This window comes from Brachyistius frenatus, unplaced genomic scaffold (assembly GCF_029030835.1).
Source record: "Brachyistius frenatus isolate BFR_SWC_R1_liver_20210118 unplaced genomic scaffold, ASM2903083v1 Contig_13, whole genome shotgun sequence".
NCBI classification, from domain to species: domain Eukaryota; kingdom Metazoa; phylum Chordata; class Actinopteri; family Embiotocidae; genus Brachyistius; species Brachyistius frenatus.
Window position 1 is genome coordinate 2,703,157 of NW_027210612.1, and position 109,600 is coordinate 2,812,756.

Sequence of the window (109,600 nt, forward strand, 5' to 3'; positions counted from 1 at the left end):
ATGGGCTTAAGGACCAGAATTATATTCGAGTGCCAGGAGAATTTGTTCATCTCTGGAGCTGTTTCTAATGATATGGACTGACCCAGACGGGTGCTACTGGTCTTAAAGTGCCCAAAAATAGAGATGCTTATTTGCGATCCCACATTTGGGCCATGCACACAGAGAGTGGCAAACTGTGACACCAGCCAAGGAGTCTAATTTCCCCTCTTTTTACAGCTATTGCTGAGAACTCACTCTAACAAGCCTGGCAGTCTTTGAAATAATAAATGTGGAAAGATATCATTTGACTTCTGCGGAACTGGTGACAAACAGAGCGACAATGAGGGTTGAGAGCTTCGCGGCATTCACGTAAACTCGAGTCGCCCGGCCGTAAACGCACTTTCCAACTGTGTCCTTTCTCTTTCCTTTGATCCAAAATGTACCCATCTGTCCCTTTTCTCTGACGTGAGAGCCGGGGTAAAGTGAAACGTGACCGTGTCGTCTGCGGTTTGTAACAGCGGGGACATTCGTGAACAGATCCTCTCGATGTCCACAGTTGATCAAATTACGGCAAAAGATGTCATGCACGATAAACTTAATTCTTTGTCTCTGGCTGTGGCTGACGGTCGGTGCTGGAGTGTGTGTGTGTGTGTGTGTGTGTGTGTGTGTGTGTGTGTGTGTGTGTGTGTGTGTGTGTGTGTGTGTGTGTGTGTGTGTGTGTGTGTGTGTGTGTGTGTGTGTGTGTGCGTGCGTGCGTGCGTGTGTGCGCGCGCGCGACTGCGTATGTGTGTGATTTATACCTTTCTCTTCAAGTCAGCTGTGAGAGTGACAGTAATATGATGTTTCCCACCCACAACGGAGGAACACACACACACACACAGTCGGCAACCTCAACATGGCTGTTTGCTGTGGCTATAGGGTGTTCCCAATCATTTCCTTCCCCACAACATAGACAATGAGCACGCTGTAGTATTAAGGTTTGGTTCTGTGAGTGGAAGAACCGGGCAGTACGTCACGAAATATAGCGGACTTGAGTCCGGGTGTAATTTGTGGAAATGTTGATGTTTGGAATTAACATTAAGACTTTATTTTTTTTTTTTTTTTTAAACGTCCCTGCTTTGGACAGGTTTAATAGTTAAAGCTGCGGATTAGGAGAGAAAGAGTGGTGGGGGGGGGGGGGTCTCCCGAGAAAAATGAACTTGACCGCTTTGCTCATTTGCATTCACTCTGTGTTTCCCCTTGTCAGCTCATTTAGGGCTCCTTAGGTGTTGGTGTGACCAAATCAACATTATAGATAGAGTACTAATGTGCTGCTGTGAAGACCCTCTGAAGATAACTACCTTTGATATACCCCCCGACCCCTAAGTGACTCACACTGTCCCCAGCTTAGTCCCACCAGCATGGGGCAAGACAATCCAATCCATTTACCCCCCGGAGAGATCAAAGCCTCAGCCTCCTCCTCCTCCTCCTCCTCTCCATTCTATTATCATGGGCTCCACCTTTGAAAAGTCCCAACACAAATGTGCATCAGCCTTTGTCTTTGTTGGGGTTAAAGATGGTGTTTTTGAAAGGATGGAGAACAAGCAGGGGGACGTTAAAGAGTCTGGGTGTTGAAGGAGATGACGAGATTGACTTGGAGGAGGCAGGGTGTCGTGAAAGGAGGTGGGGAGCGGCGGAAAGCTCCGATTAAGGCCTGATGACTATTAATAGGACAACGGGCGAACCACTTTGACCATTACCGTGCCTCTGTCTGAGGGGATGCTTCCCCTTTGACTAAAGGCCTGCCATTACACAACAACGGGGGCTTTTTGATGCTCCTTTTGAAGCGCAGAGCTATTTCTTCACGTCCAGAGACGCACCCATCTCCTGTCAGGGTGTCTTATGGAATGAACCGAAGGCTCAGAGACTATTTCCTCCATAAAAGTAGCAGTCTGTCTGCTGCGAGCATACTGGATTAGGTATGGTCACCAGCAGTGCCTACTGATGGCGTGCACACACACTGGGGTTTGCCAGTTGTTGGTCAAACTGTCTCTCCCCAGTAGTCGAAGTTATTTTTCAAAGTATAATGTTTCTGCGGTCCCCTCTATTCAATCAGCTGTGCTAATTGACTGTGACTCCATAAGCCTGCCATCGTTCGGTGTTATATAACGGGATAAAACTTTATTCTTTTAACTGAATAGCAACTCGGTCTGCGTTAGTTTTCCACCAACTCTCTCGCTCTGCAATATATATATAAATATATATGTATTTTTTTTTATTTTTTTTTTAACGTCTTCAAAAACTTTGTAAATAATGAGTAAATTATATGTGTGAAGCAGCTTTGCGCAATGTGGTTGTGGCTGAGGCAGACTTTACATAGCAGCCAGGAGCTGAGCCAGCTCTGGCCCTGGCCCTTGTCCTAGCCCCAGCCCCGAGGCCGCCAGCAGCAAGCGGCAGGCTTCTGGACCAGCCATAATGAAGAGTAGGCATTTTTATTTTATTTATTTTTTTATCCCCAGCTGCAACTCTACCCCCCCTCCCCCCCGGTGCATCTGTGCTCTCTGCTCCTCTGGCAGGGCGCACGGACATCGCATATCGGGGTATTATTTGTGAAAGCGACGGGCAGATTATTATTTTTTTGTTGTTGTTTGCGCTGAAGCAGCCGGCTGTGTTGCGCACAGAGGGACCGGAGAGGGAGGGAATCCACCTGAAGGTTTCAGGTGGTTGAGTGCGTGAACTGGGATGTCTGTCCGGTCCTCGAGCCCCACCGCCGCAGGGTTTTTTGTTGTTGTCGTTGTTGTCGTTTGTTTTCTGTGACGCGAGCGGCAGCAGAGGGAAAACAAACATATGCGTGAATCCGGAGGGCGACGGAGCCTCAGGAAAGCACTTTGCGGTCGGGCATCTCTTCGCTCGCTTTCATGCGGCGGGACCGCAACAGCCAGTTCAGGCAATCTGACGCGGCCACTTGTTCCTGTTTAAGCCCAACAACGCTTACAGATTTCGGGCCTTTGCAGCTGAGGTCAGAGCAGCCGAGTTCCCTTCATGTGGTAAATGGTGGACTCCAATGCGGTATGACTTCATCGGAGAGGGACCTGAGACCACGGCAGAGATATCGGCAGCAGATGGAAGGAACACCAGGATGGATCAAACCGGTCACCCATTAGTCTCCCCCCACCACCACCACCCCGGTGAGCGAAGCCAGTGTCGCAAGCCCCCGTGTCTGGGACAGCGGCAGGATCTCAACGTGTCCGATTTAAGTGACGATGTTGAACCAGCTCCTGAGAAAATCTGAGATTTGACATGAACAGTTGAGCATTTCAGGAAGTCTGCTCTCGCTCTTCAATCCGTATTTGCGAAAAAAAAAAACCAACAACAACACACTCGGACCTTCTGGGAGTTAGATGAGCGGACAGCCAGCAGCTGCTTAGTTAGCTTATTTTAGCTTAGCAATAAGACCGGACACGGGGAAGCAGCCAGCGTGGCGTGTAAAAAGCTCAACAAATAACTAGCTATATTCTGTTTGTCACACGAGAGAGGGGATTGATATTTTTCATCCGATTCACCTCAAGAAAGCAACTTCACAAATTTCACTTTCACTTTGATTGGAAAGATGGGAGCCAGGAAATGTTGAACCAAACTTAACATGGAGATCAATTGCAGGGGAAAGCTCGGCTACCAACACCTGAGCAGTGTTACTTGTGTCTAAAAATACAAAATACAAAAAAGGTACAAATATTTAAGGACTCGTTACTTTTTTTTTTTTCTTCGCTAACAGCTGCTGCGTGCAGTTGCTGCGCGGAGCAATCCCAACGTCTTCATCGCAATCCCAACGTCTTCATCGCAATCCCAACGTCTTCATCGCAATCCCAACGTCTTCATCGCACTCCGGTTTGGCAGATTCGGCCTCGTTCGGCCTCTGCAGAGACTTAAACAAAACCATTTTGCTCACCAACCAAAAACTGTAAATCTATCGTGGAGTCAGCGATGCTGAACAGAAATGCTGAAAAAGTTGGACAGACAAACTGTTGAAATTCGAACAACACAAAACTCCCCCTAAAAATCCTCAATCGTTGCTTTTTTTTTTTTTTTTTGGGCCCGCGCCACACAGCCGGAGGACCGGCCTTTTCGTTTCTCCCGAATCCAGACTTCGCACAAACCGAACCTCCAAGCGGATCCCCCGGTCTGAGCTCCCGAACAACGCCGGCACGAGGGACGCGGGACCTTTTTGCGTCTCGCTCGGCCTTTTAACTTGCTTTCACACCCGCGTGGAGACGGACAGAGAGGCGAAAGAGAAGTGAAATTTGATAAGGCATGAATGCACGCGAAGCGACTGGGAACAATTGTCACCGGCGAATTACCTGGGACGTAACCTGAAACCCAATCAAAATACAACGCGTCATTCCCCCCCCCCCCCCTCCACCCCCGTTCTTAGAAAAGCCTTGTTTCCCCCTGTTGTGTTGACATCAGCCGGGAGTTAAATTAAGTGGAGCAAACCTGTTCTCCACCTGCATTCGCACACTCAACACATTGTGCTGAATGAGTTGTCCTTTGTTTAATTATTATTTCCCAAGGACGGGGAGATTTCCCCTTATTGCTCAACCAGGCAGATTGTCATCCCACAAAGATGAATGGCGAGCATTGTGTTTTCTCTTCTATGAAGTGATCAGCGCCAGCACCCCCAGAAGTTTGACACCTCGCTGTGAAATGTTGTTTACATAAGAGCCTGGTTTTGATACGAACGCTCATTCCAGAAGTATGCCGCCGCTTTCATCTTGACAAAATAACATGCATCACCTCTGTGTACTTTGCCTCATTTCTTCACCCTTTCATCTTTCACTCATGAGTTTGTTAACTTAGCGAGGTCTGTCAAGAGGGTTTGGCCGCCGTGTTAGAATAACAATGGCAATACACCAGCGACCCATGCGGATAAAAGCTTTATTGTAACTCTCAGATCATGAAGGGAGATAAAAGATTTTAAGACGGTGGTATAAACAAATAGGTTTTGGGTTTTATTGCCCGTCGAGTGTTATCATGATCAAAGTTCTCCCGGAGAATATACGATCTGCACCCAGACCGGGATCTGGTTTGTTTTAAAGTTCGGGTTGTGCCAATAAAATACACACGAAACAAGCGTCAATCAGGATTTTCATGAATTGTAGCGCTGTTAAGAGTGTGCTGTTAAGATAAATGTGTGCCGTAGTTACACGTTTCCAGTTTTTTTTTTTTTTTGGAAGCGTACAGTAGCATGAAATGCCAGTGGAAGTGCCGATTCATTCTTGTGGTATGACAACACCGAATGTTGTTGGTTCAGATGCCACTGCGTGGGCGAAACGTGCTGTTCCTCCTAGCCTCTCACACCCCGCCATTCACCTCCCTATAAGGGCGTGCGAATGCGTGTGTGTGTGTGTGTGTGTGTGTGTGTGTGTGTGTGCGCGCGTGCACATGTGTGTGTGAATGCGTAAAAGCTTTCGGGCGGCGTGTCGGGGCACGACGGCGCGTCGCGGTGTTTGTTGTTGTTGTTGTTGTGCTGCTGCTGCTGCTGCTGTTGTTGTTTGACTGGAGTCCACCTCATTGCGCGTGTAAAGCACACGCGCACAGACAATCTGGCCTTCCCCGAGTTTCGGGCACATGCCTGTGGCCTGTGTTAGTCTGTGGTCGGCGTAATGATGACAGGCTCACACACACACAGATTCCGGGACCCCCACAAACATGACTTGGCCGAGCCCGCGTAGTATATTGTGCTGCCGACAATGCTCCCATTACTCTTAATTACTGTGAAAAATGGACGCTAAATTGTTTAAATGGAGCGTGTCTCTCTGAATGTCTGCCCGCCTCTCGGTCGAATGTGCCTATACGCAAAAGAGCGGTGGGATAAATATTCAGAACCTTCTACTTTGGTAAAAATAGAAAGACCACAATGTAAATTAAAAAAAAAAAAAAAAAAAAAATGCTCTATTAAAAGTGAAACTATCTCGCTCCAGTGATAGTTTAGGTATAATCATCTAAATTCTGAAAATTTATACTGTTATTATAAATATTGGACTCATTACGCAGGCAGAATGTCTGCTGGCGGTGCTTTAGTTTTTTGATTGTGTCATTATTACGGATGCCAGTACAATGGTTCATTTTATTGCTCTGTGTGTTGCAATGTGTTGTTAAACAATGTTTTGTACCTGACTGTAAAAGTATTGAAGTAGCATGAAATAGAAATACTCGAGTGGCGTGCAGGTACATGAGAACAGCACTTAAGTTAATGTCCTGAGCTATTTTTTTTTTTTTTTTTTTTTTTTTACCACTGATCTTTAATAACAGTCAAGAGTAAATCTTACCTTGTCCTCCTCAGACAAACTTCAAATTGATGTCTTTGGATGTAAACAGATGAAGAGGTTATCTGGCTCGGTCAGATATCAAGAGTGACTTGTGCTTCTTTTGATCTGACGAGAGAATCAAGCAAAAGAGTACAGTAATTTCCTCACCCATCTTCTAATCTGAACGGGTCTAATTACAGGCACCGAGGTGTATTTCGGTGGATTCATGGCCTCTGCACATTAGAGCACATCCATTGCGCAACAGCCGGGAAATGGGGTGTGCTCTGCAATTGGGAGAGATTGAGAACCAAGATTTTTTTTTTTTTCTTTAGTTTTTTTTTTGGGTTGCGTCACAAAACGAAATGCTGCGGTGCACCTCATTTCATAAATCCTTGTGTAGATTGTGTAAGATGGAAGTAATTAGAGGCTTTACCTTGAATAGCTCGCTATCTGCTCTGCTGCACATGAAGGCGGGGAAGTTCTAATTAGAAAGTAGCCAACACCAAAGGTTTTTAGACGGCAAACACTCGCCAGGACATACATACTTTGTTATTACCTCTGTGCAGTCATCATTTGATACGGCCGCATCCCGGCCTGTTTTTTTTTTTTTTTTAGTGCTCATCTGATGAGCGGGTAAGAGTGTCTCTACCTGCACGTATTACATCAACTGTGTGTATAGTGAGTCTGGGGAAACAGATCATGGGCCCCAACGCTGAAACCATCCTCAGCCACGGATTTGTGTCAACTGTGTTCGCTGCGAGTTAAAACACCACACTGTGGTTGCTCAAAACAACTCTTCGCTCTCCCCGAAGGGGACAGTTGTTTTTGTAAATGCAATCGATCGAACGTCGCGCCAAAAAAATGAGGTGCAGAAAAGAGGAGTAAGGTTTTATCACGTGACATTTAATAAAACAAATATATTCCAATTTTCTCTATATAGCATTTCTTTATAAAACAATTTATATAACAAATTTACATTGCATGCAGCACCATGTTTTATAATACTGGTGTTGACAGAAAATGGCTCAATTAAGTGCCGCCTCCGGAATAATATGTACAATACAGTAACATACTGCAATAACCGCGGCTTGAAGTTCCATAAAAAGAGAAACAAAACATCTCTGCCGTGACCGACGACATGAATCGACCTTCCCGATACTTCTGAAATGTCACTTCCGAAAGTTCTGGCTCCTTATCTGTTGATGGGAGAATTGGATCAGTCGGTGTCGCATTGTTGCATCCCTCTGGGTGTATCGTTTTTCCAGGAATCATGTCCTATCCTTCCGGGTGCTGTGTTTGTGTCAGCAACTTTGGCAGGAAAGAATGTCTTAGGTGTTGAGTGTCTTGTGTGTGTGTGTGTGTGTGTGTGTGTGTGTGTGTGTGTGTGTGTGTGTGTGTGTGTGTGTGTGTGTGTGTGTGTGTGTGTGTGTGTGTGTGTGTGTGTGTGTGTGTGTGTGTCAGCATATAGAGTGTATGCAAGGTGTGTTTGGAAGTGTGTATGACTTGTCATTTGTGGGCTTCCTGTGTGTGTGTGTGTGTGTGTGTGTGTGTGTGTGTGTGTGTGTGTGTGTGTGTGTGTGTGTGTGTGTGTGTGTGTGTGTGTGTGTGTGTGTGTGTGTGTGTGTGTGTGTGTTTGTGAGTGTGTATTTTTGTCTGTGTGTGTGTGTGTGTGTGTGTGTGTGTGTGTGTGTGTGTGTGTGTGTGTGTGTGTGTGTGTGTGTGTGTGTGTGTGTGTGTGTGAGAGAGTCCAGGCGTTTGCATCAGCGTCTCTGACAGGTGTGTAGGTTCCGGGCTGCCGTCCTGCTGACACCGTGATCTCGCTCTCCTTTCTCCGGTCGGCAGGACAGGCCCTCGCCACAGTCACAGCGCTGGAACAGCTCCAAGCCGTGGTTGCCTTTCCTGCGGTGGCGCGTACACACCTGGCCCTCCGTCAGCACGGGCTTACAGATGCGAGACCAGAAGTGCCTGGCGCAGCACAGACCCTCGGAGCAGTCTGCGGACCTCAGGCACGTGTCGCCCTCTTGGCCTGGGGGTAAAAGTGGAAAGGTGAAAGTTATGTTACGGGACACTTCTCGCGTCGTTTTTCTCGGAAGACGGCGGGTGAGACGGAGGGGATTCTCGACAGGACAAGTTACCTTTGGCAGCGTTCGGCTGATGACTGTGGGTTGTGGGAGGCCTCTTTGCTTGATGCCCCATGGTGTTGTTGTATTTGTGCCAGCCAGCGGTGACGGATGCGTCTGTGCCATCTATGTCATTCACCTGACAAACACCTAGAAAAAAAAAAAAAAAAAAAAAGGGGGGGGGGGGGGGGGGGAGAGAAAAGAGATGCATTTAGGGTCTGGATTCGATCACGGTGGTTAATAAAGTCATCCATTAAAGAACCGATAAGACATCAGTAGCTACGCACACACCACAGACAATATTACTACCGAGAGAAACGTGACTTAAGTCGGCATTTGTTTCATAAAAAGATTTCTCCGCTCACCGTTGCTGCAGCGGTTTCCGGCACAACACATGGAGTCCCTCGCGCAACGCTTCCGGCTCTTACGGCAGGGCAGGCAGACGCCTCGGGCGTCGTTGCAGAATTCATCTCCTCCGCAGTCTTCATCATCCGTGCAAACACCTGACTGCTATAGTATGATAAAAACAAAACAAATGCAGCGTGTCACAAAAGATATTGCCGTTATACAACGTACGCGAAGCCAACTTTTGTCGCGGCGCACCGACTTGACTTTTACGCACGGGACAGTTAAATTACCTGCAAGGTGTCTACGGGTAATTTGTGTCCCATGCTGGAGGGTGAGGTACGCGGACTTTGACTGACAGTTTCGGCTCCTTTTCCGACCGAAACGCCGGGCAAGTTTTTGATGGCGTTGGAGTTCATCAGGACCGTCCCCGCGTAAACGTCCCCAAGGTATCCAAACAGGGCGAGATACACAGTCAAGAAGCGGTGCGCTGACGGCATCTGCATGATTCTCCCCTTAAACGCAGTTGCAAACACACGGAAAGAAAAAAAAAAAAAATCCTTGCTGTTTCGCTGACCAAAAAAAAAACAACAACAACAACAACAACGGAGTGACAAAGTCCAAAGCGGCCTCGAATCCTGAATCCCAAAGTTTCCAGAGTGTTTCGGCACGATGCTTGGAAGTCTCCTGCCTCTCAGCCCTGGGATGATCTTTATACATGTGGACCTGTTTGTCTTCCCGCCCCTCGCTGTGCACAACAAAGGCGGAGGGGGTGGAATTTAAAACAGCCCCACTGTACGGAAATGCCCATCTATTCTCCCTGCACCGGACTGCGTCTCCCAGTGTTTTTGTAATGATAATGACATGCCCGATGATAAAGTCTATCTGAAATGCCAATCACGTAGTGACGCACGGGGGCGGGAATAAACCTAGTGAATAAGCAACATTTTAATTAAAAAACACACACACACACAAAAAGTGACTAATTATTGTCCCTTCTCTTTTCTTTTTTTTTTCTTCCTTCTTCTTCTTAAAACAAGCGTCATTGTTTTCAAGGTCCAACAGTTACGTGTCTTATTCTCCTTTGTTACAACTTAAGTTGTGGAAAAAAAAACAACAACAAAAAAACACGCACGTCTCGGTGTCTCACTCCAGTGATGGTTATAGCCGACCCGTTGTGGTTTTGACTACAGTGAGACATCACATTTTCTTTGTTTTATCACCTATTTGAATCACCACAGTACCTTTTTAGTTTTTGGGGTTTTCCCCCCCCCCTCAAAACTGGTGATTGATTATTAAATATACATCTTTGGCAGCTCAGCCTCAATACTGTGTGAATGGGTAATACCATTTTTTTTTTTTTTTTTTTTTTAAACCTGTAAAAGCGCGTTGAGACCGCTACGAGTGCAGACCATTTACCATCTTTACTCTCATAACTTTCAAATTGTTATAATTTGAAGAACAAGCGTATATCCTACACAACATTGCAGCACTTTTTTTTTTTTTTTTTTTTTTTTTTAATTTTTAGTAAATCCATTATTTTGCTTCCGGCTAAAGTCTGTTGTCTTCCTAACGCTATTTGGTGTTATATTTGGGGTTTTCTTCACATCTGCCCCATCTCTGTTGAAGGCTGTTTGGTTACTCCCGTTTTCTTTGACATTCAAGCAGACTAACTAACTGCCCTTTGGCTGTGTGAAGACAGTGATTGAAGTTGCTCGCGTCGATTAACTACTTCATTTGATCCCTCTGATTGCGAAGGGGGCAATTATCCTCCCAAAAGTGTGCTTGATTACACCGGCGGCGGACATCAATGTGTAGGATATGCGGACCATTAAAGGGTGTGAAAAGTTTACCGAATTAATAGACTTCCGCGGAGAGGCCTTTCAGGGTTGACTGGCACTTCGAGATTAAAGGCGTCTCTCTGATCTGTCCTGATCTCTGACCCCCCCGCCCCCCCCCACCTCTTTTGAAAGGCGCCGCTGCGCGCAAACGTCCGCGCCGAGGAGATGTTTATTTAGGAATATTCAAATGAGCTCGCGAAAATGTGCGTTTGACCCAAATCTGCCAAACCAGGCCCCCGTCAGGCCAGCTTTTCACCCTCCTGCTAACAAGGAGACTCGTTTTCAACATTTGATTTAAGTCTTGGTGTTCGTGAAATGTGCGGTGAGTTCCTTCTGTCTCCGAAAGTAAAGACGGTCCCGAAAGTGATTGCAACTGCGTTTCGGTGGAAAGTTAGTATTTTTTCCTTGTTTTATTATTGTTTTGTTGTTGTTGTTGTTGTTGTTGTTGTTTTCGTCACAACCTATAAGGAGACGGTCTGAATTGAATAAATATAAAGTCCGTTTTCCGTGTGGTGAGGAAAAAAAAAAAAAGCTCACAGGTGCTGCTGAAGCGTGAGATGGAAACGATCGCTTCAGTTTCTCTCTGAACATATCTCGGCACTTGGACGTCATCTGCTGGTCACGTACAGCCTGCGTTTGAGTGCGAGGACGTACGTGCGTGCGTGCACGCGTGCGCGCGTGAAACTACGAGAGATACGCCGCGCCGTAGACACCTGACAAACACACCAGCACTTTGCGCGTTTGAATTGCTGCATATCTTTTGAAGTCGAGCTTTTATCTCCACTTTACTAAATGTCAGCGCTGGTAAGGTGAGCTCCTTTGATGCACTTTGATCCCCTTTGATCTCGCAGAAGTGTCACCCTGTTGTTATGGCTGAAGCCATTTCCCTGTCCCCCAAACAGATTTGTTGTGCGAATAACACAGAGACCAGAGAAGCTGAATCATCTGCACTTACCGCTAAGTGGGCGACTTTAAACTGCGGGACTGATTATTAGATCTCATGGAGCCTTTAACCGGTTCACAGCAGGCCCAGAGGCATCAGGGAAGTCGAGGGAGATTTGTCTTACCAGCAGCTCCCTCGTGCGGCGGCCGCGGCAAACTGCAGCATCTTCGCGGCACAGGCTTTCAATCAACTGTCAAGTTTTAAAAATAACTAAGAGACAAAGACGACTCAAAAGTTTTTGGTTTTTTGGTTTTTTTTTTTACTCTATAATTTTAAAAATCTTACACGTGGCACTCTGCAAAATGAACGTACAGCAGAAAAACAACATAACAAAGGCAAATATCTGGAAACTTTGCAGAAGGCATTCAGTAAAAACTCAAAACCATTGGTTTGGAAAGTAATGACACACATAAGGCTTGGTCATAAACATAACCTGGCCTTAACACAATAAAATACTTATGGTACATCTACAGATTTAAGATGTCTTCTCTTTTATTTTATTTTTTTCTTTCTTTTTTTTCCGAACCATTTCAACACAGTTCTGTCATTTTAAATGTAAATGTGTCAGTCTGCTTGACTTGCTGGGTTGAAATATGATTTGCAACTTTATACAAACCAAAACAATGTATCAAGAGTTTGCGTCATGATAGTTGCCATCACACCTTTTTAAAGATTGTCAACAGCGGTAAACAAGAATATTGTTGTTTTTTTTTTTTTTCCTATTTGTGAAAAGTTCAGAACTGCAGATCATTCTCGCCATCTCTAAATGCTCAATTTCCGCGACTCTCGACGTGACGCACGGTCGCTCTGAGCCGTGATTAATGCTCACTGGTGTTTCACATCAGGCCAGTGGTGGTTTTACGTCAAAGAGAAAAGCATGTCATTGCAGCCGTGTCGGGTATGATCGATTCGTATCATTTCACTGTTATTACATGTTTCCCCCCCGTGAGATAAATCAAAAGGCGAAAGCAGGGCATTTATTTCACACACACTTTTATCAGCCATCAAAATGACTAGAAATTCTCTTTCCAGGGTGATTAATGTATTTATTAAGATATAACAAAGGATGAGAAGCAGCCATCTAAGAGGACACATACGTTTCCGAGGCGCATATGTGTTCATGCAGCATTGAAAAGGTCTCGTGATGTTCAATTTTTGTATGCCGTTGACTTAAGGCACTTACATTTCTTTTGATTTTATGTTCTGATTTTTGGGACGCGAGAGGTGAGGAGCTGGGTGAGATCATGGCGCCCAGTGGTCAGAGTTGAGAGGTTTCACAAAATATAATGTTTTCTCTTGCCGTCTGTCGCTAGGAGACATCTCAACATTTCCACAAGATGGGGGTTAAGTCAAGATGGTCTTCAGATAATGTGAATGTGGTCGATTTGAGCTCCAAAAACCAAAAAAAAAGAGAGTGTTGAATTTATACGGATGAACTTAACATAGTTAAACCTGTTTAGAAAAAAAACAAACAACAACAACAAAACAAAAACAAACAAACAAAAAAAACGTGAGAATACCACTCGGCACAATGCGACGGTGGCGTCAAAGCGATACCAAACAAATTTTCACTCAAGTTTACGGACTCACGCGAGTCTCCAATTTCTTAAAGAATGACGTCAAGTACGTTACAAAGTAATCGAGCACAAAAAAAATAAAAAATAAAAAAAATAATAAAACCCACGATACAAAAACAATAACCAGTACTGTCATCTCAACATCGCTTATTATAATTTATCAACAGCACCAAAAGACATTGAAGCCATGTTCACAGTTATGTCAGAACTTTACAGGAGCGAACGGAGGATGTCCGGTTTGGGTGAATGGGAAGAGGCATTTTGGGTGATTTCAAAACAAACTGATAGAACGCAGGTAGAGAGGCGTTCATATGTGTGATTAAAAGCGCATTAAAGAACCAAAAAAACCCCAAAAAAACCGACTTTTACTGAAGCAGAAAATGAGCTCTAACTGCTGATTTCCTCAGTTAACGGTCTTAAGTGCATAATGACACGTCGCTTCATGGAAACACCAGTCGACGTTTCAACGCGTGCCGGCGTTTTGTGATTCGCGAAGTGTTAAGCGGGGCACTTGAAGAGTCGCCGTCTCTTTCCACTGAACGCGCAGCGCTTGTGCTTTTCCAAGGTAGATTCATCTTACATGAAGTGTACTAAGTATTTGATTTTCAGCCACAGTTGCGTTCCACGTGTGACAACATTAGGATTTCAAATGACGCGTAGGATGGTAAATAGGAAGAAAACCGGTGACATTCGGGTTCGTCTTGAGCACTTGATGCTTGAAAAACCATCTCTGGAAAGTGTCGCGGCAGCGTGTCGAAAACCCGGGGAGCGACCGCGGGAACATCTTACCTCTACCCCGAAGTCCACCAGATATTTTGACCAAATATTGCAGAGAAACAACAACAAAAAAAACCGACCGTCGGCCTCCTCTCTTTTGGAGCCGGCCTCCGCATTTTCACACACTTATTTATCCTCGACCCGAAACTTAAAACAAACTGTCAAACGTTCATCCAACCACCAAGCAATCTTTCATGAGAAAACCCCGGCTCCATTATCGGCCTCGGTTGTAGCCTGTGTGTGTGTGTGTGTGTGTGTGCGCGCGAGTGTGTGTGTGTGTGTATCCCTGCACTTTCTTTTCCTTTCCCTTTCGAGTGGAGTGTAAGACAACACTGAAGAAGTGCTACAGCAGTCCCATTATAAATGCTTGATCCAGAGCCACAGTGAAATAAAGGCATATCGGTGACCCAGAGGGTTTGCCATCCGTCTGTTTATGTTCTTTTCCATATCTTCTCTTTCATTTTTTTTAATGCAGTTTTTTTTTCTATTTTTTTGGTTTTTTTGAATTTTTTTTTTTTTATACAACGCAGCCATGTCTTCCAAGATGGCGTCCCAGCCGATGATCGAAAGCCAACAAAAAGAAGAGTTTCTTTTGGTTTTAAGGGGCGCTTTCAGAAATCAACGTCCCAGCCGGAGTTGTCGTCGGGCGGCGGGTCCTCGTTGTCCTCCGGGAAGCTGTCGAAGTTACTCGTGTCGACCGCCGACGTGACCTGGCGGAAAGACAAAGAAGGGCCGTTGACGTAGAAAGCACGCCGCATGCGAATGAATTCTGAGGGGGGGAGAGATTGACCGCAAACGAGCGACTTGCAGGAAAGCCGGAAGTTACGCCCGGCGCTTTTGTGCCTCTCGGCCAAACGGTCCGAGTTGCGGTTCGACACGCCCGAAAGGTAACGCGTGCCACGATCTGCAGCGGGAGGCGCTGGGTGAGGTTGCGAGCGGCGTGCACTTACATTAGGGATAATAGGAGGTGTCAGTGTCCCCTTCTTCAAGCCCTCCCAGTTAAAGCCCTCAAACCATCTAAAAACAATAGAAAAAACACACCAAAAAAAGGGAGGGGGGGGGGGGGGGAGAGAACAGCATTACATCATCATTAGACCGCGAGGACAAAAACAAACGTTAAAAAAAATAACGCTACCCGTCGATACATTTCCTTACTTGTGCTTTTGGATGTCTTTGACTCCATTTTTCAAGTTTCCCAGTCTTTCAGACGGATTATCCCTGAATTATATTTAAAAAAAAGAAAAAAAACCCATTTGATGATTCAGCACACAGACCACTTAGATGAATTACTGTGAGTTTAAACCGCCAGAGGCAACACTTACCTGCATAGCTTTTTGATTAGGTTGGCAGCATTTTTGGTAATTTTCTTTGGGAATTCAATCATGTCGATGCCTCTCAGGATGATGTTGTAGGTTTTCATAGGATCGGGGCCAGAGAACGGAGGGCTGCGTGGCAGAAGCCAAAGATATTAACTTTCAAGTAAAAAAGTGCGTCAGCGCGAACAATTTTCTCCTGACGAGAGTTGAATCGAGTTCAAAAGTTAAACCGCCGCTTGCGCGCCGAATTGTCACATTTGAATTTGTCGCCTCTCGGAAGCTTCCGAATAGTTTTTTTTTTTTTTTTTTTTTTTTGCCTGGTAACAAATACGCCATCCCGGGAAATGCTTTTGAGTTTTTAATGGACGTGCTCAGGCTTGTGTAGTACCTGCCGGTTAAGAGCTCAAACATGAGGATTCCTAGAGACCAGTAGTCGGCTGAGATGTCGTGGCCCTTGTTCAGAATGATCTCTGGTGCTACGTACTCCGGCGTCCCGCAAAAGGTCCACGTTTTCTTCCCAAACCCGATCTTTTTGGCAAAGCCAAAGTCCACCTGAAGAAAAGGAAGATGTTGTCGTTGTTTTTTTTTGACAGTTAGGCAAAGTAGAACAAGAATTTCAGTCCTTTTCATATCAATTTTATCCTTATTTGTCTCGGATTATGTTCATTCTCAATGTGTGTTGAATAACGGCGAAGATGGAAACGGTGGCATTAATGGCTTTGGCATTATGAATAGAAAGAGCTGAGTGGCCGTTCTGCCTAAAGAGAAAAAAAAAAACTGGTTTCTCCCCGGAGGGGAAAATGAAACGGTATCACGCCTCAAAAACAAACAAAAGAACACGATTTAACCTCAATTATACTTTTCTTTATCTTGTTTTAATATGTTTATTCAAAACCAGCTTGAGGCAGTGTTCAAACTTCTTTTAATATTTCTTTGTAACATCAGATAACGATATCTCTTGTTTGCATCAGCCATCTTAAAAAAAAAAAAAAAAAGAAAGAAAAAAAAAATAAGACATCCAATTAAGAGGATTTTAAGAGGCGGGTGCACATCCCATCGCTTACCAGTTTGGCATAACCCCTGTGGTCCAATATAAGGTTCTCTGGTTTAAGGTCTCTGTAGATGATGCCTTTGGAATGCAGGTAAGCAAAAGCCTCCACCACACAGGCGGTGTAAAACCTGGTGGTCGAGTCTTCAAATGAACCCCTGGAAACGCGGCGGGACAAAAAGAGCCGGGTCGTGAATTAAGCGCGCGCCCGGGTGCCGAAGCGTACCGCCGGCAGACAACCGCAACAGTCAGACAATAATGTCTTTTCTCAGACCGACCAGAACCGGGAGGTTCGGTCAAAGCGGAGTTCAAATCTTTTTTTTTTTTAAAAACCCCAAAAAAAAAAACAATTCGATTTAATGACCTCAACTAAACTTAAAATGGAGCTTACCGGTCTCTCAGAATGGTCCAAAGTTCTCCTCCTAAACACGCCTCCATCAGCATGTAGAGGTACTTGCTGTCTTTGAAGGTTCGATAGAGTCTGCAAAACACACAGAAATAGTCGTCGGATGCGTCAATATCTCCGAAGGTTTTTTTTGGGGGGGGGGCTGAGGAAAAGGAATTCATCGACGTCAGGGGTGTCAAACTCATTTTAGTTAAGGGGCCACATACTGCCCACTTTGATCTCAAGTGGGCCAGACCAGTAAAATCATAGCATAACAACGCATACATAACGACAATATTTCTCTTTGTTTAAATCATTGGTGAAGGTTTTTGGATGATAAACCCTATTTTAAGGTCTTTCTACAATAAACTAGAAACATAAAGACCAAAAACTCAGACATCAGCCCATTTACGCTGTTTTTGAAGCAATTACTGGATCGATTAAAAAAAAAAATAAATAACAAAACGTTTGTACTCATAAACCTCCATTTTCTCATAGAAATGCAATTTATGTCTTTCTGTAATTTTCACACTTGGCAAAGTCATCCGGCGGGCCGAGCTGGACCCCCTGGCGGGCCGGATCCGGCCCCGCGGGCCGTATGTTTGACACCCCTGATCTACGTCGCCCTGTTCCAAAATGTAGAAGCTGTCGCGGCGCGACGGCGAACGACGGACACGTCCTAAAAAAGCGCATTCGGCTGAAATCGCGCCTTCCGGTTCACTCCGTCGACGCACGTTCAACCCCGCGGACCGGATTCGAGTCGGAGGTCTTACTTGAACAGACCCAGAGTTTTCTCTTTTTCCTTCTTTAAAAAAAAAAAAAAACGCGCCATCTTGAAAAAAAAAAAGTGTTTTTCCTCCCGCTAAGCATTTTTTTTTTTTTTTTTTTTTTTTTTTAAGATCAGGAGTTATCTCTCCGTTCAGTTTTCTAGTACTCAAAAACTAAAAGACATCTTCCCATCTATTGTTTCGCAGCCTCGTATCGGCACGTTCCCCCCCCCCCCCCCCCCCCCCCCCGCCTTCGCGTTTCGCGCCCGGGCGCTGCGCCGCGGCGTTCCCGGCCCGGCCCCGCGCCGAACCCGATTCGATCCGAACAAATGTATATTTTGGTTTCATCCGACCAAAAAAAAAATAATAAAAAAAAAAATGCGCTGCCGATGTCCAGCGCGCCTCTTTCCCCTGTTCTTCGGCAAAAGTTGAATCTTTTGCAATTTTGTGCCGTTTTGTCGCCGAGAGTTTTTCTTCTCGGGGCCTCCGTCCGCGGCGGGCGGCTCCCGTGCCGGTACCTGACGATGAAGTCCGAGTGGGCCTCTTGCATGATGAGTTTCTCCGAACGAATGTGCTCCTGCTGCCTGGTGTCGACGATGTGTCGCTTCTTCAGGATCTTCATGGCGAAGGTCTTGTTCTCGTCGCTCTTCAGCTGAACCTGCGGGGAGAAGGGAAAGGAATTGGATCGTAAATACCCCCCCACCCACCAAAAAAAATAAATAAATAAATAAAAGGTCGAGCTGCACATTAACTCGCACGAGCTCGTCGGACAATTTTAGAGACGGCCGTCGAGGACGGGCCGGGCGGCGGCGTCGTCCCGGGCGGCGCCTCGTACCAGCTCGACGCGTCCGAAGCCTCCGACCCCCAGAGTGTCGATGATGTTGAAGTCGGCCAGATTGAGGGTGAAGAAAAACGCGTTCTCCGCCTCGTACCTGCGGTTGCCGGGAACGGGGAAAAAGAAACGGGGAACGGGATTAGAGACGAGACGAAGGATGAAAGAATGCATAATCCACTTTCGACAACCTCAGACAAAATATCCGTCTCTCTCCCCTTTGAGCTCGTTTGTTTGCAAATCTTAGAGGATTTAGCTCGCGGTAATCTATCAAGGATGCTCCTGAGGAGCGTGCAAATATGAACGCGAGGACGAGGATGTGTGCGAGTTTTTAGTCTCCCGGCAAGTCGACCCGACCCTCCGTCGGAACACGGGCCGGCTGTCCCGTCCCCCGGCCCGTCCCGTCCCCCCGGCCCGTCCCCGTTCTCGATAGGAAAGAACCAAAGATGGGATATCCATCGCACGAGAGCCGCCCGCTGCTCGGTTGGCTCCGAAGGACACGACTTGGCTCCGCCGCCGAAGGCCGCAAACATGCCGTCGGTGACCTGCGCGCGCCGGCGGCGGAGATTGCTTCCACGTGTCCGAGCCCTGATCCTCAGACGCCCCCCCCCCCCCCCCTCCCGTGTCTTTCCTCCGGTTATTGTTTGATCCGGACAGAGTTTCGCCAGCTCACTCTCTGGATCAGTGGGCTCAGGACAGATCTAAGCCCGGGACGGGCCTTTCTGGGTCAGTCGGAGTTCCGCTTCGACGCGAGGCCTTACCCCCCCCCCCCTCTTTCAAAACACGGTACGGCTGCGACGCCAACCCGACAAGACGTTTTATCAGAAAGGAGGATTTTGTTTTGATAAGTCTGCAGTCTCCCTTCTGGGATGAGCGGTGGGGAATCAAGTTTATTCACGTCGAAGTAAGTTTCAACAATGGCCGGCATTTATGAGCGGCGCTCCGGGTTTGAATTTGATTCAATAAAACGGCAAATCTTAGTTTTGCCTCGCTTCGTCCTGGATTACGTGGCCGTTTCAGACGTGAAAAGGGAATTTCGCTCGCCTCGGATCGACGCAGACGCATCAGTCATTCTGCGAGCCGGGAACGATTAAACCTTTTCTCCGAGCTGCATACCGGCGCTGTGGTGGCACGTGTTGACGGGTTACCGAGCGCAGTGTTTTTCAGAAACACGTCGGGTTACCAGGACGCTCACCCTTTATTTTGGTGTGTGTATATCCACGCTACTACGCGTTCATGCGAAGGTTTACAGGTGATCCTTTCATCTTTTGTCTCTCCCCCCCCCTCCCTCCCCTGGGAGGCTGGAAGCTGGCCCAGAAAAAAAAAAAAAACTTCCAAATCCCAACATGATCTCTGCTTAAGAAAAGGACAGAGGTAAGTAACCGAGAGTATGAGAATTAGCGCGTGCGGGAGAGGATTATCGATAAGGTCAAGGTGACTTCTGGTACACAAATAAATCACAACTCCGATGATTGATATGGTGTGTGTGTGTGTGTGTGTGTGTGTGTGTGTGTGTGTGTGTGTGTGTGTGTGTGTGTGTGTGTGTGTCTCCTGTTAATGAATGGGGTTTTGGCAAATTCCGTCAAGATATAAAAGGGATCAGCAATCGGGATAATTCTACATTGCCAGGGGTTTAAAAAAAAAAACAACAACAAAAAAAGGCTTAATAGTAGTAGCACTGTTTGACCAGCAGGTGGCAGTGTTGCGTACTTATACATGACACAGGGAGCAAAAGTCAAGAGCTGCAGAACAAAAACTCCACAAAGCCGAACCACTAAATTAATCTTTTGTGTAAAGCAGGAAACGGGAGAACGAGCCCCAGACAGCCGATTCTATTTAGTACAATAGATGAAAGCTTATTTAATTGAATAAAACCAGGAAACCTTGAAACGAGTCACTCCGCAACAATGTTTGTGAATTAATAGTTTTGTTTTTCTTCTTCGCTCTTTGTCTCAACCGAGGACACACGGGCTCCGCGGGACTCCGTGAATAGCGGAGACACTTACTAAAGCGGCGGCGCGAACACAAGATTTCCTTTCTCCCGCGCAGCCACGGATCGGCGCGACGCGTCGGAAACGGGGAATCGGATACCGGCGAGCTGACCCGGTGGGACTGGAACCCGACATCATCCGCCTCGGATAGATTTTCAAACCGTGACCTTGAACGAGAAAAAAAAAAAAAAAAAAAAAGGAACACGGCGCTCGTCCGCATCCGACGCTGCGACGTAACCCTGGACAACGCGAGGTCCCTTAACGTTGACGTTAAGATGATGACGTCGTTACTCGTCGTTTGGCCCAATCCGTCACTTTGCGCTGCAATACAACGTGTCCCATGTGGGCGATAATCTGTATCACTGAGCGGATGAGGTCATAAAAATGATGCAATCCCCCACCCCCCCACCCCCCCCCTCTCCCCCGTGTCTTAAGTGTGTGTGAGTATATGCTGTATGGTGACCTGTGTGTGTGTGTGTGTGTGCGTGTGTGTGTGTGTGTGTGCGTGTGTGTGTGTGTGTGCGTGTGTGTGTGTGTGTGCGTGTGTGTCCTCGTTGCTCCAGTTCTTCTCTGACTCAGCGGAGCAGAGGGAGGACCTCCGACCTCCGACCTCAAAACGAGACTTTCTTTATATGCCTTTTTTTTATTTTTTATTTTTTTTATTTTTTATGAGTAACTCCTGCGTCATTAAACTCGCTCGTCGGACAATGCCGTCTTACCGGGTCGTATATTTCTCACCGACGGTCGGGGTCGCGAATGCTTTTATTGCCGGATGCCCCCCCCCCCCGCCCCCCCACTCCCCGAATCGCCGGTCAAACAGGAAGTGGAAAATGTGACCAATTTGATCCGAAGAAAGTGGAGAATGAAAAAGTAGCTGTTAACCAATTTAAAGGGCAGGTTGTTGTTGTTTTTTTCTGTTGTTGTTTTTTTTTTTTTAGGTCTTTACACATCAACAGCAGAGGTGATGTGAACGTAAGAGGAGAAAAGCTCGAGGAAAAGATTCTCAATAATGTCTCTTACGGGAACTCTTGTCTCTCTTGTCTCGACTTCAGTTTCTCACCTCGCCGTCGACTAAACGAAGCGGCGGTCTTTTTTTAAACGCGCGCGGAAATCGGGGGGGGAGGAGGGGGGGAGTGCGACGTTGCATTAGAGATGGAAGTATTGGGGGTTTGTTTGGTGTCGCACGGGAGCTCCTCCTGCAAGAGAGGAAGCAGCGGCCTGATCAAAAAAAACAACGCGGCGCGTCTCTCCGCCGGGGGTGGGGGTGGGGGGGGTGGGGTGGGGGGGGGGGGGGTGGGTCGTCGTCTTTTGAAGAAAAGACCTGTCAGTCACAGTTCTGCTGAAACGCGCTCATCCGCTGTGACCAATTAGAGATAGTTTCCGTCGCCGTGGGACTCTGACTCAGGCTTTCCTCACCTAGGAAAAAAAAACAAAAAACACCAAAACAACAACGCTTTGCTGGGTGGGGAGGTGGAGGAGGGAGGGGGGGGGGGCGCCAGCGAGGGACGACACGGCGCGGGGCGGGGAGAAGCCAAGTCGGCGTAAAAAGACCGCTTTGATGAGGCAGATCTGAGAAAAGCAAGAGAGGGGAGTGAGCGGATCTATTTCGGGGGGGGGGGGGGGGAGTTCCGTCGAGAGACGGGACGGTCCCGCAAAAAGAAGAAGAAGAAAAAAAAAAAAAAAAGTACGATTCGGCGGACGGTTTGCCGGCCGGAAAGCCGACGCATCGGACGGAAGTCCAGCCATCCGGTCTTGGTTCCCCCCTCTGTTCTTCTTTACTCGGGTCCGTCTATCTCCATATCGGATGAAGCCCCCCCCCCCCCCCCTCCCCCCCAGCTTTCTTTTAATCTGCCGTTGCCGGCTTCTCGTTTCTCTCCCCCCCCCCGCCCCCCCCCCACCCCGCCCCCGCCCCGAGTGAGAGCCGTATGAGGTTACGCCGGCAGACGGCTGAACGAAACCCCGAGATTAGTCACCCCGTCGCCAAGGCGTCCCAGCGACAGCGCTGTCCTCCTCCTGTTTCCGCGGCGACGATCAATAAAGAGCACATACTCATTTCTTTCGGAAACAAGAGGCGGAGGTCGCGCCCTCCGCTTCCCGGTACCCCCCCCTCCCCCTCCCACGCTACTTGTTATGTAACGGACGACTCGAGAGGCACCGACAGCTGGCCTCGAGCACGTTTGTCTCTAAAACCAGGACGGCCGGCGGACACTCGCGACTTAACGGTTGTCGCGCTTCCCGTTTTATTTTGTGGTCAACTCGCTCCGCGTGTTTGAGCCTCGTCGTGTCTTTTTCCCGCCAGTTTTTCCCGCTTGGGTCCGTGTGAAAACTCCCCTTTTTGCGGCGTTCACGACGACCTCAGCATTTTTTTTTTTTCTTTGAAAGCTCCGATCTCACAAGTAGGACACTTTTATTTTATTTTATTTTTTTTGCTGCCATTTTCAGATTTGGCGGAGGTTCACTGAAACAGCGGACGGTAAGTTAATATGTTACGTTTGTAAATGTATTAACACTGAAAATGGGATTGAGAGCAGGTATTTGAATTCCTTCGCATTCGTCTCACTTGGCTTTGGCGTCGGCGTCCTCGTGGCCTTTGCTGGACACGTCCTCCAAACCTCCGATCAGGTGCTTGAAAGAGCTGAAAACGGAGAGTTTAAATATTAAAACGGCGCTCGAGGAAACTTTTTTGGTTAAAAAAAAAAAAAAAACAGAAAAAACAAACAAACAAAACAACAACAACGATCTCTGCGGGCCGACGTAATACACCATACATATATGGTTATGTACTTCAAAGAAAGGTCCCGATAAAGTGATAAAATCTTTTTTTGTTGTTGTTGTTGTTGTTGTTGTCATTCCTGCACAAATTTAGCACACATCTAAATGTCCTGCTGAAGCTGACGTCAGGAGATATTTCACACCTGAATCTCCGGCATATCTGAAGTCCAAAAAGTTTTTTAGTTTTTGGCATCGAGTTAACTCCCGAGCGCGATCCTGCGCAAAAATTCCCAACCTGTTGTTTTTTTTTTTTTTTTTTTTACCGGTACATTTCTTTCCCGTGCTTAAAAAAAAAAAAACCAACAACAACAACAACAAAGGAAAGGATTGACCGCGTCGAATATAGAACGCTCACTAAAAGTAATGACTTTATTGATACTCACTCTCGATCGATGACCAGACAGGTGACCGCCTCCGCTGCGATGACGTTGGCTGTCCTGATGTCCTCCCTGGAGGACATAAACACACACGACGCAATCAGGAGGAACAACAACAACAACAACAACAAAAATGTGAAGATTTTGATTGAAAAGGTCAGACACTCTATGGCCATTATCACATCCTATTATTAATATCCTTTATTATTCAACTAATATCCTTTATTATTCAACTAATATCCTTTATTATTCGAGCCTTATTCAACTCCATAAATGGAACTGGCACACGATGGAAACCTCACTCTCAACAGGCAGCACACATCACGGCAGGATTGGCTTTTACTCTTTCGTATTTTTGACATCAAGTTCATTTTCCTCTGATGATGATGAGGAGGATGACGACGACGACGATGATGATGCTGCTGCTTCTTCTTCAGAGGAGTCTCCCCAGTCGCACGAATCCTCCGAGTCCGTCTCCCAAGAATCCATGTCCTTTCACCGCGGCAAATATTCGGCGCACGGAGTCCCGCGGGAGTCAGCTCGGGACCGCGAGCCGGAGCAGCCGTCCCGACACGAGACACCGCCGGGTCTCTCGGCGCTTTGTTTACAAACGTCCGATCCACGTGTCGTTGTTATCCGGAGCGGCACAAAAAAAATAAATAAATAAATAACGTCCCATAAACAGATTATTTTATGCTCCAATGTTTTCAAAGGGAAAAAAAAAAAAGGGGGGGGGGGAAACAACAGGGTTGAGTTCGTGGGATTGGAGTTGATGTCCCGACGGGGAGCGGATCAAAATCATTGGACTCCGGGCGAAAGCGCTCTCCGAGTCTGAGCTCGGGACGTACGGCGACCTTTTTCAACGAAGTGAGGTGACAGTTCCTCCTCGCTCGCTCTCTCTCGCTCTCTCCGCTTTCCCCCTCGTCCGAAACACACACACACACACACACACACACACACACACACACACACACACACACACACACACACACACACACACACACACACACGCGCACACACTCGCTCTCTGCTGAACCCTTTTGAATAAAGGTCACAGCTGGTGGAGGGGAACAACAAAGTTTGAAAGGTGGAGAGGAACTGCAGAGGAGAGAGGAAGGCGAAGCACATATTGGCGGATGACCACTCGGGCACTGACGGCACTTCATCCGCCTCCGATGAGCTGCCGCGTCCATCCGACAACGGCTCCACCCGTTCCTCCGTTTGTCCTCCGTTTGTCCCGCGACAGAATTCAATCGATTTTTTTTTTTTTTGTTTTTTTTTTGCGCTTTTCATTTTTGCGCTCGCGACGTGTTCAGAAGAAGAAGAAGAAGAAAAAAATAAAAAAAAAAATGTCGCTTTAAAAACGCGTCCTCGTTTATACGTTCTTCGTTAAGTGCGTGACGTTATTCTTACTTCACGAGCTACGTCGTCACGACGACCGAACGCGGTAAGCGCGGCCCGCGTTCGGTCGCTCTGAGAAAAATAACGCGGGACGTCTCGAGAAAAATAACGCGGGACGTCCCCCCCCCCCCTCTCCCTCCCCACCCCCCTGCCACCGGATGAGGCTTTCCTGTGCCTCGCGTGTCCCGCATGCATTTTAAACGCTCCGCCATCTTTCACGTCCTGCAGTCATTAGTTTTAACATACGGGCAAAGACCCGACCGTCTGCGCCCGCTCCGGCCGCCGCCCGAACGTCGCCGCCTCGCGTCCAAGAGTTTTTCCCCCTTTTGAAAATAAACATCCTAATTTATTATGTTTTGACAAGCACGCGAGCTTCGATTCATTTCCCGCAGGATGCTGCTGCTGCTTTAGTTCAGCTTCAGTCTTTTTGTTTTAAAAGTCAGAAGTTTTCAGTCTGAAAGCTGATTAGAGGCAGTTTTCTTTTTTTTGTTTGTTTTTAATATATTCGGCAGCCACTAGATGGCGACATCGCCATTTTCTTTTTTTTTTAATGTTCACACTGTTGGCCTCAAATGGTCTTCAGTATGTTTTCTGTTTCTACCTGACCCCCCCTCCACAGTATATTACAGCTCAGACTACTTTCTGTCACAACAGTCTGTTTAAATAATACATTGCGGCTGGAGATGCACAGTCCTGACAAGACGGGGCAAACAAGCGGGATAAAAAAAATATATCACTTTTGGGGCCCCACGGTCTTTTGAGGCCAGAAGCTATATATAATATTTGTATAAATAAAAGTAAAAGCATAAGTAAAATAGCAGCGTGTTCAGAGAGTCGTGCCGTTTACACGGATGTGAATGCAAGTGTGATTGCGCAGCCAGTCGTTTCAGATTTTTGTCAGTCGCAATTTTTTTTATTTTTTTTTTATCAGAAGTTGCCTCGACGTGTTTTGAAAAGCAGAAAAATAAAATCTGTGACAGCTTAAACTCTATTTTTTTTCTGATTAGCGTTATTTTTTTTAATTTTTTTTTTGGCGGTGGGGGGGGGCGGTGTTCGCCTGGAACAGCGACAGTAAATCAAGTATTATAATGAGCGCTCGGGGGGGGGGGGGGAAGCAATTCTGAACATTTAGGGAGCAATCAGGGCCGTTAAGAAGAGCGAGCGCTTGATGACGCTTTGTAAATTAGAAACGAAAGACGCGCGTCGACGCCGAGTGGGAAGAATGTAACAGAGCGGTCAGAAACGGTTCGATTTAAAGGAAACCGGCGAAAGAACGGAGGACGGCAAATTTCATTCAGAAGAGCCGGGTGTGTTTTTTTTTTTTTTTAAGGAGCAACCTTACCCCTGCAGCGCTTTCTCTCCAAACCAGTCTCCTTTTCCGAGGGTGCGGAGGTAGACGGGATCTCCGTTGGGCAAGTCTTCCCGGGTCACGTTAACCTGCCGAAAGAAGGGAAAACGCGGGAGGGGGGGAGTTAAGGGCGGAAGGACAAGTGGGACTTTTAGGAACGGCGAGCAAAAGTGGCGTAAAACGGCGAGACGATGGAGAAGGTTTAACGTTTCATTCGCGCGTCAGTTCCCGGGGTTGGACGTCTAAGCGATGTCTCAAAAAAATGGCCGGTGGGGTGGAGGGAGGTGCGTGTGTGTGTGTGTGTGTGTGTGTGTGTGTGTGTGTGTGTGTGTGTGTGTGTGTGTGTGTGTCTCCGCCTATCTGTGAGCTTATGTGGAGTTGTGTTGACCTTGTGAGGGGAGTTGCATCTGTTAAGGGTCAAAGGAAAGTAAAATAAACAAAACAACAACAAACAAAATGGGGAACATATATATATATATATATATATATATATATATATCTTTCACAGTGACACTGACATCCTGCATGTGTCACAAATACTGTGAATTTGGCCTACTCAGCTGGATTTGAAGGATAATAATTGGTTACCAACATATTATTATTATTATTACTACGTTGCCCACTACATTGGAGGTCTTTCATCAACCCCGCTACCTTTTGTGGATTCAGGAGACGGTTAACAGTGACAGTCGTGTTGCTGGTGAATGTACGTAATGATGCCGCCCGGTTGTCTCACCGTAGGGTCCACTGGAGAACCGAATGTCACAAACGGTGAGGGTTAAGAGAGAAAAACAACAACAACAACAACAACAACACGTTGTTACGGCTACACGCCAGAACTACGTCGCTTTCAAGAAATCCTCGTCACTTCGCAGACTCCAATTCCGGCCTCCGAGGGAAAATCCTCCAACTCGCTCCACCTCGCAACCCTCCCGTCCTCCTTGACCTCGACCTCGACCTCGTTCACCTGACCTGCTCTCCTTCTCGCCTCGGGGTAACGCCACACGCTGCCCTCTAGTGGACCGGCGGCAGCGTTACACGCTTTCGCCAGCGACACCGGGGTTTAATGACGCCGTCGAGGGATGAAAGAGGAGCAACGGATGACAGATGGGCCTCCAACTTCCACCCTAAACCCTCCCCCCTCTTCTTCTCCCCCCCCCCCCCATTTGCTGAGAAAGGCAGGTGTCTATTGGTGCGGCGGTTTTGTGGTGTCGGTTGCTGATTACTCTGGCGGTAGGCCGGAGGCGCTGTCCTCACCTTTCCTTTACTGATGATGAAGAAGGTGTCTCCTCTGGCCCCCTGTCTGATAATGTACTCGCCATCTTCATAATGCGTCTGCCAGAAGAGAAGAGAAGAGAAGAGAAGAAAAAGCGTTAGTCCTGCTCATTGGAATTATTTCGTCTCCTCTTTCGTCTCGGGAGAGACTCTCCCGCCGGAGACCCAACGTACTCGTCAAGAGGAGGTGAAGCCGAATTGGCTTCTGCGAGATAAATCAAAATTAGACGCTCCTTCTCGTTAAAACCACAGGCCGGCGTGTTCTGCTGCCTTCCGCCCACCGCTCGCTCGGACGTGCCCCGAGACCTTGAATGTGAACAGGCAGGTTTACTGGAAATGACTGAATGTGCGAATGCCGCTGCGTCAAACATGAGGACCGATCGCAGCTCCTACCCAAAAGCAAATTTATATCCATCCATCAGTCCTTTTTTCTACACCCAAGTAATCCTATTGAGGGTACTGGATCGCGGTAGTGGATAGGGTACTGGATAGGGTACTGGATAGGTAGGGTACTGGATAGGGTACTGGGTAGGGTACTGGATAGGGTACTGGATAGGTAGGTACTGGATAGGGTACTGGATAGGGTACTGGATAGGGTACTGGATAGGTAGGGTACTGGATAGGGTACTGGGTAGGGTACTGGATAGGTAGGGTACTGGATGGCATCGCGGGGCGAACTGAGCAGCCTATATACCCGACTGGTTAACAGGCTCGCGCGACACATACCGATATAAAAAAATAAAAAAAACGTTTCAGCACTCACGTCCACGCCTTGTGTTAAAAAAAATACAAATAAATCACCTTCAGTGCTGGATGAGAAATGCATTTGCTCCAAGGACCAGTTTCCTGCAGGTGACGGTGATGTGACCTAACTTAATATAACGCGAAAAACATCTCGCGCCGGCGGAGGACATGAAGTTAAATTACGACGCGGGGAGGGAGCCGCGGCACAAAAAGCACAAAACGGAGCCCCATCAAACTTTCCCAAGGACCACACGCCGACGCGCGTCAAGTCTTCCGTTTCCCCGGCGAAGTACCCGCAGCGCCGCCGTCATCACTCTTATGTAATAAAAAAAAAAAAAAAAATCAATATCTGACCGAAATGATCTATTAAAGTAGAGGACAGGATAAAAGACACCGTGAGGGATTTGAACTGTTTTGTGACCTCCAACAAACAGAACGTCCGCACATGCGGGCTCCGGTTTTGTTTCTAAAAATACAGGGGGGGAAAAAAAAAACCCGAATGGGGGCCGAGTCCGATATCCCACACCGCCCGTCTATTTTGGTTTTCTTCCTCGTCATTTGAAATCGCTCGCGAAACAGTCCGCGCCTTTCAAACGGGCTCCGGTCGAGGAGTGTTTGATCACCGCGGTGTGAGAGTTGTTTGAGAAGACACAACAGGTGTGGCGGTGTAATTGTTTCTTCATAGCTGCTGACGAATGTATTTCTAATGATTTATAGCGGAGCGTCTGGGAATAAAAAAAACAATACAAAAAAAACAGGTCACGCAGTTCCAGTGTTTCGCCTATTTCAGTCTCTCTGACGCCGTTGCGTCGGAGCGCGCAGAAGCTCGCTGCCTACTTTTCCCCCCGATTCGCTTCCTTCACGGGCCTTTTTTTTCTGTGGGGGGGGGAGGAGGAGTCCTCTGGGCATTAGCGGCCCTCGCTGAACTGAACTGCTTCTCTTCAGTTGAATTGTTCCCCCGCCGACCTTTTCAAACTGTGACTCGCGGTCTTCGACTGCAATTTGCATTACCGTTGGCGTGACCTCGACCGGCGTACAGGAGGGTCCGCGTTGCGAAACGCCATTTTTGGTTTGACTTTGGTACGTTTCATGTATGTCACGTGGTATAAACGTCGCATGCTTTGCGCGCCGCTGCATCGGCCCGAAACTGTGAGGCATTAATAATCGTTGCGTCGATACGCGTGTTTATTTCCTATTCGTGCAGAATACACGACTAGAAACGGCGCGATAAATCCTTTCCCTTTGACTTGAGATTCAAAAAGTAGAAACAAGTTTTTTTGTTTTTTCTTTTGTTTTGTTTTTTACAATCAGTGGTCCACTGACTAAAGCCAAAGGATCTGGACTGTTTTCTCTTCACTCAGACACTGAATATCTTAACAAATATGAAAAGGCCATTTTTGAATATAATTTAACATATTGAAAGCCTCAGTGATAGCAGCATCAAAAGTGTAAATGAGAGTGTTTGCATAACTAAATTATTCTGGAGGAAAGATCAAACGAAGTGCTGTGCAGATGTGATATTGCGACATCTCAAAATGCAAAAAGAATAATCTGGAGAACTAAAGAACATATCGGTGATTTTGCATGTCTTAGTTTATTCCTGACATTTACATATAACAAGTGCTGTCCATTTTGCTAAACGTGTTGTACTGTTTTAATTTTCCGGCTTCCGGGCAGGGCATTGGTTTCCATTTATTTACCAACGAAATGGAAAATCAATGAGCCGAGTCTTTGGAGTTGTTGTTTTTTTGTTTTTTTTTCATCCATCATAGTAAACATCGAGTCTGCATTAATTTTGGTTGAACTTTTTTTTAATTTTTTATAATTTACTATTATTATTATTATTTATTTATTTTGATGGATTAAACGACTCAAGCAAATCTTAAGAGCGGAATAATTCCCTCGTCAGTAGGAACGAATTGACGGCATGTGGATGTCATGAAGAAAAATGATGGGAAAACATCAAAATGCTGCACTTACAGGTTCTGAGGAAGGGAGGTTGCCATACCGATATTGAGATGCGAACAGGTACCCCTCTTCCCCCCACTGCTGCATTCAGTCAATTTAATTACAATGTGCCTCATTGCCTGATTGAATTGTTTGACCCTCCTTTGAAAAGTTGCCGCAGCGCGCCGAATTCCCGAACATTGAATTAAACATCACCACGCCGGAGCCGAAAGACCAAAGAGCGACAAACTGCTTCTGAAAACCCCAACCGCACACCAGCTGTTCCGGTTAAACCTCCGAGACGGACGTCTTCTGTTTCCCTCCCGGCTCCCTTTCACCCGATGCGATAAAAAGGAAGTAAACACACGGCGTGTGCGTCTGCTGATCGGAGGCTGCGGAGCGGGCTGCGCCTGCTTTGTGCCGCCGACGCACACGAGACGCTGCGAGACACTCACCTCCTCCAGGACGTCCGCGAGCTTGCTCAGTATGTCTTCCTGTAGGCCGTGGAACGTGGGGACGCTGCAGGGGGAGAGGAGAGAAAAGAAGCTTTTGAGACAAGACGGACAGGAAGGGTTAGGCCTGGCTGTAGAAAGTCTACGTTGGTCGATGTGGCAGAAAATAGTTGCCAAAACCAGCCTGAGGACCCGACGGGTGGGGTCCCGTCTTTATTTAAACATCGACGGCCTGCCGTTGACGTCGCTGTCGGAGCGCGCGGCGTCATCGTGTCAAGATCTAAAGGGCCCTCCACCGAGCTCTTGCGGGTTACCCGCGAATCGGACGAAGGATCATTTGATCCACTGCGAGGAAAATCACCTGCCGGCCCGGCCCGACACGTCACCGCGGGGATCTGCAGGGAACTCCTGAAAACTGCTTTGGTGTCGAAGCGCACGTGTCGGCAATCAGAGGGGAAATTGCTCAATTATAAACTGAACGGGAAGGCACACGAGGAAAAGGTCTTTGCTCTCCGTGAATAAAATTAGAGCAAAACTACAGTTAAAATATGCAGTTAAAATCACAACACAACAAATACACAAGGAGAGCAGTGGAGAGAAAAAGCCAGTAAAAGGAAAAAGAAGCTGGCTAACCAGAAGCCTGTCTGGATAAAAAAAAAAAAAAAAAACATAAAAATAATTAAGTCTTTTTAAAAAAAAAAAAAAAAAAAAAAGTCGCCTAACAAGTAGAAAACGGAAAGAAGGACGAGGTCAGGTGCCGCTGAAATGTTGAAATGCGATTTGAGGCGACCGTCTCGCGGCTGCGGGAATTACTGCATAGTATGCGTACGTACATTTTTCCATCGTAAACTGGGCGGCGGGTGTCGTCACACTGCGGAGCGTCACGCGCCGAGGGTCGGGCGCACCGGCGTGAGGCTGCGCTGTTTGTTCCGGTGCTTCCCGGCAGCCTGAACGTGCGCCGTTATCAAGACTGCTAAATAAAACTGGCCCCCAATGGTTATCAAGGAGGAGAGAAAATAAGCCGTGGTGGTGAACAAAGCACTTATCTCCCCCTATCATCTCTCCCTCTCTCTCTGTTTTCCCCCCCCCCACCCCCCGCACTCATTTTCCACGCTTTATTACAGTAATCTGAACCATCTCGTCTCAGCCTCCGACCCGAGGGGGCCGGGCCGATTCCCCCGCCGCCCTCCCCCGCCCCCCCCCCCCCCGCGTCATCGTCGCCTCCTCGGCAGTAGCAACAGTTCACTGGCCAGGCAGCGAACTGGTCACCCTGACGAATTTCAAACCCCCTCGACATGTGAAGCTGTCGACCAGAAAGAACCCCCCCGCCCCCTCGTCGCAGCGAACGTCCGACCCTAACGGCTCAATTGCGCTGCAGTTACGTCGTCACGCAAGGCCGACGAGGGAGCGCGGTTCCTTTATATCAGGGGTGTCAAACATACGGCCCGCGGGCCGGATCCGGCCCGCCAGGGGGTCCAGCTCGGCCCGCCGGACGACTTTGCTAAGTGTGAAAATTACAGAAAGACATAAATTGCATTTCTATGATAATATGGAGGTTTATGAGTACAATTTTTTTTTAATCGATCCGGTAATTGCTTCAAAAACGGCGTAAATGTGGCATCTTTACTGGTCTGGCCCACTTGAGATCAAAGTTGGCAGTATGTGGCCCCTTAACTAAAATGAGTTTGACACCCCTGCTTTTATATTATACGCCTCGAAGCCGGACGTTTGTGTTGAGCGGAAGGGGTGCGTCAGGTCGAGCAACGGCCCGCCAACCTTAAGAGTATCCATCCACAGAAATACGCGTTCAGTAAACCTCGGATGAGCTTTCCAGGTAGACGGCGACGCCTGGAATCGCTGTTCCTGGAGCAAAAGTGTGTGCGAGAGTGATTTAAAATAGTGTACTATGCTTGAAGGGGATAATGAAACAGTCTTCACACTCACTTCCCATATGTAATACAATGTGGGATTTCGTTGCCAGTTTTTTTTTCTTCTTTTGCTTAAAACCACAGCTCTTTTTTTTTTTTTTTATTATTATTATTAGATCTGCTTCTCAGAAACAAACCAGGAATGTACACCGTGATTATCTGCGCACTGCGAATTTACAAACGTCTCCCGATTTCCACCCGGAGTTATAAACCAAACGCCGGGCGAAACCCAAACCAAGCAATACTATACTGTCTATTAAACATTTACTTATCTCTCTTGCGCTCAAGTAAAAAGGGACTGCCGATGCAAAGATATCACCGAAATAGCCTCCGTCTGGGACATGAAAGATTGATTTTTTTTTTTTATCTGTTAGAAATATATTTTTGTTGCTGTTTGTCTTTTAAGTCGTGCTTCGGGGTAAAAAGGCGAATGTAGAAGTGGATTTATTCTGACTGAAGGGAGGGTTGACTGTCCTCGCTGGGGGAAAAAAAAACCCCAAAAAAACCCATTTGTCATTGTGTTCAAAAGCCTAAAAAACAACCTGGATGCCTTGCTGACTGGCAGAAGAGGTTTTTTTTTTTTTTTTTTGGGGGGGGGGGGTGGTCTAATGGCAGGGGTGGGGAGCTTTTTGGTTGATACGCCGGAGCGCGCGCTGCAACGAGCAAACTTGCGGCTCATTTCGAGGTCCACGGTTGTGCAGCCGCTTCGGAGGCGAGTTGACAAGACAATAGTTATTTGATAACTTTAATTCCTAAAAAGCAATAAGTATAACCGTGCTATTTTTTTTTTTTTTTTTTTTTTAACGGTTGCTACGGGTTACTCGTTTCAAATGTTATCGTCCAGTTTCAGTTGCAACATGTTTGACAGTAAAAAAAAAAAAGCCTTATTAAGAAATGAAGAATTCCTGGCTACTGAAATGTTTTGAGTTTTTTTAATTTTTTTTATTTGAAATGGGGACAGGAAATGTTGCGTTCGCAGTAACGTGCAATGCAGTAAATCCAACAGGGAAAATGGGAGCGGATCAAAACGAGGCTTTGAGTTGACGTCCCGAATCAATTAATACAGCTTAAATGTCGGTATGACAACTTTGACCAAAGCGTGTTGACTTTGACATCAGAGATTGCGTTTTTTTTTTTTTTTTGTCAGCGATGAAGTAAATATCGGTCTCCTTTAACTGTGAAGGCGAACGTGTAAATTCTTGAACGCTTCTATACTCCCACTGTAAAAGTTGTACATCAGGAAACGGTCACGGGGGTGGGGGGGTCGATTCTGCGGGCAAAATGGCCTGTTTAGTATTCGTATTGTTTTGTCCTGCCTCAAAACGGCTCCGTCAAATAGTGACAGAACCTGATCACCGTCACGGTGATTCATGAGGTGTACGTTCGGCGGAAATAATCCTATAGGCGGAATATGTGCTCTTATAAATTGGCAAATGTACGCCCTTGAATGCGGCGCAGTGCATTAGCGAGAGGGCATTGGATCGCCATCTAATTCGGGCCACAAAGTCATGAGAAAATGGAGCTGTGCATGTAATATAGGGAAGATGTGATATGATTTTCATAATTGGCTTGATGAAGACCAAAGTGGATGACAGCAAAACAGGAAAGTTGGACAGAGATAACGAGTGAGAGAGATTTATACTGTAATTGCATCTCCTGCATTTTGATCACCACTCCCTGTTCTTTCTCTGTCTCTCTCTCTCTCTCTCTCTGTCTTTCTCTGTCTCTCTCTCTGTGTCTTTCTCTGTCTCTCTCTCTCTCTCTCTCTCTCTCTCTCTCTCTCTCTCTCTCTCTCTCTCTCTCTCTCTCTCTCTGTCTCTCTCTCTGTCTCTCTCTCTCTCTCTCTCTCTGTCTTTCTCTCTCTCTGTCTGTCTCTCTCTCTCTCTCTCTCTCTGTCTCTGTCTCTCTCACTCTGTCTCGCTCCCTCTCTCCCTCCCTCTCTCTCTCACTCTCTTTGTCTCTCATTTGATGTGTCTTTCTTTCATCCTATACCTCATGCAGGCCCACAAAAAAAAAAAAAAAAAAAAAAAAAGGAGTCTGCAGGCCTTTTAAGTGATAATAGGCTTCTCTATAGAGGTGATTGCTGATTAGGGCTCGCTATTACAAACAAGGACAAAGTAGAGAGTGACAATGCAGGTAGAAGGCATTTTTCCGGGAGGTCGAAGGACACCAGAAATGAGCGTTGAGTTCCATAATTTATCGGCAAAAAGGAAAGGAAGCAGAAGATCTTCTAAGAAAGATCGCGCGCGCATCTCCCCCCCCCCCCCCCACCCCCCTCATTCATTTTCGTTAATTCATTCATTGGATTTCAGATCAAAGACCTACTCGGGCCATTTGTCTGTCACTGCGGGACAAGTCCCTGCGGTTCCTCACCTTTTCAGAAACTCCATATACTCTGTGTGCTTGATGAGACCCGTCCTCATCATGATGGTCTGAAAACACTGTCGGTCGATGGCCCACAGCTTCACGTTTGTCAGAGCTGGAAAGAAGAATGCATACACGTCGATTAAAAACAGTTTCTACCGTCGGGCAAACAGAACAATAAAACGGCACGTGCGGTGCTGTATGCGCGTGATTCGCAATGCACGCCGCGCTGCGGCTTGATGTCTTGCGCGCGGCGACGTGGATGTGGTGATGATATGCGCTCGAAACAGGAGAGGCGTCGCGTCGTGACGTGGCGTGGCGTGGCGTGGCGTGGCGTGGCGTGGCGGTGAATTTGAACTGAAACTTTACTGAAATCACGGCGAACCTTCGGAGTTTTGGTTCACACGTGGAAACCATTTACGTCCAAATTGTGTTTTCGTTTTCTGCGAGTTGACCTGCAGAGCAAGTAGGAGCTATTCTGGAACAACCAGTCTTTACTCAGCAGTTGGGAGTTAATTGGTATTTGTGGAATGCCTTGCACGGATGGCTCGCTTTCAAGTCATGCTTCATCATTTTAAGTGGATCGAGGTCAGGAAGCTGACTCCGCGAGTCCATTTTTAGTTTTCCTTTTGTCGTTTTAAGCTGCGGAGTTACTGATTGCTCTTTGTGTTAAAGGTAATTATCAAACTGTGTGACGAAAATTGTGTTGGGTTTCAAATCACAAACGGCTACCCCGTGATGTTCTCCAGCGCAATTTACCGGAACAATCTAGAATGATTCAGTCCCACAATGATTGCAATCTGCGCATGCCCTGAGGCACCGACTCCAGCCCTGATGGTCTCTGCGGTAGATTGAGGTGAAGGGGTTTGGCATTGCAAGGTCTTCTTTGTTTTGTTGTTGTTTTTGTTTATTGAATGTAGCGTTACGTCTCAACCTTCCGCAGAACTTTACTCTACGGAGCGTCCAGGTGATCCTGTTTTGTCTTTGGGGAGCATCAGTTTTCCTCCGCTGACCGTTATTATTATTATACTTATTAGACACTTCCCAGAATAACGCACAGCCTTTAAAGCACTCTTTTGCACAATGCTCGGACCTTCAAAGAGCGATGAATGGTGCTAAATCTCATCCAACTTTCTATGGATGAAGGCTTGTTTTTGTTTTTTCCCACAGTTCTTTCTGTAGCTATTTTCAGTACTTTGAGCTTCGACTCTCTCTCTCTCTCTCTCTCTCTCTGAGCTCTTCTGTTGTCACTTTTGATCGCAGTGTTTCACCTCAACGGATCTCCGTCGTGAAGGACGGCCCATGTGGGTTTTCATCAAAGCGATGGACCTCTAACCCACAGCTGAATGTCATTATATTTCCTCATTCAAACCCATTTCACAGAAGAAAATAGGTTGCTGGCGCCGAACCGTAATAACAAAACATTAAAAAAAAAAAAACATATTAATATCTAACTGAGCTATACCGTGCAGTGTCCCTCAGATCTTAATGTTTCACTCTGTTAATGGCGGTCGATGATGAATTATTTCACAACTGCCGTTATTGTCAGTTAAAAGCATCGTTATCTTCTGCGAGAAAAGGCTCTCATTTCTGACGCCGGTGCCTCAATTGTGCAGTTTCACATTAGACTGTGAGGAGTAAAGAGGAATAAATCTGTAATATGACCCACCCAAAAATACTGGAAATCCCCAGGGAGCCCTCTGGCTACAAGGACATGTGCTAATATTAGATAACAGTCTCCTTGGTATTTGCTCTGAAGGTGTATAGCTGTTGCTAAAGCTCTCTATCCTCCCAGTGTGATTCTTTGCTGAGTTATAAAGGTAAAAAAAAAAAAAAATACAAATAAAAAAAAAAAAAAAAATCGAGTTTCGTTATTAATGATGTGCTTTTTTTTTTTTTTTTTTTTTATCAAACAATGTTTTTTGTTTGTTTTTTTCCTCGCTGTCCTTAACGTCGAAGTCACCATGCGGGCTCAGCTATAAAACAGCTCCTCCGCAGCTGATGGGGAATCAGCGTGGCACTTCAGGCGAGGCAACACCACACTCAATAAATGTGATACACACTCGCTCACACACACGCGCGCGCGCACACACACACACACACACACACACACACACACACACACACACACACACACACACACACACACACACACACAGCACAGCACAGCTACAACCTTTATGTCAACAAAAAGAGAGACGACTCCATCAAGTCGTCACCTCTCCCAGCGTTTGCGGTGAGTTTCTCGTGAGGATAATAAGGTGGACTTCACACGTCAAGCACGGACTGCTGGAGATTATTGGATTTTGAAATGTTGTTCGGCGGCAGCGCGGCAGAACGCTGCTTATTCAACGGCCGCGTGAACGCTCGCGCGCACAGGAGACACCACGAGCCCGTCGCTTGAACTCGCTGCGCCGCGCTCCCGCAGACAACACAAATCTTCCTCTCCGCAGGCGACGAGGTCGGGCGGCACGTTGGAATCGGGCCGAACCGCGGGAGACGTGCCCTCGTTACGGCGCCTGACACTGATTTTGTTTTTTGTTTTTTTTTTAGACGGGGACGCCGCCCGCCGTCTCGGAGCGGAAGCCCCACAAAAATGGGCGCGGGCGTGCGGAAAATGTAGAAATGTCGTTTCCACCCCACCCCTCCCTCCCCTCCCCCTCCCCCACGGAGATGTCCTATCTTTCAGGTTATTTCGGCGGGAGGGAGGGAGGGAGGGAGGGAGGAAGAGGGGGAGGCGACGCGGCCAAACGGCGGGGACGAATGACTCCGAGTTAAGACTGCGGAACCAACAAACCTGGTTCCAATAACGCAGCCTTCTAATTTGACGCCGGAGCGAGACAAGTGGGAGGTTAAGACGTCATTTGCCCCTCAGGGCAAGCCGTGCCGTGGAATGTTTAGGCAGGAGGCGGGGGGGGCGTGCGGGGGGGAGGGAAGCGCGGGGCGCTGGGAAATCAAAAATATGCGGGGGGAGGAGGGAGGGGGGTGGGGGCCCGCGGCGCGCCGCGGCAGGTAAAACGTGTTATTCGGAGGCGAGGCTAAATTGCGAGGAGACTCGGGGAGCTTGTTATCCTGCGCTGAAGAGCGCGGGTGAACGTTTTGATGCTCATGGGTCGCCGATCATTAAGCTCCGCGGCTTCCCGGAGGCGCGGAGCTCCCCAGGCCGCAGCCGGAGGAACTCGAGGACGTCGTCTGAAATGCTTTGAAGAACTGCAGAGAGCGCGCGTTTGTTCCAAGTGATCATCGGGGGGGGTCTTCCTTCGGCTTTCGGCGCGCTCCGCACGCGCGCGCGCGCGTGCGGAGCGCGCCGAAGTGCGTGGAGTTCGTTCGGGGCGCGCGGCAGACGAGTTTGATTCAGCCCCGATAGAGGTCTGACGGCGTGGGGGGGGGGGGGAGTGGAACGTAGCGTTGTGCGCAGTGCTCCCATGACTGCGTTGTTGCTGTTGTTTCGTACGGTGGCGGCTCCTTCGCGCAATCACCGTGGCGATCGGCGAACGTAACCGTGAGCGTATGTTACGCGTCGTCGGGTCTATTTTAGTTTGCGGCGGGAAGGCCGGCGAAGAGTTGAAAACGCGTGCGCCCCGTTCTCTGGCAAAAGCTTAAAAACAAGTCTACCTGACCTCGTTACACCCCGGAAGCTCCTCTAAACTGAACCCGATCCCACGTTATCTATTTGCCCGTGCTCCTCCTCGTCTCTTCCCCCCCACTCCCCCCCCACCCAACCCGATGCAGCGGTTGTAATCCCTCAGTCTTCCAATTATTTGCAGCAAGAGATTTTAATAGGTGTGATCGGGAATACCGCCCAAACTGGACAAACTAGCTCCGTCGGCGTGTCGGGACGGAGGACAGAACGTGTGTTCACGGAAAGGAAAACTGGGGGGGGGGGGGGCAGTGTAATGTACAAAACGGATGTCGGCAATAACGTGGAAGGCAGGAAGGAAAGCACGTACGCAGCGGAAGTACAGATTCATTCATTCGTCTCAGTCACAAGTCACCGTAACTGAATTTAAGCCGGGGGCATTATGTAAATGCTCCACGTATGTATGTTCGCGTAATCTGATATTCGCTCATTAAATTATATGAACATTGATACGAGAACACATTCGTCCCCGTAACTCGGGTGTCACGGGTAGATCGTCTCGGGGGAGGGACGGGGACGGGGGGGGGTTCGGGGGACATCCAAACTTTATTCGCCGCTGTGACTGAATCTTGATTATTTTTTATTTATTTATTAATTTTTTTCTTGGGCGTCAGTCTCATCAAGTTTGAACGGGGTTCAAAATGACTCGAGTCGAGCCCCCGCCCCCGCGCGGGCCCGGGACGATCCGGCCGGGGGCCGTGAAACGTCCGCGATTTGCGCCGCCGAACCCGTTTCTGCCCAACGGTGCGACGAGGCCGCGCGAAAGCGCCCGCTTAAAGATCGGACCGTCTCAAGCGGCGGAAGCGGGCGGGGAGCCTCGCTGCCCCCTGATGGCGAGAAATGCATCTGCACCGAGCGCCGATCGGTTTACATCCCCCTCACCCCCCCCGTGTAAACGGTGTGACGGAAGACAAGTGCGATGTCACGGCGTCACGTGGGCTCTCCACCTGCGAGGCTTCCTTTCCTACGCGTCTGGTTTTTGAAAAGCCCTGTGAGAGTAACGCCGCCAGGGCTGCAGGGGTGGAAGACCGTAATCTCCTCCCCCCCCCGGCCCCCCGCCCCCAGAAGTCATTAATAACATCAGCCAAGTCTGATTACATCTAGATGAGCTCTTTAGAGCGTGAGAAAGCAGGACAGGTCACTTTTATGCCAGACGGTGTCACAGAGCTTAAAGGAAAAAAGGGAAACGCGAGAGAGGGGGGGCAGGGGGGTGGAGGGTGTTCCTTCATAATTACGCCTCAAACTTGTAATTATTATTACTGAGGTTCAACAGCGCAGCACAAACACGCTGACATGCGGCAATCCTTTATTATTTTCCGGTGCCGAAGGACAAACACCCTCCGATTCGCGTGATTTGTCACGAAGTGGAGCGCCGCCGGTCTGCGGTGGTGGCGGCGGCGGCGGCGGGCCCTCGCAGTCTCGGCGATTCTCGGTATGCGGAGAACCGTGCTGGCCGAATCGGAAGCGACCTCCAAGCTGCAAACGCCGCCGGCGGCGTCCCGGCGAGAGTCCCGCGGACTTCCACCGGCAGCTGCTTGAAATCGCTTCGATACCGGGAGCCGAACGTCGTCCCGCCCGCAACTCTCACTCAACGCCAACGCTGCGGAGAACGCGCAACACAAGCCCGTCATTTGTTTTGGGAAAAAAACGGACATTTTTTTTTGAATTACCGCGTAGGTGATTCGGTCTGTAACATTACCAAAAGTTGAATCTCGACACCGTCCGTCCCGCCGCGTCTCGTCGTCGATACGCGTCGCAAATCCGCCGCCGAGCGCAGGCGGGGACACCAGTTGCGCCGTTTCAGTCGGAAACTTGCCGTCACAGGCCGCTTGAATAGAAGTTCTCCTCACGGCGCGCTTTTAATATGAAATGAATATTTCAACTTCACTTCTAGTTTAAAGAGCATCAGCGGGAAATGTTGATGTCGACGTAATGTAATAGTTGGGGGGAGGGGGGCGAAGGGGGAGGGGACAAGGAAAATATCTTTTTTTTTTTTTCACTCCCCGCAGCGTCTGAGCACTGATAAATGAAATTACCTCGTCGGTATAAATTGCTTTCCCGTTGGTTTCGCGAGATCAATTTTAATTGTGTTGTTGTCGTCCCGTTATAGACGATCAGCCAGAAACTATTTGCCACGGAGGAAATAAGTTTGAATAAACCTGATGAATTTCCGTCTGCCCCGGCTGTAGAAAATCAAACGGAGGAAATGAAGTGTGTTTGCTATTCGTCATCCGGTCGGCTATTTTTAGGCGCCGGTCCAGGTTGTACCAGGTGATGCGCGCTTTCTCCTTTTATATGGCCGGGGCCCGGCGGACTGCTCAAACTCCCACGACCCAAGGTATCGATTTGGTCATGGCGGGAAAATATCCTGAGAACAGCGTAAAACCGTGCGGGAATCTCTTTTTTTTTTTTTGTGTGTGTGTGCCCGCGTGCGAGCGACGGCACGACCGCCAGCAAACGTGAGCGCAGTCGTGACTCGTGCGCGCGTCAATGAAATGCGTCGCAGCGCACACGGACGTGCAGTTCCGGCAGCACTCGTGTTTTTTGTTTTTTTTTGACGAGGCTGCGATTATTGCGACGAGAAGCCGCTTTACTCTGCGGGACGGCATCGTCCATCTCGGTTTTAATTAAATCCGTCCAATGTAAGAGGGGGTGGGGGAGTGGGGAGTGGGGGTGGGGAGGGGGGGGGGAATAATCATACAAACATTAGCCGAATCAAAGAGTGTCCCAGAGAGATGATTCATGTTTTTCCTCTGTTCATGGCTCCGGTGTGGAAAAAAAAAAAAAAAAACACTCCCCGTTGCATCTGTGAATTACAGCTGCGGCGCTATACGATGCGTCTGTGTCCTTTTAATATTTATCTTCAGGCTTTTCACACTCCATTCCTCCGCTACTTGCAACCCGCTGGTGAACTTACAAGGAGCATTAACATGCAGCCACCAGCTGTTATTTTCATTTTCAGTTTCAGCGCGTTGCTAGTAGCAACCACTTCAGCCGCATCCTAACTGAACACCGTTACGTTCACATCTCGGATAAGACAAATACCGACCAGGCATCTTTTAACCCTAACCCTGTGAATGACACTTGTTGGATTGTTGTCTACGCATGCGTGTTTCTATTTTGACACCATGTACGTTTTCTGTCGTTGGTTTTGTTCAACCCTGCTAAAAAAACAAACCAGCGTGAAAAGCAAAGCTGGTCTACGCTGGTTTTTCTAGCAGGTTAATCAATCTAATCACGATGCTCCCTGTCTGGGTCCGGCATGCGGCTACAGCATCCACAACTGACAGTATTTCACCCTTTTTAACATTCAAACCCATTTTTAGCAACAACAACAACAACAACAACAAAAAAAAGGACAAAACAAAAGAATAAAAGCTTGGAAGCATTTTGTTTTGTTGGGCTTTTACGAATAAATGTGCCCCCACGGGTGACAGAAAAAGGTGAGAAACTACAATTTGACTGCGTTTACAGTCTTGTCGCACGATAAGGAACCGTTGTAACCGTGGCACCGATATGTCTTCAAATGGTTTACACGCTGAAAGAGATGAGCTCTCCCGAGCGTGCCGAAATGTAAAAAGATGGATAAGTTCTGCACTTCGGCGGAGCAGATAACAGCTTTTTAACTCGCAATTACCTCACCCACACAGATCAGACACCAAGACAAGCGCGTTGGCTGCTTTTCAAAGGTTAAGAGCCTCGAATGTGGCCCGGCTTTCGCCAGACTCCCCGCCCACGGCTTCGGTTTTCATCGCCGTGATTATAGTTCGCGAACCCCGCTCGCCTCGACGCCCGGTCGGCCGATCGGCGTCGTTGACGCAGTGAATGTAGCTGCAGCGGTGGTTGGGCTTCGGCAGATGTGGCAGTCAATGCCGACTGGTTCAGGGCTGCGCCGATAGTTTTCAAATGTGCCCGATGCCTGCGCCCTGCGGGATGAAACGGCTGGAAACGATACCCTTTGTGTTCAAAGACCCGTATACTGTATATTCACACGGGGAATTTGGGGTCCGGGAACACCAGGCTGCCCTTCATAATTAAATACTGTTCAACTTTTAACTGCCGTAATGGAAGAGGGGATGGGAGGGAGGGGGGGGGGGGGCGGCCCTGTTACGTCTGAGTGCTTGATGCAGCTGGTTGTTGGACTAATGGATGCGTTTTCATTTTTGCAGCATCTGTCGTTCATCTTGAATGCTTCTTGGCTGTATTTGCAACTTTTCTTCTTTTTTTTTTTTTCCCCAGATCCGCACAGGACACTTGATGTAAATGGTAAACGGAGTATAAGATCCAAAACACCGGAAGCAGCTGTTTCAAAGAGCTGAGCCACATTTCCCTCCCGCCCCTCCCCTCCCCTCCCCCCTCACTGATCCCGATGGTGCAACTTAACCAAAAATAAACTTTTTTTTTTTTTTTTTTTTTTTTTGCAAATCAAATGTGCCCTTTGTCGCAAAAAAGGCAAGCAATGCCAAATTCAAGGGAGAGAGCAAAAATAAAATGTCGCGAGAGAGTCCCCCCCCCGCGCCCCTCCCCGCCCCCCCCCCCCCCCCCGGTTGCTAAATTCCTGTTTCGAGTGCGAGGAATATTCTACGAGACCATTACCATAAAAACGTCCGATGAAAAGCAGCTGCTTGAAGCAACACCTGCAGGTCGGTTTTCTCACCGACTAAACTGCACTGCCGCTGACAGAGGGTTGCCTCTCGGGTCGTTTTAACCTTTCGAGCCGTCTGGAGGCCCAGAAGAGCATCTGGCTCCGGGCTCACACCTGCGCTCCGACAGAAATTCAGGACAACAACAGCAGCAGGGGCCCTCGGTCCGAAACGCACGCGCGCGCGCACGTGCACGCGCACGCACACACTCACACACACACACGCACGCGCACGCACACGCACACACACGCACGCGCACGCACGCGCACGCACGGTATTCCAACTAAATCTCAGTCGCAACACCGTCACTGACAAAAATCTTCGCAGCATCCGGCGCAGCAACCGCGGCTTCGAACAGCTGGGCCTCCTCCTCCTCCTCCCACCTCCTCCCACCTCCTCCCCCACCGGCTAGCCCCTCATGGTTTGTATTTGTACCACCACATTTCATTGCTGCACTCTGGCAACAGTGTTACCATGGCAGCCATGGAAACAGAGGAGATTTTTTTTTCTGTCTCCACACACACACACACACACACACACACACACACACACACACACACACACACACACACACACACACACACACACACACACACACACACACACACACTCGGTCCCGCTGGAATTCTATCTACCAAAGCAATTCTTTCTGTCTTCTTCCTTTCTTGCCCGTTTCGGGCTTTTCCGTCGGCTGCCTGAAGAAAGCCCTTCATCCCGCGGTTGACGTCGCTCTCCAGAACGTCTGCACACATCGGCACTCGGGTGACGGGAAGAGAATGACGCTTCAGGCTTTACAACTGCATTTCTGGATGGCATTGTGAACATGCCAATCACGATAAATAAGATGCCAATTTGTGGGCTTTTTTTGTTTTTTTTTTTTTCCTCTCCCTTTCATTAGCAATTCCTGTTGCTGGCTGTCGTCCAATCGCAAGGGACTTGTGTTTGTCTCAATTTCTGTGCGGGTCTGCCCGTCCACTTAAAGCTCTACCTCTATTTTGTATGTCCTCCTCGTCCGCGTTTCATCTCCCTTTCATCGCTCTCGGTTGCACCTCTAATTACAGTCAGCGGATTGGTTGGTTGTTAAGAGCGCACTCACTTGCTTCACCCGAGTGTAAGTGCCCTCATCACCAGCCCCCCCCACCCCACCCCACCCCCCAACCCCCGGTCTAATGATGGTGCCCAGGTCCACCCCCAGGTTCACCACAGTGGAGCTAATTTGCCGTTTCCCTTAATAGCCGCAGCGGTTTTATATCTCCACGGCGGAACAGCTCGTTCCAACTTCAGCAAAATGTGTCTCTTCGCACCGTTTCCAATTTGAAATACAAAAGTGCGGGGGGGGGGGGGGGGGGTTGTCCGTCGGACCAGAACCATGTTTGGAAATATTTATAGCCTATTTCCTTCATACGCGCGCAACGTTTTAACTGAATTTATTTATTTAAAGCCCAAATTGAAAGCGCTCGGTCCGGTTTTCGAAACCCGCGCCGTCGTCGGTAACGACGTCCGTCGAAGAGACGTTCGCCTGATTTGAATGGCAATGAAAACGCATCGCGTAAAACGCCGTCGGGTTTTGCGGGGCGAGTAGCCGCCCGCTTTGCATCCTGGAGTCGGACGCAGACTGGAGCCGTGGAATCTCACCGTTCGGTTCGAAGGGAGGCCGGATGTGAACGCGCCGGTTATTGTCGGGTCATTCGTTAGAAACGGCAAAATGCAGCGAGGGTGGGGTTTTTTGTTGTTGTTTTTTGTTTTTTTTTTGCTTTTTTTTTTTTTTTTTGACATTGTAGATACAAGAAGGAGCATGAGGGAAATAATTCCAGAAGATATCAGAAAAACACACGCTCGCACGGCGGACGCGACGGAGTCCCGTCCCCCCGTCCCCCCCCGTCCCCCCAGGACGAAGCCGCCGTTCTTCCCTCTTCCGTCTCTCTCCGGTCGTTTATGTTTAACTCCGGTGCCTGGTCCTCCCAGAAATAGGACCTGTAACTTATCTCTTTCTGCCAAAACAAGATTCATTCGGTGGAGACGGGGCGATTCCTGAGACTGTGCAGACGTCGTCTACTGCACACACACACACACACACACACACACACACACACACACACACACACACACACACACACACACACACACACACACACACACACACTCAGTCGCGCGTTTACACACAGTCGCATGCACATTTCACTCTCTCGGACCGATTGGGAAGACAACCGTCGGGCTCCCTCTGAGCGGAAGGAAGGGGGTTTCCGCACCGCGAAGCGATCGCTCCTGTCACGAAGGCGAGCCTCCGCAGCCTCGGAGAACAACAACCGTCGCGCGACGACCTTTTCCGTAGCGCCACGGCCAAGGCCGCCGGTTACTCGCAAAGAAGTAGACGGAAGCCTGACGTCGTGAACGCAAAGAGAAGAGGGGTCATTTTCATTTCGCGCCGTTTGCGTTTTGAACGAACGGGATCCGTCGGGGGAGAGCCGGCCCGCAGAACCCGGTTCATCTCGCCGCGAGGACGCGCGCGCTTTTGACCCGAGCCGGGGAGAAGCGGTCGTCGTACTCGCACAACCGTGCCGGCACGCGGTGGTGGGGGGGGGGGGATTGAGAACGCAGCTGCTCGGATCTGCAACGCCGTCGTTCCAAGGTACACCCTCGCGGAGGCTTTAATCTTAAAGGACAGATTCGGTCATCGCCCGGTCGGTTGTGGGGGGAAATGGAAAATCTTTCATCATATTTAATTAGGACTTGCGTTTTCATTTTCATCTCAAGCCCGCGTTAGTTGGTAGAGACAAGAGTTTAAATGTCAAATACTTCAGATCATTAGGAGAAAGGAAATGCCAATTTGAGATGCATATCTGATGCCCGGCAATAATAATGCACACGTCTAGACTGGTTGACGTGATTACGCGTCTTAATACGTTTATGCATTAGGCACGCGGTACATCAGTGGGTCTTAATCCCCTTTAGTCTGACGTACCCCGCAGACCTGTTAAGAGGAGCCAGAGTAAGCTTTCATCCACGTCGCGTGTTCTGTTGAATAAATGATAAAAGGGGTATGTTATTTAATACGATTAATTCAAGTGCGGAGAAGACGGAAGAGCGGGTTGCCCAACGGCGGCGCGGTTCAATCCCCGGGTTGGCCGAAGCGTCCTTGGAAAAGACGCTGAGCCGCAGGCGAGCTCCGTCGTCATCGGTATGCGCGAGTGGGACAGCGAGAGGAAAATGGCCAAGTGCTTTGAAAGACCGAATGTAAATGCGGATCATTTGAATACAAGTCGATTTTGGTTACAATGGTTTTCTCAGGCGAAATTGTCTGGAATTGTCTGGGTCTCCCACACACACACACACACACACACACACACACACACACACACACACACACACACACACACACACACACACACACACACACACACACACACACGCATCCGCTGGGCTACATAAAATACATAGATATTACATAGATAAAACTTCTGTCTTCACCAAATTGTGCATGTACGGAGGGACCTCCAGCTTAAAAACAATTACACTTCAAGAAAATACACTTTCACCTCTGACCATTGATTCTTCTTTTACCTGCCCTACCAGGTCTTTTTAGTTGGTTTTTTTTGTGTGTGTGTTTTTTTTTTAACCTCGCTTGTCGTCTCCCCTCCCTCTCCCTCCCCCCCACCCCCCGCCCTCCCGCCCCTAATATCAGCAAGAGCCGCACTCCTCTAAACAGCTGAAACCCAATTCTCAAATGTTCATGGGAGCGTGACAGAGAAAGCGAGCGCCAGTGTAGAAAGTGGCCTCTCCATGTTTGACGTATTTCGATCCTGAAAACTAAATGTTTGTCAAACCTGACTGCACTACACAAATTTCTGCGCGCGCGAGCGAGTGAGGGTCAAAGTGACTGACGCGGACTGAGATGTGTGTGTGTGTGTGTGTGTGTGTGCGTGCGTGCGTGCGTGCAGCTGCTGCTCCTTCCACGCTGGTACTCCCCGAAGCGCCCTGTGCGGTCTGTTACTCCTCAAAGTGAATAGTTTGAGCTCAGCGGCGCTGCGATGCGGTCGTGCGCCGAAGCGAGAGCAGGGCTGCGTTTCCGCGACGACGCCCGAGACGATCATAAAGATGGCGCGCGCAAGATAATCGTTCTCCCCCGATTACGTCGGCGGCGACTGGCAGCGATCTCGCTCTGGTCCAAAACAGTGCCGGGATTCCCGACGCTCGTTCGGAGCCACTCCGGCCGATCAGTGGGTGTTTTTGTGTGCGTTGCCGCGTTGTGGTATCGTATTTGTCAAATTTTTGTTTGTTTTTTGTTGTTGTTTTTTTTTTTTTGGGGGGGGGGGGGGGCTCGTTTGTTAATTAAAAAGACGTCCACATTTGAATGTGAAAATCTGTTGAACTTTGTCACCGGCGAATAGAAACTGAATTCGTTCTGATTCGTTTAACAAACAAACAATTAAGCGCCGCGGTCATTTATCAAGCAAAAGTGCTCGATAATATCTAATCGCCGCCTCCCCAATAAGCGGATTTGCCGTTTTTGTCTGTTGTATATCATCGTAAATTGAATATTTTTTGTTTTTGTTTTGGATTGTTGGACGGAAACAAAACCGTTGGGAGAAATGATTTGAGAAAGTATTGGACATAATTGTTGATTGCCATCCTATTATCAAATTAACCTTTTCACCGTGATTTTCAAGCTCGCAACTGTGTGCTCGCGTCCCATGACTTGAGTAGGCGTTGTCATTGTTTAAAAAACATCTTCTTTCTTTTTTTTTTCCTGGCCTCCTTCGTGTAGTGCACTTATGTAAGTCGCTGCCCAGCTTTATGGTGCACCGCTGAATTGTGCCCCGTCCAAGTCTTGGAGAATCATTGACATTTTCATCCTATAAAAGAATGTTTGGTGGGTTTTTGTTTTTTTGTTGTTTTTTTTTAGCAGAGGGCCATTGTCCCTCTTTCTTGTCTGTAGACAAAAATAAATAAAAAAATACCTATTTTGTCTCGCTTCCCTTGAGGTGGCTCCCTCATTTTGCTTTCAGCGCTGTCCTGTGTTCATCATCTCCCAATTTGGTCCGTCACTCCTACCCTCTTCTTCCTCCCTCCACTTTAGGTATTTTTTTTTTTTTGTCATGTAAAATATGGATTTAATGACAAGGGGACTTTTTTTTTTTTTTGTAAATTAGAGTTTCAGGCAACATTTTCCTCTCGGCCTGCATGTAAAATACCTCCATTTTTCAAGACTGGCAGAGCCAAACCCCAAATGTGGCCGTAGGTCTGTATTTATGTATCTGTATCCTAAAACTAAATAAGACATATTGATTAGTGGAGCTTTTTTTGGGGGGGGGGGGGGGGGCACTACACAGTCTGGGAGTTAGTGCTACTCAAAATGTTTATAAATTGAATTAACAGGATTCTTTTCTTTTGGGAAAGTGCAAGCAAGCGCTCACTCGTGAAATCAATACCAGGAGGGAAAGTAGAGTAATGGAAATATCCTTGTAATTCCTCGCAGGAATTTGCAATCATGCAAACCCAAGAATTAATACAAATTCAGACAAATTTTTGTATTATTCGGGTGAGGGTGCAATTTTGTCTAATCCCTGCAATGCATCCACATCACTGAGTGTAACTACAGATGGTTGCACATTTTGCCAATGAACCCAATTTCCCTTGTGAAATGGTCCAACACAGTTAACTTTTCACAGCAGTTCAGGAAGGACTCCAGTATTATTCATTTGGTGTATTATCGGTGTGACTCAGACTCTTCTTTGTGTATGACTACGGTGGCAAATTTGTATATTTTAGACCAACCATTTTTCCAAATCGTGTTTTTCCTTCTCTCCAGACGACCATTAATTATAGTGCTGTTTTTACAAATAGGCAGAACAAAAAAAATTGAAATTGGCGTGTGAAAGATAATCTTTCACAGTGAACGTGATCTATGTTTTCATTGTTGTCAGACTCATTCTTTTGTTGTAAGACAAGTTGTAAGTGCAGATTGATTTGGAGAGCTAGCAGGCGTAATTGCTCAGTGATAAACTGCCCAAAAAAAACACACAAAAAAAAAATCAAGCCAGTTTGCTTTTCATGCAAATTCATTCCAAAAAAATGGAATAAACATAATGGCTGAAATATCAGAAAGGCACAATGAAGAATCTAAAACTCTGTCTGGCACATATTCAAAGCTGGAGTAATCAATGTAACCTCACGATAAGTAAATAGGAGTAAAAAAAAAACAGTCGAACTACAATTCAACCTCATTTTACTCTTACTGGAGCTGCATAAATAAAACATTTTCATGATGTTGCTCAACCATCCGTTAACTGGAAGAAACAAATTCATAAACACTTTCTGCCCGAGACAGTGATTCCCCTTTGATTTATTTTGCTGAACAGGACTTTATTGAACCGAATTGCAGTGGTAGTTAAACTTTATCTAACTTTATCATAACTACTTTATTGAACTTTATTCTAACAGTACTTTTCACTTTATCTAACTTTGATACAACAGGACTTTCATGTTATTTTAACTTTATTTAACTTCACTATACCAGTAATTTATTGAACTTTATTAAACAGTAACGGTACTTTATTTAAGAAATAGGGAGAAGAAGTCTATATTGGCCTGTGCTACGCTGATCCGTTAAGTGTTATTCCAACATGACCTCATGTTTTTTTTTTTCAAAGCTGCGAGATAAAGTTAAGGAGTGATCGCGATGATGCTGCTGAAATTACACTCAAAGACTGACGGAGCTGAATCATACACATAGTCACTGGATGACTGAACTTGTTCCCACGGTCTCGTTTAAAGAAATATGGAGAGAGAATAAACCTAATGAATCGTAATATTAACTTGTAATAGGCTACTTGCAGCATCCCCAATAAAACATTTCTATACGTATTGAATCGGCGCCGAAGTCTCGCTAAAGTATCGATTTGAGGAGGAACGTATTTTGTCCCGGCCCTTTCTGAAAGCACTCTCGTGACTGCGCACGTTCTCCGTGAACGAGTCTGTGAACATAATGGCTGTTGATCGTTTCCATGAGTTTTCCTAATAGGTGACAGACTCTGGTGATCTCCTCATTATCACAGTTGGCAATGGTGTAATTATATTGTGAGTTAACCTTTGCAGTCAAAGGACGGAGGATAGTGTCCACAGTTTATGGATGAGCTCCCCCTCTCCCCCCGCCCCCGCGAGTTCACATTAACAGGTTCGTCGTCTATGCATGACGCGTGATTACTCGTGCGTGCAACTAATGAGACCGCGCAATGTCAATTGAAATTACTCTGAGGATATGTCCTCCCACGGGGGAGTTTTCTTGCTTGTTTTCCTTTGGAGACCGTCACCTCTAATAGTCAGCGTGGCAGCTGAATACCTCAGTACGTTCATGCGTAGCGACATATGTTAAAACAAAGACAGCCATCCTCGGAGACGGTGCCAATGACCCTGTTAGGCTGTAAACACACTTCTGCCAATGTAGACAATTACGTCATTTGTTCCGCGCGCGAGCTTTTATGAAGCAGCGCTGACGTCCGCCTCCGAACATCGTCGCGGGAAGTACGGGCCGGTGCGCCGGCGGGCGGCCAACACGACACACCGAAGGGGAAGACAGACACTGCGTCGCCAGTGGGAAGGGGCGTATTTTATCCCACAAGAGTTGGCTCATCTCATCTGTTGCCGTAGCAACAGGTGCCCACGGGGGAGATGAGCCAGACGCCCTCCAAACGTCGGTGTCGCCTTCGCGTACGAACCCGGAGGGAATCCTTCACGCGTTCATTCGTACCTGGGTCACGCGTAGATCCTCAGTCACAGCGCTCACAGCGAATGGAATTATTTACCAAGTCAACAGCGATCAAGCCGAATTACGATAGAGTATGCTCTTTGGCGCACTCGCTCAAACCCGGACCTCCTTTCATTTATCTTGATTCGAACTGCATTCACGTGCACATGAACACTCTCAGCCACCGGACCGTCTCAGATCATCCCGTCTCACCTTTCGTCTGTTTACCGTTTCACCCAAAACATTTCGAGCCATTTCCCATCTCCCCACCCACCTCCCCCCCACCTAAACGCACATTCTTCATCTCGACACGCTGCCTTATAACACACTGCAGCGCTTCTCAAATGTGTGTCGTCCACCATCTGTCCTGTCCTCTCTCAGTCTCCTCTCTTCACTCTATGAGGCTGACTGTTCAAATTGCCCGTGCGATGGGCCACCTACTCGCCCACCGCGCGTCCGTCGTAGCCGGAGCTCTGACTCGTGAAAGAGCCGAGGCAGTAAGACCTCGACATGCGTCGAACCGGGGGTCTCGCGAGACACTTAACTGTGAGTGTTGTGAAAACGCGGGGTGGTGATAGGTGCCGTTTCACCACGAGCGAGGCACAATGCTCTCGCTGTGTTCTCCGCACCTCGCACAGTGACGGCGTGATCACGCTCTCAGCGTCGATGTAGGACTGATAACTTACAAGCGGAAAGACCCCCCCACCCCCCCACCCCCACCCCCCCCCAATCCAACACCAAGGCAAACGCATTTCAATGGATGTGTGTGTCTGAGTGCGTGCGTGCGTGCGCGCAGAGGACAATATCCGTCACCTGGGAAACATGTGGACATTCAACACAAAACTCGTGCGAGCACTTTGGATGTTTTTCCACGTGTCTGTGGAGACTCACTCTTGACAGTGGCGGTCCTGGTGCAGTTGTAGAGAATAGCCAGCTCGCCGAACACCTTCCCAGGCCCCATAGTGCAGAGCTTCACGCTCTCCTTCGTCACCTCCACCTTTCCGTCTGAAACACGCACAGAAGATACAGGTAATCCATTAGTGCTAATGCTATTCAAATTGCGCATTCATTTTCCGGCCCGATTACCCAATTGTGTGCGAGTCCCCCCCCCTCCCCTCCTCCACGTTCAATATGTGCAGTAAAACAAAGTTTCAGTGATGAAATGGAGTGGATGGTAGTTGTCTGAGGGGCTTTTAAGGCAGCCAGAGTGCTCTTCACTCGCTGGGCTAGAAAGAATATGAGATTAGTGTTTATAGTGTGGGGTCTCCAATGTCTACTGGCCTCTTACCAAAGCCTGGGAATGGAATAAATTACAAAAAAACAAAAAAAAACGATTTAAGACATAACACTCAATACCCCACAGACACCGCGTGGTACTAAATGCCTTAAAGTAAAGACTGTTCAATCAATACACTGTATGGAAACACATGAGACTGAGGCATTCGCAAAGAATGCAAGTATTATTTATAGCCAACGGGATGTATGATTCACAGTCATCGTCCGAATCGGTATCCAAAGCAAATAATACTCTTGCGATAAAAAAAATTTTTTTAAAAAAGGCCAAACTTTTAATCTCATTCATCAAATAGAGTCCAGTAATGATGGGTTTTCCAAGCAAAAGCGAACCACTAAAGCTGAAACAATACTCCCGCGGAGGTAATGTAAACATCTTCGTTAATCTTTGCAGATTAGGGCGTTGTGGATAACCGTAGTTTGCGGTGCGCTGGGGTTCCTCTGTTGTTTCTCACAGAGTCTGGGCCTGCTGTGCTTCAGCTGAGCACCGCCACAAGTGATCTTCTCGCAGGACTTCAGAAACTAAATGTCTCTTCACCCAATCGGGTTGTGAAAGGCCGGTTTGAAGCCTCGAGTCCGTCATTTTGTCCGTTACCATTTTGTTTTGTTCGTAGCTACCTGTGACTGTATTGTAGCCAAGGACGCGGTAGCCGCCGATCTATACCGACATGCCCTCAAACATACCTCCCTTTGACGCCGGATATCTCGTTTTTTTTGTGGAATAATTTTCAGAAGGACCACCAGCACACTGATCAGAAGGAGTTCATCTACCTAATGACACTTTCAGGACCACAATGAGCACATCGGCTTTCACTTTTCAGACCTGAAACCTCCGTCTCTACAGTCTATGGTCCACATCCACCACCTCCTCCACTCGGCATCCTGGGAGACTCCGTTTAAGTGGGACTGCTGAGTTTTAGGTTGTTTTATTTTTTCCAAAGAAATTAAATTAAATTAAATTAAATTAAATTAAATTAAATTAAAAGATTGGTGCTACCTCATAACTTTAACAATGCTGAGCTTCAGGACAATTTGTTGGTGATATCTGGCTGTTTCACTTGTAATTAATTCTGTTCCATTTAGTCTTGTGTTGCTGCCTTTACTTGTGCAGGTTTTAGATTGTGTGCTTCCCCCTCACTCCAAAACTTCTCCCTCAAAAACAAAAAAAAACATTTTAGCACCAGTCACTTCTAGCGTAACAGAACTACGCACATGAACGTGTCCGTACCACAGCCGTGTACACTTATCAACGCGCAGCGCGGGGAGGCATGACTCCGGCTGTATTTTTCTTCTGACGCTGTAAGCGGCTCTTTACCGTCGTGACTGCAGGGGGTGGCTGCTGCCACTGTGTTTAGACAAGCCTCATCGAGGATGTATGCTTTCCCGGAAACTGCAACTCCAGCAGTGCCATAACTCGGAGCAACAAAAACACAAAGAAAATACGTCTGTGGGCTCTCGGCAGCGAGATGATGAGAGCGGGTGAGTCACCGATGAACAAAAACAGTTTGGATGTCCAGGGCACCCGTTGATAAAAAAAAGTCCCCCCCCCCCCAAAAAAATAAAAAAAAAATAAAACCTCAACTAATTCTTTTCTCCACTTTCTCACTTTTTCCATTTATTTATGGCCGGTAATACATTATCCATTTACACTCAGCATGAAACCACACACATGCAGAGAAAGTCGTCAGTTCTTCAAGTGTGTCACTGACTCACTGGGTGCTCCCCTGTCGTTTCACTGTCCTTGTTTAACTGTGGGTTTTTTTGGGTTGGTTTTTTTTATATATTTTTTATATATATATATATATATTTATTTTTTTTTTTTATGCCGGACCCCTCCTGTAATTCTCTCTCTGTTTTGTTTTACTCAAATGAAGAAACAGCTGGCGATTCAGATAAAAAGCATTAGCCGATGTCTTTTCACACATAAACACATTTTGATTTTTTTAGCAGTGCTTCTGCATCTTTCATTATTATCAGTATTCATCAGAGGATTATTCGACCGATTGAAAAACATGCACACAATAAGTGTTTATTGCCTTTTTCAATTCCGGTGATTACACGACTAATAAGGACTGAGAACCATTATGTTTTATATCGAGCCGACTGTGACATTATAAAAATAATTGTTCGAGCTTGAAACAAGGAATCTTTTTCTTTTGCACCCCCTTGAAATCATATTAAAATGTTCAGTTGAAGTAATAATGGCCAAAGTTTTAGTCGTGACAATGAAAAACACTTTCAAACACGGAAAAAAATGAAAACGCTGTCGTTCCTTATTCCTCTTCGTTTTCTGCTCTTTCTAAACAAGCTCATCTTTATTGCTTTCACATACATTAAACGGATCACTCCCTAGTAAGCATACAGCTGAAATGAGGTTTGTAGTGTCAATCTAGCCTTGTAAAGTCTATAAAGACTATAATTAGTGTGCTCAATTTAGTACAAGATAAATGTCTGTAGGGAAGCCTCTGAAAATCGATTGAGCCTCACAAAAAAATGTGCCAAACGAATCAGTGAACTGTGTTGAGATTATGATGTGACTCGTCCCCTCTCAAATCTCCTGAGCCCTGATTACACACTACCAAACCCGGTTGTCAGAATGAGACAGAGAATGGATGATGAATAGTTTAGAAGAAAATTGCCAGTGGTTTCACAACAGCTGCCGTGATTTCCCCCAAAACAACTGCATGTGTTTTATCGCCTCTCTCTAGTAAAGTGTAGAGTGAGCTCATTGGTCTTTTTTTTTTTTTTTTTTTTTTTTGTTGCCATGTCAAAATAAACTAATCTAAGCAGTTGGCTGTTGCTTGGAGCCACATTGACTTACGTGGGAAGAACCGGTGCTGGAGTGCAAACAAAGAAAGTAGTGGCGTATAGATAGAAACAGATACAATATATGTCTCCGTTAATAGAGACAATCGGTTCCCTTGACAAAAGGATGCGAGGCACAGAACTTCATTAAGTGCAATGAAGGGCAGTCTGATTTAAGTGCGTTATGGCGAGGCATGTCACAATTATTTCATAATCTCCTGACTGCAATTATTAGAGCTGACGACTATCATTTTGAATCATCGCTTTTATTCGTCTGCGTAAAAGCAGCAGAATGAAATGAACGGAAATGTCATATTTCCATGTTGTTTTCCACCGTTTGAAGATTGACACTTTTTAGTGTCAGTTGTTCTGCTGCTGTGATTTAAAGGCACCCGAGTGGAGAATTTGCACCACCGTTTGTTTCTCTCAATGCTCTTGACTTCTCATATTCGACTGACCACATTTTGGTGATCATCTACTGACGGTAACATCATAGATTCGGTTGCGGAGCCAAAATCAAAAAGGAGCCAAATAACTTGATGGAGGAGATTTGTGAGATTTGCAAAAATGTGGCTACGAAAGGCGCTACTTTTTTTGATTTGGCATATGTGTACACGGTGCGCTGATTCCTTAATTGTGGCGTAAAATGAACAGAAAAACACAATTGGTTTTTATTTTATAATTAGATGGTTTTAATTATGTAAGGGCGAAGACGAGCAAACGTTGGGTATCGAAACCTTCACGCCCGACTATGAACGAACCGAATGTTTTCCTGTGGAGAGCCGTGTAATTAAGTCCTGAGAAAGGTGAGTTGTGGAGCGTAGTGCTTGTTTCGGACAGCTCGGTGGCCGCAGGCTGTGAGAGAACTGCTCGGAGATGAAGTAATTCAATTATTCATTCATTGACATTCTCCAAATGATCTGTTTTGAGAAGTTGCTACCCACGAGCTCGCATACACCTTTCCAGACACGCGCGCACGTACACGCACACAAACACATTGTCCAGCTCATTTCCTGCTTTACCACTCTGCGTTTGTTAGCCTTAAGTCCAAATTCACCTCTCGTATGGAAGCGCCATTCAAATCGTATTCCAAATTCAACCACCCAACATGCAAATCTGACCATCTGATATCAAAGCACAGCACGTTTACATTCGCTGAGACGGGTAACAACTGCACACTGGGCTCTGTGTGTGAAAGCAAATTCAAGAAGGCGATAATAAAATGCATCGCACGTGTACGACGTGGACTTCCATTAGGGTTTTCACTGTCCATACCTCGCAGCTTGTCTCCGTCCCCCTCGGGCCGTGCGGCCACGTTCATGGCCGATCATTTGGATACGCAGCAGCGCGCTCCACGTAGCAGGGGATGAGGACAGACCTCAGACAAGACTTCCCATCTGGCTGAAGATCAGATGCGACTGTGGCTGCATTCCAAATTAAAAAGCCTGCTGTTTTTTCGACCGACTTTATCCCACTCTGGTGCTGAAGACTTCTCAGATAAAAAAAAAAAAAAAAAAAAAGCGCAACGCGAATATGCTCCTCCAGCAGCGGTGATTTCAGGTATCCTCTGTGATCTACAAGGATATCTGACCAGCTATCAACCATTTTCTCTTCAGCGATCTGCTTTAGTCAAAGTGAATCCGTTTTTGTGACGATGAATCAACGTTTTTGTAAATCCGCCGGAAACCTGTGACACGAGGTTCTCCGCTGCCGCTGCGCCTTGAATTACGGACATGAGCTCCCCTAAAAGCCTACGTCGAGACATTTTAAAGGGAGTTTTAAAACTTTTACATTTTTAACTTTTAAGTTACGATTTTATTTCTATTTCTATTTGCAGCAACCCCCGCTGCTACACATTTCCACGCGCGAGCTTCATGTGTTTAGTAGCAGTGTGCACAGAAAAGCAGATCTTCCACAGAAGCCACTGTGTAATTCGAACTCTTGACTACCAAAGATCTTTAGAAAAGGACATCTGTTAATCTCCACGTGGAGCCTTTCACGCCGAAGCCAGTACACTGTGTCTATAAATAAAGTTTGAGTTTCAGAGGTCAGGCGCGGGATACTATTTGATTCTTCCTCCTCCTGTTTCATTGATAGTTTTAATGTTTGTCAAGCAGCACAAAGTGGACATCAAGAGACAGGATGTGGGGGAGTTCAATTCCCTGAGAGGATAACATACAGCCGCCATCCCATCCTGATGGGCCTTGTTCTTCCGGCACTGCTTCGGGGGTCATGTTGCACACTGCTATCCATAGCCATTAGAGCAACGGTGGAACACCGACACTTCATCGTTTGTTTCATCAAGCTTTCACCGACCAAAAAGTGGGGCCGTCGCTACTGAAGGTTTCAGGTGGTGCAGCACTCAAGTTCAAGGTCAGCAGTGATACGTCTGTGAGGGAAAACTAAAACAACAAGCTCTCTGTCTGACATTTGAATGGTTCGCTGAAGGAAAGGCTGTACGGGAGGAAGAAGGCTGAAGTTGAAAGCTCTTTTGATGGAGCGTGGGATGCATTCGACAGAGACACAAAAGGTTCAGAAAAGTCCAGGGTTTAAAAACAAAATCAACAACTGCTTTTTTTTTTTTTTTTTTTTTTTTTTAATTATGAGAGCGAGATGCAGTTCAGAAATTGCTGTTCGCTGAAAAGGCCTGAAAGTGTAGCTTTTGATAGTACATCAGCGCTGAGCAGTTATATTTGTGTTTTTACCTTGTTTTTATAGAGAACACAATGTGACCCGAACACTTTCAGCAGAGAAAAATACAGCTCGCCAGTTATGAAAAATGACACGTGAATCAATGCCGTGAAGACACATCATAGAAGAAAATTACAAATAAGATGAATAGATCTCAAGATGAAAGCGGTGCTTCACTTCTCATTCAAGTGATAAGCTATTGAAAGGTCTAGGAGTCAAAACTTTTGGGTTTAAGGCTTTTCAACAACAACAACAACAAAAAAAATGCAAATTTCTCCTGATCACAGAACTGTTACCAAAAAACAAGGTCAAGTTGTTTTGCATTATTTTTCTCCCCAGTTATAAACAAATGAAATACTGGAGTTTAAGAAAATACAGATGTACGCCGAAGCAAGAAGAAACAAAGAGAGAGGCCATCGGGGAAGAAAGTAAGAGTATTATGTCATTAATAAGGAACGACGGCTCAGAATGGCAGAAACTCGTTTTGAAAATTCAAAGCACTCCGGCAGTGGAAATGAAAAAACATAAGTGTTGTTTGTGCAACTGCGGGCTGAAAGAATAGTCGTGACGGGATGATACATAGATGCTGAGTACCAAAGCAGAGACGGAGGCATCGGGGAGGGGGGGGGGGTTGAGATGAAGCCGTGTTGTATTTCAATCGTGGAATGTAAATGTTAAGATATTTTCTAACAGCGAGCGGTTAAGTCTGCGTCCTTCACCCGTCGATGTTGGATTGCTATATTTTGGGCGCCACTGCCGTGGCCAGTCTGGTTTTTTCGGCTCGTCCGTCCGTCCGTCCGTCTCATTCTCGTGGGCTTGATATCTCAAGAACACCTTCATAAAAGTTCTCCAAACTTAAGGATAAACCCGGATTAGTGGCGGTTAAAGGTCACTGTGACCCACACGTCCATCCCCTAACCCTCTGAAGCTCCCACCTGAATTGGTGACCACCTTGAAACCGTGGTGATTGTGTAGGTCCGTGCTGTCAGGTTGAAGATGTGTGTCAAGCACATCTATGTTTTAGAATCCGTAGCATCTCTGCGGCGACATCCAGGTTCGAAGCACTCGTCTACTCTTAACCAGCTGTATTGACCGAGCGCGTGAACGCACGAGGATCCCTTCAAAGTCTCCGCTGCATATATCGTAGACAGATTGGAATGTAGATTGAGATTTTGACAGGTTGGCAAAGGAATGCAACTGAAAGGCGTTAATTTCAGTTACTTAGTCAGTAAAAATGTTTTACATTTTTGAGCCACTTAAAATTCTTAAAACAAAAAAATAGCCCGGTAAAACACAACGTCTTCATGCGCTGTTTACGTTAAAAACATAAAGCAAACCGAAAGAGTGTAACGAAAATGCAAATATGGCTTAAAATTCAATGAAACCGACGAGCAGACTTATCGCTAACTTTAAGCGTATATTCTTTTCAAGCGAGTTTGAACTGATGTTGCTCTTGTCAGTTTCAAAAATCTACAACCTAAATTGAGCTGTATTAAATAAAAAGGCAGTCTTACTTTGAATTAAATAAAAAGGCAGACTTATCTAACACTAACTATCTTCCCTAATGCTCGAATGAGAACCAACTACTGATGTGATGATATAGGTTTTGGTCATTACTGTCATGACAGCGCTGGTAGCAAACAGCTACTGCGCAAATGCTGCGTCACTGAAAACGTACATCCTTCAAAATAAAAATGCAGCAGCAGAAGGTCTGTGGACTTCAAAATAAAAGAGATTTGATTTTGAGAACTACCGTGAGAAATGGAGCAAACATGAAGGGAGGGGGGAAAACAAAAAAGTGAAAGCCGGTAAAGGGAGAAAGAATCGGGAGGGACAGCTGACGCTACAGGTGAGAACTGCTCAACATCGTATCTTTTTGAGATTAGAGCACTTGGCATCTTTTTTTCATTTCATCCGAGACACCCTCGACGAGGCTCCCGGGCCATCGGCACGGTGGAAAATTACACTGCAGTTTTTGCACGAGTGGTTTGAGAGACCTAAAGACACTGAACAGCTGGTTTCATCCTTTTTACATCATTTTACCTCGGAGACAGGGATTTGGCCAGAAACGTACCGCGGTACCATATGTCGACTTTTAGATGCCTCCTAAGCCTCACGCTCAAAGTTGCTTTAACTCGGCGGGAGTTAAAGCAGGCGTGAGGTGGGAGATGACAGTCGAATCCATTTTCTTTTTTTTTTCCGGAGCTCCTCTTCTATCTCTATTCTCATTAAAACATTATAACGGGCCTGCTTCCATCTCTGCTACTCGTCAAACTCTGATTACAGCTGCTGTGTTGACAAGCTTGATTGATCGCCTCAGCAGGGGGCAGTGAAAATGATCGTTTTGTGTTACCCCCCCCCCACCCCCCCGCCCATCAAATCACCGTCGCGTAATTAGCAGTTAGCAACTTCGCCACGTGCACATGCTGTAGCATTTCTTGCGTTCAGACCAGACTCAATTAGACAGCTTCCACATCAGAATACAGATTAACATGGCATCTGAAGCACCGCAATAATGGGGCCTCTCTCATTTCCGCAGCCGGCTCTCGCTTCAGTAGCCAGCTCGCATCGCCGCAGATATGAGAAGCCACTCGCGGGGATGCTGCATTCGCTGGCAGTCACGTCTTGAGTTACACAGATGCGCACGTTCGGTGTTCACGGGGGGGGGGTCTCCGAACCGTGGTTCGCCAGCTACCAGTAGCTCGTTACGCGTCTCTGAGCATTTTGCAGTGTTTACACGTGTTTACAATCAACCCCTGTCAGCGTGGTGACACTGGATAAGTGAACTTTTGGGTCGGCTGGAGGCAAACTCAGGATATCATCGTGATTAGGGGTTCATCCTCCCGGGATCATAAATGTCTCTTATCAAAATTTCAAAATAATCCGATCAATATTTGTTGAGATATTTCAGTCTGAACTGAAGCTGTGGACAAACAGATAGCTTTTTCGTATCTCTAACTAACTTTTCTTTTTTTTTTTCTGGTTGTTTAGAAACGGCACTTCACAATCACTTAATCTCCCGGGCTCGAGAGATCATTTCCAAATGTGTTTCGTTAACAAGGCTCTTTTTCATACTGTTTATTTATAAGTGATTTGTGAAAAGCAAGGAAAAAACAAACAAGAGAGAGCTCCTTTGGGATTGGAGAGTATATGGCGAGGTAATCAAAGTTAAAAAAAAAAGGAGCTCGAAGACATGAATTTTAACTCTGGAGACTCAGAGTCTGCGGCAAGAGATGAGAAATTTTAAATGAACCCTTATCTCAGAATCCTGTAAACCTTGACTCCAGTGACACTGATTGATGAAATTGGCCTTTCGGAGCTCAAGGTATTCAGGCGCGTTCATGTAGGTGAGTTAACAATACAAGAACCAAGAGCACTTTCATCAAACTTCAAGGCTGGACATCGTCGCACTGTCCTCATGTCCTCATGTCCTCAGGTGACACGGCTGCTTCGAGCCAGTGTGTACGAAGGCGTCTTCACTGCTGCAGCCATTGCATGAGCGTAATCACAGTGTATCTGTGTGTGTGTGTGTGTGTGTGTGTGTGTGTGTGTGTGTGTGTGTGTGTGTGTGTGTGTGTGTGTGTGTGTGTGTGTGTGTGTGTGTGTGTGTGTTGTGGACGTGCTAGTCTTGGGTTGAAGGAAAGGATTTGTCTGTCACTGCAGCAGAGCAGATTACTTGTACCCTATCTTGTATCCTCAGTCTGAACCTCAGCAAACACAGTTTATCCTACCACAGAAGACTCTCAGTATTACTGCCGGTCTGCGGCCACCAACTCCCTAAACACTCACTCACGCAAACACACAGTCGTATTTACAATACAGTATCATTTCAAACAATGGATTTCAAACATTTTCACAATATTAAATTCAATTGATTCTTCTAAGCTCTCTGTTTCTCAGGGTCTGCCTTCCCTTCCTCTTCCTCTACTCCTCATATGTCACACACACACACACACACACACACACACACACACACACACACACACACACACACACACACACACACAGCTTTCATCGTCTTTCCAGATGAGGAGCTCACTACAGCGAGTTTAGCCTCAGAGGGGGAATAAAGGCTCAGGGATCATTCCCAAATTGCTCATTAATTCTTCCTCTGAGGTGTATGCATGGGCTCTCTGTGGAGAGGAAATGGGGATCAATCTTTATTCTGTGTCTCAGGGAAAATGAAAACAAAGGCCATCATGAACTAATCAGAAGGAGGAGGAAAGGACAGTGGGATGGAAAAATAACCACAGCGAATACAAAGAGGGAGGCAGAACGAAAATGAGGCAAGACGGACAGTTGGGTGAGGAGTAGCTGAGAGGGATAAGACAGAAAGGAGAGGAAGCGACTAAAAAGTGGGAAAAGGATACTGACAGGAGGACAGATTGGGGTCAAACTTGGTGAAAGGAGTGATAGAGGGAAACGTGCATGTCTCTTCTCTCATGTTTGGTCCTTTTGAATTGATAACTTGTCGCCGTGTGAAAGTGTGAAAATGGAAGCGCCAAAGAAAGTGCCGAAGGGAACTACTTGGAGGCGGACAGGGCAAACTAGAAAAGCCACTCGAGTGTTTTCACTTTGTGTTCAGGGCAGGTGGTGCTCAGCTCGGTGTAGGTGAGGTTATCAGTCTGCAGCGCGCGCGCGCCATTTGCACAGAAACGACGCGTTGGTGTGAAGTTTTAATCTTCTCGATACAAGCATTTCAAAATTGGAGGCTTTTGTGTGTTTGTAAATGCAGGTGGATGTTTGCACACCTTCCTGGAAATCAATACAGCTTTATTCCCAATTTTTGCTGCTTTGCCTCCACCCCTCACATCCCTTTTCAGCTGCTTTACATGAACACAAACAACCATTTCCGATACAGCGCTGATCTGTATTATTAGTTTCTCACCAGGTTAATTCTCTGTAAACATCTGGGATTTAAATATGAAATGAAATGACGGCAGCGCGTGAACGCTACGTGATTTTTTTTTTATTGGCTCACTGTTGCATCAACAGTGTCACCAGTCAAGTGGAAAAGCACGCACTGTATACCCGTGTACTCTTCTAAAGGTGAAATTGAATTGATACTTATTTCCCTGTGACATTTGTGGCAGCGGCAGAGAAAAATGTCATCACGCACATGTTTCCTTTAATGACGTGCGACCGGCTTCTCTGCACTTGCTCCCGTTTCATCACCGAGGTGCGGGGGAAGGCGGGGGAGTTTCAGCGGCGAGCACATTGGAGTGAACAGCTACCGGGCTACCACCCGATGGTAGCCTGAACCTGTCACGATCAGGTGGTAGTCGTGTGCGTCATTCCAATTACAGACCCCTCGCCTGTTCCCCCGGGGGACACCGAAATAAACCTCACCTGGGAGCCTAGTTAGTTATCATGAGAGCCTACGGTTCGTATGCGAACGTCAATTATGGTATCGCGTGTCACGTTATCAAAGTCAGCACGAATGCACACGTAGACATAAAGTCGATTCTTTTTTTTTTTTTTTTTTTTTTCGTCTCAAGTTGAAATTGAGTTCCCGGAGATGTCTTTTCAGAAAACTCTGTGCCTCAACAGAGAGTGACGGGTCATTATTTACCAGACTGTATAGCAGACTGTACAATGGGGGAAGTTGTTGTATCGAATGTCGGCTGCACGCCGTGTTGTCGGGGGCCAATATAATCCGTGACTCTCAACAATTTTAGGTTGCTGAGCCCCCCCCCCCCGCCCCCCCAAGATGCTACTTTGGCAGCTACAATTGGAAGTCTGCATTAGTTAAGTTGCCTGGCAACAATGCAGTGCAATGGGTTTGTGCACTCGCGTTTCTGTAGCCCGATGTGGTCTCTATTTTCACATCGCCTCATTAATATGCGAATATATCACAATAATTACAAGGATCAGCTGATAGTTTTAACAGCAGCAGCCTCTGGAGTTGCAGCGTTAGCGCCGCAGGCTGCTCCTGGTTTGCCTCACGTACAGCATTGTGTCCTTTCACAGCTATGACACTGCGTCACACTCAGGCGCCCCCGGTGATCAGATCACATCTCGAAGCTCTGCTCAAGATGATAGAGGAGCCTCATCTGTCTTTACTGTGCCTCATTGGCCATTGAGCACAGAGAGCATCTCTCTGAAGAGCCCGTCGCACGGCGAGAGGATGAGTCCTTTGAAGCGTAAGAGCACTCCGAGGCTCAGAGAGAGACATTCATTTATTTGGTCTCTCAGAGATTCTTCGGGAAATTGGTCGGCTGGTAGTTTCACCTGCGGTCAGTTAGTTCAGATGGTCGTTAGAAAGCAGATGAAAACAGTGAGTGTCGAGGAGCTCTGAAGATTTGTTTTCATATTTGAGGGAGGGATAGCACAAGGTGACGGAGAGGAGAGGAGACGAGGTTCGGGTAGAATCTGAAGGGGATTATCCTTGGATAAAATATGCCATGAAATTGGATGTAAACAGACGCCCGTGCCTCTTACTTGCCAATATTAAAATCATGATTAGTGATATAAGCAAACAGATCAGCGTATGACACTTGCACACCCAATCTACCGCAAGTCTTAAGTGTCACGCAGTCAAAAGGCATCGAATACTGCATTTAAAGGGAGAACGTAGTATCTCGCCACGGTGGGTAAACATCACGGTTCATTGTTATTCAGTGGTATGTCTCAGTAAAAAGCAGAAGAAAAAGAAAATGACTGTCAAGGGTGGTTCAGCATTTAGCCTCAAAAAAACACAGCACATTGTTCGCTGCCGTCATACTCCGACATTACAGAACGCAAATTAAGCCTCGCTTACACTTTAGACGAATTTTTTTTTCCAAGGGGTCTTGTGTTTGTGCTTTCTCTAACAGCAGGTCAAGTAATATAATTGGGACTCTATCCAATTTGTGTCGAGAAAATGTCAAATTGTGCGTGGTACTCTTAAATCCCCCCCCCAACCCCACCCACACACACCCCGAAACCCCTCCACCTGAATAAAACGGCCGACAGCGCACCAATGGTTGCATTGAATATGGTAGCCTGTCAAAGAGAGCTGTCAATGTGCTGGGAGCACTCGGGGATGGGGGGGGGGGGTGTTCGGGGCTGACTCACACTTGAACATTACCCCTCTCCTCGCTTTCACCACTGTTCTGCCCTCCGTAAAGCTAATAAAATGTACAGTCACCTAAAAGAGTGAATTATGTTGATAATAATAGTGATTAATATCACGTATGCCCGTGCCTTCCCGGTGAGGCTTTGCTTTTTTTTTTCCCCACTCTGGATGCAATTGTTTCTCATACAGGGTAAAAAAAAATTAAAAAAAAAAAAAAAAAATGTCAATGCCAAATGAAGTACAATTCAAATATATAATGCAACGTTAACAACAGACAACCCGGTAAATTCGCCACGATAAAGAATTCACACAGGATCCCGATTCTTAACCATCTAAACATATTAAAAAATAACCATCTCAAGGCTTATATCTAACCATAACTGCAGCTGAAACGAGTTGTCAAATAATCCACGTGCTGATCATCAAAGAAGAAATCTGCAAAAATTCTTCTCATTCATTAATCACCTCAGCAATTAATAAAACACCCCTATCCTCTCATTTGAATTTCTCAAATGGTAATTTTTTTTTCTTGGTTTCTTTGTCTTCTTTTCCAGCCGCGGTTACATGCATTCTTACATGCATTTTTTTTTCCTGCTCGATTTTAATCGATATTAGGCTCCACGCAAATGTTGCTCATGGATATGGATTGATTGTCTTTAGGGTTTGTTGGCCCGCTGATAAACTGTGATGGAGATTTTTCACCTTTTGTAGACCAAATGACGAATTGATTAGCTGAGAGAAGAACTGGCAGACTGGTCAATAATGAAAATAAAATAATTGCTCGTAGCGCTAAACATAGGATTTTTCAATCTTTAAAGGCGACCTTCAGCTTCGGCACATCAGTCACTTCTCGTAGCTCGTGTGCGTTGTAATGTTTAAACATTGAACTTGAACTGGTTCTGGTTAACGACACAGAACCGTTTGTTCAATGTCATCCTCAAATTTCTTGATCTGACAACTTTTTTTTAATTTATTTTTTTTTTATACTCGGACGATCACGTGCTCTTCATAGATTTACATTTTGGCCAACGCCAAGTTTTCACTGTCGTTGATGCCATTCAAACTAATCATCAGATCTCTTCTAACTTTTAGCTTGAAACACCATTTCCTTCTGCAAAATGTCCCCGGAGGACAAATAGAGCCGGTGCTATTAGCAAACACAGTTTCATTAGATTAAGTTGAAGGATGACTATGTGAGAAATGGAGGGAGTCTCACTGCCGAGGAAACACTTGATGGTAATTGGGTGTGATTATACTAGTTGCGATCATCATTAGCCACCTGTACGGGTCTGCGCGGATATTCCATTTCCATGGAAACGTGAGCTTTTGTCTCCGACGCAATCAGTATTTTTAAAGAGGGCGGATGTCAGTTTCAGCACAGAGGACGCGACCAAAATTACAACAAACATTCATCGAGGCAGCGTCGCCGCTGCTGCAGGCGGGATCCATTATACTTCTGCAGCCCCTGTTTTGTCTGATCTCCCATTATCAGGTGCATATGCAACAAAAGATAACTGTTCTCGGGTAGTTTCAACGGGGAAGCTCTGAAATATCAATTTTAGTCTCTCACCAGGGGGAAATAAGTTATGCACTATCATAGAATGTTTTTCAAGCGCGAGCCATGATTTAATGCACCGTTTATTTGATCATAATTATCGCGGGTGTCAGCGTAGTTTACTCGTATGGCCACATGACGAATAATACACCGCGTTCAGTCCCGTGGCAAAACGTTAATGACCAGCCTGCTGCGTCTCAATAATATATGACACAACTTGCCCGAGCAGTGAACGCTTCATTTGCTGGGAAAATGATGTGCGCTGCCGAGCCGACGCAGCCGTGCGTTTGACACGGAGAGGCGCAGTCAGACGTCCCGTCGTCGTGGCTCGACGAGTCAGAGATCGCGACGGGCTTCCGCGGGCCGCGGCGCGAAGTCGTCACCCCGGCGGGCTCCTGCTTTTAACGTTTGTTTTTATGCGAAGCGAGTCAAGGCCGCGGACAGTTCGAAGTGGAGACTGCAGGCGGAGGACGCGCCGGGTCACGAGGGAGACGAGCAGAGGGGAGTGGAACAGAAACGAGTTAGGAGGCAGCCGGAGAGGGATGACAATGCTCGCTGAAGATAAATATGTTAAGGCTGCCCGAGGGATTCAAAATGGGAAATAATTAACCAAAACATTTGATGTTAGCGGCATATGACCACTGCTGGACCGAAGCCCTCTTCCCAATCATGTTGCTGTTCTTTGCTCGGTCACTGTCAGAGGAAACCACAAAGGCCCTCAACAATTATGTCTCTTACAGGATTGCATCTTTCCTTTCCTTTCTTTCTGTCGCGCTGAAGAGGAGCCAATTCATCACGTCGGTGCGACACTTGGTCATTTGTTACCTGGCATGACGAGCCACCTCTGGTACAATCGCCTTCTCAGAGCCTTTAAAATCGACCGACTAACAGTTGACCGGTGTTCAGCAAGAGACCACCGATTCTTAGGCTCGGTATCGAAAGATTTTACCCGTTTCCTTTTTCCTGTTTTCGTCCACAACTCTTGCCCTCCGCCAGGCCACAGGTGCAGTAATCAAGGATGCAGTTTCGAATTTCAAATTTTCAGCTAAATAAAAATACAATCCCTTATTTCATTACAGCGCCCAACACTTCCCCAAATGCCAACATTTCATCTCGGTTACTGTTGCACAGTCTGGGTTTTGCATTTGATTTGCATGATGTCAGTTAAACTCTTTACATATCCGACCTCTCTGACACAGAAGGGCAACAAGTGACGTCGTTTTTGTAACACGGATGTGACAGGAGATCTTTCCCTGAAGTGAAAGTACCAGTAGCACAATCTAAAAATACTCTGTTATAAGTAATAGCGCATTTACTTGCATCCGCGGAATGACAATTATTATATTAAAGTAAATATTATTTCCCCACTGAGTATCGTGAACGTGTCCAGAAGCTGTCGGATGTCCGCACACTGTTTTGTTGTATCTTTCCGATATGGAAAATGCTGCCTGAGTTTAAAGAGAACCGAGTGCAGGGTATGTTTTCACAGAATTATAATTTGGCAGTCAAATTGAACGAAGAAAAAATAAATAAATTAAAAAAAAAAGAGTCTCTCTTCGTTTAGCCCCGCAAATCTATTTTTAACGATGTTTGGCCGAACGGGGCATCTGGGAAATGTCTCGCCAACCCAATAATAAAAGGAGGTGGCCAACAATAGAGGCAACGATCAATTTTTGTGATTCATTTTTCCTTCTGAAATCTTAACCTTTAAATGCCAGTGTCTCAGAACCAACCAACACGATTCAAGTTTCTCAGTTTCTTTATGCTCCTTCAGCCTCTCGTCGTGCGGCCATGTTGTTTAGGTTCTGAGGAAAGTATTCAAAACGAAAAGATGGTTTCATCCTTAGTTTCCGTGCAACTGTAAGTCAGGGTAATGGAAGTTCTAAAGGTTTCAACAAGGAGTTGAGTAGCAGTGTTAATTTTAACATCCTGTATATGCCAGTGTTTTATTCCACTTTATGTCTGAAAGTCCAAGTTCACCTCTATATAATGTTCAATTATATTTCACGGGCATTTGACTGGGGCCATTTTCCCTAAGGTCGAATCTACTGCCAGTGACGACGGCTCTCTGAACATTTTATTGCGGCGTCACTTCAGTATCGCAAACCGTGCTGCCAAAAGCAAATCCTACCAGCGCCCGAGTGCACGTTGTGCTGTTGTTCCCGTCATCAGAGCTTTCACACTCTCATTTTATTAAAAAAAAAAAAGAAAAAAAAAAAAAAAGAAACTGAAAATAAACCACATGCTGAAATGACACGTCTAAAAAGGAAGGAAAACTAAAGGACTCAGCGGGCACACAGCATCATACAAAATAAAATCAATGTGACGAGTGAATCATGCAGCATCACGATGTGTTGTTGCTAGTTGCTAGTGTTGGTTCATCACCCAGCAGAAAAGCCATCAATAATGCCCTTTCATTTCTTACCCATGATGGCCATGATGAGCTTTTGCGAGACAGATAAATCCCAACAAATCCTTTTCTAGAACGTAGATTCATGCACTTCTCTTTAGAGTCCGTCTACTTTTCCCACCCGCAGTTTTCATTTAAATGGTTTCGTGTCTCCGTATTGTTCCTCTCTGCACGTGTGCTTTTACCTTCCATGACGTAGACCAGCGAGCCCACATCGCCCTCCTTGATGATGCAGCTGTCCTTTCCGTACTCCACAGGGTACATGCAGTCCACGATCTCTTGAATCTGCGACAGCTCCAGGTTCTTCATGAAGTCATTGTCCAAGATGGCCTCTTTGATCAGATCTTTGGACCTGGAGGCAAGGTGAGACAAAGAGAGGCCATCAGGGTGCAAGCTCTGACTTGTACAAACACAAATTCACAAGACACTGATGTCTCTTTAATGTAGAAAGACATAAAGAGATAGAATAAGAAACAAAAATCTTGCTCGAGATCAAAATAAGCTGGAAACTTTACTGAATGATGCCGCTCTGTTCGGCGTGTTGCTTTTTTTTTTTCTAAAGCAATCACACTCGAACCGAAACAGCGCCGTGGCGTTTTCAAAACATTTTCTCATTTCAAAGACATCAAGGTGACACCTTTTTTTAATTCCCTCCAAATGCTGGAGCACGTCAATGACTCGCAAAAATCCGTGCTAATGGAAGCAGACTTGTTTCCCATTCGGGGCTGCTGCGCTTCTGAAAGCTAATTCGGCCTTCAGACTACGGAGTCATCAGGTCATTCCGCAGGTACGTATTTCGCCGATGACTCTGCAAGGAAGGAAGCAAATTGTAAAGCCAACATGCGGTTGTCAAGGCGCGGGAGTGCTTTGTCAGGCGGGCTAAAAGGAAGAGCCGGGCAGATGGACAGGCAGACGGGCGCCGTGAGAGGGGACGTGTCAAATTATTTCGCAAGAGCAGACTTCTTCCGATGCAGCTGATGTGGCGCGGAGGAGCGATATTTGCTCGTTAGAGGTGCCCGACGTGTTGACGACGGGCCGGATGCAGCGAGATCTCGAAACGTCAAAGCGAGCGCCTGTCTGATCCCCTCGGATGCGGAGAAGTGCCGAGAGATGGCGGAGAGGTTCTGAGGCGGGCCGGAAATCCCGATCGGTGAGTCGGGATCGCTCTTTCCTTGGAAGCATGTCGTCGCCGCAGTCTTGAGTTGCCGGTCTGAGAGTGCCGCGTGGCTGTTTTGTTTTTTTTGTTTTTTTTAACAGCGAGGTTAGTAATACGCATCGGGGTTAAGGAGAGCCCTCCCGCTGAGAGGAGACGCCTTCATGGACCAACTTATTAAAAACACAGGAAGGCATCCCCGGTCGTGGGAGTCAAAGGCGCTGCCTCTTTCCTTTCTGTGCTCTGGTGCCCTTTTCACAAACCCATTTCTCGGTGCACTGTTGACGCCGATCACCTGAGGAGCTTATAGCTAAAAGGGCAAATAACGCGTCGGGCGTCTACGAAGCAGCGCTCCCTCCACACACACGGGCTTCTCTACCCTGCTGCCAGCCTGCAGCTGAGATCTCCAACAAACCACGCAAACAAAACTTCAAGCTACAATACCAGCAAGTGCTCTGGCTGTTTTTTTTTTTTTTTTACACATATACTGAGCACAGTCAGCGTCTTACTTCTCTTCACTCTTCATTCGTGTCACCTTTAAGGTCACACGAATGCTTCTCCAATAAATCGAGAGACGCAGTATGAAATCAGAGAAGAGACAGTGTTGCCGTTTCAGATGAAAAACTGCCAAAACTGCAAGATGAGAGATGCCAATCTCCCCCGAGAGGCAGCTACGATATCTGGCACATAAATCCACAATTCCAACCAGCATGTACGAATTTCAAGTTTTGCACCACCAGGTGAATTTTTTTTTTTTTTTTTTTTGGTCTTGTTTTGAGTCCGAGATGCGGAAATATCAGGAGCCGGGTTCTTACAAGTTGTGTTTTGCATCCAACGATCATGAATTTTGAGTTTGGGTCTCAAGACGTGTGCAAACAGCTCTACTTTTCACACGAACTGAAAAGTCAATTGCCAACGTTTGGTAGTTGACACTTTCTTCTGGAAAACCCAGACGACTTTCTTTAACTGTTTTTAAAAGTACAAACAAGCAGAACAAAGTATGTCCTACCTTATTTCTCAGGGATGGTTTATTTTATGGATTAATATTCTAATCTCTGTGACAATTCAGAATCCATTTTCCCCCTAAAAATGCATGTACTGTATATACATGAACTTTGTCAGTGTCTTTATCCCAGCGTAGTCTCACATCTCAATTTACGGATGTGACAAAGACAGAACAGACTGCAGGCTAACAAGCATTCACATTTTCAGGGTTTTAATTGCCTTGAACTTTTGGACAGAGCTCCAACAGAGCTACCTGGATGAGCCAAAAATTCATTGTTAGTGATTTTTATTCTGCTCTTGAGAGTCAAAATATGCTCCTGCTGGAAAAGTTTAAAAGACAAAATGAAGATGTGCCCGTTTTGAAATTCCCATCACACAATCTGTGTTCGGATGTGAACTGTGACCCTCAAAACCTCCCTCCTTTGTCAGCAGGAGAAGAGAACTTGGATTTAACGTTGACAGCTCTCATGAGGTTTTTGGGAAGTTTTCAAAACAGGCCTAATTTTATGCCGAGCTAGCAGATTCTCCTCCTAATTGACTAACAGGAACAAGCTGGGAATCTGTTGTTTTCCCAAAGTCGACCTCCATTGGTCTGGAAATGAGCCTCATTGACCTTATGTCCGTTACATTTACACCCAGGAGATTTCAGTCCTGATCGCGCACATCGTTGAGCAACATCTTCCAACCAGACCCTTAGAAAAACATCGCCTCCCTCTCCTTTGTGAGGATGATATGTTTGCTTTCATCCACGAGTGAAGTTTGGGCTGAGCAAGTTCAGCCTTCCTTAAAAGGAGAAAATATGCTCTTTTACGAGGAAAAAAAGAAGAGGGGTGGCAGAAAAGTGGGACAGGCTACCAGAAATAAGAGGCAGACGGAGGGAGAGGGATGGATAGCAAGTACAGAATGCTCTACAGGCCTAGTAAAGAAGATAAAGTGGGTGAGAATGAAAGAAAAAGAAAAACATTTAGCCAAATCCAACAGACGTTATCACCACTCTTCAACAACCAAAACAAAATGAAGCTGTAATGGAGCTCTTTCAGCCCATGAGGCCACTTACGTGTTTGATAAAAAGAAGAAGAAGAAAAAAAAAAAGAAACCTCTTTATTTGCTGTTGAGCGACGACAACAAAACAACAAGTTAGAAGAGTCAAATAAAAAGATGTTGGATTTAAATAAATTGCACTCTATCTAAGGAAAACAATTAACGATTGTTTTTTATTGAACTATCGAATAGTTCAATTGGAATAGTTTCAAATAGAATTCAATTCTATTGAAACTCTTCTATTGAACAAATTGAACTTATGCCAGTTGCTCAACAAAGAAGTCCAAACAAATTGAATAATGATAATGTTGCTGAGCTAATAAGAGAGCAGCGCCCAAACACGCTCCACTCGTTTGCATTCAGCAGTCTGTCTGCTTCTCAATCTTGTTTTTTTTTTCATGAATATGCTTATTTGAAGAGAGATATTACAGAAGATTAAATGAAGAGCTCGAGAATGTGCGACACACTCTCAGCAGGGTATCTCAGTATCTTTGACTTTGCCTGCGAGGAATTTCATCAGAAACTATTCAAACCCGGTGTCACTCATCGTCTTTTCTTTGAAAGGTCTGAAATACTCAGGACAATCTGATACTCTTATATGATCTGATACTTATATCGTTATCCTCCATTCTGGGTCTTGCTGAGAGTGTCTGAAAAATCTCATTCAATAAAAGGCTCAGGATGAAGATGATTATCGTAATGGAATTGTCATTCTGGTGGCCATCACTGTCCTGCTAATCCAAGCCAGTGTCCATGCAGGAACTCACAACAACAACAACAACAACAACAAAAATCACACCAGAAAAGAGTGTTCTTTCTATGTTTTGGTTGACACACAGAGAACTGACAGGTGTAACAAAGATGAATGGCCCTTCGCTGCTCATATAAATAACCCCCCCCCTGCAGTTTTTGAGTCTTCTTTGATGAAATCCTCGGCGGTTTGTTTGTTTTGCGTGTCAGCGGAACAATGACGTTCACATCTGACACATCTGATCTCAGTGCAAAATCTTAAAGGTCTATTTTTTTTATTTTTTTTTACTCGCAAGCTTGAAACAGCAGCATGAGAAAAGAAACAGTTTGTTTAACGGTATAAGTGAAGTCAAAGTCGATAATATCCCAATAATTTCAATTTAAACACTATTTTTGCTTTTGTTGTGTGACTTGAATGTCCCGCCATGCATTTTGAAGCCAGATTTAGTTTTTTACATTCAATTATGTCCAATTTTCAATGTCCTTGTGGACTGAACAGTAGATATTATCTCTCTCCACAAGGAGGAAACGATGCTGGTTCAAAATAACACAACCTCTAAATTCAAACTCAACATAACAGCTGGATTATTTCATAACACAAGGCTATTTTAGTGCCACTTTCAGTTTGAGATCCAGACCTCCTGTTGCAGCCCAAGTTGTGCAGGAGAGAGTGTTTGATTGAGAGTTTGCAGAGAGACGCACAGACGAGGTCCAATCACAGGGTAAACATGCACAGAGAGCTTGTTAAGACTGTCTGTCACAGAATCAGCTTGTATAAAATAGGCACTGGTACACAGAGCTGCCACTGCAACCGCTCTAAAACTATAATTCCCTGTCCCTGATGGCTCTTAATTTCTGTCATGATCAGGATTATTAATATTCAGCTTTTGATCGATGTGCTGCTTGATGACTGTCACCAGTGGCAGGATAATTCTAGTTCCCTCATTTTCATAATAAAGACAACATGTCACATGTTCCTTAGATGTACTGTTTATGTGTATGCATACATGTGTGTGTGTGTGTGTGTGTGTGTGTGTGTGTGTGTGTGTGTGTGTGTGTGTGTGTGTGTGTGTGTGTGTGTGTGTGTGTGTGTGTGTGTGTGTGTGTGGAGCACCACTTCATCCAAGTGTACGCTACAGGTGAAGTCCCTGCTGCGCCACACGTTACGCACTGGATCAGACATGTGACAAAGGGTGAATGGGCTCTTGCAGCGCAACAGTTAATGCAAAGCAATATTAGGATCATTATAGGAAGTAAACATAGTGCAGTCAGAAGGTGGACACCTACTGTGGGCTTTTGGGGTAGAAAGGTAGTGTGACATGGCTAAGATCCTGGATGTCGAAGGCTGTGGGCTCGGCCGAAATCGCCTGTCTCTTCGTCCGCTGATGCTCTTGCAGCTCGTTCTGCTTGTGGACCTGCTGGGTCGCCGGTTTGATAACGGAGCGGTATTTGTCCAGCTCGTTCTGTAGTTTCTGTATGAGCTCGTCTTTCTGGTCGAGCTCCAGTTCCAGCTCGTCGATGAGCGCGTCTCTCTGGCGCAGCTCCTCGATCTTCTCCTGGAGCGCGTACTGCAGGTCGCGCAAGGTGCCCATTTCAATCGGCGGCAACGTGCGACTCCCCAATAAGTTTATCGAAAGGTATGCAGTCGAGTCTTTAACCTCTCTCCTCTACCTCGCCGCTGAAAAACTTTATCCGGCATGAACAGCTTTGAGATGATGCAGCTCCTGTTTCTCCTGAAGGGGATCCTTCGCAGCTGTCCGTCACAAGCAGATTGGGGATTTCAGAAGAAGTCTGCTCAGTGGTTGCCAACGTGAGCCCGTGAAGCGTCTCAGCTAGTCACGCAAAGTTTACTGTCTCTGTCGTCCTTTCTCTCTCTCTCTCTCCCTACCCCCTACCTTCCTCCCTCCCTCGGCGATGTGACAGCGGAGGACCGTCCTCCCCGAGTGCGTCAGGCTACGACCCGGAGAGGAGGCATGGCGAGAAGGGCGCCTACAGGAATCTGTGGCACAGTGCAGTCTGCCACTCCACAGACGCGCTCGTCTCACATAAATAATGGAGTCAGTGAGAAAGCCACTGCCATCATACCTCAGTAACTCTCGCCCTCAGGCTGCTGAGTTACAAATGGATGAACAAGGCGCAGCCTTAATGGAAGTTGAGTGTGATGGAAAACCTAATGAATCTAAATAAACAACGCCGTTTTCAATCAGGGAAGGAGGCTCCTCTGCTTCTGTTGCGTTGGACAACTTTCTCTACATTTGGGGGGGAAAAAAAAAAAAAAAAAAGTGCAAATATTAGAAAACTATAATCCAATTTGAATCCAGCTGATCATTTACTGTAAAATATCACAGTGGAAACGATTAGTTCAACTTTTGACAAATCCCTGTCCAGCAACTATTAAAATTCTGTGACAGATTCCAAAGTGGAGCCGGTCAACGTGCTACAGGTGAAACGTTATAACCTCAGAGTGTCAAACAGCAGCAGCAGACATGGAAATGCCAAAGCTATTGAGGCTCACGTCCCCTCGCAGCAGCTCCACATTCCTCATCTCATCTGGTGTTGTGTGCACCGGGAGCGCCGCTGGTGTCGGTCCACATTATCCCAATGAGTCATCTGAAGCGCACAGAACAGCATTTGGCCTCGTGCACTCTGGACAAATTCAGGGGAGGATATACTGCCAAGGACAATCTGATAGGACGCGGAGATAGTGAGGCTAAAATAGCAATTACTGTGCTGAGAGGGTGCCGCAGCACAGACACAAGAGTGAGGACAGAAAGCAGGGGGGGGGGGGCGGAACGAGGTTTCTAGGGCTGTGAGGATAAGTGATTCTGATGTGAAGGCATCAGGCATCTTTTTTTTTTCTGACAAAAAGCATGTCAACAACCCTGAATGGAGAACGATGGTCCAACAAAAGATCGCAGCTGCCCTCTTGTGGACATCTGTGATCATCTCAGGCAAATATCAAGAGGGTGGCATCCAGGGCCTATTCCTCACAGGTCGGTGATCCGGCACTGCAGTGAGTGATATTTGCTTCTTGGATCATCCCAGCAACGGCATCAAGAATTATGACGTTTATGCCTCGACTCAGAAGAATTACAATAAGTGATAGTGCCATACAATATGTGGATCTTTGATAAAAAATTTAAAAAAAAAGAAATGTAAGTTTCCACAGAACAAATTTGAGAAATGAAAAAAACAAAAACAAATGCATATGCATGTCAGCATCAAAACACACACACAAAAAAAAACACTAAACCTGTTTGCAGACATCACTGAGGCTAACTGCAGAGTTCAGCTCTCTGTGATACTTTAGACGAGACAAAACAACTGTGAAGAACATCTGTTCAGCAACCAGCACAGCTAATTTGCGGTTTTCCAAGTCATTAAGATAAAAAAGCGTTGTACATATTTTATCCGAAATATTAGTTTTCTTGTGCTCATCTTTGGATACAAACACCCAATTTTCGAATGAAGCCAATCCGGCATTTCACCTTTTGAGTTAATAGGAACAATATTTTCTGTTATTTATGCCAAGGAAAAGGCGCAGGGCCTGAAGCTTGGGCAGCAGCAAAGTTTATTTCATATCAGGAAACTGCAGGTGCCTGGAGAATTTGTTTTTTTTTTGTTTGTTTTTTTCAGGCTCTCTCTGGTCCAGTGTTGACATCCTCCCATCATCAAAAAGGCCCTCCCACTGTCCTTCAAAGCACCTCTGAGCTTTAAATTTCACCTCTCTAGCCATCCAGCTCAGCCCTTTTCCTATGCAGATCAATAGAAACTGGATCCGTTGCTTCATGATGCGGTAATCGGAGGAGCGGGGCGGGCCGCCGCCTGGTGCCACGTCCTGACTCCGACGGGGGTCACACCGTCTCCGACCCCGCGGCCACGGGGGCTCAGGTGAAGGCCTTTCTCCACACACAGACAGCAATCGTCTCCGTGGTGCTTTGCACAAATGCAAACTGGTTTACTTCCGTTGCTATGGTCACATGTAATTAGCCTCATCAGCCCAGGCATTAGACTTAAACCTAATTTGACCATTTTCAGAATGAACCCTGGTTCCACGGGCAGCTTGACAACAGACGATCAGCACACCTGATCTTTTTGTTTTTGTTTTGTTTGTTAGTCATTATTTTTTTCAATGAACCTGGACCATTCATGACACCCAAACCTCATTCAATATATTTTCTTGCCTCAGGACTCTTTCTGAGGACGTCTGAAGGTACACTGAGCAACAAACAAGCTAATGAGTTCAAATGAGGATTTTCCCTGCTTGCAGTTTATTAATGTAAATGAGGACTGGAAATTGTCCCGCCATCTTAATGAAATTAACCCCATTTTCTGTTGCAGTAAGTGAGTCAAGAGTGATGTCAGCTGTGTCGTATCAATGCAAGAAGTAATTTATCCTGATAGAAATCAGAGATGAGAATAAATCAAAAGTTAAACACAGAGTTTGTCAAACTTTTTCTCAAACTGGAGTGAAGATTTCTGTAACTGTTAAGGGTATAAAATCCCTAATAAGGAGCAGCTAAAAAAAAAAAAAAAAAAAAAGGTGATGAAGGAAGCATATGGCCCAACAAAGCGTTTTCTAATGGAGTATTAAATATCCTCAGACATGCACTTCGGGTCCTCAGCGTCCAGCTACTAAAAGCCAATAATGCATCGCACTTCCTCCTGTCTGTGTCCTCTGGGACTGCCATGATGGATCTGATCAATTAGGAGCTCTTTCTCGAGCTCGCCTTGGAGCTGCGTCATCGGCCCCCAAGAATGAAAGTGCTCGTCCATTCATGCCAAACCTCCCAATGTTTCATTTAGAAAAAAAAAATAAGATAAGAAAAGAGTCAGAAAACAGAGTGGAAATGGGGCACTGAAGAGCCACAGTAACCTGTCTGTGCGTTTGTGTGTGCGTGTGCGCGTGTGTTTGCGCGCGCGCGAGCGTCTAGAGTTTGTATTGCCCGTCCATTTCCCCCCATTCCTCTTGAAATAGAGTTGCGCTCCCCCTAATAACAGAGTATCGATTCGTAGCTTTCACGGAGAACATTTTGATCCTGCCGCTGAATAAGAAAAAAAAAAAAAAAAAAAAAAAACACTCAGAAAGATATTTTTAAGGTGAGACGCGGAGCCGGACACACGGGCGTAAACAGAGCACCAAAAAGTACCACCCGCCTGCTGAAACTGTCTTACCAGTCGGACTTGGCATATTTCCGAAACGCCTGCCGTGACAGGTCCTGGTGCGTCTGAGGCTCCGCGGAGATGCCCTGCGCCCTGCGGGTCCTGGGTCCGATAAGTTGAGCGCTGGGCAGGACGGACTGACATTTGTGCAATTTTCTCTTCAGTTCTTGAATCTCGTCTTCCCGGTCCGCGAGCCGCCTCTCCAAGTCCCGTATCCTCTCCTCCTTCAGCAGCAGGATCTTGGCAAAGTCGTCCTCCAGCTCACTCATTGTTGAAATCTGCGTTCAACTTTGCTGCGATTCTCCGCGACGTGGACAAACCGATTAACTCCCAAGCACTCGCGCAGGTTTCGGGGGGAAAAAAAAAACGGACACAAATCCACACACACACACACACACACACACCCCCACCCCCCTCCACTACCACCCACCCACCCACCCCCCTCTCTAAATGCGCGCGGGGTGATGATGCTCCGAGAGTCCCCCTTCACTGCCCACTTGTTTATTTCAGAAGAGGGGGAAAAAAAAAAAAAAAAAAACAAGCAAAAGCGGCGCTTAAAGCCTCGGAGCGGGCGACTGATGGAGCGGCGCTGCGCTACGGTCCGCCAACCCTCCGGGGAGCTGCTGCTGCTGCTGCTGATCCTTCATTGAGAAACCAATTTACACAGCAGCTCTTCCTCTCAAGAGGACGCGGGCAGGCCGTCAAACTGGACACTGAAGAGCCGAGGCAACTCCTGCAGTTCACCGCCTGGCACGCTGCAAACACGCCAGAGAGGAAGCCCGGTGGTGGTGGTGGTGGTGGTGCTGCTGCTGCTGTTCAATATTTGTTTACCGTCTATCTGCACAACCCCGAGCCTCCTTCGAGCGATAAGAGCGCACACCTCACCTCCCCGACCTATTGTAAAAAAAAAAAAAAAAAAAAAAAATCAATTGGAGCTGCCGCACCCACAGCTTCATGGGACAGTGGAGTGTTTGCAATGGTCACATTTTATGCGTGTTGTGAGCGCGCATCAGTGAAGCGAAAGTAATCCAGCTCTGAGGCGAACGACCCTTCTATTCCCCCCCCCACCACCCCAGCTCGCCTTGTAGCTCGTGTGATTGGTCTCCGGTGTTATTAGAGAGTTGAGCACTCCTGCACACCGACGTTTTATTAGGATGGAAATATTTCACTTTTAAGGTTTTGCTTCGGTGCTTCAGTTACAGAACCAGCTGTGTTTACTGTCAGCCATCCACAGCAGCTGTGAGGAACGACTGATAAACAAGGCTGCTGCTGTGTGTGTGTGTGTGTGCGTGTGTGTGTGTGTGTGTGTGTTTCAGAAATCGGGTTTAAAAACGGTGTTTTCAGAGTATGAAATATGGAGTGACTTGCTTGCACAAAAAGCGAAAGCTTGACCTCGCTCGGGGGTCCGTTTGCCCACAGGAGCTCCTGGTCCCGTGTGGACGGGTGGTAATAAAAGACAGAATCTTCTCTTTGTGAGTCCAGAATAGATTCCACAACTTGGCTTTTTTTAAATTATTATTTCTATAACAGCCCGGCCGATATCATACACAGGTCATTGGGCAAAACAAAAATTAAATCAATACACAAAATAGTGTAAAAAAAAATTTTTTTTTTTTAAAAAGCAATTAAATCTCGACTTTACTCTGAAATAAGTCTGAAATTAACATAAAAACGGATGACTCATTGTTGCACACGATTAGAATTTTTTTTATTTTTTATTTTTTTTATTTCATGCATCCAACTTGAAGTTAATTACAAGAAAAGATTCTACCTGTTTTGTCTTGCTGACTAATCAGTATTACGCTCTGCTGCAACAGTGCTCATCACTTCCATCCTCAGCGGGTGCCGTGCAGACTGAAGAGACTTCAGTAATAGATCATCACTGTAATATTAATCATTGAACCCAGGCAGTCATTTGTATGCACCATTTTTTTTTTTTTTCATTTTACTGCCTAAATCTGTTTCAACTGAATAAATCCATTGAGAAAAAAAAAAAAAGAGGAGCTCATGGGCGCTAGAGGGATGTTTCATTAAGATTCAGAGTTAAAAATAGAGTGAACAGATCTTCACTTGGCTGGTGTAGTTCAACATATCTCGCCCTTGTCTACTGCTCTCCTTCTTGTTATTCCAACCACCTCTTACCAGGCTGTAGATGAGTGCTTGTCGCTGACCGTATAGATCTACAGTTATTTGCAGAGTTTTTATTACACAATATTTGACAGTAAACCTACGGCTCTCCGAATGTATCTCGGAGCAGGATTATTACCCACAGTGACTGGTTGTAAACCCTCATCTCCCACGTGAGACTCCTGATAATTGCACTGGGGGCCTGTCAGGCGTACGTCGCGGCGGGTCTCGCCTTGAAACGCTCACGAACCGCTCCTTTAATGATGTTTCCGAGTCTCTGTGAACGCGTGGCGTGAATTCGCGGCGGCTGCGAGCCGCGGGGCGAACGCGACCGGCACTCAAAAAGACGAGGTGAGGACCGGGTCGTGCCGTTGTCGACGTGGAAAACACTCGTCGGTTAATTATGTATGCAGCAGACGCTCTTGTCCATTGTGACAGCGGTAAATTAAGTGTCACCTTCCGTGATCCTGTCCGTACGAACGGGGAATACGGTCTGCACCGAAAGAGCACTTCTGACATCCTATTGAAGAGAAGGGCATTCGTGCTTCGGGACAAAAAGAAAACAAAAAAAAGATCATCGATTCATTGAGACGGTCTTTGATCTCGTCGTGTTACTGCCAGCGCCCGTACGCCGTCTTTAACGTCGTCTCTGCGGCCGTCAGCATCGCCGCTGCGAAACGGGCATCTCGGGCGGCCTCGGCGCCGGCGCGTCCGTGTCGACGCGGGCCGAGTGACGCCGCATTGCCGGTTTCAGCCCGCGTTGTCTCGAGCGCCTCGTGGGTCACCTCCCTTTAAATGTTTGCGGTGGGGGGGGGGGGGACAGGCGACGGGCGCCCCCGGGGGAGACGGATGCTCCGGCCGCCCTGCGAGCGCGGGGCGTCACTGAGTCGGTGATCGCCGAGCGTGCCGGCGCGGTAACAAAGGCTTCGCGCGCTGTCTCCGCGGTGGTTTTCCAAAGTGTCTCCCGGCAGACAGAATCCGGTGCCCTCTTGTTCGCCCTGGGGGGTGTGGGGGGGGGGGGGACAGATCAGCTTACGGAAGAGAAGAAGGCAGACATTAGTCACTGTTACACTAACATACACGCACACAAGAGAGAGAGAGAGAGAGAGAGGTATCTTGGGTGTACCCAGACATATGCTTGCACATCATTATCACCCACACACGCAAAGATTTATGTAAGCATTCACAATGCTAAAAAAAAAAAAAAAAAAAAAAACACCTGCAGACACACAAACGCGATCGCGCCAGCGGCCCGCGTGGAAACCTTAGATGCGATTGCTGCAAGTGAAATGTTAGGAGCGCTATGCTGTTACGTTTCTGGAGAAGCTTCCCCCTCGAGACCCCCACGGCCGCGTCGCGTCGCGTCGATGCAGCCTCGCGCTGTAACGCGATATTACATCCAGAGCTGCAGATTGATCGCTCGGCTCACGCTGGAGACGGATACGACCAGAGCTCAGGAAATTGACTTAGCAAGCGCAGTAATGATACTTCCTTCCTGCCTTCCTGCATTAGTGCCGTCAAAAATCAGATAGGTGAGCAGAAGGTGTGTTTCTTGTGTATTTTTTATTTTTTTGGAACAAAGCAAGGTCTGCGAACAATGACTAACCTATTTGTAATATTGATTAATCCAGTCATTTATTTATTTGTGTGTGTGTGTGTGTGTGTGTGTGTGGTAGATTTATACACAACATAAGTTGAGCAAAGTGCTGCACAACACCAGACAGAGACAGAGGAGATGGATGTGAAATAATCAAGTCACTAAAAACAAATTAAGCAATTAAACAACATTAAAGACGTAAAAACGACGCCAAGACAAAAACAACGCGAATGATACACGTAAGCAGGAAGCAACGCTCGCGGACTGAAATCGTAGCTGGGCCTCATCTGGAAATGCCAGTTCGAATAAATGTTTGCAATCGAGATTAATTCATCCGCAAAGATATTCGGAGTCGCATGCAGTCGGTTATTTGAGGCAATAACCCTTTAAAGTGGCCACAGTCTATAAAGCTCTAATGTAATGTTGCTTTTTACAATATTTGGTTTTTTACCATGGGCCTCATCACATGACTACTTGCACTGCATGTGATGAACCTCCTAAGAAACAGCACCTCGCTCGACAGTTACACTCGGCTCTCGGGAGTGTTTTTGTGTCTTTTAACTCACTCTTTTACCGTTTTGGTTCTCCTTCGTCCGGGAAGCTAAAAAAGATAAACCAACCGCCTCTGTAACCGACAAATACTTCCCCCAGAGCCACCAGTGAGTAAACGCTGCAGTTATGTTCGGTGTACAAAATTTTTTTTTTTTTTAAAATATGACAACAAAAGGAGCGATAACGTCGTGCCATATCTGCCGGATGTGAAATTATTTAGGTTAGGACGGCCGCCATTTCAACTTCAAAGGAGGTGACAGCTCCGCGTTGTGTTTACAGCTTCCATAAACGTGGTTCTCGCTCCTTTCGCTGCAGTTCAGTTACCTTCGGACGTAGAGCTTCCAGCTGCCCATCGATTGATCTTTTAATCTGTAAAATGTCCCGAAATCATGAAAAATGCACATCGCGCATTGCCTCTTTGAATCAGCTCATTCAATTAACAGTGCAAAAATGATTACTACGGAAGAACGCAAAAAAGAGAAATAAAGCTTTCCATTTTTGCGTCAAGTGACCGACGATCACTGCCGGGGCCATTTTCTGTCCGGTTTTCGAATACGTTCGGCGACTAATCTCCGAGGCTTTACTTGTAAAGTCTGGCAGGCCGAAAAAATAACTGCACGGGTGTGGGGGACGGGGGGCGGCGGGGGGGGACGGGGACGAAACCGTACGGCGAGGTGAGGCGAAGAGGCGACCCAATGCGCGCGGGAATAAGTGTTACAGAGAGAAGAAGCGTGTCTGCTAGGTGAACGGGAGGTCGGAGGTCGCCGGTTGGAATGCCGCATTCCAGCCGTCTCCCAGGTGTGCCGGGTGAGTCACCGTTGTTAATGACCTCAGCCTCCGGTACGGCGGGCCCTCACCGCTCAAACCGCCGCGAGGGACCGAGGGGTGGACAGACGCGCGGAAGAACGCGTCAACCCCCCACCCCCGGTTTGAAAATACAATGAAGCAGCATGTCGGGCGGGCGGGCGGGCGGGCGGGGGAGAGGAGGACGCGCCGCTGCAGCTAATAACTGAGAAACACAATGACATCGTGACAATATGCTTCAAAAAGCAGGAAGAACAGACTGCGTAGAAAACCAGAACGAATGCAAGAAGCTCGCGGAGTTACCGGAATTAACGGCACATCTGCGGTTTTGGAAGAAAAAAACCCTTTATTTTTTTCCCCCCCTTTGCCTCATTTTGCTGCCGAAGCGTGGTCAGATTGAAGATGAGCTCTTTCATTCGCTGACTTCTGTCAATTTGCTTTGTTTTTTTGTTTTTCAAGCGCTCGGGGCCTCCGTGCGCTGACGGGATCCTCAACCTGGCGACACTGGAGCTTTGTCTTCGAGGTGCGTCCGTCATCAATTAGACGCCAACTGAAAATAACAACGTAGGGATGCGTAAAAAAAAAAAAACGCTCACAATGGGTATTTCATATCTGCGGTAACAATCGGATGAGGATAAAAGCCAGACGAAGGTTTTCGGTGGCGTAAGGCGGCACAGTCGTGTCAGCCTGCCGGTGTTTTCATGATAAACAAGCGCTCGAGACGCGCAAGGCGGACGGCTGTCGCGCTCGTCCGCCCGCCTCTCGTTCCACCAAATCCACCCGAGGCCGCTCCGACGTCAGCGCCTCTCTTCTGGTTAGAACGGAAGTCTTTTGTGTTACGCCGCTCACCGGCTGGAAACAGGATTATTATTTTCTGCTCCTTCGGTTCATTTACCGAGCGTCAACGGAGGCGCCTCCCCCGCGCCCGTCCCGACGCCGCGCCGTCGTCGGGACGGGCGGTGACGGGACGGGTTGTGTGTCTTGTCATTACAGAAAAATTGACTGTTTACTTTAGAGTTTCCGGCGTGTGTTTCTTTAACCCGCGGCCGAGGCGCGCGCGGGTGTGCGTCTGTGTTTAGAGAGGAGACACAGCTTGTGTCCATGTGTCCAATTTGTGGTGAAAATGTAACTATTTATGCATTTCAAAGAGCTTTTCTTTTTTCTTTTTAACCCTCGTTCTCATTTTGTATTAAATACGGTGCCACATTTGTCAAAGAAAAAAAAAAGGCTGAATCACTGCACTCTCGTCACATTATCGGTACCCGGCCGGAGCAATAGACGAAGCTTCGCCCGCGGCGAGTGAAAAGAGACAACGTTATGTAAGCTGCGGAGAAACTCTCCCTCCCCGCGTCCCGGGCTGTAAGACAACAAACGTCCCTCTTTCCTCCTGCAGCTGGCTGTGCAGCGCCGAACTAAAGCAACAAACTAATACGATGCCGGGTGGGATGTAATTGATGGTCTCCTTTTGAAACGATATGAACCCCCGTCCCCCCCGTTGACGGGGCCCAGCTCGGCTCAGCTCACGTCCACGAGCGCCCGCCTCTCGCCCTCTCCACCTCCGACGAACTTCCGGCGTGTTTGCGTAAGCCCGGGCGCGTTTGAAAAGGGGGTCGTCACCCCCGCGACACACTCGAGTCGAATAACCGCCCGAGAGGACGAGTCGCTGTGACTTCTTCTTGGAGAACATGCGTTTCAAAGAGGGAGGCCGTTTGTCTCCGGGGAAGCCTCTTTTCTTTTTCTTTTTTTTTTTTTTCTCTCTCCCCGAGCTGTAAACACACCTGAGCGATGAGTCACATGTTGACGCGTGTTATAATGTCAGACTTTCAAGTCTCGGTTGTCTTCTTCCGCGAGAGAAACCCCGGGGGCCCGCTGCGAAGCACAAAGCTTTCGCAGTCGCTGAGCTGATTCTCTTCGTGGTCTCCATAGCCGTTTGCTGGAGCACATTTTGAGCTGTCGTACCGTGTTGAAAAATGACGCACACTTCGCCCGACGTGATTGATCACCCGTGGCACTCGGTTTAGGAAAATCACAGACCGAAAAAAAAAAAAAAAAAAAATAGTTAGGTTTTTGGAACGGGTCGTTTTCTGGCGGATCTGTTCCAGGAAGTTTGCGGCGGAAGAATCCCTCTTAGCATGTGTCTGGTAAAGTTCAATTTCTTTCAATTTTGTTTAGTTAAACTAAGGTCATTAAACAGAATCATGTTCTGCAATAACCCCAAAAAGACAACGGTATTAATTTTCGAAACGTGTTGACAGACGTGTTCATTAATGGTGCAGATTTTTTTTTTTTTTTTTTACCAAAACTGAAAATCGCCGTGGGACATGAAGGCCCGTCCACTTGTCCTCCGTTTTGCACGCGACAACGCAGTCGACGGGTGGCCAGCCAGAGGGGACGTGTGATTATCAGAAGTATATTACTTCTTTGTATATTTGGCTTCATATCGATGTGATTGTTTTTTGGTTTTTTTTTTTTTTTTAGTTGGTTTTGGTATTTTTTATGTTTTATTGAAAATACAGTCTCCGTCTCAGAGCGATACCGACTCGACGAAGCCAGACTTAAGCTCGATAACACTTCGCACATTGACGAACATCACACTGGTTACTAGAGGCGACGCTAACACACTGCGTTGAAGTGAGCGAGGGATGGATTTAAAGATGAGTCAGCGTTTGTTTGTGTTTTTGTTTTGTAGGAGCAGTAGCAGTTTTGAGTAGACCACACGCGGAGAATTCATCCCCCGATGAAGCTCGACACGTCTGAACTGCAGATTATTTTTACGTTCCGGTAAAAAGTTTCATATCTCGGGATTAAGGAAGAGCTTCTTAAAAGAGACGCGTAATTACCAAATCTAAAATGCGGGTTTATAAATGAATGAGTTCGGTGTTTGAATTTATTCGCTTCCTCCGGAGTTGAGAGCGGAGTGAAGCGATCGGAGGAGCCTCGTCACAACACCCCGCCCCCCCCCGGCCCGACACCGAGCTCAAATCAGACGTCCCCTCTGATTACAGGAGCGTCGCGTCATCACACCGACATCCCGTATCGTCCTTAGATTGGCGTGTGGCGAGGGCAAAGTTACACGTAGCTACGGTGATGAGGCGGAGCGCGTAAAAGTAGCCAGACCGAGATTGTTCTGGATTATGAGTAAAAGAAACTTGAAAAGTAAAAAAAAAAAAAAAAAAAAAGAAAGAAAGAAAAAAATTCCTGGAGGAATCTGAAACCGCGGCTCCCGGACCCCCTTTGAGCTCCTTCCGTCCAACAGTGCCCCGGCACGCCTCCACTTCAAGCGCGCTCATAAACGTCAGCCAAAGATAGACGCAGGCGGTCGGGACAGACAGCAATAAATCAATGGGAGACACACACACACACACACACACACACACACACACCCCCGACCGGAAAGGGTCCTCGGATGGCGTCGCTTAGCAATGACGCCATCGTGTTGATTCTCGCCCTGTCTGGCCGCGTGATGCGCGCCCAGGGACCCGGCGGGACGGTGTTTCGCTTTGCCGTCGGATGCTCCGGGGGCAGATGAACGGACACCAGCTAACCCTAACCCTAAAGAGCCGGAGCTCTACTTTAGGAAACCCCTCTCCCGCCTGCACGGGGTGTTCACGGCTGCTTTGCGCCCCGAAGGGCCTCCCTCGCATTCCTGGCTCAGCTGGACGTTCAACAGGCCGCCACCTGCAGCACGTCAACAGACTACCCAGGTTTAACAACCCCCGCCCCCTCTCCCGACTCCCTTCGCTGGGAAACCATTTACCGCCACCCGCGCCAACGGGAAGGTGCTGTAAAACAAAAAAACAAAAAAACAAAAAAAAAAAAGGGTCTGAGAGTACAATGGCGGACATGTTAGTGAACGCGGTCAAGTAACAAATGCAAAAAACAACAGAAAAGAAAGAGCGGAGAGGCGGTGAGAAGACTCGCCGAAAACGTAAAAACAAATCGTACACAGCGACACGCGAGGAAGACGACGGAGATCGCGCTGCCGCCGCGTGAAGACGCCGAGGGAGCCGCGGAGGGACGGCGGCACGCTGAAGCGCCGAACAACAGGCAGATGTGTTTGACTGGCATTTGCCCGCGGCTGCGCGTGCTCGGCTGCGGGGGAAGGCGAGTCCTGTTGTCTTGTCTCAGCTGTCACTTCGGAGCCCGTGGCGGCGGCGGCGGTGGGGGGCGGCGGCGGCGGCGGTGGGGGGCGGGACGGTGAGAGAGCCGCCCACGCGCCGGCGCGGCTTCGGCCACCTTTCGCGAAGCCGCGTCGGGAAAAACATCTTTTGTTTTGCCTCCTTCGCTTCGTCTCCATTGTTGTCTTCTTCAGATTGGTCAACACGCAACCCATTAAGAGCTCCGGTGTTTTCCCCGAGTTCTCTGGTTGAAAAAGATTGAGTGACTGATGGAAAGAAAAAAAAAAAACGAAAAAACAAGCACCGTTAATCTACTCGGGCGGCTGAACGCGCTGATCTGCCTTTGATGTCTAATTTAAGAAACCGTCCTTCAGCACGAAGGAGCCGCTTCACTCTGGATGACGCGCAAATGCGATTTCCGCATTTGCATAACAAAGACGAGACTGATAGATCTTATCTGCGGCTCCTCTCGGGTTTGTTGCTGATTTGCGCTGCGTCGCAGTTGCCTCGGTAGCCGGTTTGACAGGTCGAGCATCGGGCGGCCCGGGAAACGACGCTCGGCGTCTTCGCGTCGCGGGCGCGGCCGCTCTTCGTTCGCCTGTGCTGCGGTGAATCGGCCGCGCGGGTCTCCGCGTTATGGAAACCCTTTGACCCCCCCCCCCCCGTCCCCCCCGTCCCCCCCCTCCGCACATGCTCATCGAGACAAACAGCATCACTCATCGCCCACTGTAGATTTGAGCCGCACTGTTTTTCTCTCCATTTCTCCCGTTGCCGCCTCCTAAGGCACGTCGAACATCGAGTTGATGCTTCTCCTTATCTGAACTCTGTTATTTAACACTTTTTCTAAAAAAAAATTTTTTTTTTTTAAAAAGAAGCAAAAGGGGATGTTCCCACGGTCCAAAAAAAAAAGAAAAAAAAAAAAGAGCGTGACTACCTGACACAGTAGACTCGACAGGATCGGGGGCATAAAACAGCTTTTACAAAAAAAAGTACCATAAAGATGAGACTTCTTTAAGGTCTCCGCTCGAATCAAGGAGCAAGAGAACATCAAAACCTGGAGTTTCCTTTGAATAGCAGAGATTTTCGATTCAGACTAAGACAACAGGAATGTTTGATGATTGCAGATTTCTTCAGCCTTCTCTGAACTCCCGTGGCCGTGAAGCTGGAGGGGATCCAGTATCTCTCTCAAGGACCCTGCATGCAGGGTTGGTTCTTATTTGATTTTAACAGCCCCGGCACTTTCTATATATGGTCATTATTTTGTCGCTGGTAATTTTCGAGCCACCGTGACGGTCACATACAGCGTTACATAAGACTTTGTTGAGTCTCTGCTTCGTGCTGACATTTCCACGTTTACCCGTCTGCTGACCGAAGCGTTGTTCTCTCTTTTAGTGTTCAAATGCCATCCCAAAGTTAAAAAGTCACAATGTCATCTTAGATCAAAGGCATCGCTCGCTCTCTCTCTCTCTCTCTCTCTCTCTCTCTCTCTCTCTCTCTCTCTGTCTCTCTCTCTCTCTGTCTCTCTCCCTGTCTCTCTCCCTGTCTCTCTCTCCCTGTCTCTCTCTCTGTCTCCCACTCTCTGTCTCTCTCTCTGTCTCTCTCTCTGTCTGTCTCTCTGTTTGTCTCTCTGTCTGTCTCTCTCTACCTCTCTGTCTCTCTCTCTCTGTCTCCCACTCTCTGTCTCTCTCTCTCTCTGTCTGTCTCTCTGTCTCTCTCTCTCCCACTCTCTCTCTCTCTCTCCCTGTCTCTCTCTCTCTCTCTCTCTGTCTCTCTCTGTCTCTCTCTCCCTGTCTCTCTCTCTCTCCCTGTCTCTCTCTGTCTCCCACTCTCTGTCTCTCTCTCTCTCTCTCTGTCTCTCTCTCTGTCTCTCTCTGTCTCTCTCTCCCTGTCTCTCTCTCTCTCTGTCTCCCACTCTCTGTCTCTCTCTCTCTCTGTCTGTCTCTCTGTCTCTCTCGCTCCCTGTCTCTCTCTCTCTCTCCCTGTCTCTCTCTGTCTCCCACTCTCTGTCTCTCTCTCTCTGTCTGTCTCTCTCTCTCCCTGTCTCTCTCTGTCTCTCTCTCCCTGTCTCTCTCTCTCTCTGTCTGTCTCTCTCTGTCTCCCACTCTCTGTCTCTCTCCCTCTCCCTGTCTCTCTCTGTCTCCCGCTCTCTGTCTCTCTGTCTGTCTCTCTCGCTCTCTCCCTGTCTCTCTCTCTCTCTCCCTGTCTCTCTCTGTCTCCCACTCTCTGTCTCTCTCTCTCTGTCTCTCTCTCTCTCGCTCTCTCCCTGTCTCTCTCTACCTCTCAGTCTCTCTATCTCTCTCTGTCTGTCTCTCTGTCTGTCTCTCTCTCTCTCTCCTTTCTCTCCCTTTCTCTCTCTCTCTCTGTCTGTCTCTCTCTCTCTGTCTGTCTCTCTCTCTCTTTCTCTCCCTGCATCTCTCTGTCTATCTCTGTCTGTCTCTGTTTGTCTCTCTGTCTGTCTCTCTCTCTCTCTCTCTCTCCCTCTCTCTCTTTCTCTCCTTGTCTCTCTCTGTCTCTCTCTCTGTGTGTCTCTGTCTCTCTCTCTGTGTGTCTCTGTCTCTCTCTCTGTCTCTCTCTACCTCTGTCTGTCTCTCTCTCTCTCTCTCCCTCTGTGGCTTTTTGATGCTTTCGGTGTCTGAAAATGATCTTCGTGTGGTCCTCATTCAGACAGCTGGGCTGGATGCAAAGCACCAAAACACAGCAATTGCCAAGAATGATCTTGAGCGCTCCGATCCAACCCACCGAGAATCATGTGAGGAGAGAGTAGGAGGAGGAAGGCCCACTTTCTGTGGCCGGTGCCGTCGGCTGCCCAAAATCATCCTGCACTGATTTGAGTCCAAGCTGACAGACATTTTCAAAATCTGTTGGGATTTTAACTCAACATACTCTGATAGAAACAGGAGCCTTTTAAAAAAAAAAAAAAAAAAAAAATGTATTTACATTCACAATGTAGTGATCTTTTACAGGAAGTCGTGAATTTGTCTAATGAAAAGCAAATTGGTCAGAGAGTCAAAATGGTCCCGTGATATTCCTGATATTTCAGGAAAGCCTTCATAGAGCCTCTTCAAATTTGGCACAAATCTTCACTTCAACTCCGGGATAAACCGATTAGCTGTTTGGGGGTCGAAGGTCAAGCTTCACATCCAGATCAATACGCACGTGGGTGTGGAAATAAATATGCACGTAAACTACAACTTGAGTGGTTAGCAGAGCATTACTTTCCATCAATGGGTGGCGAGGACCACCGCGCGTCTGTTCGATCTCCCGACGCCGGCGCTGACGGCGGCGAGGACTTTCGACGGATCGCGAGATCCGTCCCGTCAGCTGGGACGAGCTGACTTTGGACGTCGTCGTCGCGCGGCGCGGTCCGTAAGTCACCGCCTTTGTCTCGCTGGCTGCGGCGACCGCGAGTCGCTGAGTCACCTCTCCGGCGGCGGGTCGACCCGAAACGTTTACGGGAAAACATCGAACGACCGGTGAACTCCTACCCGCGTAGACGTCTCCGTCTCTCTCTCTCTCTCTCTCCAATTAACTATCACCAGTGTAAGCAGGAGGTAACGAGGACCGCGGGACAGAACATTATTGTTTACACCGTGGCAGTTTTATTAGCGCGATCCTTCTTTCTCCATCCTCCCACTTTCCGACCCGTCCATTAATAGACAGAACTGCATTTGCCCCTGCGACAGCATTATCTTCGGACTAAGTACGGTGTTACGGTAAACGACCGCGGCGCTGCCGAGAATAGAATAATATTTTGCTTGCGAGCCCGTGAGTCAGACCCGTTGTTGCTCTTGGCTTCGCGGGCCGCGGAGGGGGGGCCCGGGTTCCTCCTCCGGAGGAGGAGGAGGAGGAGGAGGAGGAGGGAGGAGGAGGACGGCGTGTTGTGATGCGGCCGTGTTCGCTGTGAAAACAGACGTTCACGTGTCGAAGGGCGGTCGGGTGGAAAATGTTCTTCTTTAGGGGGAAATGGCCGACGGAGCGCAGAGACCGGCCCGGGCGCGGCGCGGACGCCGGAGCGGAGGCCGCATTTTCCCGCGCCGGCGCGCCGTTCGCGTCGTCAGATCATTTACGGAATAGGGTTTGAGCGACGCCTCACCGCCGAGGCTGCCGGTCAAAAGACCGTCGTTTGTCCGCACCTGCAGAGTTACGTTCTATTTTCTAGCCGCGAACCTTTTTTTTTTTTTTTTAAAAGCGCATCACCGTGGCCCGTTTAATGAAGTCGGCCGAAACTGGATGTTCAGAGCTCGCTCTCCCTCGTTCGACTGTGTGCAGTAGCAGTGCGTGGGAGTTCGGCTCGGCCGGCCAACCAAATCCTCTCCGGGGGTGCCGGCGAAGTCTCCTGAGGTCTGAGGAGCCAGCTCGAAATAAACATGTGCCCCTTTTCGACCAATGAGTTACGAGGACCTCTTGTTCTCTTAACTGACATCTGAGGAACTCCGCAGAAAACGACTCCGGCTCTCCGTCAAGCTGTTTATCAGCGATTGAGGTCACGATCTCATTACGTTTAGTTTCATCCCTCGCGTTCTTATTCTGCCATCGTTATTCTTTATTCTCCTTATTCGTAATTCTTACTTTATTTAAGGTTGGCGTGTCGGGTGCAGCGTTGGCTTGGTGTGAGCTGAACCGGATTCCCCCGTGTGAATGTCATGGGTCCAGACGTGTCTCCTGAAGGAATCGTTTCTGGTCGTTGCCTCCGACCGGACCGGACTTCACCAATCGGCACGCGACTACATTTAAAAAAAAAAACAAAAACAAAACAAAAACGTCACCGTCATCACACTTTGCTCCCGACACCCGGCCTCCGATTGGTCCGCCCTTCAGAGCGTCTTGAAGGCGAACACGTTTCCAGACTTAAATCACAGTGAAGAAAACCGAAGCCGAGGGTAACAGTCGAGGCCGGTCAGTTCAGCGCCGTCGCTTCAACCGAGAAGGTTGTGGGTTTGAATCCTTCTTCCGCCTCGAGCTGCGGAGTTGTTCTATTGTTCTTATTATTTTTAACTCTCATTTTAAGATGGAACGATTGTAAGTGGAACGGCGCTGCAGCTGCTTCGCACGGTTGTCCCAAGACCAAGAAGACCGTTGCGGCTTGAACTCCATCTGCTGGGCGTGGAGGTTAGTTTATTTTTTTTATTTGTGTATTATTATTATTATTTTTTTAAACTTCTTATCGAGTTACGTTAAGAACACGCCAACAACATTTTCCGAAAAAAAACATTCCCACAATGTTCCTTAACAAACATTCCCAGAACCTTCGCTGATGAATGTTTTTTTTTTAATGAACATTCTTCAAACATTTCCCCCCCCACCAAAAAAAACATTACTTCCTGCTTCCTAAAACAAAAAAAAACCTTTCCCAGAATGTTTTAAAACATCTTGTATAATCTAAAACTATTATATGAACACGATCGCCCGCTGTAGCTTTAGAATGACCACGCTCCACGGGAAGGTTCAAAGCGTTGTCGTGCGCTCATTTCAAAGAGCTCAGTTTTACTGACTGTAATCGGCCGGGAGGACGCGAAGTTAAAAGGAAGACCCGGACTAAAAATTTAAAAAAAAAAGACAAGTTTGAGAGGTTAACAAGAGGCCTAAAATAAGCAAATGTACACTGGAAGAGACAACACATTTTAAAAACAGGAGGAGGCCGGCCCCACTAACTGCACTGCTCAACTCAATGTGTCCATCTGCTGGCCGTCGGTGGGTCTGCCATGACATCATCCTTTTTTTTTTAGCACAAGGAGACTCTTAATCTGCTGCAACAAAAAGAGATCTTCCGTTTATCACAAAGACGGAGACGGACAGCGAATCCAACGCATTATAGTAAAATGTTTTATTCAAAAAAAACATCCTTTTATCGTATCTTACAAACGTCGGCGTTACGCACAAAAAGGGGACAAAAAGGGTGAGAAGTTTATTGAGAAACGTACAAGATAACCAACTTTCATTTCTTGGGAGACAAAAAAAAAAAAAAAAAAAAAACACTTTGATTGGCAAACTAGAGAACGAACATTAAATCCAACCGTCATCCTTGATCAAAGCCCTCGAACATTAAGAGAGCCGTGTTTGGACCGAACATGATGTCGGGTCAAAATATGTCCGTTTGTGAGGAACTTTCTGTGCTCTTAAAAACTCTCTACAAGTGAAATGACTGGACAGTGCTACAGGAAGGAGGGCGGAGCCTGTACTGTAATTTGTCTCAAGCATCAAGACTTCCTGTTGGCGTCGAAAGCCGTCGGCTTTTATCAACTCGCTTTGACGACAACGTTTTACCGTCTCACTTCCTCAACGATAAGAGTTTGAAGAGGTCCATCGCCGCATCGTTGTTATTTATTTGGAATTTGTATGATCTAAAAGATTAGTGCACTTTTTTTTTTTCCTTCGACCGAGCTGCTGAGTTTCATTTCAAATTAAAGTTTCACATAATGAGTTAAATCTCTCACCTATACATGAGCGCGAGTAATGCTTACTCTTTACAGTTCAGTCATAATTACACAAAAGAAGAGCAAAAGAAAACCCAACAACAACAACAACAACATATAGCATGATTAGGATAGATATGGACGCATTTTCACATTCATGGAGATCAATGTTCGCACATTTATGGCCAAATACATCACCAGCTTTGTGCATCATGGTTCAGCTTGTTCCCCACAGCTCTATATTGTATGTTTGCTACGTCAAAAAAAAAAAAAAAAAAAAAAAAGGGAAGATTGTTTTGGCGTCGCTCACAAATCAGAAGACACGTCGTCTTCAAATTGTGAGATAGCAGCTTGATTCTGGACAAGAAAGTCATACGGAGGACGTGGAGATTGGTGACGTGTGCAGAAACGTGGCCCGAAGCTTCTCTTGACGTGTCCGAAGCTCGGCACGAGCGTCACCGCCGAACTTTTTTCTTTTTTTTTTGGCGCTCCGCGTTCTCGTCACCAGAAAGGTCGCAGGGCGAGACCGGTGCGGAGGTGAATTCCTGATTCCGAGCCGGGACCACCCCGTGTGGGGGACCCGAGGAGGAGGAGGGGCTCGGTAACTTCGCCGTAATGATGCACAAAACGTGTGCCGGGGTTCAGCAAAAACGTAACTCTGCGCCTCGGACGCGGTTCTGATCCGACGTCCGGTTCGGCGGTGGCGTCGGCGAGATGACGCGGGGCGGGAAGTACAACTAGCGGATGGCGCCCACAAGACAGCTGAGCATCAGTGATGTGGGGGGGGGGGGGGCTTTGAACATGGCTGGTGTTGGTTAAAGACTGACTGGTAAAAAAAAAAAAAAAAAAAAAAAAAAAAAAAAGGTACAGACATAAAAAAAAAAAAAAAAAAAAAATTACAATTAACAGTCATCAATTTTTTTTTTTTTACCTTTTAGAACAGTATTAAGCAACGGAGCACAAACTTGACATCATAAAGCATCAATAAACAAACGGGACATAATTTTGGGAAGACCAATCTTCTGGTAAGGCTGGCGTAGTTGTTTTATACATTCATGGGTTACGAGACTGCGACGGCGCCGCGGTACGAGGTTGCCACCGCGGCGCCGAGACGCGACACACATAGTACTTGAACTGTTTTACAATCAAGCTAAGGAAGGCACTGGAAAATTGTTATACCACATTAGATTCTTATGCTCTGTTATCCATCTTGAAAAAGATAAAAATCTAAAAAAATCTTTTAGTTGGACATCATTTGCGTTTGAAAAATAAAGTTTGACATATTTAGAAAAATTCTTTTTTTTTTTCCTTTCTTTTTTTTTTTTTGCACCGTTGACTCATTTTTAGCAAGGACAGTTTACAAAACGTAAGTAGCTATAAAATAAAAAAAAAAAAAAAAAAAAAAAGGAGAAGAAATTCTGTGGCGTTTTGGTTCTCAAATAAGCATCTGATTGACCCTATTTGCGCGAAAAGTCTAAGAACATGAAAAAGTTGACAATGTTTTTTTTGTGCTGCGAGCAAAAAAAAAAAAAAAAAAAAAAAAAAAAAAAAAAAAAAGTAATCGAGTCCTTTTGACCAAAATCTTGGATCTGCTACAAAAGCAGAAAATTGTGGACCGTGAAGAGGAAAACAAAAAAAACAAATAAATTACTGCTCAGGGTTGACAAAAAAAAAAAAAAAAAGGAGAGGACGAGGGAGGAGAAAAAAAAAAAAAAAAAAAAAAAATACTAAGTGGGTCACAGTGCTACCCATTTGAACAGGGACACGCGTCTGTTACTGGAGGTTGAAAGGACAGCGCTGCACCGAACGGTTTCCATCTTCCTTGGATTTAAAAAAACAGCACTTGTGGAAGTCCCGGTCCTCGCCCGCTTTACCAACGACGGGGTGGGGGCGGGTGGGTGGGGGGGGGGTGTCACTGGATGTCCAGCCTGCTGTACTTCACGCCGCGAGTCCACGGCAACGCCCGCCACGAGAACGGCAGCTGGTAGTTCCGAGGCACCGTGCCGTTCACGTTCTCCTCGAAGTATTGGAACAGTCTGTACCACCACACCCGCGAGAACGGGTTGCTCTGCGACGTCTCCTTCAGCGACTGAAACGCAACGACAAAACACCGTCAGGCGAGCGCCAAGCGAGCGGCGTTTCCCGAAATCGTTTCGCGCGCCGCTTTCAAAAAAAAAAGTCCTCCAGCTGCCGCGATTGCGATTCGGAGACAAGCGGGGACACGACTAGAAAATAAATAAAATGGCTTTAAACTAGATTAATCAGCCAGGAGTTTACTTGGCAAATTCAATAGGTCGTTCTACGTAACCTTACTGCGCCCGTCGTGTAATCATCCATTTGAAAAGAAATAGTTGCGGGTTTATTTGCATTCTCGCCGAAGAGCGTTGCAAGAGAAGATTGATACCACTCGTGTCCCTGCAGTCAATATGAGGCTGCGGTTTGGCAGCCGGTCAAGCTCAAGCACAGACTGGAAACTCGGGAAAATATATATAAAAAATAAAAACAAATTAAAATCGGCCTGAACAGAACAGCTCTAGCTCGGCGTGATATTTCACCGCGTTGCCCTTTTACAATGCGCAATACACCTGATATTATTTAACGCCTACGTGCATGCAAAGCGATGCTTCTTCCATGTGCACAGGATTTTCAATAATACATCGTTCCAGACTGAACAACGGCAGGTCGTGGAGCTCGGCAACTGGCTAAAAATAACAAACGTTAACTGTAACTTGGATACTACTCTGTGCAACTTCATTTCAAGATCCCCAAAAAAAAAAAAAAAAATCAGTAGCGATATCAGGAAGATTTAATTCATCTGCAAGTCTATTTACTTTAGCTTTGATTCAAACATGCCGGAGTGACGTAACGCGTGCGCTCACCGGCTGGTTGGCCATAGTGTGGTACCACCAGAAGAGGCGTGTGGTGATAAAGTACGCCACAACCACATCCACGGTGTAGTGGTCATGGGCCAGAAGGATGCAGAAAATCCCCACCGCACTCAGGGTCCAGCAGAACCAGTGGTACCACCAGAACCGCCTGGGAGAATCTGCGGCACAACATAAAACGTCAAGTCAACACGAGCCGCGTCGGCCGCGGTCGGACGTTCGGAAAGACCCGGAAGACCCGTGTCCGCTTCGCTTCGTTCGTTGGCCGCGATCGCTCGACGACTCGGGGCTCAAACGAGCCGGCGAGGGGCGAGAGACCCTTCGGCAGCACCGGGCGCGGTTCCCCTTTTTCGCCGCCAGATGTCGCCGCAGGCTTTGTCGACAGCCGAACCGGTCACAAGAGCCGCTGTGACGGAGCAGAGGGAGGCAAGCTCGCCGACTCGCCGGGAGAAACCCGGACCGTCTCCCCGGCGGTGACAAGTGCTTACGGCTCCTCGGCGAACCAAAACAAGTTAGTCAGAACGGAAACGGCAGTCGAGGAACAGAGAATAGGATTACGTAACGGGGCCCGATTGTCCCAACGCGGTGGAACCGACACGAGGACGGAATAGTGCAACACTTCCTCCGCAGTCCCCCGTCGACGTTTCCTGATGATTTGGGGGAAGTGTTGCGAAATCGTAGGCGCGCGTTTCCCGCGGCGCGACGCGGGACTCTTGAAATTGAGAACGTCGGTTTTTAAAAGTGAACGCGCGTTGCGATAAATACCACCGCGGCGCCAATTCAAAATGTATAAAATTGCGACAACCAGTTCAGCCCTTCAAAAAGAACCACGGACCCTCTTGAGTGAGCGCAGGTTGTTTTGTTGTTGTTGTTGTTGTTTTTTTAAAATCACCCGCGGTCGTCAAAACGATCTTTCGCCCACTCGTAAACATAAAGCTGAACGCAAATACGATGTCGCGAGGACTCCGCTGCTCTCGTTGCACGTGCCTTCGAGATGACTTCTCAAGCGCGGCGCAGAGGCGATTTGAACTTACACTCTTTGATGAAGAGGTACGTTAGCGTCAGCATGACGGTGTGGCCGCTGTACAGATAATCTCCGCACATGGTGTGGGAACCCGTGATGGAAAGTCCCCCGCCGGCAATCATTTTCATTATTCTCCTCATCTGCGCCTCCCAGTTCCCGAGAAGCTGAAAGATTCACAGCAACGCGTTACATCGTCTTTTCAGAGCGTGAATGAAAGTGTCATAAAGTGAAAATATTACTGGTGCTTGCTGAGGAGAGGGGGAGGGGGGGATTATATAAAAAAAAAAAAAAAATAAAAAAAAAAGAAGTAGAAGAGAGATCAAATACAGCAGCATAATTGAATCCAGACGGGGGAGTTCAATTCTTCTACTATCAAATTTTCCACCGAGTCCCGATTCATCTGCGGCGCCTCGTCTCTCCTCGAAACTCCTGTTCTGCTGCTTTTGGAGATATTTTCACGTTTCATGTTTTCCCTCGTCTTATGTTTTAAAGTACAACCTTTTCCTTTCGCGTTCTCTTCTGCCAACGTTGCCGGGTCAGCTGTTTTGAGGACCAACCTACTCTGATGATTAATAACATTGTGATACAGTGTGAAATAAGAGTTTTAGCAACAAAAAAACAAACAAAGGACATGATTAGCAGCAAAATGTGGTTGAAGTATCAAAAGTAAAAACGATTAATTCACTGCAAGACAAATGGATCTTTTCAGAGTGTTTTCAGACTATGGCATTTATATTGAATAAAAATAGTATTAATATATCAAATTACAGCACCCTTTTACAAATAAAATATGTCAAATAACTAGATTTATTTTACTTTAAGACTGACCTCTAGTTATTGTTCAAATTTGCTGCTGCACAGAAGGAAGTGGTGCATTGTTCTCCTAGAACAGCAAAAAAAAAAAAAAAAAAAAATAAGGGTGGAGGGTCACATGTTTGACTTTAGTGCTGAAACCTGGGGATCATATCCTACACCTACGCTCAAAGTTTGTTTCCACAACCATCCACAAACCTATCGACGGCGACTGTTTTGGCTGCATTAACTGAAACTGAAAACAAGTTGCATTGGCTAATAATACTTTTCTCTATCTCCGCCACCATAAAAAAAAAGGGGGGGGGGGTTTATGCCTCGTGGCGCTTTGAAACTATTCTTAAAATGGGCGGGTACTCGTATTGCTGGAGTGCAAGCGGCGTACACAGGAAGGAAACCCATGAACACAACTACGCGACTGTTATACAAGATTAGAGATGAATATTCTTCATCCGTGTTCACCGGGATTATCTCTTTTTTTTTCCCCCACTTTAAATAAAAACGTATAATGTCAAATATTTCAAAGAGGCAATTAAACCAATGGAAATTTTGCCACACAGGGGCTTCAAATAAAAAAAATTTAAAAAAAAAAAAGATATAAAACTGCTTATTCAGCAGAGCTTCTGCCACATTATGTTGCAGAAAGTTACAAAAAAAAAAAAAAAAAAAAGAAGAAGTGACGCAACCGTTCGGACCTCCTCCTACAGAAAAAGTGACATTATGCAATCAGCGGTCAGGAGGAGAGCACTCGGGAGGCCTTCAGCTTACAAGAGACTTCAGGTTTTGCCGAATATGCCTGTTCAGCACATTTGTTCAAAAAGCAGTTAAATAAGAAAGAAATCGTTCACGCTCAACTGGTCGACAGCGGCAATAAAAGTGTGTGTGTGTGTGTGTGTGCTATGCATTATACCTTTGGAGAGCATTTAAAGTGCATCCCAGGAACGGGCAGAGTAGTGATGTACATTGTAATGCACCGGTACAGATAGAGCGTGCCCACAATGAAAAAGAACCGCCTGCCTACAATTGACCTGCAGAGGAGAGAGAAGGAGAGAGAGAGAGAAAAAAAAAAAAAAGGGAGACAAAAGAAATGAATAGAATAATATTTGTTTTTCTTTGAACTGAAATGTAATTCATTTTTGGCTGACAAAAGTCCACACCTGGGGATGACTGTACCTGTACTTGAGTAGGAGCCACTGTATCAGCCAGAGACCCACCAGCAACATGCCGTTGATCTCGCAGATGGAGAAGGCCCACTCTACCCTGTTGAACATGTCGAAGAACTTATCGGGCAGCGGGGGGGTGTGCTCTTTCGGCGGTACCCTCTCGTGGACCACGGAGATGACGACGGTGGTCGCGACGAAGCACACCACCGCGTAAATGAACGCCACGCCCGTCTTCCCCCACTCGACGGGGAACGAGGAGCGCGCGGCTTCGATCGCCGGCGTCGGGATCATCTCCAGCCGGAAGTCCTTCATCCCCAGTGTGCCGTTTCTCTGGGGCTTGCTTGTTCCGTTGGGGAGCCCGCCGACGTGCCCGTTCGCGTGCCCGTTTTTGTGGGCCTCGATGTGGGTCGCTATCCGCAACGTCTCCAGTCGCTCCAGCAGCTGCTGCCCGCCGTCGGACGACACAAGCAGGAGAGGAGGCACCTGGAAATCTGCCTCGGTGAGCCCGAGCAGAGCGGGCCCGTCTGTCTGATGGAGGGCGTCGACGTACTCCGGCATGCCCTCTTTGCTCAGCCAGTTGGAGACATCCTCTGCTGACCATGATGCCACCTTCTTCATCTTGGCCGGCGGGCGATGCGGAGGCTTACGAGGGTCCTCAGACGAGAGGGCGAGGTTCAGTAGAGGTTTGGCTTGTCTACGGGGCAGTGCTAAGTCCTCTCCGGTTTTGGCACATGGTGTGTGTCGACACCCAGAGGGAGCCTGGCCTCCTCTCAAGAGTGATTAAGAGAATGATGGCAGCGGGGTCTCCCGGGGGGGGGGGGTTTGGCCCAGTAGATGTTCGGCGAACCTCAGCGGCTTCCTTCACCTCATCAGATTTTCCCCACACACACACACACACACACAAGACAACCCCTGTTAAAAAGAAAAAGAAAAATGCTGTGAGTCAGAAAGGAGGCGACTACAACCATATCCACCTCAACACACTCCTCCCCTGTTGAAGACAAACGTAATGCCTGATTTATAGTGCTCTTGAGGCCTAAACATTTCCACGCTTTACTGGGTGTAGTCCTGAACCGGATGACTGGCCAGACCTCTGGATAACAATGCAGCAGGCCAATTACTAAAAAAATAAAATAAATCCTGGATGAAACCACTTAAGCTCAATTTCTCATATGAAACGTGAAATGAATAATACATATAATTCTAAAGCTTCGGCAACAGCATGAGGACCCGATCGATCAGCAGCCTTCTCCTCTTTGACCCTCGCGGCGGGGAAGCCGTTCATACGTCGGTGGCAACATCCCGAGTGGATGAGCTCTTTTTCTACGTGACCCTCTTCTCGCCTGAGAAAAATGTCAAAATACAACAACAACAACAACAAAAAAGTACAATATACTTTTGAACTGCACACATGAAAGGGTTTCTGGTTCAGAGCTGCTATTATGAGACAACAGCTCGTATAGATCGGAGGTGACGGATGGGACGGGAAGAGAAAACGTGTACGGCGAGGCGGTGATTCGTCTTTGCTTTTGATAAGCGGAACAGACGGGGCCAAACACAGATACGTCTTCATTCCTACGGTGATGGAGTAGAGCTGGCCACATAGTTCAGGTTACTTCGGCAATTTATCACTAGAAGAAAAGGAAAAGAAAAAGGAGCAGTTCCTACACTGCAAGCAAATCCTATCCTACCAGTCCTTCCACTGAGCTTGCTTTTTTCCCTGCAATTCGTGTGTCTCTCATCCAAACTCCAGGCAACGGCCAAAAACTTTGCGTTAACCCCGAGATGACCTCGCATCTGCTTCATATCAGTCGTTTGTTTATAGGCGGCGATGTCGGTGGCGGACACGGGGTGGCCTGAGCTTGTGTTTTGAGGGGGGGGGGGGGGGGGGGTGCGAAGTACAGCTGGAGACCTGTTCTGATCTACTGCATGGATAGAAAGGGGGGGGGGGAGGCGGGTGTAGAGGGGGAGGCGGCCCGGGAAGGGGGTGAGGGACGACGACAAGACAAGACAAGACTGCGAGGAGGAACTCGTAAATCACAGTGAAGGTCAGAGCTGCGAGCGCCAGGTCAGACACCACCCCTGTCAAGAGGGCAGTCGGCCAGCAGCCGTGCCCCGGGCACAGCCAGACCAGCTCCGGCCAGATCAGCAGCAGCTAAATACACTGGCAGGACGGCAAACTGCACATCGGTCCTCTCGTCTCACCTCGGCTCTGCTCGGGAGACCCGTTCATTTTAGGCCTGGCGAACAGGGCCAAATAACGGGGCCGGGGGGAGGGGGGCGTGAGGGGATCGGTCATCTACAGCGCCAGCAACACCTGGCATCAGATTTATTCCCGCCGAGGTCCGGAGGACAATTTGACCCACATAACGCCACGATTCTAAATGTGACCCGCGAACAGTGGAGAACAAGTGGCTGTGCAGTAAAAAAAAAAAATAATAAAAAAAAAATAGCACGCAGAGAAGCCCCGGCGTGAGGCTCCTCGTTGTGCGCCGGCTACGTGACGACCCGGCTGACGCACCTTCAACACGGCGTGAACCGGGCAAAAGGAAGCCGGTGGTTGGCGCAGATACACGAGAAACGCGGCGACAAGCGGCTCTTGCATCAATCTGCGAACGGTGTACGGCGGAGACAGATCAGAGATTAGCTTGTCACTGAGTCAGCTGTGCGCAGAGGACCTTTGGTCTATGAATCAGCTTAGAGCTTACTCAGAAATAATCTCACTCAACTGAACAGGCAAAGGGGAGAACAAAACACTTCTGAAAGCAAGGTAGTCGCACCTGTATTCACATATTTGAATATGGCTATCAATTTCAGTTTTTTTTTTTTTTTTTTAAATTCAAAAATTGCATGGTGAACTGATGGAAAGGAGAAAGATGGTTGTGAGCTATTAAGGGTTTGGGGAGGGAGGAGGGGGGGGGGGGAATCTACACAGCGTGATACACGGATGCAGAGTATCGATAATTTAAACATGATGATAATGTCACGTGGGGCCTCCGGTGATTCCCACCCCTCACGGGACCGTTTCCCTTATTTCAAGCAAAAACCCGGACACGACGAAAACCCCGAGTCCCGGAGGTAGACGCGGTACGCAGGCGCGGAAAAGGGCTTTTCATTGGCTGTAACTCGATCCTGCAAATAACAGGAAGCCGTTGAAAATGCACATTTCTCCCCCCCCCGGCAAATCTTCGTGGGTCGACGTGAGCCAACACGCCGGGTAGCTTTGATCATATTCTCTGCCAGAATGAAAACAGAAATGCGTCTGAAGCACGACCCCGGGATGTTAGTACGGTTTGCAGGCGAAGAGGTACGGTCTCAAAATGCCCTGTAAATTCTGAAACGAGACAAGATTCTGACCTTCAACGCCTTTATTTATCAGGGCGACTGGGTGTCACACAAAAACAAAAACAAAATCAATAAAGGAGGAGGAAAGCGTGTGGATGCAGAGAGCACACGGCAGAATTTGATTTGACAAGGTTTGCTTTACCCTCGCACCCGTCCAAAGGTTTACAGTTATCATTTTTAAAGTCATTTATTTATTATAGATAACTTTAAAAAAAAAAAAAAAAGGAAAAAAAAAAGAAGTTTATCTGCATTATGTCCGGTCCAGTAAGTTTTCAATTTGGCTCACATCGTCGCCAATGGCGATGCGCGTCTGCGAGTGCAGTCAGTTGCACTTAAGAAATGTGCGTTTGGTTGATGCCAAAAAGGCTCTCCGTTCTCCGTTCTCTGTTCTAGGGACCAAGGAAGACGCCGATGGCCTGAAAGACTTGTCAAGACGGTTGACTGAAGCAACTCGTCAGGATGCTCCGAAGGCGCTCGGGTGAGACTACGTGCGCGCTGCCTTCGGGAAGCGTGTCCACCGGCGCCCTCGGTTTTGTGCGTGTCCGTCCGCGGTCGATCGGGGCTGGTCCGGATACTTTGAAAGCTCGCCGAGTCCGGACCAAAACCAGCACTCCGTGGCGTAGGGCCACTCGTGCCGCTCGACGTGGGCACCGTCGCACACGACTCGGATAATAGCTTGCCTCTTGCGCGTGCGGCATCGGCGGTGGCGTTTGTCGAATTTGAATTTGAACTGCTGGCGTAGACCACAGGGTCGGCAACGGCTGTTGTTCATGAGCCGTGTTGAATTTACCGCTCATAAAAAGACGAGGCCGGTGGAGTTTAGTTCTTCTGGAAAACGGCCACGTGACCAAATCGGGGACGTACGCATCACGAGCGACGACATCCAATCAGGAAGCGGACTGTGGGCGCCTCGAGTCGCCGTGTTCAAACGTGCCGGAGTAGCGCAGATGTAGCGTAGACGCGTATCTCGAACTGGAAACACGTTAGTGTGGACGTGGCCTAAGTGAGCCCGTCCTCTCCGATACCTTTAACTTATAAACCCTCTTATTCGGACCTTTTGTCTGCTGCGCACGCCTTTAAATCAAGTAGGACACGCCAACGCAGATTTAAAAGCTCACAGAAAGTGGAATTACACAAAACAAACTAAAAAAATAAAAATAAAAATGTGACAACAGGAGGAGGAGCAGAGGCAGCTGCTCACTGAAATACCTGATAAAGGAGGACTGTGTTACAGTCTGACTAAAACGGCACCACAGCACTTCTACTTCATGTGGTAAATATTTCCCTTCTGAAAGTTCGGTGGGGCCGACGTGGCGGGTGCGCGCGTGTGTGTGTGTGTGTGTGTGTGTGTGTGTGTGTGTGTGTGTGTGTGTGTGGAGAGAGGGGGGGGGGGCTGGGCGGCGTTTAGCACAAGCCCGTACATATGACATCACCTGAAAAAGATCCCACCCAGGAGTAACAATATGTCAAGCTGACACGGACGTAAACGCACCATCCGTCGCCCGCGTTCAGGCGGTCAAGGAGTCGGGCCAAACGAATCCATCACAACGACTTCGAACGGCTTCACGAGGAAGCGGAGGTGCCAATTTAGATTCAAATGTGTCGGCGACCAAGCTCCGCTGCGAGCATCAGCTGGACAGGCGCGGACTCAACACGGACGAGAGTAAAACGGCAGCCCTGGACGCGCTCGTGGTATCATCAAACTGCTTTTTGTCCCACTGAGCTACCACTGCCGTGCTTTTTTTCTTTTTAAATACCCGGCGCGCGTGTCACACGACCGGTCGCTCACCGCTCCGCAGCTTCCTCAGCTCCAACACGTCGACCTCAGAGGACAGGAAATCCGCTGCTCTTGCTTGTCGCCGCTTTCTGTCTTTTAGTTTCCACCTTTTCCTCCAGCACGCTTCGAGAGCCGACATGATCTCGCGGCGTCTCTCTTTCACTGCACATTTGGTTCCTGCCGTCGTCCCCGTTCTGGTCTTTTTTGTCGTTTTCTACCAGGGAGGCGCGGTGGGTAAATAAATATTTGCATGTTGCCAGAGAGTTGCACGGCCTTTGTTAAATTACCAGGAGGGGACAGACCAAAAACGATTTTGAGATTTTGAGTGCAGTTTTAATCGTCCGTGCGCATACGCGCATGCAAAAAACCTGATGGACCTCTGAGCTGGCTTCACCCGTCTGATCATGTCAACTGGAATAAGTAGCTGATAAAATACAGGGTTCACCGTCATAATAAGGGTTTCAAATAAGAACATGAGCTGGTCGCCGAACCAAATCTCAAACCATTCTGTTGTTTCCGCCGGTGAAGCCGTGATACCTGTCATCACCATGTAAAGCTGTGAGGTCATCAGAAACCTGCAGCGACGAGCAACAAGGAGGTTTATGTAGTCGGACCAGACGAAATGTGTAATTCAGCTCGAGTGACAACAATTTTTTTATTTTTTTTATTTTTACAGATAACAGTCACAATTCTTTCGTTTCAGCCTCTTCAGTGTGATTATCCGTTTGGTTTTCTTGGGTCATACAATTGTAATATTAATATTTTGGGGGGTTTGGTCGCTCAGGTGGACAAGACAAGAAGATTTTTCTGTATTTTCTGACAAAAATGATTAATTAGAGAAAAGGAAAGGAGAAATTATTATATTATTATTATAACAAAACAGGCCACCCCTGCTGGTTTACAGTAGACATCGTCAAATGGCAATTTGCTAAACATCGCCCAACCCAAATCCATAATATAAACAATCACTGTGGGCATGGAGAATATTTCTCACTATTTTTTTCACCTTTCATGGACTAAATAATTACCCGCTAGCGTCGACGGCAGATTTTTTTTTTTTTCTTCCCCCAAATGAAAATTTTCAGAAATACACAATACTTGTTTTATGCTTTGTTTGTTACTCGCACTCTGATTGCATCTCATTTTAAAATGGTAGTAACATAAGCCATTCATAAAGGTGTTTGTTGACGCACGGCACGGACTCATGAGATTTTTGACAGCTCATATTCCATTTGACCTGGATGTCTGTTTGTGGTTTACAAAACGGTGGTGGCGTTGCACAACCAACAATCAATGCAATGTCAGTCGCATTGTAGCTGAACAAATATGATATTATTCCCCCACAATGAACGGTTTTCAAAAAGGAATGTCTTGTTTGTCCTCCCTGCCTGCTGTCCTCGGGGTATTTTCCTTCTCTCTTGTACACAGTTTTTGAACGAGTAGTATCCCTTTACAGGGTTGTTTTTTTCTGTTAATCTTGCGAGACAAACCGACAATAGGGGAGCAATAGGCTCTCACCTGTATCGCTTTACAACCGGTACACAGTGCAAGGACGATGTTGACATAACTGACCCGAGATGTTTGAAGTGAAAGAAAATGCCGTTAAAGATGAACTCTGTATGTTCCTGTCATTAACGCAGAAGTTCTGTCCTACTCTCAGAATGAGTTCATTGTTCATTATACTTGGGGCTAGTTTCATAACGCAAGGTGCAGCGACTTTCTGCTCTGTCTAAGAAGTAATAGTCACTTACATACGTGGAGCAACTTTTGTTTGTACAGTGTAAACTTCAGATGTTCAGTGACAGACGGCACAGAGCCTTCTGTTTGACTGTTTAATGAATAACATGCTTGGAATGTGCAGCATTTCAGAGACTGACTCATGACAGTGGGAGAGTCAGCTCATCTCAACAGCACGAGAAAATGGCGAAATAAGCTGAATAGGAAATACGTCAGTGCTGTAGAGACGGTTCGGTTGTCTTAAGTCGCGCAGACCTCCAAGCTGTGAAGTTTGCGGGGAAAAAAAGAAAAGAAAGAAAAAAAACTCAGTTTGAACTAAAAAGTCGCAGTACGACAAACCTGTTCTTCCTGCACCTGAGACAAAAGCACCCTGTGAAATGGGAACAATGCGCCTCTACGATGATCAGACCACTGATAAGGAAAAAAAAAAAAGCATTTAACATGGGCAGCCTCACTCAATCCCGAATGAGAAGGCAGGGACCAGCGAAAGGAACCTGCAGAAGCATTGTTGTTTACATGTTTATATCCCTCTCCTTGGTAACCGGCAACCGCACGTTTTTTTTTTTTTTTTTACATTCACAGTTTCAATTCTATCTTGGGCAACTGTTAAAAAAAAAAAAAAAGTTTCTATGGGTAAAATAATTATTTTATTTTTTTCAGATTTCTGTTTATATATGGAAATACATAGTAACCACCCATGCAAGTGTTGCTATTGTGCAACTAGATTTGAGAGTTTTTGTTGTTTTGTAATGTTTACAATGTGTAAAAAAAGATAAAAAGCCTTGCGAGGGCTGGGTACCGAACTCAAGACACCTTCTGACAGCACAGACTGAATTGATTCGGTATCTGAGATCTGAAAATGCCTCGTCGTTCAGAACCGCATTTTGATAACTAGGCTTCCTCCACACGAACACACTTTTGTTTAAAAACAAGTAACGTTTGCCTTATTAATAGAGGAGTGAATTTCATCAGTCTCAGCAGTTATTTGAGCCTACGCAGATAAAAAAAAAAAACCCACTTCATTTCAATTTACTCCTACATTTGAACGCCTCACTCCACTCTTTCCACACAAAGTTTTGGCCAAATATCTTTCTGAGGCATTCAGGGAACATCGGACAGCTTCTACGTGATGCTTTTGTGGGGGGGGACATCTGTTAATAGTATCTACGGAAAATATTTCTGGGTTACACTCTCCTCCTCTAAACTGTATGAAAGCTGAAGATTTGTATTGTAATATCCAATCAAATTCCCTTTTTCTCCAAAATGTATTTCATATAACTGGAATTGAAAAGAGGATCATTCAAGGGCCGGCATTAAAAGGCAAGGTATGGCAACCAGTATCTAAAAACGTTTAACAATACCCAGCCCTAAGTCTTGCACAAATAATCCTAGTTACAGTGGAAAATGTTTTAATTTTAAGTTTAACGTGGGCGCTAATTTCAAATCAGAGCGGAGGCTCATTTCAAAGTTTTAAAACTACCCCGGCACGGCGCACTTTTCTTCGAGGCTCAGGTTTCTATTGTCTATTGCAAGAAGTCGTCGTGTTTGAAGAGCTGCCTAGAGTGTGTTTACTCTGTGGGGCTTCCTATAAAAACACATCACTCATTGCATCAGGAAACAGTGACCCACAGCAATTGGTTGACGCATTTAGTATGTTGATAACGCGTGTGTGTGTGTGTGTGTGTGTGTGTGTGTGTGTGTGTGTGTGTGTGTGTGTGTGTGTGTGTGTGTGTGTGTGTGTGTGTGTGTGTGTGTCCTGACAAGACATCACTCGAAGGTTCTTGACGGATTTTGTCAGGGAGTAATCAATCTGTGAGCCCTACCAGCTGACAAGAGAAGCATTATGCAACATAAGTAGATGGCAACTGTAGAGAGATAAACTCTTCCTATTCTAAACAGAAGGGAAAAACAAACAGGGTGGATCCTTAAAAGTGTCATCGATCCGTGGCCAAAACTCTATGTAAACTAAACTGTATTCAGAAAGTATAGTAGAATTTGGCCAAATTTAAAAGGATTAATATTGTCATAAAAATTTGCCATTTCTACTCTTTTGCACTGTTGGTTCAAATTTGTATTTGTATTTTTTTTATTAAAGGGTTAAAATGCCTGAATCCTTAAATCCTTCACTTCAAAATAAATCGGGTTGTTGAAATGTTACGAAACTGAATATCTTCCTCTATCGAAAATAAACAACTTCATCCGCACGGACGTCAACGATCCTGCTATCGCGGAACTATATCGTGCACGGACTGGCCAAGGGTGTCGACGAGACGGGACCATAAAAAAAAACAACAACAACAACAACAACAACAACCAAAAACACAGATAGCGCTCGCGGGAGCCTCCGTGGAGCCGACTTGGCGCGCCACGTGCTAACGAGTCCACCACCTGTGGCTTTACGAGCCACTGGTGAGCGTGTCGCGGCCCCGGAGGACTGTCAACACAAATTGCCCGGGCTCTCTGTTCCAACTGCGTGCGGCGTGGACGCGTCAGAAATTAGATCCGGGATAGCACCCGGGAGACTCGTTGTCATCGGGGGAGCAATTAGCATCGAGCCCATCTTTTCGTTTATCAACAACCCGGACTGCGGAGGTGCGCGGAAATACGTCCCCGACGGCAAAAACATTGCGCGTTCGGGCGGCGTCGCTGCAACAACAATAATGTTCTTCTTTTAATGCCGTTTTATTAAACTGGTGAATCAGCAATTAAATGCTGCAAGATTAAAAAAAAAAAAAGAAAGGAATTAAAAAAAAAATAATAACCTGATTATAGCAAATCAACAAAGATTATGATTCGCACTATTTATAAAGTGGGTGTTTTCGTTCGGATTTAAACTACAATTTAATACACAACAACATAACCCGATGACTCTCTTATGACCTGGAGGCTGATGTGTGTTTTTTTTGGAGCATTAACGCTCAAGGGAACACGGAGTCCTGGCAAGTTGCTGTCGGTTTTAGTTTTTTTTTGTAGGTTTTTTTTTAACCTGCGTAGTCTTCACATGAACTAAAGCAGAGTTCAAGTCGCCGGTAAGAAGTTTATGATGCAGGTCACCTCTTTCAACAGCCAATCAGGTCACTCCAAAGTCTGCTGGTCACAGTAACAAACCGTCAGCTGATCAAAATATCAGTGTTTTCGATGGAGGAAAGAAAGGATCAACTCGTCAATTTATTTAAAAGAACAGCCACGCTGTTATCCGATATCGAGCGCATGGTATCGATTTGCATAAACCATTCTGAATTTCTGTTGGCGCACCCATGGGCGGCTCCCATTTCACCACCCTCTCATCCCATCACAACTAAAAAAAAAGAAACTAACTCCCCGTCACCAACATAATTTATGTGCCAAGATGCTACAACTGAGACTCGGCTACAAAAGAGCCTTCAGATGACCTTAAAATTCCATCGCGCTGTAAGAAAATCCACATTTACTGACAAGGAAAGTAAAAGGTCATAAAACAAAGAAGGAAAAAAAAAAAAGAC

The 109,600-nt window shown here is 46.9% G+C and overlaps 3 protein-coding genes across 4 annotated transcripts; all 3 read right to left on the reverse strand.

The window, feature by feature from the left end:
• Nucleotides 1–7,974: 7,974 nt before the first annotated feature.
• Nucleotides 7,975–9,321, reverse strand: LOC138617509 (dickkopf-related protein 1-like). The gene is made up of 4 exons (XM_069692584.1): nucleotides 9,025–9,321; nucleotides 8,752–8,896; nucleotides 8,402–8,536; nucleotides 7,975–8,292 (listed from the first exon to the last, which is right to left on the reverse strand). The coding sequence occupies exons 1-4, from the start codon at nucleotides 9,235–9,237 to the stop codon at nucleotides 8,027–8,029; spliced, it is 759 nt and encodes a 252-aa protein (XP_069548685.1). The 5' UTR covers nucleotides 9,238–9,321; the 3' UTR covers nucleotides 7,975–8,026.
• A 5,034-nt stretch (nucleotides 9,322–14,355) lies between these two features.
• On the reverse strand, nucleotides 14,356–78,065 carry LOC138617635 (cGMP-dependent protein kinase 1). 2 transcript variants are annotated; one of them, XM_069692783.1, is made up of 18 exons: nucleotides 77,779–78,065; nucleotides 68,840–69,006; nucleotides 51,735–51,848; nucleotides 34,826–34,931; nucleotides 30,528–30,591; nucleotides 27,364–27,441; nucleotides 26,101–26,195; nucleotides 23,364–23,429; nucleotides 22,769–22,843; nucleotides 18,221–18,317; nucleotides 17,904–18,043; nucleotides 16,625–16,714; nucleotides 16,250–16,391; nucleotides 15,574–15,737; nucleotides 15,192–15,314; nucleotides 15,025–15,087; nucleotides 14,820–14,886; nucleotides 14,356–14,579 (listed from the first exon to the last, which is right to left on the reverse strand). In XM_069692783.1, exons 1-18 carry the CDS (start codon nucleotides 78,033–78,035, stop codon nucleotides 14,481–14,483), a joined length of 2,007 nt encoding a protein of 668 aa, XP_069548884.1. In that variant the 5' UTR covers nucleotides 78,036–78,065; the 3' UTR covers nucleotides 14,356–14,480. The 2 variants fall into 2 exon arrangements, with proteins under 2 accessions (XP_069548884.1, XP_069548883.1); XM_069692782.1 differs by lacking the exon at nucleotides 77,779–78,065 and adding an exon at nucleotides 73,891–74,482.
• A 16,621-nt stretch (nucleotides 78,066–94,686) lies between these two features.
• On the reverse strand, nucleotides 94,687–101,053 carry sgms1a (sphingomyelin synthase 1a). Its single transcript, XM_069692785.1, has 5 exons — nucleotides 99,270–101,053; nucleotides 99,007–99,124; nucleotides 97,297–97,450; nucleotides 96,257–96,423; nucleotides 94,687–95,466 (listed from the first exon to the last, which is right to left on the reverse strand). The coding sequence occupies exons 1-5, from the start codon at nucleotides 99,875–99,877 to the stop codon at nucleotides 95,290–95,292; spliced, it is 1,224 nt and encodes a 407-aa protein (XP_069548886.1). The 5' UTR covers nucleotides 99,878–101,053; the 3' UTR covers nucleotides 94,687–95,289.
• Between the last annotated feature and the right edge of the window lie 8,547 nt (nucleotides 101,054–109,600).

What these genes read in the sequence shown, in the direction of transcription:
- sgms1a (XM_069692785.1), bottom strand. Translation starts at nt 99,877, where the DNA reads ATGAAGAAGGTGGCATCATGGTCAGCAGAGGATGTCTCCAACTGGCTG. An exon ending in GTACCTCTTCATCAAAGAGT is followed by an intron (nt 96,424 to 97,296) that starts GTAAGTTCAAAT and finishes GTTGTGCCGCAG; the next exon opens with ATTCTCCCAGGCGGTTCTGG. An exon ending in ACACTATGGCCAACCAGCCG is followed by an intron (nt 95,467 to 96,256) that starts GTGAGCGCACGC and finishes GTTGCGTTTCAG; the next exon opens with TCGCTGAAGGAGACGTCGCA.
- LOC138617509 (XM_069692584.1), bottom strand. Translation starts at nt 9,237, where the DNA reads ATGCAGATGCCGTCAGCGCACCGCTTCTTGACTGTGTATCTCGCCCTG. An exon ending in CGGAAACCGCTGCAGCAACG is followed by an intron (nt 8,537 to 8,751) that starts GTGAGCGGAGAA and finishes TTTTTTTTCTAG; the next exon opens with GTGTTTGTCAGGTGAATGAC. An exon ending in TCAGCCGAACGCTGCCAAAG is followed by an intron (nt 8,293 to 8,401) that starts GTAACTTGTCCT and finishes TTTTACCCCCAG; the next exon opens with GCCAAGAGGGCGACACGTGC.
- LOC138617635 (XM_069692782.1), bottom strand. Translation starts at nt 74,195, where the DNA reads ATGGGCACCTTGCGCGACCTGCAGTACGCGCTCCAGGAGAAGATCGAG. An exon ending in TATATGGAGTTTCTGAAAAG is followed by an intron (nt 30,592 to 34,825) that starts GTGAGGAACCGC and finishes CTCCCCCTGCAG; the next exon opens with CGTCCCCACGTTCCACGGCC. An exon ending in CTAATCAAAAAGCTATGCAG is followed by an intron (nt 15,088 to 15,191) that starts GTAAGTGTTGCC and finishes AATATAATTCAG; the next exon opens with GGATAATCCGTCTGAAAGAC.